A 137,685-nucleotide genomic window follows, 5' to 3' on the forward strand; every position below is an offset into this window, starting at 1 on the left:
ACAGAATTGTAAGCTCAATAAAATGAATATTGCTTTAAGCCATTAAAAAAAAAGATTTTCTGGCCATATTTTAAAACTGCCTCAGCTTTACAAATAATTATTTACATTTATAAAGGTGAAGTATATGTCCCTGGCTGGAAGGTTGCCAAACCAGTGACCAGAAATACGTTTCAACCAATTTCTTCTTTTGATCCATTAAAACATCTTTTCATAAAAAATAAATATATGCTTCTTATAAAAATACAGACATAGGGGCTTCCCTGGTGGCACAGTGGTTAAGAATCCGCCTGCCAATTCAGAGGACACAGGCTCTATCCCTGGTCCGGGAAGATCCCACATGCCGTGGAGCAACTAAGCCCGTGCACCACAACTACTGAGCCTGCGCTCTAGAACCGGCGAGCCACAACTACCGAGCCCACGTGCCACAACTACTGAAGCCCGTGTGCCTAGAGCCCATGCTCTGCAACAAGAGAAACCACCCAATGAGAAGCCCGCACACCGCAACGGAAGAGTAGCCCCCGCTCACCTCAACTAGAGAAAAGCCCACGTGCAGCAACAAAGACCCAACGCAGCCAAAAATTAAAAAAAAAAAAAAGGATCCTGCATGCCACAACAAAGATCCCATGTGCCACAACTAAGACCTGGTGCAGCCAAATAAATAAATAATATTTTTAAAAATCACCTTTAAAAAATATATATGTATAACTGAATCACTTTTCTGTATACCAGAAACTAACACAACATTGTAAATCAACTATATTTCAAAAACAAAAAACAATAAAATTTGTGTTCCTGTGGTCTTCTCTCATTCTCATTGTTCTTGTGGTTTTGTGGCATTAGAAAAATCTTCTTACTGTCATTTTGTTATAGTTCTGGCAGGAAGAGGGGTAAATACATGTGTTAATCTACCATTTTTAACCTGAAGTGCTCCTTTTTTTTTTTTTTGGCTGTGTTGGGTCTTTGTTGCTGCGCGCGGGTTTTCTCTAGTTGTGGCAAGCGGGGGCTACTCTTTGTTGCGGTGTGTGGGCTTCTCATTGCGGAGCACGGGCTTTAGGTGCGCGGGTTTCAGTAGTTGTGGCGTGTGAGCTCAGTAGTTGTGGTGCATGGGCTCAGTAGTTGTGGTGCACGGACTTGGTTGCTCCACGGCATGTGGGATCTTCCCGGACCAGGGCTCGAACCTGTGTCCCCTGCATTGGCAGATGGATTCTTAACCACTGCGCCACCAGGGAAGCCCTGAAGTGCTCCAATTTTTAAAAGTAAACCTTTTCAAGGGAAGACTGCCTCCATGTCATGCCTGCTATCTGCCGTACATGGTGGGGTGTCACTCCACCTTGTTTCAGACATGTAAGATTCCCCCATCCATTAAACCATTGATGTCTCTGAAAGAAAAAAAAGTAAGGGAATTCCCTGGAGGTCCAGTGGTTAGGACTCCACGCTTTCACTGCTGTGGCCTGGGTTCAATCCCTGGTCAGGGAACTAAGATCCCACAAGCTGTGCAGTGTAGCCGAAAGAAAAGTAAACCTTTTCTTGAAGTATAAGATGCAGACATCCAGTTTGTTTATGAATGAATTGTTTTGATTCCTAATAAATTATTTAGAAATTCAGAAAAAAAATAACTTCATGGAAAAAAATGGAACTTCAGGGAAATGGGCTGGGTTTGGGTAAGTAAAAGGGAGTGATGATAAATACCAGATGAATTTACCTGAAGTGAAGAGGTCAAGAATAAGAGTTGTGTGGAGAGGAATATGAGAGGCAGATTACAGAGAAGCCCTGAGGACTAAAGTCAGAAGGTTGGATTTTCTGCTAGAAGAGAGCATTTTATCACGTTACTCAGCTTCAGAGGGTTGCCAAAAAAAACATTTACACATCTCAATGTTGATGAAGACATTTACAAATACAGATAAGATGTGATAATTTGTACTGTTTCCCAGGTGGGTGTTAGTGATGTCATTTGATTATACCAGTTGCAGCATGGGTGAAAAAGTAGAGGTTCAGGATGTCAGGATTATACCTGATGTTTGAGCATCCTAAGTGGATTTTAAGGAAAAGGAAGATGTTGTTAAAGGCTCAGCAATGCTGGAGACATGAATATGAAACTCATTTACCAACACAGGCAGCCACTTTTAGGTTACGTGAGAGATTTGAGGCAGAACATATCAGGTACTCATTTATGAAAGGAGGGAACCAGTGAGAGAAAGTATAGAAAACTAAATACTTGTCAGTTCAGGGGTCACCATTCTCAACAGTCTTTGGAAATTAATGGTGAACACTTTGAGCATTTGCCTCTAAATATGTGTGCTATAATATTACAACATAATTTTAATTTCAAGTCCAAAGACACAATTTTCTCTGCTTATTCAACTTGTGCACCTTTATAGGAAAAGCCAAGCTGTACCCAAGAAAAAGCATGTACTACCTCTGCTTGCACCAACAGATGGAATTAATGGTTGTGTGCGATCGTTTTAGCATTACTAAGCATCAGCATTATCTCTTAGTCTTTGGTGTGTTTCCTGGGTTTGTGCTTGGTCTTGAGGTGTTTTACAAACATTGTTAACCCTGCTATGCCTCATCAGTGTTTAATATCCTAGTTAGAGGGCTGCCCTGGTGGCGCAGTGGTTAAGAATCCACCTGCCAATGCAGGGGACAGGGGTTCCAGCCCTGGTCCGGGAAGATCCCACATGCCGCGGAGCAACCAAGCCCGTGTGCCTAAATTACTAAGCCTGTGCTCTAGAGCCCGTGAGCCATAACTACTGAGCCTGTGTGCCACAACTACTGAGGCCCACATGCCTAGAGCCCATGCTCCACAAGAGAAGCCACCGCAATGAGAAGCCCGCACACAGCAACGAAGAGTAGCCCCCGCTCACCGAAACTAGAGAAAGCTCGTGCGCAGCAACGAAGACCCAATGCAGCCAAAATAAATAAGTTAATTAATTAAAAAAAGACAAAATGGCAGTGACATTAAAAAATATCCTAGTTAGAAAATGTGGTAGTAGCAATAAATAGGTCATAAAAATATGGTGAATGGTCTTGCATACATGGGATGAATTTTTCCCCAAGAGAAATCCATTCTGAAGAACAAAGATCCAAATATGCAAAGTGCAAAAATGTGTCATTGACGTTTATCATCAAGAGAAGAGGAAAAATGATTGGCAAATGCCTCTAAGACCTATTAGCTTGATATTCACTAGGAAAACAGGCAAAGGTTGGTGAAGGTACTGTTTGGAAACTTTAGTCACCTGACTCTGGTAGTTTCATACGTCAAGCCCCTTCCGACATAGCCAACATCCAGGTGAGTAACCAGGTGGCAAGTGTGGACATGTGTAGCTGCGAGGATTTCCCACTAACACCGAAATATCAAGGAAGGAGGTTTCCTTCTGCCACGGATGTCAACAATAGTATCTATAAAACATTAGCTGCGAGGAGGATCAAGGAGCTTGTTCTAAAGTTTGAGGTCTGATACACAGTCCTGTTTCATGGAAATAAACTAGGGAACACAGCCGAACTCCCACTTACTTCCTTACAAATGAATGGACATGGGAACTGCCCTCATGATCTAACCTCCTTGTAGATTAATGAACTTCTTTATTAGTTACCAAAGTTCTTTCTTCCAAATGGGACATGTAGGGACCTTCCTGGTGGTCCAGTGGTTAAGACTCCGTGCTCCCAAAGCAGGGGGTCCAGGTTCAATCCCTGGTCGGGAAACTAGATCCCGCGTGCCGCAACTGAAGATCCCGCATGGGGCAACGAAGATCCCACGTGCCGCAGGTAAGACCCAGCACAGCCAAATAAATAAATAAATATTGTGAAAAGAATGGGACATGTAAATAATATTTATGGAACATCCACCGTAGAGGGCACCCGGGAAGCAAAGATGAATAAGATTTGGGGCTTCCCTGGTGGTGCAGTGGTTGAGAGTCCACCTGCCGATGCAGGGGACACGGGTTCGTGTCCCGGTCCGGGAAGATCCCACATGCCGCAGAGCGGCTGGGCCCGTGAGCCATGGCCGCTGAGCCTGCGTGTCCGGAGCCTGTGCTCCGCAACGGGAGAGGCCACGACAGTGAGAGGCCCGTGTACCGCAAAAAAAAAACAAAAAACAAAAACAAAGATGAATAAGATTTGATCCTGCCCTGGAGGAAGTTACAGCCTAAGCGGGGATCCATGTAGTAAATGGTTCATTGTAATACTTTGTAAGTATGTCATTATTATTATTATTATATTGTATTATAATGAAGGAACCATTCAGCAAGTGCTATGGAACACAGATCGGAGAGTCTTCCTGGAGTAGGTGATGCCTAGGTTTAGTCCAAGAGAATGAGAAGGTCATACTATGGAGAGGAAGGGAGGTGAGAGGTAGCAGGGTGTGTGCAGGTGGGAGAATAGCTTCCAGCTTATGAGTGAGTCAGGGTGGGGTGGGGGTCAGGTCATGGAGGGCCACATGTTCTGCATTAAGGAGTCTAGACTTTATTTGGTTTTAGGCAACAAAAAGTCATTAAAAGGTTTGAAGTGGGGTCTGACATCTGATTTATAATTTCGGTATTGTATTAGTTTTCTATTGCTACCCTAACAAATGACGGCAAACTTAGAGACTTAAGACAACCCGCATCTCCAGCCTCACAGTTCTGTAGTGAAGAAGTCCAGGTCGGCCCAAGTGGTTTCTCTGCTCTGGGATCTATGGGCTGAAGTCAAGGTGCTGGCTGGCTGGATGCCAGCGGGGAGGTGCTGGGAAGAATCCACTTATTCAGGCTGTTGGCGAGATCTAGGTACTTGTGGTTGTAGGTGGGACTGGGGTCCCCACTTCCTTGCTGCTTCACCTGGGGGCCGCCCTGGCCTCCTGGGGCCTCACTAGTGCGCATGCGCAGAGCCTGGTCATCCCAGAGCCAGCAGTGGCTGGCGAATCTCCGCCTTCTTCTGCAGCATCTCTATTGCTTCCAGCTGGAGAAAGTTCACCGCTTTTAAGGAATCAGGTGATTTGATTGGGTTCACCTGAATAATCCAGGTTACGGTCTGTAAACTTAATCACACCTGCAAAGTCCTTTTATCTATGTCAGGGAACATATCACAGGTTCCAGGGATTAGGTGTGGACATCCTTGCAGGGGCGTTATTCTGCCTGCCATGGATGTCTAGGTAGGTTCTAAAGGGCACAGACCTCTGCTCGCAGAGAAAACCAGACCCTGGTTTTCTTCCTATCCTCCTGGCTATTTAAAAAACAAAACAACAACAAAACGGCAGCCAAAACAAAAAAAAACCATCCCAGCTTTATTGAGGTATAATTTACATTCACCCATTTTATGTGCACAATTTAATGACTTTTAGTAAATTTATGGAGTTGTGCAGTTTCATTACCACAAACTGGCATTAGAACGATTTTATTACCCCCAAAAGATTTCTCAGGCCCATTTGCAGTCCACTGACTCTTCCTTTTTATTCTCTTTTCTAGGCTCCTTTGCATGCTTATGTCATCCAAGACTTTCTTTGGCTCTCTGGGAAATAGCCACATTTAGCATATTCTTTGCCAGGTGTGCAGGAAAACACATCAAATTGTTGACATAGTTTACCTGAGGGCAATGGGAATGGAGGGTTAGTGTTGAAATGAATTTTTCTTTATGTATCTTTTGGGATTTAATATACAATTAGCATGTATTACTACTGAGACTAAAATGCTTAATTATGAAAACATGAAATATGTAGTTCTTTACTATTCTGTGGCTGAACATTAAAAGAGGTGCTTCAAATGCCAAGGAGCAAGAGAACCACCTGAATGTTTTGTGATAGACCCTTCAGACTCAGGTAGATGCCAAGGCCCCACTTCTCATACTCCTTGTCATCGTCTGACCCTGAGGGGGAGGTGAGCTGATGTCAGTCCACATCCAGGTCCTCAGATGGTCGAGGCCAGACTCAGGGAACACACTCTGTTTTCTTAGCTGAGTCTTTGAGATAGAAACTTCAGGAGAAAACCAGTTTTAGGAATGTTGGCAAGGCCAATACAAAATAGTGTCATGCAGTAGTTGTAAAATGTTAACAAAGTTCTAAGATATGTTTAGGTCTAGAAAATGTCATAGGTACTGTTTCTGTTGTTTTAATTAAACTTGTTTTTTTAACTTCTGCAGAAGGAAGATAGAAAATTGTGTTGACTATCTCAAAAACTAAAAGCTGTATCAGCTTTTTACAGTTTGAAGGAACAAAAGAAATTTTGAATGGGAAATCTCACAAATGTCACGGTAAATCAGGATCATCTGAAATGATGAAGGAGTAAAATTAATGAAATATCATTAAACTCCTACACTAACTGTGATTAATAATTTCTCATAATTATTAAAATAGATTTCACAATTCTTGTTTAAAAAAAGGTTTATATTTTAGAAGGGCTATAAAATAAGTTATTTTTTTGCCCAGCAAAGAGCCCTTATCTCTTTTCATTGAACGGTAGAAAAATATAGCATTTAATTCCTTAACATTAGGAAAATTAGAGTAAGGCCACATATAATCTATTTTTAAAAAAACAGCATTCTTGAAATATACTATATATTATATAACGTTTACCTTTTTAAAGTATGCATTTCAGTGGTTTTTGTCCTTAGTATATTCACAAAGTTGTGCATCAATCACCACTAATTCCAGAACATTTTCATCTCCAAGAAAAAGAAAAATCTATACTCATAAGGAGTTACTCTCCATCCCCTGCCCAGACCCCATGTCCCTGGCAACCATGGATCCAATTTTTGTTCTATAGATTTGCCTTTTCCGGACAGGCCACATGTAAAGGTTTTGCTTAACCCGATTAGTTAATTTCTGGATTCCATTTTTTGCAGGTAGCTTTTCTTGTCAGCAAAATGAAAGAGACTTAAAACATAGTATCTGACCCCCCTCAAAAGTTATTTTAGGTTCAAATGATTTATTTCAGCTTCCATTTAATTGAAGCCAATTTCTCATTAGATACCTTGGGGGACATTACTACCAACTACATAAATAAAAAGGATTATAAAGGAATACTATGAACTACATAAATAAAAAGGATTATAAAGGAATACTATGAACAATTATATGCCAATAAATTAGATAGCTTAGATGGAATGGACAAAGTCCTAGAAAGACGAAAACTACCATCAAGAAAGTGAAAAACAACTCACAGAATAAAATATTTGCAAATTGTACATCTTATATAGGAATTATATCCAATATATATAAAGAACTATATATATAATAAAATTCAGTATTTTTTAAAATTTATTTAATTTATTTATTTTTGGCTGTGTTGGATCTTTTTTTTTTTTTTGCCGTACGCGAGCCTCTCACTGTTGTGGCCTCTCCCGCTGCGGAGCACAGGCTCCGGACGCGCAGGCTCAGTGTCCGTGGCTCACGGGCCCAGCCGCTCCGCGGCATGTGGGATCTTCCCAGACTGGGGCACGAACCCGTGTCCCCTGCATCGGCAGGCAGACTCTCAACCACTGCGCCACCAGGGAAGCCCCAGTGTATCTTTTTTTATGAGCAAGGAAATCTTTACACGAAGCGCCTGCTAATAACTTCTTTTGGTCTCATTGGCCAGTTTGAGGCAAATGTCCATCTTTGAACCAGTTACTGGCACAGGAATAGGATTTCCCTGATTGAGTTAGACTAGTCATTGGAATGAAATGGAGGTTAGGTAGGCAACAATCATATCATCACAAAGGACTTCCAAAGGAAATTCTAGTTCCTATTATAGAATAGAGAATAGATGACAATCAGGCAAAAACCGCAGATATCTCCTTCGCCATCAGAAACAGCTGCAATGTGGTGAGAAAAACCATTAACTTGGTTACTGGACTCTGCCGCTACATTACGGGGTGCCACGTCGTGCCACTTGCGGTCTTATTTCCCTGACCAGGGATCAAACCGTGCCCCCTGCAGTGGCAGCGCGTCTTAACCACTGGACCACTAGGGCATTCCAGGCCCTTAGTTTCTTCCAATAAAGTGGTTCCTTCCAGCTTTGAAATACGGCAATTAGCATATATATTGCCTTCTAGCAATGGAAAACAGCTCACATGCTTTTCTGCAACTCAAAGAACATAAAAACAACCTTGGTAACTATCATTCAAAATCTTATTACCCTGATATATATGTACCGTAAGACTCCTATATCATCAGAAACATAGGTGATTGAGTAATAAAAGCTGCCTAAATCACGCAGTTTAGTCTGTATTTTTGCTTGCTAAGTGCTAGTCTTTCTTCTGCCCTGATTTTACTTGGGGAACTGTAGTGGTCATACTTGCCTCCCAACATGCATTCTATTTTAAATGATTGGTCTAAGCCCCTGTTCTCAGTCCCAGTGCTTTGAACATTGTTGACTCCACTGTCCCAACCTGAGAAGTAGGCACTTGACTGAGACTTGACCACTCAGACTATTCCATCCCTCTGGCCACAGGGGTTGGTTCAAGGATGGGTAAGTGACCCAGGTCGGTCCCATGAGAGTCTGTTCATGACTTTTGCTGGGAAAGAGAATCTCTCTTTTTCCAGGGTTGCCCATCTGTTAAGTTATAAACCTGGAGTTCTGGTGGTCGTCTTTGGTATCAATGGAGAGAACCTGCCCAAGAATTAAACACATAAGAAACAAGAAAGAGAATCCTGATGATCTTGATAGCATCATTTGAGCAACTGGATTCAGTCTCTGGACTTGTCAGTTGTGTGAACCCCTAAATTCCTTTTTTTTTTTTGGCTTATATTGATTTAAGCTGGGTTTCTGTATCTTGCAACCCAAAGAGACCTGGCTAATAAAGACAAATTCCTTGCTTACAGTTTGAAATAGATGCTCTGATGCTGTATAAATATGAGAGTAAAATCTGGACATAGACAAAAGGAAATGGGTTCAGAAATAGCCGCATATGAAGTGAAAAAAATAGTTCACTCAATAGCTAGTGCACCCCCTTTTCTTTCCCTGTTTGTTTTTATCTACCATAAGCAAGGAAGCAGGACACCTTATGGGTCTTTGAAAAAGCCTGAAGACTGGGTGTCTGTTTTGTGTCTAAGCTGCAGCTGGGTGTGAAAAAGAAACAAAGATCTTGTCTCAAACTTGGTAACGTTGTACTGTGGGAATCCACACCCACAGCTCAGACTCTGTGACTCTGTCTAATTAACTGTGGTCTCTGAGTCTTGGTTTCATTACCCATAAAAAGAGGCAGCTGGACTAAGATCCCTTCTAGTATTAATGTCCCAAGATCCTATTGCAGAGCTCCCAAGGGAGGCTATAGGAGAAATTTGTGTCACGTGGAGAGACCCTACCTAGGGTTGGTGAGGCTTGGTTTGTCAATTCCAAAATGGAAGTGGATCAGTGGTGGGTATGGTTCTCTGAAAATGCAGCATGGTTGAAATGAATCAATGTGGGCATTCTTTGATGAATGTCCTTGTTTTATCAATTCTGTCAAACCAGGCCCCCAAGTCTAGCCAGCGGGCTGTTGATCTCACCTTGACTCTGAGAACTGGGAAAGCCTGGGATGAACCTGGCATCATGCGAAACTACATCAAGGGGCTCAACAAGGTCATCAAATCAATCTCTCGGGCTTCCCTGGTGGCGCAGTGGTTGGGAGTCTGCCTGCCGATGCAGGGGACACGGGTTCGTGCCCCGGTCCAGGAAGATCCCACATGCCGCGGAGTGGCTGGGCCCGTGAGCCATGGCCGCTGGGCCTGCGCGTCCGGAGCCTGTTGCTCTGCAATGTGAGAGGCCCGCGTACTGGAAAAAAAAAAAAAATCAATCTCTCCTCTTCTCTCTCCCCCTCTGTGTCTCTGTCTCTCTCTCCCCAACTCCTCATTCCCACTTGGTTTTTGCCTGTCAGCTTTATTCTCAGGAAGGCTTTCCCCACATGGAGACAGAAATGGCAACCAGCAGTTCCAGAAAAAGACCCAAGGCAGACATTAAATGGCCCTGCTTCTACCCCTGAACAGGCTGGGCTGAAGAGGCACAAAACCTCCATCCACTAACCCTGTCCACAGAGTTTGAATTTTATTCGGAGGAATCTTAAAACATTTGAGTAGGGCGTTGACATGCTCAGATCTGTGCATTAGGGAGGAGTCTGGCTGAGGTACAGGGATTGGGGCAACAGAGGAGATGGAGCTAGAGAGACTTGTTAGAGGCTCTTGCAATCATTCTGGGCAGAAGTGAGCAGGGGTTGAACTAGAGTACAGTAAGTCCCCTATATAGGAACGAGTTCTGTTCTGAGAGCGTTTGTAAGTCCAACAAAGTTAGCCTTAGGTACCCAACTAACACAATCGGCTATATAGTACTGTACTGTAATAGTTTTATAATACTTTTAACACAAACAATACACAAAAAATAAAACATTTTTAATATTACAATACAGTACCTTGAAAAGTACAGTAGTACAGTACAACAGCTGGTATACAGGGGCTGGCATCGAGTGAACAGGCAAGAAGAGTTCCTGACTAGAGGAGGGAGAAGAGGGAGGAGATGATAGAGCTGAAGGGTTGTCAGCAATAGCAGACAGGGCAAGCTGCAATTTCACGTGAACTAACTTACGTGATTGGACATGCGAACACATGTTTGAATCTTTGAAAGTTCACAACTTGAAGGTTCATATGTAGGGGACTTACTATAAAGGCAGTTGGGATGGAGGATGTATCAGTCAGGAAAGAAACTGGTGTCAGCAGAGTGGAAAAGAGTTGCTGGTTGAGGGAAGGTGGGAGGGAGACCCAAGAAGGAGGAGATATGGGGATATATGTATATGTATATCTGATTCACTTTGTTGTAAAGCAGAAACTAACACACCATTGTAAAGCAATTATACTCCAAAATAGACGTTAAAAAAAAAAAAAAAGAGTTGCTCGTTGATTAGCAGCATTGGGAAAGAAAGAAGTGTTGTTTATCGAATGCCAACCACGAGTTGGGCCCCGGGCCTGGCAGTCTGGTGGAAGAGCTGGACCTGTAAACATTTACTATCCAATGTACTAATCACTGTGAGAGAGGGATGCATCGGGAGCCACTAGTACAGGGGAGAAAAGAAAGCATTTGAGGAGTGGCTGTGTGGGGGAGGGAGGTATGAGTCCTTAGCAAACAAGGACTAAGACATTGCAGGCCTGCGCCAAAGGCAAAGAATAGAGTCCAGAAATATTGTTGGCCAGAAATACCACATCCAAATGAAAGATATTTTTTTTGGCTGCGTTGGGTCTTGGTTGCTGCGCGGGGTCCTCCTCTAGTTGCGGCGAGTGGGGGCCACTCTTTGTTGCAGTGAGCGGGTTTCTCATTGGGTGGCTTCTCTTGTCGCAGAGCACGGGCTCTAGGTGCACAGGCTTCAGCAGTTGTGGCGCACGGGCTTAGTTGCTCTGCGGCATGTGGGATCTCCCCAAACCAGGACTTGAACCCGTGTCCCCTGCATTGGCAGGTGGATTCTTAACCACTGCGCCCCCAGGAAAGCCCCAAAGATATATTTAATTTTGCTCATCTAACATTTTTAGAAAGTTTTGAATTGGTTGCCAATGTAAAAAGATCTGGAGCTTTCATTTAAAAATCTATATTTCTAACTTGTCTTGAAAAACCAGAAGCACCAGAAGGTTTAGCTTCACAGTGCCCTCATTCTTGCCCAGTGACAAAGGGCTAGAGCAGCTGCCGTCCCTCCAGTCCCTATGAGAACTCACCTGGCCTGCATCAGCAATTCGTGTTACCCATGGTGGCTTAAAGATGGCTGCAAATTCTTTGTAACTCTGTGCATCAAAAGGAGGAGTTAATCTTCCCTCTCCTGGGATCTGGGCTGGTCCTGTAACTGCTTAACTAAAAGAATGTGGTGGAAGGAACCCTATGCAAATCACAGGCCTATCCTCTTGGAGCATTCTCTCAGGACACTCCCTTTCCAAACTCTAAAATAATGAGAGCTAATAAAGCAGTTATCATTTTCAGTCACCAAGTTTTGGAATGGTTTACTCCGTACAGGTAACTGGAACACCCACCTCCACTCCTTCCCTTGTAGACATCCGAGAGCTCAGCCTCTGGACCAGAGGAGTGAGGGAGCATGTTGAGCTTGGGTGATGACGAACAGCAAGGCCAGAGGGTGGATGGGGGAAGATCATGAAGGGCTTTTGATGCCATGCTGAGGGATTTTCAGTGTTTTCCCAGAAATGTTCAGGAGCTGGTAGCGTTTTGTAAGGTCGGCATAGTATGACTGGGGAGGTGACTCTAGTGATGCTGTAGAACAGGGGTCCCCAACCCCTGGACCACGGACTGGTACCGGTCCATGGCCTGTTAGGAACCGGGCTGCACAGCAGGAGTTGAGCGGAGGGCGAGCAAGTGAAGCTTCATCTGTATTTACAGCCGCTCCCCATCGCTCACATTGCCGCCTAAGCTCCGCCTCCTGCCAGCATGATGGTGAGTTGTATAATTATTTTATTATGTATTACAATAATTTAAGTAATAGAAATAAAGTGCACAATAAATGTGATGTGCTTGAATCATCCCAAACCCATCCCCTCCCGCCCTGGTCTGTGGAAAAATTGTCTTCCACGAAACCAGTCCCTGGTAGAAGATGAATCAGAAGAAGGCGATCGGTCAGGGAGCTAGCACCATGGTCCAAGCAGCACAGCTCAGGCGGTGGTGGTGGGCATGGAGAGAAAGGGAGAGATTCAAGGTCAAGACTTTCTCCTCTTGTGAGGCTCTCCCTGAGGTCCTAATGGGACATGCTGGTTGAGCCATGGAGTTGCTAGTCAGAACTAGGGAGCACAGGCAGTAGGACTGAGCCACAGAGACAGACTGGGGACTGTCAGAGTTTGAACTTGTGGATGTGGAAGAGATGGTGTAGGGAGATTGCGTGCACTGGAAGAGGTGGTGTCCTGGGAGCATCCTACAGACAGTTGTGTTAAGCAAAGGGAGAGACACCCTGCAGGGGACTGAGAGAAAACTTCAGAGCAAAGAAGGGAACCAGGAGATGGTGGGGCCCAGACACAAAAGAAAGGAAAGATTCTAGAGGAAGGGAGTGGTAGGTAGCATCAGATGATCACCAGAACGTGCTCATTTGATGTAATGATCAGGAGATCACTGGCGGCTGAGGCAAGGGCACGTCTGTGCGGAAAGGTGGGAACAGAAGCCAGACTCATGAGACTAAGTAGGAAATGAGGAAGTGAAGACAGTAAGTGTAAACAACTCTTTCAAGAAACTTGATTGTGAACGGTAAGACAGAGATAGGGAAGTGGTTTGAGGTTGCCAAGTTGAGAGAGGTTCCCCCAAAGACACAGGGGAACTCAGCTTGTTTTTAGATACTGAAGAGAGAGGGTCTGTGGAGAGGAGAACTTGGCAGTGCAGGAGAAAGGGGTTAAACGATGGAGTGAGGTCACTGAGGAAGTGGGAAGGAATGTGTCCCAAGAGGGAGGCATCAGCCTTGGGCCCTAGGAGGACACCTCCCCTGTAACGACAGCCTATGGTTGTTTCTAGGAGCTGGAGATGTTGTTGCTGTTGGGAGTAAAGGGGTTGAAAGAATTCTTGCCTCTTTTCTCCATAAAATAGGAGCAGTGATCATCTCATAAAGGTAAGGAAGGCAGCCTGAGGAGGTGGCTGGCGAGAAGTGGCCGGCAAGGTTGGCTTAGACCTGAGCCTGTGGACAAGGCATGTTTACGTGCCTCCTGCTTAAGGTCAGGATGGTTCCTGAATGTGGGTCAGGGCGGAGCCTGAAGGTGGATGGGGGACCACAACTGTGAGCAGGCCTGGGGGCCAGAGGGGCAGGGTCCAGGCTGTCAGAGTAACTTCTGGCAAATGAGACCCTGTCACTTCTTTACTTAGAGACTTGCATAGGGAGCAAACTCCTTGAGAAGACACAGCTTGAGGTCCCTCATGAGCTGCCTCCTGGGGATTTTCCCAGCTTCACCACTTTCCCTTTCATCCCAAGCCCCTGAGCTCCAGCCATGGTGAAGAGCTCATCATTCCCTTAAAACGTCATTGTCCCTTCCTCGCTTTTCTTCCTCTCTCTTCTCTGCTTGGCAAACTCTTATTCAAGACCCAGTATAAGTGTAATTTCATTCACCCGTTCCACCACCATCTACGGACCATGCTTCCATCCTGGTTCGCCCTCCAGATCCCACTGCTCTTGGCTTTTGTGCCCTCCTCTGCTTCGAGAGGTCGACTGGTGTTGGGGAAATTAATAAAGCAGTCTTGTTCAGGCTTCAGAGGCAGAAGCAGGCCTCTGGCCGACCTGTAACCCTGCCTGGACTGCGGGCTTACTTGCACACGCAACAATTGCTGCTAGCAAGTCAAGCAGCGCTTACGATAAGAAAGGGAGTGGGTCTTGGAATTCCTTGAGCCCTGGGGATCTGGCCAGTCCCCCAGGGTCTGGAAAATCTTGTGAGCCACATGGTGAAACCAACAGCATTATTAAAGTAAACTCAGACCTCCATCTTTGCACGCAAACTGATCATATCAGTTTGCGGCCTGGAATTATAAACGGAAGCCCCCAGAACTCCAATCTGAAGTCTCACCCGTGGGGTGTACGGACCGCCCGGGACCTTTCCCAACTGGGGCTCCAGATCGCTGTCACTTGGGACTTCCCAGCTGTTACTTGGATCTGGAAGTAGGTGTTGGCCCAATTCGGTGATGTAGATACCCTGTTATGTTTCTCTAATATTTTTGTTCCTTTCCTTCTAAAGATTGTATATTAAAATTAAGTTAAATCACCTTTCATTAAAGAATTGATTAAAGCTGTTTATTTGTGTGAAACGAGCGGTTGTTTTGTCAACAAATCCAACGAACCTTAAAAGCGAAAGCAGGGGCTTCCCTGGTGGCGCAGTGGTTGAGAGTCCGCCTGCCGATGCAGGGGACACGGGTTCGTGCCCCGGTCTGGGAGGATTCCCACGTGCCGCGGAGCGGCTAGGTCCGTGAGCCATGGCTGCGAAGCCTGCGTGTCCAGAGCCTGTGCTCCGCAACGGGAGAGGCCACAACAGTGAGAGGCCCGCGTACCGCAAAAAAAAAAAAAAAAAAAAACCGAAAGCAGGCTTTCGGCAAAACAACTGGAAACCGTGAATGGACTCATGGGTTTCAAGGGTCACGCAGACTTGTGTTTGGATCCCAGTTTGTGTGACTGTGGGTAGGTCATTTACTGCCTGTGAGCCTCATTTTGGTCATCTGTAAAAGAGGGACAATAAAACACGTCACAGAGCTCTTGAGACTCTTCGGTGATGGAATGTTGGTGCAGCACCAAGGACCCAGTGCTGCTTGGAGCATTCAGGACTCTTGGTTGTAAGTGACGGAATCTAATTTTTAAAAATCTACTTTTAGGGACTTCCCTGGTGGCACAGTGGTTAAGAATCCGCCTGCCAATGCAGGGGACATGGGTTTGAGCCCTGGTACGGGAAGATACCACGTGCCACAGAGCAACTAAGCCCATGTGCCACAACTACTGAGCCTGAGCTCTAGAGCTGGCAAGCCACAACTACTGAAGTTTGTGCGCCTAGAGCCCGTGCTCTGCAGCAAGAGAAGCCACCACAATGAGAAGCCTGAGCACTGCGACCAAGAGTAGCCCCCGCTCGCTGCAACTAGAGAAAGCCCACGCGCAGCAACGAAGACCCAATGCAGACAAAAATAAATAAATGAATAAACAAACCAGGGTCTCCCTGCTTTAAAACTCATGCTTTAAAAAAAACAAAAAATCTCCTTTTACAGTTGATTTGTTTGAATCAGGATCCAGAGAAAGTTCACATGTTACCGTTAGTTGATATGTTTCTTAAGGCTCTTTTAATATATTTCCCCTCCTTTGAATGCCATTTATTTGTTGAAGCCAGATCGTTTATCCTATAAAATTTTCTACATTACAGATTTAGGTAATTGCTTCCTCCTGGTATTGTTTAACCTGGTCTTCTATCCTTTTTTTTTTTTTTTTTTTTTTTCACTGAATGCCCGCTAGGATTATTTTACTTTATTTTTGGATGCATTGGGTCTTCGTTGCTGCGCGCGGGCTGTCTCTAGTTGCAGAGAGTGGGGACTACTCTTCGTTGCAGTGTGCGGGATTCTCATTGCGGTGGCTTCTCCTGTTGTGGAGCACAGGCTCTAGGCGCGCGGGCATCAGTAGCTGTGACACGTGGGCTCAGCATTAATGGCTCACGGGCTCTAGAGCGCAGGTTCAGTAGTTGTGGTGCACGGGCTTAGTTGCTCCGTGGCATGTGGGATCCTCCCGGACCTGGGTTCGAACCCGTATCCCCTGCATCGGCAGGTGGACTCTCAACCACTGCGCCACCAGGGAAGCCCTCTTCTATCCTTTTTATTTCCTATAAACTAATAGCTAGATCTAGAGGCTCCATTAGATTCTGGCTGGTGATGATGACGATGATGATGGTGATGATTTTGGCAAGAATACTGCAAAGGTGACGCTACATACTTATTATATCATTTTATGGGAGGCCTGTAATATCTGGGTGTCCTACTTTTGGTGATGTTAAGAGTCATTTCTGGGTTCTTTTTTTCTTTTTCTTTTCTTTTTTTAGGTAATCATGGAGATTTGAACATAAATTGGGAATTAGATGATGTTAAGAAATTATTGCTAGGGACTTCCCTGGTGGTCCACTGGTTAAGAATCCACCTTCCAGTGCAGGGGACGCGGGTTCGTTACCTAGTTGGGGAACTAGATCCCACATGCCGCAGGGTAACTAAGCCCACACACCGCAAATACTGAGCATGCACACCACAACTAGAGAGAAGCACGCGCACCGCAACAAAAGATCCCATGTGCCGCCACTAAGACCCGACGCAGCCAAAAATAAATAAATATTTTTTTAAAAAATAAGAGAGCTTCCCTGGTGGCACAGTGGTTAGGAATCCACCTGCCAACGCAGGGGACACGTGTTTGAGTCCTGGTTGGAGAAGAACCCACATACTGCGGAACAACTGGGCCCGTGCGCCACAACTACTGAAGCCCCCACACCTGGAGCCCGTGCTCCACAACAAGAGAAGCCACCGCTGTGAGAAGCCCGCACACCGCAACGAAGAGTGGCCCCCGCTCGCCACAACCAGAGGAGGCCCACGTGCAGCAACAAAGACACAACGCGGCCAAAAAAAAAAAAAAATTAAAAAATTAAAAAAATAAGAAATTATTGCTAAACATTTTAGGTATAATTATGTATTACATAGTGGTATTGTGCTCGGGTAAAATAAAAATCCTCATGTGACATACAATAACATGGATTAATTTCAAAACATTATGCTGAGTGGAAAAAGACAGACCCATACTGTATGATTTCATTTGTATGGAACATTCTAGAGCAGGCAAAACTAATCTATACTGACAGAAAGCAGGTCAGTGGTTGCCGGGGTCTGAGGGGGGAAACTGATTGTAGAAGGGTGTGAACTTTTAGGAGTGATGGAAATAGTTTATATCTTGATTATGGTGGTAATTACTTGGGTATATATACATTTGTCCAAACTAATTGAACCATGCACTTAAACTGAGTGTTCTATATTGTATGGGAATAAAGATGTATTTTATTGTATGTAAATAAAGTTGATTTTTGAAAGGAAATAAAATAAGGTTACAACTAGAATGAGAAGAATCCATTCAAAATAGCCACAAAACTATAATACACCTATGGGGGGGGGAGAGAAATTTAATGATATACTAGACCTTTATAGAGAAAATTATAAAATCATATTAAGGGACATAAAAGAAGACATAAATATATGGAGAAATACACTATATTCATGGATGGAAGTCCTAATATCCTTCTCAAATTAATCTATAAAGTTAATGCAATTTTATTACAAACTCTAAGAGTTTAAAAGTCTTTATCTGTTGGAAATAGATGCAGAAGTACTTAAGTTGAAATGCTATGATGTCTTGGATTTCTTTTAATACATGCCAAGGAAATAATGTGGAAGAAGGAATGAACGAGTATTGGCCATGTGTTGGTACTTGTTGAAGCTCGGTGATGGGTACACACTCTAGTGTAAGTGAGCAGCGCTGTGCACCTTTACTGGTGAGGAAACATCACTGTGCTGGGGCAGCAGGAGAACCATGAAGGAAAGATTCTCTGGGGCTGACTCCATCATGCTCTACAGACCTTTAGGGCAGGACAGACCAGAGGAGGTCTTGTGGGCCTTGCTAAGGAGTTTGAACTTTATCCCGTGCTCAGCATTTCAGTCCCTCTTTACTCTGTGTATCTGGCACCTTGGAAGGGCCTCCGGTCCTGTCTCCCTCCACGCTGGGTGTACCAGTCAGAACACTTTCAACTGTAAATGCCAGAAACCAACTCAAACGTAGTGACTTATGTGGAAAAAGGAACTTATCAAAGGTTAAGGGACTCAGGCACAGCTTGATCCCGATACTCAAATGATGTCAAGAGTATGGCTGTCTTCATATCCTGTGTCTGCAGTCCTCTGTGTGGGCTCATTCTGGGTGGCTTTTCCTGCATGGTGTCAAGATGGTCACTAGTAGTCCTGGGCTTCCAGCCTTTTAGCTTACTAACCCCCAGTGGAAAGAGGGCTCTTTTTCCTAGCAGCTCCAGTGAATCTGCTTCTGCATGCATAGACTTAAGTGTCCACCCCTGAACCAGTCAAAAAAGGTAGCTTTGACTGGGGAAACGTGGACTGTGTGCCTACCCTGGACACCCTCTCAAACCTCAAGGATTGCCAGTGCATAAAGGTTGGTTTCTTCAAGGAAAACCCAGATGCAGCCTCCAGGAAAGAGGGGATGGTAAGATGCTGGTCCAGTGGCATCTGGCAGGAACACCCTCCCAACACCCCTCGCAGGAAGGATCAGCCTCACCTTAATCACATGAAGAGCCGCATGGCAGGGCCCTCCAGCACCCACTACTGAACTAACGCTCACTCTTGCTTTGCTGGGACAGCTGCTGCCTCACAACCTCCACTACCAGCCTCGCGTCTGTGCCCCCCGCCCCACAGCAGGCCAGCTGGAATGAGAGAGTAGCCTCTGCACATCCCCACCTTTCCCTCTCCATGCCTGTCAGGCTCTGCCTCAGGGGGCATGGTTTTCAGGCCCCTCACAACGTGCTTGTCCTCTGCCTGGAAATGAGGTGCCCCAGGACTGAAGGTCATGGGTGCCTCAGTTTCCTCTCTTTACATTAGAGGTGGTACCTGCCCCCTGGGTGTGTTGTGAGGATTAAGCGAGTGCAGCGTATTTATAGTGTTAGAGCAGTGCCCAGCACACAGCAGGTGCTCAGTAAATGCCAGCCGTTATTCTCATCACTTCCGCTGGAGACACAATCCCTGCCCATCCCCGTCCAGTCCAGTCCAGTAGCAGGCTCTCAGGTGAAATACAACACAGAGGTTCTTACAATTGGATGCTTGAATGGAATAAAAGTGTGTAGGACACTTTTATAACCACTCGAGCCTCATAACTGTAAGCTGGACGGGACAAATCATATTTAGCCTCCATTTACAGATGAAGAAACTGAGGTTTAGACCTCTTGCCCAAGATCACGCAGCCAAGCTGTGGTGAAGGCAGGATTTGAACCAGGGGCTGAAGGATCACATCGTTGGGACTTTGCTCAGGCTGCCCCTCTGCTGACAAGACCTCCTCTGGTCACGCCTGTTGGCCCCTTCTCATCCTTTCAGGTTCAGTCCCAATACTCTAAACAGTAACAGTGGCGAGAGGCAACATTTATTAAGTGCTTGCTACACTTTGGATGAGGTGCAGAAGGCTTTCTGTTCCAATAAAGTCAGAAGGTAGGTATGACGCTGTTACAGAAAGAGAAACTGAGGCTGACAGAGGTTAAGGAACCTGCCCAACGTCACTCAGTAGGTGTGCCGGCCGGCCAGGAGTCAAGCTCGTAAAGCAGTCTGATTCTAGAGCGGGTCTTTCCGCATTGCTACCTCCGAGACTCTGATGCCAAGGATGGGAACGAACTCCTTCCTCTCAGTCTGAAGTCTGGGCTTCGGCCTCTACTTAGCTCTTGGAGCTGTTATTTGTGCCTCTCCTTTCAGTAGACTGAGAGCTCTTTGGGGCAGGAACTCAACTCTGACTTTTTCACTTCCGTAGCCCCTGCGCAAAGAGGCTCTCCATAACACCAAATTATTTCATTCGCCCCTGTGAGGCAGGCAGAGGTGCTCCTAGGTGAGGACAGACCCAGAGAAGTTAAGTGACTCTCCCAAGGCCACCTGCTTGTAAATGTAGGAGCCTGGAGAGGCCCCAGGCTTCCTGGGTGCAGGTGGGTGCAGGGTTCTCCCTCCTCCTCGTCCCCCCGCCTTCCTGTTCCCTGAGCGTCGTCGGTGGGGGAAGAGATGGAAGCATAGCCTTAGCTGGGGCGGGGGGGGGGGGGGGGGGCTGTACCAAGGCCGCTGGGAGGACTGATGGGCCCTTTTACGAATGCCAGGCGAAGGATGGCGAGTAGGCTGGGGGTGGGCTGAAGGAGGGAAGAAGGAACGGGTATTTTTTACATTTTGACATTAAAAAGTGCAGATCAGATTGTCAGCGACGGGCCAGCAGCATCTGTTTTGGTTTCGAATTGGCAGCTAAGGCGCTGAGCTTCTCCGCGGAGGGAGGGGAGGGGAGGGGAGGGGAGGCTGCGGGCTGGTGGGGCGAGGCGGCGCCTCTGCGGAGGGAAGGGTTCTCCCCTTGAAGAGCTCCGCCCAAAGGGGCGCTGCCACCCCTAAGGAGGCGGGCGCCGCCGCTTCTCATTCATTGTCTTGACAAGAGCATCCTCAGCCGGCAGTCGCAGGCTCCTCCAGCTGCTTCCTCCTCCTCCTCTCCCTCCTCCGTCTGGGGGGTCACTCATCTCTCAGCAGCAGGTAAGGCTGGAGCCCGGGGACGGGACTCGGCATCGCTGCCCTGGGCCACCTGTGGGGCAGGCGGGAGCCTGGCAGAAGCCCTCTGCGGGGGCCGACAGACTGTCAGAGCGAGCTGGCTCGGAGGCGGGGACAGAGCCCGTTCACGCCCCGCGTGGCGGGACTCGCCTGGGGTGTGGGTGCGCGGAGGAGGGTCCGTCTGCGTGTCTGAGAGCTCCGGGAGCGGGCGAGGGTGAGGGACCACCGCAGCCAAGATGGAGGTGGGGGAGCCCGGGGGTCAGGACACGCGCCGACCGGACTCTCCCCAGAATGGGAGTCTTTGGGGTGGCAGTCGGGGGCAGGGTGGGGTGAGCCCAGCAGCTGCCCTGAGCTTGGAGACAGGAAGGGGTTGAGAGCAAAACAAGAAAAGACCAAGTTCCCCTTTCCGTGGTTTCCGGGCCTGGTACCTGCGGTGGGGAAGGAGGTGGGGTAGCACGATGGCTTCCTGTCTCCCAACCTCCGATTTGCGGCTCCCTCTCCCCAGACCCAGGCTTCCCATCTGGGATGGACCCCCTGCCCCCAGACTGCTTCTCCTCACGCAAGCTCCTCACCTGCTTTCCGGGCGGGTGGACCCCGGAGCCTCTTGGAGAGTCACGGGATGGGCGAGGCTGGCTGGAGCCCCCAGTTGGAAGGGCTAGGCCTGAAGGGGGGGCAAAAGGGTGAAGCTGGGGCCGTGGAGGAGAGGCCCTGGGGGGGCCCCCACGGTGAGCTGGAAGGCGATGCTGTTGGGCGCCAGGATGGGGGCCTGGAGCCTGGGGAGCCAGAGGCAGGCCCCTTGGCTTCGCTGTCACCCAGCCCGGGGGGAAAACCATCCTAGCTGGACCTCCGTCTGAGAAGTGGGTGCCGGCCTCTCCCTTCCTGAGGATAGTTCCACTGGGACTGGAGAAGGCACTGAAGGGCACCTGGTTAAGCAGAGGCGAGAAGCAGAGGTGCGTGGAGGAGGTGATGCTGGGACCCGAGCCATCGCTTGTTTCTGGAGCCCAGAGACCTGCTGGGGAAGCCCTCCTGCCACTGAGGACATGCCTCCCAGGCAAACCTACACGCTGCTTCCCTCAGCATGTCCAACCCTGGGCCTGGAAGCGGGGAGGGCCCCTGCCTTTAGGCAGCTTCTCATGTGGGTGTGAGGGTGTGAGGTCTGGACACGGAGGCTGAGAGAACCCACCCTCCAAGCTGTCGCACTGAGGCCCCGGAGTGTGACCCGTCAGAGAGGAAGGGCTCTGTGTCCATCAACCATTCTGTGGTCAAATCGGCACTAGGTGCTACCCCACATCAGGCTCTGCCGGGGAGGCTGAGGGTACAGAAGCCAGGCTTGGGGCGGGTTGAGAAGGTGGGCCTTGCAGGTTAGCCAGGGGTGAGGAGGTGTGGGCAAGGCAAGTGTGAGCGTAGCAGGATGTCAGTTACAGAGGAGAGCGGCAAGGGGCCGGGGAGACATGCTGGGGAAGTTAGCTGAGGCCATGACTGCCAGGCTGAGGAGGGTCCTGGGGGAGATGGGGGCCACTGTAAGGTCAGAGTTGACCTGAAGGGAGAAAAGCCCTCCACCTGTGTGCCTTCCAGGATGAGCCGGCAGGTGGTCCGTTCCAGCAAGTTCCGCCACGTGTTTGGACAGCCGGCCAAGGCTGACCAGTGCTATGAGGACGTGCGCGTCTCACAGAACACCTGGGACAGTGGCTTCTGCTCTGTCAACCCCAAGTTCGTGGCCCTGATCTGTGAGGCCAGTGGGGGAGGGGCCTTCCTGGTGCTGCCCCTGGGCAAGGTGAGCCCCTGGAGCCCTGGTGGGGGGGCTCTGGTCATCTAGTGGCCCCCTGGGGGTCCTAATGAGGTGATTGACTATCCCCAAGCCTTCCCAGGCCACAGTGTTGTCTGTAAAGTTGAGCTGAGCCAGGTGAACCTTAGGCTTCCTTCAGCTCCTACATGCAGTGGGCGGATGGAAGCTAAAGCTAGAGGGGAGATGACACGGGAAGGGACGTACAGTGAGTCCTGCAGACCCAGGGCCAGGCCTCCCAGTTCTCAGCCTGGACCTTTCTCCCCTCGGGAGCACGAAGAGGGCTGGGATGGAGTCTGGGCAAGTGCTCTTAGGGTTTGGAGGGACCTTTCGGAGCCCTTGGGAATGCAGCAAGCTCTGGTTCCCAGCTCACAGGCAGGGGTGATGTAAGAGACCCTCTCGGCTCCCCAACCCGGCCTCCGTCAGATCTCGCCTCCCCTGCCCTGTTGTCTGCTGACCCCCACCCCCAGCACACTCCTGTGCTCTTGGGTGGTGAGACAGGAAGGGGAGACAGGCCCTCAGTTGTTACCTTAAAAGGTCCGATGGAAACAAGAGAAGAGGAAGTGGTTGTCGGGGTGAGAGCTGGGCCCGCTCTTCACACAGGAAGCCCTGCTGTAGCAGCTGTCCCCGGAAGAGCCCATTTCCAAACCTCTGCTCCTGCCGGGGGGCCGGTTATGACAGACTTCCCCATCCCTGTCCTTTTGGAAGGACCCATCCCTACAGCCCCATCATTCACACACACTTCCTTGGGGAACTCCAGCCCCAGTATAACTACCCCCCGCCAGCCTGTCCCATGCCCAGGGCCCTGGCCTGTCTTCCCATGGGGGCCTCACCTGGGGAAGCTGGGGTGGGAGTACCGGGCCGTGGGGCATGGATGAGAAACTGAGCTAGAGATGGCAGGAACTTGGCAAGGCTCTGACGGCAAGGCAGGACCAGCCCCCTGTGCCCATCCTGCACTACTGAGTTGCCCAGACAACTCTGGGGCAGGGGTAGAGGACCAAACCCTCCCACCCCAGGCCCCGCTCTGCCTCCCAGGGACCTCACAGCTTTTCTCTCCGTGCCTCGTGGAGGGGAGTGGGGAGGTTGGATTGGGTTTGGAGGGCAAAAGCACCTCCCTCAGAGGCCCTGCTGTGTCCTCTAGACTGGACGTGTGGACAAGAACGTGCCTATGGTCTGTGGCCACACGGCCCCAGTGCTGGACATCGCCTGGTGCCCGCACAATGATAATGTCATTGCCAGTGGCTCCGAGGACTGCACAGTCATGGTGAGTGTGGGGACACACGGGCCAGGAGGGGGCTCCAACACTGGAGCTGACGTTCGGAGCCCCCGAGACTCACTCGCCGCTTCTCTGCAGGTGTGGGAGATCCCTGATGGGGGCCTGGTGCTGCCCCTGCGGGAGCCTGTCGTCACCCTGGAGGGCCACACCAAGCGCGTGGGCATTGTGGCCTGGCACCCCACAGCTCAGAATGTGCTTCTCAGTGCAGGTGCCCGGGGGGAGAAGCAGGGAGGGCTGGTCCCCTGACAGCGAGGGTGGGAGGCTCATGACTTCTGACACTGGGGGCATCGCCCAGGTTGCGACAATGTGATCCTGGTGTGGGACGTGGGCACGGGGGCAGCCGTGCTGACACTGGGCTCGGACGTGCACCCGGACACAATCTACAGCGTGGACTGGAGCCGAGATGGCGCCCTCATCTGTACCTCCTGCCGCGACAAGCGATTCCGCATCATTGAGCCCCGCAAAGGCACCATTGTAGCTGTGAGTTGCCTTGACCCTTGACCCTGAGAGCTTTGCCCCTCCTACCCACCACCAACCAGGCCCCTAGATGCTACCCACTCCCAGCTGGGGCCTGGCCCTTAGGGGGTGCGTGCGGATGCCTGACCGGTCCCCTCCCTTTCCTTCCAGGAGAAGGACCGTCCCCATGAGGGGACCCGGCCTGTGCGTGCCGTGTTTGTGTCAGATGGAAACATCCTGACCACAGGCTTCAGCCGAATGAGTGAGCGGCAGGTGGCGCTGTGGGACACGGTGAGTGCCCGGCGGGGAACAGGCTTAGTCCCAGCCCTGCCAAGTGTCTGGCTGGAAGGCCATGGCCTCAGTTTACCCACCGCGAGATGGGGTTTTCCGCTGGTTGGTCTATAAGCCCCCCACCCCACTCCTCCATCACTGGACCGCACCTGGGCCTGACGTGGTCCAGCTCATTATAAACCCCTGCCCGTCTCTACAGAAGCACCTGGAGGAGCCGCTGTCCCTGCAGGAACTGGACACGAGCAGCGGTGTCCTGCTGCCCTTCTTTGACCCTGACACCAACATTGTCTACCTCTGTGGCAAGGTGGCCCAGTTGGGCAGGGGGTCGGGGGAGCGAGGTGGGCAGGGGGACTGGGAAAGGACCACGGCTGGAGGCATCTGCCCGTGTTGATCCTCCCTTGCATCCACCACCTGCAGGGTGACAGCTCTATCCGGTACTTCGAGATCACTTCCGAGGCCCCATTCCTGCACTATCTCTCCATGTTCAGTTCCAAGGAGTCCCAGCGTGGCATGGGCTACATGCCCAAACGTGGTCTGGAGGTGAACAAGTGTGAGATTGCCAGGTAACTGCCCCGACCCTGACCTGAGTGTGCTCCTTGGGCAGTGCCGACCGCACGCCGCGCTTCAGTCCCAGCCCAGCCATGCTGTGGGTGCCGATCGCCTTCCTGTTTCCACAGATTCTACAAGCTGCACGAGCGGAGGTGTGAGCCCATCGCCATGACGGTGCCTAGAAAGGTGATGCTCCAGGGTCCCTCCCGGGGCTCTCGGAGTGGCGGGTGGTGGTGTGGCCCACTTTCTTAACCAGCCTTGGCCTTGCCCCACAGTCGGACCTGTTCCAGGAGGACCTGTACCCGCCCACTGCAGGGCCTGACGCTGCCCTCACAGCTGAGGAGTGGCTAGGGGGTCGGGATGCCGGGCCCCTCCTCATTTCCCTCAAGGATGGCTACGTGCCCCCAAAGAGCCGGGAGCTGAGGATCAACCGGGGCCTGGACACTGGGCGCAAGAGGATGGCACCTGAGGCCAGTGGCGTTCCCAGTTCGGTGAGAGGCAGATGGGAGCCCGGGAATCGGGACAGGAAGATGGGGTAGGGCAGGGGCTGCTACTGATGTGGTCACTGACCCAGTGGAAAGAGGCTGGCATTTGGGGCAGCCCAAACTCACAATGTTGGGGATCCTTTGGGGGCTGGGAGTGGATAATCCTGAGGCCTCAGAAAACAGGTTTCAGGCTTACAGGCCTGCAGCTCTCTGGCTGAGAGACAGAAGGGCCCAAGCCCTGGGGCTCTTGGGAAGAGGCCTAGTGGCCAGGGAGGAGCTGGGCCTGATGCAGCCCTGTATCCCCCAGGATGCCGTATCCCGGTTGGAGGAAGAGATGAGGAAGCTCCAGGCCACGGTACAGGAGCTACAGAAGCGCCTGGATAGGCTGGAGGAGACAGTCCAGGCCAAGTAGAGGACCACCGGCTGAGGCCAACGGCATCGCCTCCCTCCCTTCCACTCCCACTCCTCAGGCCACCATGGCAGATAAGAAAATACTAATAAAATGGCTTTATTTTCTGGTACCTCTCAGACTCCAGTGACTGGTCACCAGATGCTGGGTCTGCTGAACTGACCTGCACTTGAGCTTCCCCTCCATAGCCTCGATGAGCTTGACCCATGGCAGGGGCGGGCTGGGGAGATGCCTCTGAACGCCCTAGACCACAGACAGGAACAGGCCTTTGCGGGTGGGAGCCATCCTGTGCTGATGCGGGTTGGGAGCCTGCTCTGTTTTCCAGCTGGTAGGTCGAAGCTGCTTAGGGATCTAGCCTGGAGCCTCGGTCATTCTGTTTACCCCAAATCTGCCTTTGCTAGTCAACCACAACACCAGCTTGCATGCAGCTGTCCTGACACTGCTGCCTGCTTGTGGGGAAGATGAAGCAACCAGCACTTACATGACATCTTCCAAACTGTAAGCCCAAGGGATCAAAATAAGCGGTCCTTTTGTAAGAAGAAAGCTTAGAATCAAAGCAATAGGCCCTGACCCTAGTTTACAAGCGAGGAAACTGAGGCTGAGAGCAGGAGCTGGGCTTGCTGAGGGACAGATCCCGAGTCAAGATGCAAGTCTCCCCTTCTAGTTCAGAGCCTTCCCTGCACCACGTGGCTGCCTCTTGAACCCTGTCTGTGGCTTCCACCTGGGTCTGATCTCAATCTGTCAAGCCCTATCAAGGGGGGACTTGGAAATGGGTTTCCGATGGCTAACTTAGCAGGTGATCCCCCCTGAGCTGGGACACAGGACTGTTGGGGATGGGTGTCCTGGCCACAGCAGGGCTTTGTTCATCCACATAGGGACCACAGCAAGGACTAAATGTCCCTTTTGAACCCCCATTCCCCTTTGGCATGCTGTACAAATGTCCCTGTCTGCCCATTTGGGTCTCAGTCTCTATGCAAACCATGTGACCCTGGGCAAGTCACTTCTCTCCACGCCTCAGTTGCTCATCTATAGAATGGGGAGGGATTCCACCACAGCTCTGTGAACCCAGGGGGTGGATCCAATCAGGGGTGTGGTACAGAGAGAAGGAGACCATCTGGAGCCTGGGCCTCAGTCTCCCACACAAAGGGATGATGGGCTCTCCTAGTGAAGCAGACTTATGGGTAGTCACTAGTTCTCCTGGCCCAGGGAAATGGAAAAAAGTTCAGGGAAGGATCCTTGGAACTCAGAAGGGTTAGCCCCTACTCACCATGATTTCCAGCTTCCTCTGAGAAAAACAAGAGAGGGAGATGGGGGTGGGGTTGGTGGTAATTTAGGGGCGAAGAAACCGGCCTTGAAAACAGGAGAACAGGGTGGGTGGGATGGTTGAAATCTGCAATTTCTCACCCCCAAAGAGCTCTGGCCCCAATTAGCACACTTCCTATTCCTCCTGGGTCTCAGGGCCCTCACCTATGCAAGGCCTAATCAACTCTGGCACTTGTGTCGACTCTAGGGCATCACATGCCCCAATTTTGTGGCTCTGGTCGGCCTTACTTTCCTGCTGTAACCCTATGCCCATCCCACCCCTCCATTCCTGAAAAACCTCACCAGCTCTCCAGGGTCAGCTGTGGCCACATCAAGCCCAGGGCCAAAGGGTCACTGGACTTTCTCCAGGGGCCAGAAAACACTGCCATTCCAGGTGTTGGGAAGCCCCTGCTAGGGTACCAGGTCCCTGAGGCGGTGAAGGCTTGGGGAACCAACAGGGTAAGTGTGGAATCTTCTATAATGCCTCTGACATTGGGATGATATTAGGGAGAGGAAGAGGTTTGTTAAATTGCCCAAGGCCCTAAAACCGTGAGCACTTCTCATCTATGCATCTTGAAGGAGGACAGAGCAGGAACCCCCAGCAATGGTCAATGAATGGGTGGGTCGGGTGGGTAGTGGCCGTACCCCAAGGGGGTCCACCAAAGATTACAAAGACCTGTGAGGCCCACCCTGGAAGGGACTTTAAGAACTGAACTTTCACTTTATAAGTGGGGACACGAAGGCCTCTGTGTGGAGAGGTACTTGCCCAAAGTAAAACAATGGAGAGTGGAGGGCAGGGAGAAGCCAGGCCCTAGACCCGGCCTCTGCACACCTCCCACCCTCCTACACACAACACACACTGACACAGAAGGTGGGCCTGACTCATAATTTAATAGATGTGCAGGTCCGGGTCCCTTATTTCTGCTGCTCACGGGTCCACTGCTCTGGAGTCAGGGTTTTCTGCTCAAAAGCATGGATGTGCAGGAGCTCTTCTGCTAGGCAAGTGTTCACAAGCCTGAGAGAGAGATGGGGTTAGAAAACGGCAGGCTGGGGCCTGCGTCGCAGACCCCGAAGCTAGGGTGAGCCGGGAGACTGGAGGTGTCCCCCAGGTTGTAGTCCCTGAAACCTGGCAACAAGAGAGGTAGAGGGCTGAAGTCTCAATATTTGAAGCAGAGGCCATGAAGGCGGGATCGCTGGGGTCGTGGTCTGCGGTGCTGGGCCGCATTGGTGGGGGTGAGTTAGGTTTCGGGGAGCGGCCGGGGATGTGGTCCTGGAGCTGGGGCCGCGCTGAATGAGGTTTTCCTGGGGTCTCACCGGTGTCTCTGAAGCAGCGGCTTCCCCTCGAACTTGGCCGACACCACGAGGACTCGGAAGCTAGACGCGCAACGGTTGGGAGTCGTGTCCTCCACTTCCTATGGGGCAGAATGAGGTGGATGGTGCCAAGCCCGCCCCTCAGGAGCCCTGTTCCCCTCGCTGGGCAAGCGTCCACGCCGCTCAACTCACCACGTGTTCCGCCTCCAGGTCCCGCTGCAGCTTCTCCCGGAGGTACTCGGCGCTGAGTTCCATTGTGGCAGCCCAACAGGGTCGACGTCCCAGCGGGGACAGTACCCCTGCTCGCACCCCTGCCACACTGCTTCCGCCCTTACTAGCGCCACTTCCGTTGAGGTCTCTACTTCCGCCCTTACTAAGGCGTCAGTAAACACAGCACTTCCGCCCTCTTGCAAGCCCAGTTTTCCAACAGTCTCCGGTTTCTGCACCTACCATCAGTCAGCCAATCAGAGTCTGCATAAGGCCCCGGCGGACGCTAATTGGTACCCGCCGCCTGCACAGCAGCCCGGGTTCTGCGCCCCGGTTTGGACACCCTAGCTCCAGCTAGTAGAGGGTGCACGAGCCTGCATTGCTGTGGCCTCTAGGGTACCTTGGGATTGCCCCCAAGCGCTTTTTCCGAGACAAGCATCTTGCGTCCCTGGCAACCCAGCTCTCCCCGGGGTCACAGGCCAGAGCAATCAACCCCCAAGTTCCGATGGGCCCCACAGGGGGCGCGGCGAGGCCCGGGCGCTTCTTCGGCGTCTACCTGCTCTACTGCCTGAACCCTCGGCACCGGGGCCGCGTCTACGTAGGGTTCACGGTCAACCCTGCTCGTCGGGTGCAGCAGCACAACGGGGGCCGCAGAAAAGGCGGGGCCTGGCGGACCAGTGGACGCGGGCCCTGGTAAGAGGCGGTGGGTCACTGTCAGGAGAAGGGCTTCTAGGAGGAGGCCGGAGCCGGCGGAGGGGAGGCCCGTTGAGAGGGGCGCGGCCGGCGTGGGGGCTGAAAAACAGGGCTGCGGGCGGGGTCCTAGTGACGAGGGGGGGACTATCGCGGGGGAGAAGGGGTAGTGGGGAGGCGGAGCCCTGTGAGTCTGGGCTGTGGGTCTCAGAGGAGGGGGTTGGGTGGGAAGGGGATTGATGTTCTAGGTTTGGCCCACCGACACGGGGCTTGGTGAACAAGGCTGGGTTGGAATAGAGAAAGCCTGGAAGGGAGAGGAACTGAGAAGGGCTGTTAAATACCTGTGACTGGAGGCGGGGCCTGAGGTTCGCAGGTGCGAGGGGACATACCTCCATGAAGGGGGCAGAGCCTCGTGGGCTAGGCTTGAAGCCGGGTGTGACTCCCCTCTCGGGTAGGACCGGAGGCGCACCATGGCGAGGGGATTCGGTTTGACACGGGGAGGGGCGAGGGGCTCACAGGCCGCGCCCCTCATTCTCTTCCCCAGGGAGATGGTGCTCATCGTACACGGCTTCCCCTCCGCAGTGGCCGCCCTTCGGGTAAGAAAAGAGACGGGGGTGCCGGGAGGACGGGGGCTAGGGCTTAGGGCCTTCCCCGGACGGCCCTGAAGCTCAGTACTCCCCGCCTGCAGTTCGAGTGGGCCTGGCAGCATCCGCAGGCCTCGCGCCGCTTGGCGCACGTGGGTCCGCGCCTGCGCGGTGAGGCAACCTTCGTCTTTCACCTGCGCGTGCTGGCGCACATGCTGCGCGCGCCGCCCTGGGCGCGACTCCCACTCACCTTGCGCTGGCTGCGCGCCGACTTCCGCCAGGATCTTTGCCCGCCGCCGCCGCCTCACGTGCCGCTGGCCTTCGGGCCTCCGCCGCCCCGAGCCTCAGCCCCGAGGCGCCGGGCGGCTGACACCGAGTCCGAGCTGGAGCATGACGCCGAGACCCGCTGCACCCTGTGCGCGCGTGTGCTCCAGGTAAGACTCTCCACCTGGTCTCCGGGTCAGGCGGTCTAGGATTCAGAGGACTCAAGATCAAGCTGTTTCTTGAGGGACTGGGCAGCCCACTGACACCCTTTGGCCAGTCTGCCCCCGTCTCGAAAACGGGGATCATAGTGCTTGCGGCCATTCCTCGACGCCAGTATTCTCCTTTCAGGGCTTTTGCCCTTTCCCTTTGACTGAAAGGTTCTTCCCTAGACCTTATGTCTTGATAAAATGCCACTCTTCCTCCGTGAGGTTTTCCTTGGTTTTCCATCTGAAATTGCCACTCTTTCTTGTACACTTCCCTGGCTTCCTTTAACACTTATTATTGTCTGACATACTGTGTATTTTATTTACCTTGTTATCAGTTTCTGCCCCCCCCGCCCCGCCCATTCTAAACTCTGCTGGGGCATTTAGTTCCTTTTCACTACTGTAGAACAGGGTCTAGTGCAGAGCAGATTGCCAATAAATATTTAATAAATTAATTGAGATGATGAGTCTGGCTTCTACTGAGCCCTCAGTAAATGTAAGTTGAGCTCTGGCCATTCAGAGCTTAAGTGACCTGCCTGAGATTGCTTAGCCTTTAAGAAACTCTAGGTCTGGCTGCCCTGCCATGGTGTTATGTAATCGCTGCTGACACTCAGAGAAAACTGGCCAGCTTAGTCCCTGTGGGCCAGTATTTTAACGTCTCCGTGCCTCAGTTTCCTCATCTATAAATTACAAATAATAGTATCAAGAGCGCATGTCTCATAAGGTGGTTTTATGTAAAGTCTTGGAACAGTGTCTAGTCCATAGAAATTCTTCACCATTGTTAGCTACATCATTACTCCCCATTTTCTCTCTTACCTGCCTGCCACCTCTGACAGGATGAAGAAGACCCCCTGTGTTGCCCCCACCCTGGCTGCTCCCTGAGGGCCCATGTGATCTGCCTGGCAGAGGAGTTCCTGCAGGAGGAGCCAGGGCAGCTTCTGCCCCTAGAGGGCCAATGCCCTGGGTGAGTCCAGCACCCCTGCTCCAGCCTGGTTTAGCTCTGGGAAGACGGTGCCCAGTTGTCCAAGTCCAGGCCTGGGGTAGGTCCTCATCTTAGCACCCAGGTCCTGGCCTGGAGGAGGCTTGGGATCCTGACTCTATCTCCTACCAACCACACCCCTGGTAGCTGCAAGAACTCACTGCTGTGGGGAGACCTGATCTGGCTGTGCCGGATGGGCACCGAGGAGGAAGAGGAGGACTCGGAATTAGAAGAGGTGAGAGGTGGCTTGGGCCCCAGCCTCACTACCCCACCCCATCTCCTGGGCTGCCTTTCACCAACCCTGTTGTCTCCACAGGAACACTGGACCGACATGCTGGAGATCTGATCCTCAGCGTCCCCAACCTCTGCCCACTCCTTTTCTGTGCCACCCCCTGTGGGTCTGGGCAGTTTTTACTTGAGTACAATAAAAAGTCTGAGTTAAGGTACCTTCTGGTGTTTGCTGGGGGGTGGGAGAGTGGGGTAGGAGGCAGAGGCCCTGCCAGTCACTGGGGCCTGAGGAGGACAGAGTGGGGAACGGCCACTGGCCCCAGCACGGACCAGCCTCTGAAGTCACATAGTCCTTTGAGGGCTTGGGAGACTCACACCCTGCACACAGAGCCCCCCCACCTCCAGTGCTCAGCTTGACTCCAGACTTTAATCCAAACAGTAAGGACAAAGGCCGAGGAGGAGAGGGGGGATGCTGTTCCCCCACGGGGTCCTGTGGCTCTCTAAGCCCCAACTCCTTCTCATCTCTGTCTGCAGAGCCTTGTTCAAACCCACAGAAAAAAAAGCACCTTCTGGGGGCTGTTGTGTTACCAACCATGAGTGAGGCTCCGTGCTGTCCCACGGGAGCCGCCTTCCCACGGGAGCCATGGAGCTGGGGCTCACTCCCAGGGTTATTCGACTTAAGCATTCTGGCTCTTTCCTATCCTTTGCTGCCTCAAAAAGAGCCTGCCCTGCTCGGCTCTGCCGCAAACCCCAAGACCCGGCCCACGCACATCCCTCTGGACTGGCCTCGTGGTCAGAGCCAGAAGTTCCTGGAACAATGTTTGGGCTGCTGGGGGCCTCTGAGCTGCCTTCCACCTGAACCCTTGGCCTCTTCAAGACTGGTCGGGAACCAGCAGGAGGGTGAGTGTCCCACATTTCCCCTCCACTCCTCTGCCCTTTCTAGACTGGGTCCATTAGGTAAAGCTATCTTTTGGCCCCCTTTCCAGGGGTGGAGTTCAGAGGGCAGGTCAGGAGCCAGGATTACAGCTCGAAACACCAAAAAACAAAAAAGAAAACTATTGCACCCTTGTGCCTAGTTTCAGTCTTCTGTTTTCTACACACTAAACCCACATCTTAGGTTTTCAGGCCGGTCTAAGCTTGATTCCAGCTGGGCACTGAGCAGAGTAGCACAGAGGGGCCCTCCCACCCCAAACTTCACCCTTTCCTTCCTGGACAACAGCCAAGTCCCAGTGCCGGCTCCATACCCCTCCCACTTTGGACCTACAAGACCTTCAGCTCAGAGAGCAGTTCTGCCCTCACCACACCACACCCGTTCTGCGTTCTAAGCCGCAGCACGCACACGTCAGGAGGCCACGATCCAGAGAAGTCAGGTGAGAGCGAGGTGGTGGGCCGGCTGGGCTGGATCTCCCTCAGCTTGCGCTGCTGGCTCTCATCCTGTCACTTGAGCTTTCTGGTCCAGCTTCTCACACCCTGCCCTTTCCCCATGGATTGCCCATCTCAATCTACAGCCTGGCCTGAATAATCCCCCTCCTCCTCCCTCCCCTCCCCCTCCTCCAGTGAGTCATGAGTTTTGCCCATTCACAGACCAGATTCGGGCTCCCCAAACGGTTGCTCAATTGGCTGTGTTTTTCTCCAAGCTGGGGAGGGTAGCTGGGCAAGCGGGGTCTCAGGCCCAACTGGCCTTTTTGGAGTTTTCCAACATATGTGAGGGGCCAGGAGGGGAGCTGAAGGAGGGGACGTCAGGGAGGAGCCCACCAGGATTAGGCCCGGAGGCAAAGCAGGAAGAGAAAGCAAGCTGGGGGCTGGCAGGAAGTTCAGACAGGCAGGACCTAGAGTGGGTTTTCTCACGTGCACAATGGAATCCCCTGGAGAGCTTCCAAAAAACTGCTATCTGGGTCCCATCCCCAGAGAGTGTTTTAATTGGTTTGGGATTTTAAAAGCTCTGCAGGCAAATAAAAATGAGCCTGGGTGTGACCCACTGCGTGAGCACTGGATCTGGCTTGGAATCCCAGCCCCACCACTCAGTAGCTCTGTGAGCGCGGGCAGGCGGCTCCCTCAGCCTCAGTTTCCTTACCTCAAAGCAAGAATTCAACGGCTGGCCCCACTGTGCTATTGTTAAGGGAAGGAAGCTACACTCTGGACCCTGACGTGGCAGCATGGAGCTGGTCCAGGACACCTCGCGCCCGCCACTGGAGCACATGAAGGGGATCCCTCTCATCAGGTACTTTGCAGAGGGACTGGGGCCGCTGCAGAGCTTCCAGGCCTGGCCCAGTGACCTGCTCATCAGCACCTACCCCAAATCCGGTAGGTGATGAGGGCACCAATGCCTCTCCTGGGCTGCAGTCCCCACCTTGGGCCGGGAGGGGCGTGCTCAGCCCTGCTCATCTCCCATTTCCCTCTCTCTCCAGGCACCACCTGGGTAAGCGAGATCCTGGACCTGATCTACCAGGGTGGCGACCTGGAGAAGTGTCAAAGAGCCCCCATCTTCGTCCGGGTGCCCTTCCTTGAGTTCAGGGTCCCTGGCCTTCCCACAGGTATGTGGCGGGGTGCTGGGAGGTAGGACTCGGGCTCCAGCTCAGCCGGCTTTTCCCTACCTACGGCTTAGGTGCTGAGCTTCTGGAAGATACACCAGCCCCACGGCTGATCAAGACACACTTGCCCCTGGCTCTGCTTCCACCGACCCTGCTGGATCAGAAGGTCAAGGTGAATGGCAGAGGAAGCCAGGGAAGGAGGCTGCTGGGGCCATCCCAGCTTTGGCCCTACCTTCTGGGGAGGTCTCCTCACCTCCTCCAGCCTGGTCTTATCTTAAGGGAGGCGGGGGGCATCTGCCTGATGGCTCTAGTGGGATCAGATAATCTGGTGAAAAGGAGACTCCTGTGTGCAGAGTCGGGCTCACAGGCCCGTGGAAGAGAGGCTGGTGGGAATCCAGCATGCCTTGTTCCAAATTCAGGCAGAGTGGCGTTGAGGGGATTAGATTAGTATAAAATATGGTTTCAGGGAGCAGCCCAGAGTTCGGCATCAGAGCAGGGTTCAAGCCCCAGCTCAGTCTCGCCCACACCATGGGACTGCAAGTGAGTCAGCCTCTAGACCCGTTTCTCCCTCAGCCAAACCGAGAGAACCTCCCTGGCAAGGATGCTGTGAAGGGTGGGACACCTAGTGCCCAGTGTGCTGTGTGGTGATGGTGCTGGGGTGGGGGGGGTGTCATCTGCCCCTCTAGGTGGTCTACGTTGCCCGCAATGCAAAGGATGTGGCCGTCTCCTATTACCACTTCTACCGCATGGCCAAGGTGCACCCTGACCCTGGCACCTGGGACAGCTTCCTGGAGAAGTTCATGGCTGGGGAAGGTGGGGCTGACTCTGGAGGAAGGAAAGGGGTGGGGTGGAGCTGAGGGGCACCAGCTACAACTTATGCCAACCTCTGTGTCCATGCCCCCTGCCCTTTTCTCCAGTGTCCTACGGGTCCTGGTACCAGCACGTGCAGGAGTGGTGGGAGCTGAGTCACACCCACCCTGTTCTCTACCTCTTCTATGAGGACATAAAGCAGGTGAGACCGCCTGCTTCTGCGTCCCTCCATGTCACACGCAGAGAGGCAGGAACCTCACAGCGACCTGCCAAGGCCCTCTCAGCCCCCCTCCCCTATGACAGCCCACAGCCCAGTCCTCCTGGATCCCCTCCGCAGGACTGAGCAGCAGTGCCCCCTTGCAGCAGTGCCCTGTATAGCTTTTATCTCCTAGCACTCGAGGCAGCAACACGTGCACTCATCCATCAGCTAGTTACTGCTGTTGCTTCTCCTGGGGCCACGGTTATGAAAGAGGACTGTCCCTCCTCTCATCCAGCAGGAACCAGACATCTGTAATAAAGGACCACAGGGCAGAAGGCAGTCAAACCTGCCCTAGGGAAAGAGGACCAGAGTCAAGGAACAGGGTCTGAGGTCTCTAAGCAGAAGTGGCCAGATCCCCACAGGGTTAGAAAGGGACCTCCCTTCTGTTTGCTCAGCAAGCAATAAACCTCCACTGAGGAGCCCCTCTGCTGCTCCAGAACCCCAAAAGGGAGATTCAGAAGATCCTGGAGTTCGTGGGGCGCTCTCTGCCAGAGGAGATCATGGATCACATCGTCCAGCACACGTCTTTCAAGGAGATGAAGAAGAACCCCATGACCAACTACAGCACCATACCCACCAAAGTCATGGACCACAGCATCTCTGCCTTCATGAGGAAAGGTGAGAGCTGCCCCAGGGAGCGGGCACGGGCATCTGGGGAGAGAGAGGGGGAGCAGCAGCTAGAGCCGCCGTCCAGCCAGTCAGGGCCTCCTCTGTGACGGGGACCTCTCTCCTTTCGTCTCTCCCAGGCATCACTGGGGACTGGAAATCCACCTTCACTGTGGCCCAGAATGAGCGCTTTGAAGCCGACTATGCTGCGAAGATGGCAGGCTGCCACCTCCACTTCCGCTGGGAGCTGAGTGGTGCCCATCAGGGTGAGCGTGAGACAGGCCTCGACAATAAAATCTGATGTGTGTGAACACAGCCTCTGCTGGAAGCAAAGGACGAGCCTGAGCCAAAAGGGTAGATGCCCACTGGGACCAAGTGAGGCCATCTTCCTTGGTGGCCTCCAGCTCACCCTAGTTGGGCGGGAAGGAAGGGTCTGGAAAAGTAAAACCCAGGAGACATGGACAAGGGAGGAGGAATATTTATTCGATCACAGAATCCTGTGTTGCATCCCCTTCGAGGGTGTCAGGAGACTGCGAGGCCGCTAGGCCGCTTCACTTTTTCTTGGGCTCCTTACAAGCCACCACGTACCGCTGGGCCACATTGAGGGGAGGCGAGTAACCATCTGCGTAGGAGGTGTCTTCAAACAGGACCGAATAGTCATCCTGGGGCTGCAGTAGGGGGCAGACGGGAGTGACTGGTCAGAGACCTCCAGGCGAGGCCCCCCCAAACCTAGATAGACAGGAACCTCTGGCTCGTGGGCCCCCAGCCTCTCCTGTCCTCGTAGTCACTCAGGAAGTCTAGATGTTTGAACCTAGTCCCTGTTACTACAGAGCTCTTTCCTCAACAACAAAGGGCCAAGGGTAAGGGATGAAGAGCAGGGAGAAGGGAGACTTGCCACCTACATGGATGGGCCATAACTGGAGGGTCTGGTACCAGGGAGCCCGTGTTAAAGGGATCAAGGACAGCCTAGAGGGGGCTTCCCTGGTGGCAGAGCGATTAGGAATCCGCCTGCCGGTGCAGGGGACACGGGGTCGATCCCTGGTTCCGGAAGATCCCACATGCCTCGGAGCAAGCAAGCCCGTGCGCCACAGCTACTGAAGCCCGCGCGCCGCAACTAGAGAGAGCCCGCGCAGCAACGAAGACTCAACGCAGCAAAAAAAACGAAAAAAGAAAGACAGCCTACAGGGCAGCAGGCAGGTATCCTGGAGGAAGAGGGGAGAACAGCCTTTAAACTCCCATCAGGTGATGGGTGACCAGGGCGTCAGCGATGTCAGGAGCTCGAGAGAAAGCAGCTCAGCCAAGGAAAGGGCAGTGGGGCAGGAGTCAAGGGTCCAGAACAGACCCTGGGCCTTGAGCTTCCCATCTCAGCGCAAAAGCGAGGTTAGACTAGGGTATGCTTCGGGTCCGTTCTGCTCAGGGCTTGCTGAGGCCCCGAAGCTTGGAGCGAGGAGGGCTGGCTGGTGCTGCCCTAGAGGGCAGGGCTGTAGGGCAGACTAAGCAGAAGACAAAGGCCAACTTGCAGGACCCTCCTAGCTCAGAGAGGCTGTGAGATGAGGAGAAGGGGACGGAAAGTGGGAAGATGTTCCATGACCCAGCTGGTCCTTGTAGCGGGGCCAGTGTCTCTCCCGTGAAGGCTGGCTTACCCGTTGCGGGGGCGTGTGGATCAGGGCACGGTAGAAGCAGGTGGTCTGGGGATACAGGGCCAGCACGAGCTGCTCCTTCTGGAATAAGGCTTCGGGGTCTGTCTCCGGGTTGGCCTTCCACTGCGGCAGTGGGATGATCCGCCGGCGGCTCAGGGTGTGTCTCCTGGTGGGGGCGAGGGGGAGCTGAGGTCAACTCATGGCCAGGTGGGGGCCCCATCCCAGCAGCTTAGCTGCCCCCAGGCTTCCACAGCCCCCCCATGAGCACACTCACTCTTTGCCTTCTTCGTCAATGTCATCTACCTCATACCTGTGGGTAAACAAAAGGAAAGCGGTGGATTCAGGGAGGTGCATAGTCCAAGTCAGGGAGCCCCGAGGAGGCGGGGGAGAAGGGCAGGGAAGGGAAGTAGCCCAGGAGCCCACTTCACACACCGTCCCCACCGGCACCCAGGGGAAGCTGCTTTTCTCCCATCTTGCAGACGGGTGAGAGTCGCAGCCCAAGTGGGTGTGGTGACGGGGGAAGAGCCCACAGGGCTGGGCGTCCACTCACTTGTTGGTGGCATGGCTGTAACTGACCACCTCGGCCAGGATCCACTGCTCATCCCCATCCACAGCCTTCACCCGGGCAGCCACCTTGTCTCCAGGTTTGGCCACGTAGTCCCCAGAAGCTGGAATGGCCCCACAGAGGGGCGGGGGCCTGAGGGTGGAATGAAATGTCACTTCCAGTCCCTTCCTTGCCAGCGCCCCCAGCCCCGGGCCCGCCCTCACTTGTCACCAGGCTTCCCGATCCACAGGGGCAGGGTCATGGCTGACTGCTGCAGCAGGGTCATCAGCACCCCCCTGCGCATGGTCTTCCGAGGGGGCTCCGAGTCATTGTACAGGCCCGCGATCTTGGCCGCTGTGGGAAAGAAGTGAGCCTTTGAGACACCAGGGACAGGGTTCCCGCCCCCAGGCCCACCCTAGCCTGCCTGCATCGGGCTGTCAGAGCTCAGCCTGCAGCCCCACCGCCCAAGTTAGCACCAAGGGCCCAGGTGCCATCCCGCCCCTTCCACCAGATGCCCACAGTCAGACCGCCCAGATGGTGAGACACCAGGAGGGTGGATACCCTAGGGAGAGGGAACTAGAAAGGGCAAAAGCTGGGATTCGGGGGTGCTGGTCACGTTCTATTTCTTGATCTGGGTGCTGGTTACATCCGTTATGTTCAGTTAGTGAAAGTTTCGGTGAGCTGTATGTCCACTTACGTGTACTTTTCTATGAATATATGTTGTAATTCAACAAAAAGTTTAAAAAACAAACTCTCAAATGTGGACAGACCCCTGACCTCCTCAGGCATGGTTCAACACACGCAGCCACTTCGTACAAACCCAGCTGGCAGTGTGACAGCATTTTTGATGGGTGAGGAGTTGCACACGGGGGGTTCACTGGGGCAAGAGAGGTGGGAAAGCCACAGCAGCCTGAGGGCTCTGGACGCCAGTGCCTCGTGTAGGTAAACTCCATGTGGAAGGCTGGCTGCAAGACACCCAGGGTGCAGCTCTGGTTCTTCCCACAGCAAGAAATGGGAGTGGGTGGCAGTAGGAAGGAGGGAAGTGACTGACCCAGGCAGTAGAGGGAGCAGGGGAATCAGCATGGTCTGCAGGGCGCTCTGGGGATGATCCCCTTTCCCTTCCCCACCCCAGGCTGCCCAGGCGCTTCTCTGTCAGAAGCCCCCGGAACAATCCCACCAGACTGAAGTCACAGGCTCCCCTACAGGGAGACCTGACTGCTGCTCTCAGGAACCCTCACTCCGCCTGGTCCAGGAATGCCGGCCTGGTCGTCTCTAACTCACCAATCCGCCTCTCTTCCAACAGAGACTTGATTTCCGCAATCTTATCTAGGGCTTTCCGGAGGATGCTGAGGGCAGGGAGAAGGGAAAGAAGAGGTCTGGATGAAGCACAAAGCGCAGACTTCCTTTTCTCATTACGGCAGGCTGGCTAGCTCAGACCAACCCTGATGCTGGAAACTATAAACCCTAAGCACGTGTTTTTTAATCTTAAAAGCATAAAAGAACTGATGAGGCAAGAGGAAGTGGCAGGCCAAAAAACCTAAGAGGGTCCTGTAGAGGTAAGCAAAGCAAAGCCATTGCCTTGGCCGCAGTGCATCCGACAAATCCTGAAGAAGTGCTGCTGGGTGCCAGCAGACTCGAACAACCTCTTGCGATTCGGAGGACAGAAGTTAAAACTTGGGGTCTGCCCTAGTGGCACCTGTAAAACAGACACTCCAGAGGACTGTGGGGAGTTGTCTCGGCTCAGAGCAGGGCTGGGGGTGGAGGGAACTCATCCCTGAAAGACTGCAGCCCCAGGAAACCTCTGGAGTTCGATTACGGGGGTTCCAGGGTGGCTGGGACCCAAGCAACCTGGCAGAAGTGCACACAGATCCTTGCGGAAGAAGGCTTCTTTATCCTAGACCTTTGGGAACCTCCCCCAAAGGATATCTCAACAGCGATAAGCAGCAGAGAAGCCACTTCAGGTCATTTATTGTCCAGCACATTCCTCTCGCAAACCTTTAGTAAATGGCCACGTGTTTCTGAAGGCCTTGGTTCAGACCCATGAGAACACAGCACAATAGTGTCACAGGAGGTGTCCCAGAGGGTGTGACTCTTGTGGACTCATCAGGCAAAAGAAAGGCCAGAAGATCGGGCAAGGGGCAGCCTTGGCAGAGGGAACTGCGCAAACCAAAGCAGGGAGGGATGAACACCATGCTGACAGGCTTGGAGCACTGAAGCTCAGCGTGGCTGGTATCGGACGCCAGGATGACTCAGCCAGAGCCACCTCGGGCTTGTGCGTGAGCACTGGTACACGGGGCAATTAGGCTTCCAGGAAAGCAGAGGAGGAGTAAAAGCCAGCAGGCCAAAGGGAACTTGCAAAGTCTGATCATTGCTGCTGGGCCTGTTTGGAGGACATCCTTTTACGTAGTATGTCCTAAGCTGTATTCTGTGAGATATTAATGGAGTGGTTCTCAACCCTAGCTGGACATCAGAACGCCCTGGGGAGCTTTTTAAAAAGAATCCCAATTGCTTTAAGTAAGTATCATCAACAGATGCCAAAACTAGTGGGTCTGATGTGAAACGGGTATGTACACAGTCTCCAAGTATCTCTCATAAGATACTTATTAATCACACAATGGAAAACAGCAATAACTTGACACAGGAGAAACCTGGAAGAGCCCACCTTAACCAGTGGGAGTCTTTTGGCCTTGTAATATGATGACGGAGGACGACATCACTTCCATGCTATTACTTCCAAAAGCGCAAAATCTGAATCTAATCGTGCGGAAACATCAGACAAACCCAACTGAGGGCCATTCTACACTGGCCTGTAATCTTCAAAATGTCAAGGTCAGGAAAAGCAAAGACAGCCTGGGAACTGTTCCAGATTGGAAGAGCCCAGAGAGACATGAAAACTAAACACAGTGCTGATCTGCACTATAAAAATGTTCTGTTCTTTTGCTATAAAGGTCATCAGTGGACAGTGATGAGATCTGAATAAGATGTGTAGATCAGTTAATAGTTTTATATCTGTAATTTCCTGATTTTGAGAAAGGTACTGTGGTGGTTTAAGAATGTCCTGGTTTTTAGGAAATGCTGACTGATGTATTTAGAGGTCAAGAGGCATCATGCATCATGACTGCAACATAAATGATTCAGAAAAAAAAGATTGTAAATACATATATCTATAGAGTGATAAAGCACATGTGGTAAAAATAACATTTCTGTAAGTCTGAAATTATGTAGAAAGTTAACACCAATGCATGAACTCCACCCCAGTTAAAGCAGAACCTCTGGGCGCAGCCGGACTTGAGAACCAGCGTGTAAATGTATTCCACTGTCAAGTAAGTTTGTGAAATACTGAGTTAAAGAAATTGCTGTTGCAGAACCTGGCAGAGCCTTCAATACTTTAATACTGCAGCACTTTAGTACTTCAGTACTTTAACACTTCAGTGCTTTAATTTGCATTGTGAATCTCTAAGGAGAGGAATGTAATATTCCGTTTCCTAAAGTTACTGAAGCGCCACTGCAGAGATCTGAGGAAACAATGTTTTAAGATCATTTCCTATTTAAAGAGCAGTTTTCTGGAGCTGAAACTTCTCCATCTCGGAACCATAGAGGCTTCAGGTCAACCAGGATGACCACCCAGCGAAGCGTGGGTCCCTACCTTCTGGGAGGCAGCCTGCCAGCCCGTCAGCAACCCTCAGGGATGGTGTCATCCCAAGAGCCCCACTTCACCTGGGACAGCAGAGGAAGCGCCTCTTGCTGGCCGGCCTTCCTTTGAAGGGTCCTCAGCCAAGAACCCTGAGCCTTAACCTCCCTCCCCTCCCCCCAAACCCAGCCCCCCTCCCCAGCCATTCGTAAGGGGCTAAATGGTGTGGGCTCTTTAAAGTAATCCAATACTGCTGCATACCAATACACAGTAATTATTTGATTGGGGTGAAAAATAATTCCTTGTGGGCCTTCTCTCCTGTGCCCTCACAGAGCCGCACCTGGAGAAGCGCCTTCTGAACCAATGTTAGGAAATACCTTGTTCCCACCCAGAATGGCTACCCGTCTCCACTGGAACACGGAAAGTGACATCTTTGATCTATTTCCCTTTGACTTCTGCTGCTAAGAGAGATGGTTGTTAAATGAAGACACAGGGGTTCCTTTCTGTTTTCTGCAAAAGCAGGAGGAAAAGCAGCCAGGACTGGACAGAAGGAACAGCAAAGCATCACAGGCTTGGGCTCATGAAGCAGGCTCTGGGCGCCTCTTCATTTTCCCAAGAGGTTTAATGCAAATATTTAGAAGATGAGCTGATAGGTGCTGCAGCACCTGGGTCAGTGCCACAGGCACACACAGTACCATGTTTTCCCCACCCAGACGCGGAGCTCCCTGTGGGTAGGGGTGGCATCTTATCTGTCTCACCCACTCTCCTGTTCCCAGCATGGTATCTGGAGGTGAGGACACCTTATTCATTGTTTAGTGAATGAACGTATGAAGGTCTGAGAGTCTGAAAAAGTGAAATGACAGCAGAACTGCAAGGGACCTGCACTTATGAAACAAGCTTTAAGTGTTAAACTCTGGTTAAGTCAATGCCAGAGAAGAGCTCACACCAGCTGGTTGCAGAAGCAGCTGCCTCACTCTGCCGGCAGTTAAGCTGGGAAGGGAAAGTCTGCCTTTTACTTTCAAACGAATGTTGAGTCACTCTGACTTATACAAGCCAAACTCCAGGCCCACTAATGGGAAAGGGCCCAACTATGGCTACCCGATGAATCTGCAAATCAGGGAGAAGATGGGGGTGGCGAAGGCTACGCTGGAAAGCCAAGCAAGCAACACCTCCAACCAGAATTCGCCGTGTCCCCTCCCCGCCAGTCGGCCCCACCCTTTTGTTCTCTTCCCACCCTGGCAAAGGGAGCCCCATCAGACCCCTTTGTTCAAGCTAAAAACCTTGGAAATCTTCTCTCCCAACTCGTCCTCCAGTTTGATCTCAGAATCCACCCTTGTTTCTCTATCCCCACTGCCATTGTCTCAGCTCAACTCCGTCACTTATCTTTTGCCTGGTCTCCAAACTAGCCTTGAATCTCACCCAGTCTGCTCTCCGTGCGGCAGCCAGGGGTTTCTCTCCTGCTCTTACATCGCCTTTGGCTCGCTATGGCCTCCAAGATAACGTCCAGGTATTGGAGGTCTTCCACATCCTGCCCTCCCCTCCCCCAGCCACGCCAGGACTAGTTCTCACTCCCCATATGCGCTCCTCCATGGCCCTGGCACACTCTGTCCTCCGCTTGGGCTCTCTGACTTGTCTGCCTACCCATCCCCAGCTCAAGTTTCTCCTCCTCCCTGAGAGGGTCTCAGATCCCCGGGCACGGTGAACACCATCTCGGCTGGCCCACCGACTACACTGTCCGGTAACTTTTTTAGGGTGTCTCTCCTTTCTGGACTGCTTGCTCTTGAAGGCAGGATCTCACTATCCTTGTGTCTCTCTATGGAGACTGCCCAACACCAGGCATAACCATGGGTTATGGTCAAAAGAGTTTGAAAAATACTGGTATTAGGCACTTTATGTGCATTATCGCATTTTACGTTGACAATTCTACAGGTAGTTATTATCTCTATTTTAATGACGGAGCAACTGAGTCTCAGCTGAAATGACTGCCCAAGGTCAAGTGACTAGAAAAAGGCATCACTGGGATTTGATCCACACCTTTCTGCCATCTATAAAACAGCAGGGCCAGGGAAGAGAGGCCAGAGTGGGCTCTAGGGAAAGTGGGCCCTAAAGGAGAAGCTGGGGAGTCAGAATCTGCTTATCTGTGGGAGGAGAGGCAGGCTGGGGCTATGGTCCACAGGCTCCTACAGCCCAGCACCTGGATGTGGAGGGGAGGCGATGGCAGGGCAGTGGGACGGTACTCACTTGCACTCAGCCTCTGCATCGGCCTTGGCGGTTGTGTAGAGGCCACGCAGCTTTGTCCGGTAATAGGGAGAGACTGCAGAATAAACAAAGGGAGAAGATGCATGGGTGAGGGGCAGCTGGCAGCAATGTGGCACTGCTTCCAGTCCGCCGGAATCAGACTCCGGGAGGCACCGAGGGGCCATGGGCTGAGGTATGAGCTTTACTGGCTCAGAAGTGCCCCCCGAGGCCGGTACCTCCATGTTCACATTTTCATATGGTACAGATGCCATCACAACAGCTAGGAGAGGACTCTCTAACCTCTGCCAGAGTGTGACCCACGCAAACAGAAAACAACTCTCCAAGCTCCTCAGAGTTGGAAAGCACCAGCCCGGGAGCCTGACCTCAGGGCATGTGCAGGGCACACGAGTAGGGAAGCTCTAGAAAATGCCCGCTAACTGGGGGGTCCTGTGCGCTGTAAGGGGGTTCCCGAGACGCAGCGTCTTTTCCTGACTTCCCAGTCCTCAGAGTTGGGGGATTTTAAGGTTCCTTAGTGGCTAGACAGTCCGTCATCTCTCTCCTGGGTCATCTTAGGTCACCCAGCCTAAGGGAAAACTGTCCCTCAGGGCTAGGGAGCAGGCAGTTCATTTTGGATTAGGCAGACACACGCAAAAGTCCCTTTCGAAAATGATGGCCGCCCCGTTCCCAGTCTTGGCCCACTCCTTTCTCTCCCGAGCCCAGCCACTCACTCTTGTTCTCTGTCTGCATCCGCTCGTGGGTCTTTTGGATGTTCACTAAGTTGTGTTCGCTCCTCGAACGCTCTTCCTGCAAGGACGAGGTCAACAGGACATGAGGGGAGGCCCTTTATCCTGCTGTGGCAACTACCCTGCAGCCCAGGCCAGAGGCCCCATAAATATGACCCTCATTTTGTAAATCCAGCTTCCAAATCCGTAAGTTTAAAAGCATTTCCCCCCCTGACTAATGCAAAAGCAATACAAAAGGCATTAAAGTTAACTTACAAGTTATACATTTAATGACTCTCCTTTATCAAAAAGACAAACTGACCCACAGATTCAATGCAATCCCCATCAAAATTCCAGCTGCCTTCCCTGCAGAAACTGACAAGCTGATCCTCAAGTTCATATGGAAATTCAAGTGACCCAGAATAGTCAAAACAATCTTAAAAACAAACAACAACAAAAAAACATCGGAGGAGTCACGTTTCCCAATTTCAAAATTTCCTACGAAGCTGCAGTAGTCAAATGGTGTGATACTGCCATATAGGTCAATGGAACAGAACCGAGAGTCTAGAAATTAACACGTGTATCTATGATCAATTCATCTGGGGAAGCGGGGTAGGTAAGGATGCTGATACAATCCTTCCCCACATCAGTGGTCCTGGGACCAGGGCTGCAAATGAAGATGCCGGAAGCAGGGATGATTCCTAAGGAAGAAGCTGTAACTATACCCTTTAACCTTTATGTCAGAATTTCTAAGTGCCTGAGTGGGTAGGTACTTTCACCCTATCTGGCAAAATGGAGTTAACAGTGAACGCAGCTATAATGCCTAGTGGTGAAAACAGCCCACTAGTTCCGTACCTAAGTAACCCTACCTTACATGAATGGGAATGGACGGGGGCTGGGGTGGGGATAGGGGGAGAGTCGGAGGAAGGTGAGGCACTTGCTAGACTAGTGTGTTGTTGCTGGCAATCGGGACCAGCACGGTGGCCGAGCCTAACGTCCTTCAGAGTAGAAAAATCTGGGTAAAAATCAATGACAAATGCAGAGAAGGAGAAAGAGTAGCCGAGGGTAAAAGAATGAATAAATGGGTTATGCAATGATGGAAATTCAGTATTACATTAATACCTGAGAGAGGCTCAGAGCAAGAGAATAACATTGACTCTTAACTCAGTCATACCAGATGCCCTGAAGGTGACGCCGTGTGTCTGCCAAGACCACCTCCGCTTTTAGACCCCAACAAAGTCAAATGGAAGCCTGAAAACCCTCTGAGAGACATTTTGGTTATATAATATGATGATAAACTAGACAAACTGTTGATGACTGACTGGAGTTCTAGTAATGTGCCAGTATCTTTTTTTTCTTTATCTTCAAAATTTTATTACTAAACTATTTTTAGAGCAGTTTTAGGTTTACAGAAAAATCACGCAGGTAGAAGACAGAGTTCCCATACACCTGCTTTCCCCTGCACAGCTTCACCTATTATTAACATCTTGCATTAGTGTGGAACATTTGTTACAATTACTGAACCAATATTGATAATGATTATTAACTAAAGTCCACAGATTACATTAAGATTCACTTTTTGTGTTTAACATTCTATGGGTTTTGACAAATGCAAAATGTAACATATCCACCATTTTGGTATCATACAGAATAGCTTCACCTCCCTTAAAAATCCCCTGTGCTCCCCCATTCACCCCTCCCTCCCTCTAAGCCCTGCGCAATCACTGACCTTTTTATTCTCTCTATAGATTTGCCTTTTCCATATTGTCATATAGTTGGAATCATACAGTATAGAAAACCTTTCAGACGGGGTTTTCACTTAGCAATATGTGTGCCAGAATCTTCTGACTGATTTTTCAGGTCACATTCCACTACAAAGGATACCATTTGGAAAGGAATCTCTGGAAACTGCTCCCACTGGGTCGTACGGCAGCTCCCAGCAGACTGATCATCGTGTCACTACAAGCCTGGACGATGGGATGCTTAGAAAGGTCCCTGGTTATAATGGACACGACATGCCACAGCATGCTTGCACAAATACACAGCACCCTTGTCTTTGTGAATGCAAAGCAAGTAAAAACAATAGGGAAAAAGTGGGTTTCTGACAGGATTAGAGCAGTAGGCACGTGGTGGGTCCAAATTCCCCTGGGGAACAGCCCCATCCCCTGCTCCCCTAGACGAGGAAGGTTTTGAGAGGCCTAAGAGGCCATATGATACACTTAGGCTAAATTACATCTAGGTGCGATTACCACTCATCTAACCCTAGTATGGGGCACCCAACATTTTTGGGTACAAAATATGTATCCTAACTGCAGTACCCAGGCCATTAGTACACAATGGCAACAAAATGCATGGTGGAGTAAGCAACATTGGTCCATAGACAGAAAAAGGCTTTAGGGGACATAGGTACTGTTGTGTTCATTGTGGGGCAAGATGAACTCATTTTCAATGAGAAGCAGCAATCAGAGGGAAAAGACCGTTGATTAGAATAAACAAACAGAAGTGAGTTCTCTCGTAGGAGGAAGGCAAGGGATGGGAGTCAGTCTGGAAAGATGATGAGGCTTTAGTGAAGTGGTTCAGGCCAACCCAACAGGTAATGTGGATAGTTCTAGGACCCACCTGTTGCTGGGAAAGGGCTTGCACCTTGACCCACCAGGGTTTCTTGACTATTTTAAAATGGATAATACTTTAATAAGTAGCCATGAGCAGCGGCCCTCCATCCTAGCTGCTGAGCCCCAAGGGGCACACTTATGGGAATTTTGTGGACCTCTAAACCTATAGAAGCCCTCAAGGGGCATGTGCAATTTACATCAATGCACCATGACTACCCTTGAGCCAAGAATAGATCAAAATAAGACATATCCTGAAGTCCAGTTAGCAGAGGTAGGGCTTGTACTCTGAATACCACCTGTGTCCTCCCCATAGGAGGGAGGTGGACTCTGCTATACAACAGTATGCAATGGAAACCAGTCTCAATATGAGCCTGAGCTGAGACAGAGTGACTGGCTTTATCCCCAGCTGACTTCGAACCCAGAAATAGCTGAATCATGGCCAACTGTAATAGAGCCTGTCCGTAATAAAATCTGGTAAATGGGCAGGGCCAATTCTGTTGCAAAGGCCTAACAAACAGCTCTGTAATTCTCTTTTTTTTTTTTTTTTTTTGCGGTATGCGAGCCTCTCACTGCTGTGGTCTCTCCCATTGCGGAGCACAGGCTCCGGACGCGCAGGCTCAGCGGCCATGGCTCACGGGCCCAGCTGCTCCGCGGCATGTGGGATCCTCCCGGACCGGGGCACAAACCCGTGTCCCCTGCATCGGCAGGCGGACTCTCAACCACTGCGCCACCAGGGAAGCCCTGTAATTCTTACTGATTTGTTCCATAATGAAACTGAATTTTACCATGACCATACTTCAATATGGTATAACACACTGGCACTGTTGGTAAGATTCAACTACCTTATGTAAGTCAGTCATAGGATAATACTGATATTGATGACCAAATGTATTGGGAGATTGAGTCAAAGTCTTCTGAGAATGTAATGCTGATGGAAAATGACTGACCTGAGGAAGAACTGGATTTAACTCACCATCAGCTAGTTTCTATGCTAAACAGTTTCACAGAAATTTATCATAAGGTACAGATGGTGGTAGATGAAGGAGGAAAACAGGTAATCAAATTAGGACAAAAATATGAAAGTGTATGTAATGGCTCTATAGGACAGATTAGTTGTTTCTTTAAGTCTATCCCTACCCTGTAAGGATTCCTGCCAATGTTAGGCACATTTATCCTGATACTATTGCTGTATCTGTTATATAAATGCTATACTAAAGGTAAATGCTCAAATGACTGTTTTGCTGTAACAGAGCCTAGGCCAAGGGCCAGGGGGGTGGCAGGTGCAGTTAAAGATCAATTCAGCAGGCCTGGGTGTTCAAACACTACACATTCCAAAAAAGGGCTGGCCCTTGACCGGCTCTTAGTAGATAACCTCTAAACACGCTTGGAATATCTTGCCTGATAAGAGTGTCTCTGTTTACCTGAGCTGGAGGCACGAGGAGAATGACTGCTATTGGGTACAGGGCATTTTTGTCAGGTGATGAAATGTTCTGAAATTGATCATGGTGATGGTTGCACAACTCTGAATATTGATTCAAAGTGGACTGTACACCTTAAATGGGTGAATTGTATGGTATGTGAATTATACCTCTCAATATAGCTGTTACTAAACAAAACGAATCATGAAATCCTGCCCATGACAGAAAATCCAGCAGGAATGGAAGTCATACCCTACATTCTCCTTCTCCTCCCACCTTCATTACATCACCGTGGTTCCTGCATGTCCAATCTCTTTGAACACAACCACCCCCGCCCCCTCCACAGCTCAGTATCACAGCCCACGTTCCCCTCTAGGAGTGGAGGGCTGTGGATTTTTACCTGGGTTTGCTTGATCAGCTGATGGAGCTCTGTGAGCAGTTCTGCAATGCGGGAATCAGCAGACACGAGGGCCATGGTGTGGTATACGGGGGCGCCTGGGGTGGAGGGGGAGCAGAAGAGAGCCTTGTTAGTGGCTGTTGTGGGTTAAACCATTCTCCTGAAAGATATGCTGAAGTTCTAACCTCCGGTACCTCTTACTTGGAAACAGGGTCTTTGCAGATGTAATTAAGATATATGTTAAGATGAAGTCACCCTGGAGTCGGGTGGGCCTTAATCCAACATGACTGGTGCCCTCATAAGAGAAGAAACAGAGACACACATACAGAGAATGCCAGGTGGAGAGACAGACACACACAGAGGGAAGACAGCCATGTGACAGACGCAGAGAGAGAGTGCAGTTATGCAGCTGCAAGCCAAGGAATATCAAGGATCGCTGGCAACCACCAGAAGCTGGGAGAGAGGCACGGAACATACTCTCCTTCTGGGCGCCCAAGAAGGAGCCCACCCTTGATTCTGGAACTAATACAACCCCTTGATTTTGGAATTCTAGCCTTCAGAACTGTGAGAATACATTTCTTTGAAGTCACCCAGTTTATAGTCGTTTGTCATGGCAGCCCTAGGAAACTGATACAGCGGCAAGTTGTCTTGGATTCCCTCCCTAATCCAATGATGCTCCTATTCGATATGTTCAACCAAGTCAGGAGTACTTGTTAAGTATCTTCAAAGGTAGTATGTCCTAGCCGCAGCTCTGCTGCTACTATCCTGACAAATGATTCAAGCATTCCGGTTTCCCCCGTTTTTTTAATGTGTAAAATGAGGATTCAAATAAGATTTTATATGAAGACACTTTCTAAGATATAAAGCATTGTTACTTTTTTTTTACTGTAGAGGGAAGAGAAATTAACTACTAAAAATATCTGACTTAAGGTAAGATGAATGTATTGTGATGAAAATAAAATGCAACAGTAGGTAATTAGAAAAAGAATAAGAGACAATAAAAGGTAAAAGTAAGCTATTATAAGTAAGTAAGCTATTATATAGCCAACACATGGAAACAGCCTAAATGTCCACTGACAGATGAATGGATAAACAAGATGTGGTACACACACACAATGGAATACCACTCGGCCATAAAAAAGAACGAAATAATACCATTTGCAGCAACATGAATGCAACTGGAGATTATCCTACTAAGTGAAGTAAGTCAGAAAGAGAAAGACAAATATACGATATCACTTATATGTGGAATTTAAAATATGACACAAATGAACCTATCTATGAAACAGAAACAGACTCATGGACCTAGAGAACAGACTGGTGGTTGCCAAGGGAACCTATTTATGAAACAGAAACAGACTCATGGACATAGAGAACAGACTGGTGGTTGCCAAGGGAACCTATCTATGAAACAGAAACAGACTCATGGAGATAGAGGGTGGTTGCCAAGGGGGAGGGAGTTGGGGGAGGGATGGAGTGGGAGGTTGGTGTTAGCAGATGTAAGCTTTTATATACAGGATGGATAAACAACAAGGTCTTGCTGTATAGCACAGGGAACTATATTCAATATCCTATGATAAACCATAATGGAAAAGAATATTTAAAAAAAGAATGTATATATATGTGTAACCAAATCACTTTGCTGTACAGCAGTAATTAACACAACATTGTAAATCAACTATACTTCAATAAAAATTTTTTTTAAAAAAGTAAGCTACTGTAACTAGGTAAAACTGGACATACGCCTAAAGATACAAGTAGACTGATAAAAAAGAACTTTTTTTTAGGATGCTGAAATTTTTACTTTACACCCTACCTTCTTATAAAGGTCATTCAATTAGTACATCTCCATATCCACAAAGATCAGATTCACACTGCATGTCCCCCACCCCCCCGGTAATGAACTGTGAACTCTATGTATTTAAATATGCACATCTTCTTAAAAATCTCTGCTTTTGTTTATTAAAAGAGTAATATACAAACCAGGAATAGAGGGGAGTTTCCTCAACCTGATCAAGGGCATCTATGAAAACCCACAGATAACATCATACTTATTGGTGAAAGACTGAAAGCTTTCCCCCCTAAGATCAGCAACAAGTCAACATTGCTCTAGAGGTTCAAACTAGGGCAATAAAATGAAATAAAAGAATCAAGATTGGAAAGAAAGAAGTAAAACTATCTTCATCTGTAGATGACATGACCTTGTATATACAAAATCCTGAGAAACCCACTAAACAACGATTAGAACTAATAAAGAAGGTTAAAGGACAGAAGATCAACAGGCAAAAATCAAACTGCATTTCTATACAGTTGCAATGAACAACCCAAAAATGAAACTAAGAAAACAATTCAATCTACAATAGCATCCAAAAGAATAAAATACTTAGGAATAAGTTTAATAAGAGAAGTATACAATTCTTATACTGAAAACTACAAAACATTGTTTAAAAAAATTAAGAAGATCTACATAAATAGACATCCCATGTTCATGGATCAGCAGACTTAACATTGTTAAAATAGCACTACTCCCCAAATTGATCTACAGTTTCAACGAAAGCCCTATCAAAGTCCCAGGTGGCTTCTTTGCAGAAATTAACAAGCTCATCCTAAAATTAATATGAAAATTCAAGGGATCCAGAATAGCCAAAATAATCTTGAAAAAGTTTTGCCAATTACAAAACGTACTATAAAGCTACAGTAATCAAGATGGTGTGGTACTGGCATAAGGGTAGACATAAAGATGAATGGAACAGAATCAAGAGACCATAAATAAACCCTTATATCCATGGTCAACTGATTTTCCACAAGGTTGCCAAGACAACTTAATGGGGAAAGAATAGTCTTTTTTGATAAATGGTGCAAGGACAACTGGATGTCCACATGTAAAAGAGTGAATTTGGGGCCCTACCTCAGACCATATATAAAAATGATCTGAACAGACAGTTCTCCAAAGAAGATATACAAATGGCCAACAAGCACATGAAAAGATGCTTGATATCATTAGCCATCAAGGAAACGCAAATCAAAACCACAGGAGATACCATTTCACACTCACTAGGATGGCTATAATGAGAATGAGACATAATAACAAGTGTTGGTGAGGATGTGGAGAAACTATATGAATGGGTAAAGTGTGGTATATTATCCATACAATAGACTATATTATTACACTAAAAAGGAATGAAGTACTGACACATGCTACACATGGATGAACCTTGAAAACATTATTCTAAGTGAAAGAAGCCAGACAAAACAAACCTCATATTGTATGATTCCGTTTATATGAAGTATCCAGGATAGGCAAGTCCACAGAAAGCTGTTGGGGGGGGTGGTTGAGGGAGGAAGGGGAGTGACTGTTAATGAGAATCGGGCTTTTTGGCCAGGCGGTGAAAATGTTCTAAAATTGACTGTGGTGATGTCTGCGTAACTCTGAATATACTAAAAACCACTGCATTGTATGCTTTAAATACATGTACATCTCCATCCCTTCCAGCCCCAGGCAAACACTAATCTACTTTCTGTCTCTATAGATTTGCCTGTTCTGCACTTCATTTCTTTTTATTGTTGAATAATATTTCATGTTTGCATATACCACATTTTGTATATCCATTCATCAACTGATAGACATTTGGGTTGTGTTCACTTTTTGGCTGTTATGAACATCGCTGCTATGAATACCTGTGGACATGTTTTCATTTCCTGGGTATAAACCTAGGAGTGCAAATGTTGGATCATATGGTAACTCTATGTTTAACCTTTTGAGAACAGCTAGACTGTTTCCAAAGTGGGTGCACCATTTTATATTCCCATGAGCAACGTATGAGGGTTCCGATATCTCTGCATGTGCACCAACATGTGATATTGTCAGTCTTTTTGATTATAGCCATCCTACTGGGTGTGAAATGGTAACCAGTGGTTTTGATTTGCCTTTCCTTGATGGCTAATGATGTTGAACATCTCTTCATGTGTTTACTGGCCTTTGTGTATCTTCTCTGGAGAACTGCCCTTTGCCATTTTTAATTGGTTTTTTTAAAAAATGATTACTGAATTGTGTCCTTTGAAGCACATGTTTTTAATTTTTATGAAGTCCAACTTATTTTCATTTGACTGCTTGTGACATATCTTTTTTTCCTCACACGTGCAACACTATTTTTACCACCACAAGCTTTATATAATGCATTCTAACATAGAGAAGAACATGTCTCTTAAGAAAAAAAAGTCTGGCTGCATTAATTAGAACCGCACAAAATCAGGGATCTAGAGTTTAAGAGATTCAAAGTGGATAAATTTGAGAATGATCAGCATAGAGGTCGTTGCTAAAGTCTTGGGAATTGATGACGCTAGGGATGATCTGCTGAGTGAGCAAAGAGGAAGGGGGAAAGAGCCCCACTGAACCACAACCAAGGTGAAGGTGTGGACCAAAGAAGAGTCCAGTGGGAAGATCCCTGGAAGGAACGGATCAGCACGGAAAAGGGTTGTTCTCTCCTGCCACATAAAGCAGAATCCTGGTCAGAACCATGCCTTTTACATGCCTACACATGTGCATATTAAAACTGGGGGAATGGGGCTTCCGTGGTGGCGCCAATGGTTAAGTGGTTAAGAATCCGCCTGCCAATGCAGGGGACACGGGTTTGAGCCCTGGTCTGGGAAGATCCCACATGCCACAGAGCAACTAAGCCCGTGCACCACAACTACTGAGCCCGTGCTCTAGAGCCCGTGAGCCACAACTACTGAGCCCACATGCCGCAACTACTGAAGCCCACGCGCCTAGAACCTGTGCTCCACAACAAGAGAAGGCACAGCAATAAGCCAGCGCACCACAATGAAGAGTAGCCCCCACTCGCCGCAACTAGAGAAAAGCCCGCGTGCATCAACGAAGACCCAATGCAGCCAAAAATAAATAAAAGTAAGGTAAACTAAAAATAGAACTGGGGGAAGCCCCCCCAGCCGGACAGTGGGTTTTACTGTATACAAGCATTGCTAGCAAGCACTCCCACTCTGCTGCCAGGTAAATCAGTTACCTTCCCTGAGAATTCTGACACTTCAAAACTTCTCCCTCCTCAATACCTTTGCTCCTGCCCTCAGACCCACCACCATGCAGGAGGGGTATGGTAGCAAATAAAGATAACATTTTCCTGCTAGCCGGGCTGTGACACAGAGACAGGGGTGGAGCCTTGAAGGGGAGGCCAAGCAGGAGGAGGCGGGTTTACAGGTGGAGGAAGTGTGAGCCTGTTGGCTGGGGGGCGGGAGCACACTGAGAACAAGTCCAAGGACGAGAGAATGGGGCTGCATCTGAAGAGGCCGGAGTGTGAGGGGTGGGATCCAGCCCTGAGACATATCCAGTGTCATCTGTCATTATTTGCTGACATTTCTTCTGGTCTGTCTTATCTACACACACTCAAACGCAGATGTCCTGTCCCATTCCACCCTACCCTCCAAAGAGGCTGAGACGGTGTGCCCCCTACACCCTCTCCCTCGCTGCCAAGGAAACAAACATTACACTTTTTTCAACAACCAGATCAAAACTGGTCTTGTCTGACCATCCCTAGATAAGCCTAACTTTTCTCTTGACTTTTCCTGGAACCTACCTAGAGCTATAAACTGGCTTTCCAGCCAGTGGATGTAGGTAGATCTTTTCTTCCCCAACCAGCCTGGAAGCTCCTCAGGGAAGAACAGTCATCTCTGCTGTCATCAACAACCCCTTTCCACCAATAACCCCACTGGTAAGTAGTGTTGGGAAATCGACAGGAACTTCATAGTTTTACTCCTTCACACACCACCTTTCTCCTGCCCTGACCCCCCTCCCCGAAGTTAGGTCCATTTTGAAATTCCCGTAACGATTCGTGTTGGCTGGACGTCTCCACCAGAGGAGACCCCAAATCACTGTGCCCAGCTCAGACACTCCTTATGTGATTCTACTTCTGTATGTTAGAAATGTTCCATAATAAAAAGAATTTTGTTAAATCGATGTACCCAGAAAATATTCTAAAATTAGATGATGATATTAATGGTTGCACAACTCTGGATATACTTTAAACATCCAATAAATTATACATTTTAAATGGGTGAGTTGTATGGTAGGTGAATTATATCTCAGTAAAACTGTTCAAAAAAGAAATCAGTATGTCCAAAAGCAAGCTCACCCCCTCCCTCCTCACCCCACCCCTAAACCCCTAGGTCATAGCACACTCCTCCTAACCCATCCAGCCACCTATGCTGGAACCTGAGTTATTTTCAACTCCCCCTTCTCCCTCAATCCTCATGTCCAACCAATCGCCACTCTGGCTGATTTACTGCCCCAGTATTTCAGACCTCCATCTACTCCTTTTTCGTCCTTCACTCGTTGGTTCAGGCTGTAACTTACACAGCAGCCTCCTAGCTGGGCTTCCTCCCTGCTTTCTCGTCTCCCTCAAATCCACCCTCTGCAGAGCTCCAGGACTGTCCATCTAAAAGACATGTGTGGCCATATCATTTCCCTACCAAAACCTTTCAATCCCCTCCCATGTCCCCCCCCAGGAGAAGTCAAGCCCTTAATACAGGACACAAGGTCTCCACAAAGAGGTTTCCATCCTCATGTCTCCCCCACTCGAACATCGCTCGGCCCTGTCTGCCTCACATTTCCTATTCCAGTAATACTGAACTGTTCCGCTTTTGACTGGGCGCCATGTAACTTATGCCTGTGCCCTATGTTTGTGCTGCTCCCGCTATCTGGGATGTTCTTCCTGCAGGCAGATTACCCCTAATCCTCTGCCTGATTTAACTGTTCTCTAAGACCTGGATTACTACCAAGTCACCCCCTCCTCTAATCACAGAAACCCCCAGTCTCCTCAGCTGGGTGAAGTTACCTTTCTCTGTGTCCCCATTGTACCCTGTGCATCTCTCCACCACTGTGCCCAACAAATCGTATTACAATTCTCTGTGTGTATTTGTCCCCTCCCCCAGCGTGTCCAGTCTCTGACAGCAGGGATCACTTTATCCTCCGTACCTAGCACAGGGCTGGCACGGTACCCACCATCCTCACTTCTACTCCCATTTAATCTTTAACCATTGCAGTCCGGTGCTCCCTCAGTGCCTATGGTCTCCTGCCAGCTCCTGGAACTTTCCGCTGCACTGAATACCTGACCACAAGCTGCTCCTCAAAGCTCTGTTCTCTGGGTTTCCAGGCCTCCATTCTCCCCTATTTTTCTGTTGCCCTCCTCCTCCACCTCAGTGGACGGTCACCCTGGATCCTCTTCTCATTCTCAAGCACTCCCTGAGCACTGTCACCAGCTTCAAGCACCCTTATTCTGAAACTTCCACATCAGTATCATCAGCCCTGACTTCTCTCCAAGGCTCCCAGCTCAGACCTGCAGCTGCCACCTGAACGTCCCAACCATGATGCCCCTCAGACACCTCACACTTCCTGCCCTGCACGGCTCTGCCTTCCAGACGTGGGTGAGTGGTGCCCATCACTGTCCAGCCAGCTTCCCAAGCTGGAAATCCTGGGGTCCTCTCCTGCTCATCTCCAAACCCCATGCCCTTGATCAATCCCCATTCAAATTCTATTGATTTTTCCTCAGAAATTTCTCTTAAATCCAGACCCTTCTCTTCCATCACACCTGTCACTGCCTTAGCTTAGGCTCTCATCACATTGCTGCAATATCATCTGTCTCTTTGTCTCACTGTGGTTACACACAAAGTCTGTTCCGCCTAAGGGGGAAAAAAAATAAAAGAAAACCTTTAACTACTAGATGATATATGCACACAGTAAAAAAAATTCAAACGATTAAAAGAAACACAATGAAATCTCCCACCCCTTGAGGCAACCCCTGTTGTTTTTTGGGTATTTCTCCAGAGATCCCATGTACATACAAGAAGAAAAAGTATGTTATCTCATAAAACCTTTTGCAATTAGTAGATGCAGAGACAGACAATGAAACTGACGTTGAAACTTTCAGCCAACCAAAGTGAAAAAGTTGACCCACTTGGTCTGGAGGGGAAGGAGTAGGTCAAATACCAAGCCAGGCAGGGCCTAATCCTGCAATCAGAAGGCAGAGGTGGGTAAGGAGGGCCCTGTTTTTGACAAGAGACCTGTCAGGATGCCTTCACATAAAAACACTGACTTGTGACTTTTAAAATGCTCTCTTCTCACCTGATTTCTGTTCAGTGTGAAGTACTGGGTTGGCCAAAAAGATCTTATGGAAAAACCCTAACGAACTTTATGGCCAACCCAATAATTCTGAAGTAATGAGATGAGTGCCAGGATTCTGGAGGCTCACTTTGCCCACTGGGTAGTGCACTGCCTAGGAGAACCTCATTTTATGATCTTATCATACAATGAACTACTGCTCTCTCTGGAAGCAGTCGGTATTGAGCTCTCTGAAAGGACCATCAGGCTGTTTCCACTACCTTGAGGCCCCTCCCCTGGGACTTGACTGACAAAAGGCAGCGAGTTCTTCCTACTCCAGTGCCCTCTCTTCTCTGGGATACTCCTTAACCAGCGAGGCAGTCAGAAACTCCCCTGGCTCTCCAAAGTACTCTGGTCACAACTCTATTTCCATTTTTTCCTAATTTAGATGAAAAAAAAAAAAAAAAGTCAACAACATCAAAGAATATCTTAAAGCAAATCCCAGCAACCTACAATGATTTTCATTTTGTATGATACCTTCTGTATATATAATATACAGATCATCCTTGACTCACCATGGAGTTATGTCCCGATCAACCCACTATAAGTTGAAAATATCATAAGTTGAGAATGCACTTGATACACCTAACCTACTGAACGTCATAACTTAGCTTCGTCTACCTTAGACGTGCTCAGAACACTTACAGTATTAGCCTACAGTTGGGCAAAACCGTCTAACCAAAAGTCTATTTACAATAAAGTGACTATCTCATGTAATTTATTTATTTAAAAATTTTTTTTTAATTTTTAATTTAATTTTTTTTTTTTTTGCCACACTGCACGGCATGTGGGATCTTAGTTCTCCAACCAGGAATTGAACCCACATCCCCTGCATTGGAAGCATGGAGTCTTAACTACTGGACCGCCGGGGAAGTCCCCTCATGTCATTTATTGAATACTGCACTGAAAGTGAAAAACGGAATGGCTGCCTAGGTACAGAATGGTTATAGGTGTGTCGGTTGTTTCCCCTCGTGATTGCCTGCAATACAGCCATCAGGGTAATGAACTGACAGGCATATTTTAGGAGTGTTCCAAGGAGAGGAATGGGGACAGGAGAGCTATAGAGTTCTCACCCTGAGAAAGTTCTCTAACCTTTCTGAGTCTCTATAAAAACCAGAGCACCCACTTGAGGACGAACCACACAAGTAAGGTGATAGACAGTGCCTGGCACAGAGCGTGCATTAGCAGACACGAGCTGCCTCCTCCTTATCTGTAGATGTGGGTCAGGGGACTGCCAGGAAAAAAGACAGGGACTGTGTTAAGTTGAGCAAAGCAGTCAAAGGCACAAGGAACAGAAAACGCCGATGCGTCCCAAGCCTGGGGAAGCAATCACTGCCCCTGCCATTTAAGGGCCCCCTCCTGCTTAAGCTCCGCCTACTGGGTGCACCCTGCCTGGGAAAACCAACTCATTTTATGATGTTCCAATAAATTACTGCTATCTCTGGATCCAGTCAGCTGTGAACTTGAATCTCCCCAGAAAACACATTCTCAGTAGAGGCAAAAGCTTCTGTGGTTCTCCACTCTGAGGACACTAAGCCTGGTGGTGCAAAGCCAGAATGCAGACTCAGGACCACATCTAACTGAAAGTTCAGGCAGCTCCCAGCTGGGAGGAAACTGCATGTTCAGCCCAAGCTGCCCATTATCTGAGTCCAAGGGTCCCAGCTGATCTCAGCATTAGTCTCTAACCAAGAAGAGGTTATGCAATTCCTGTAAGTTTCAGAATTCTTATGAATTTTGAAGCAAGGCCCAGTACCCTAAACCTTCTGCGTCCTAGAACCCTCTTTTTTCCACTTAGATGGCCACACTTTCTATTTCTACCCACAAGGGGAACCACTGTTCTGATATTTTCCACTACAGACTAGTTATGCCTATTCCAGAATTTCACAGAAACATAATCATGCCATCCATATTCTTTAGTGTCTGGATTCTTTCACTTAATGTGTTTTGAGATTCATCTGTGTTGCTGTGTGTATCAGGAGTTTGCTTCTTTCTATTGCTGAGTTGCATCTATTATATGAACAAACTGGTTTGTTTAACCTGTTCTCTCTGAATAGCATCTATTTCCACTTTGGGTCATTATGAATAAAACTGCTACGAGCAGTCATATGTGATTCTTTTTAAACACACATATTCATTTTTCTTAAGTAAATATTTAGGTCTGGTAATAGCACTCTTAATTTCCCTTTGGGAAACCACCCCTCACCTTGGCTCCAAGGCTGGGTATACCACCTGGGCCCATGAAAATATTATATTCTCCCTGACCACCATGACTGGTTCAGGAAGAGATATGTGACCCAAATCTGGACAAAATCAATTTCAGATCTTTTGCTAGAGCTATCTGCAAAAAGATAACGTCTTTCTGTTGGTTAAGAGTAGCATGGAGGGCTTCCCTGGTGGCGCAGTGGTTGAGAGTCTGCCTGCCGATGCAGGGGACACGGGTTCGTGCCCCTGTCCGGGAAGATCCCACATGCCACGGAGCGGCTGCACCTGTGAGCCATGGCCGCTGAGCCTGCATGTCCGGAGCCTGTGCTCCGCAACAGGAGAGGCCACAACAGTGAGAGGCCCGCGTACTGAAAAAAAAAAAAAAAAAAGAGTAGCATGGAATATGACCCAGCAATTCCACTAATGGGCATACACCCTGAGAAAACCATAATTCAAAAAGAGTCATGTACCACAATGCTCATTGCAGCTCTATTTACAATAGCCAGGACATGGAAGCAACCTAAGTGTCCATCAACAGATGAATAGATAAAGAAGATATGGCACAAATATACAATGGAATATTACCCAGCCATAAAAAGAAACGAAATTGAGTTATCTGTAGTGAGGTGGGTGGACCTAGAGCCTGTCATACAGAGTGAAGTCAGAAAGAGAAAAACAAACACCGTATGCTAATACATATATATGGAATCTAAAAAAAAAAAAAAGGTTCTGAAGAACATAGGGGCAGGACAGGAATAAAGACGCAGACGTAGATAATGGACTTGAGGACATGCGGAGGGGGAAGGGGAAGCTGGGACGAAGTGAGAGAGTGGCATGGACATATATACACTACCAATTGTAAAATAGATAGCTAGTGGGAAGCAGCTGCATAGCACAGGGAGATCAGCTCGGTTCTTTGTGACCACCTAGAGGGGTGGGATAGGGAGGGTGGGAGGGAGCCGCAAGAGGAAGGAGATATGGGGATATATGTACACATATAGCTGATTCACTTTGTTATACAGCAGAAACTAACACACCATTGTAAAGCAATCATACTCCAATAAAGATGTTTTAAAAAAAAAGTAATTATACTCCAATAAAGATGTTTTAAAAAAAGAGTAGCATGGAAGCCTGGAACGATGGAGGCTTTCACCTGCCTGAGGGAGAAATCAACATGGACAAAAGCAGAGCTGAGAAGACACAGAAAATACCGGTGACATAATTTAGGCTTCTGGATACAGCCATGCCTGAAGCTGATGCACCCAGGACTCCAGATACAGTCAACAGATACTCCTTTTCTGCTTAGACTAGTTTGGGTTACCTTTTTGTTACCTGCAACTGGGAAGTTTGACTAAAAAGAGGTAATTCTTGGGGACAAAGGCTTCAGGTGGAAAGCACATATCAGCTGCTAAACACCCAGCTTAAAACTGTTCTCTGACCCTCTACTAGCAGCCAAGGCCTCATACAAACAAATGCAAACATCCTATACTTAAACCACTCTAAAAAGAATCCCACAGGACTCAAGACAATAAAAGCTTTGTTATGAGTCAAAGGGAAGCAAAGCATCTAAGACTTTACACTCAGATCCCATACCCTCAATTTAGCCACCATCAGTAAGAAGCTACATTAATCAATTCGTTTTTTTAAAAAAATTAAGACGATGATTTCCACTTACCCCCACCCCCACCCCCGCCCAGTACCTACCATGCTTCTGTACTGAAGCTTACACAGGTGATTCTCCTTTAAACCTACATCAATGCTACAAGCCCACCTTCTTTACAGCTGGGGAAACTGAAGTTCAGACAGGTTAAGTTATGCTGGTAACTCAGGAAATACAGGTAGTTGAGCTGGGATTGCAAGTCTGCAAACTATAAAATCTATGCTCTTCCTCCCAATTCTAAGTTTTGTCACAACTTCAGCATATTCAACAGCAAAAGAGATCATGGAAGTAGAAGCAATTTGTCTACTGTAAACTGCCAATCAACTGTTAGGTTATTATGATTACACTGAAAGTATCACCAGTAAGACAGTGATTCATTGTGCCATCTGAAAAAAAAAGAGGTAGGAAAATAAAGGTAACAATGACAGCTATTCCTGATTACCTACCATGTGCTAAGCACTCTTGCGTACATTATCCTATTTAACAATCCTGCAAAGTACTGTTCATAGTACTGAGGAAACTTGAGTCTTGGAGAAATAAATGACTTTACCGAGAAAACACAAATAATAAGTGGAAGAGGTGGGATTCAAATTCAGATTTGTCTGACTCTGCAACCTAAGCCTTAAGGGCTCAAACAACTTAGTATCAACATCCAACTCCCACTGGTTCAGTGTTCACCATTCTACCTTCCTCTCCACAGATACAGTGACCACAAATCCCGAAGCGACATAAATTGGGTATTTTTTCCAAGACAGATGACTCATCAAAATTCCAAGTGAGATTCATTTTTAAAACCTTTGTAAGAATCTTTGTATATAAATTTAGAAATCAGAAAAAAAGGACTTTGACTTAACATCCCTGCTTCTAGCTCCAGAAAATTGGTCTCTAAAACTATGGACTCTAATTGGACCTACCCACTGAGAAAAGGGTGCCTCGTGGTGGGCCAGGTATTTATAAGATGGACACTCCGGTTTACCAAACACTTCCAAGGCACTGCTTCAGATCCTGGAGGGCATCTCTCAACTGACCTACAATATCCACGCTGAAAAATCCCAGGGCCCCAGCCTCAAACAAGCACAGACTTTCATGCTTCTGTTATGCCTGCCTGAAATGCCTTTGATCCTTCCCCCTCTTCCCCTCTGGATCTCTCAAATTTACTCATTTTTCAGGGTCCAAATCAAATGGCAGCAAAATTAACACTTTTACAGCAGTACTTACCAACCTTTTTCACACCATGGCACTCAGAGAACACAATATTTGTATGGCATACTAGGATAGAAGGACAAAGCTGCTTATAGCCAGAAACAACTGGCAGGGAGATCTGGCTGTCCCAGGCCCCTCTCATCTGCCCTGATGCCAAGGGCAACCAAAACTTCCAGAAACTTCCAAAACACGGTACACCAACTTCCGTTCTGGCACCTGTCACACATACACCCGGAGACTAATTGTTTCACTTGTCCCTCCTGCCACACCTCTTAGAAGAGAGGGATGCAGTTTTATTTATCTTTATATTCCCAGCAACTAGCACAGGGCCTGGCACCTACCAAGTCCTCAAAATAGACTGCAGAACTGAACTGAATCCTGGAAACCTCTTAGAAACACTGCAACAATTCTGAACCTGGGCTGTTCAATACCTTCTCCTCCCAGACCGCAGAAAACAAATTAGTTGTAACCAATATCCTCTTAAGAGGGATTGTCTACTTACCACCTATGGAGAAAAGGTACTTTCCCTTTGTAAATTCATTCATTCATTCATTCATTAACATTTATCAAGCACCTACTCTGTGCCAGGCATGAGGGGTATACAGCAGTGAATGAGACAAACAGTCCCTGCCTTGATCTTAGGAAACTTACAGTCCAGAAAGGAACACAGATATTAAACAGTTTGGTATACTTAATTGTAGGTGAAATAAACACTCTAAAATGGATGGATCAGAATACATAAATGGCTAAATCTGAATAAATGACAGAGAACGCCAAAAATGAAAACAGAAATTCTCAGGCAGAAAGGACTGACCAAATACCAAACATACCTACAATTGGACACCCAGGAGTGAAACTTCAAAGCCTCAAGGATAAATATGTGCTGACTGATGGAGGAGGAGAGAGAGGAAGCAAAAGACACCTACAATAACTCAAGGTGCTTGGCCTAAGCGACTGGAAGAAAGACAAAACTGAGCAAGGCGAAAGGTAAAACTCAAAATTTCAGGAAGAGCAATGACTTGAAGGCAGAAATTTGAGAGTTAAGCACAGTAGACGGTATTTATATTTAAAGCCCAGGAAGTGAACACTGAACAGAGATCTAGGATGACGCTTTGGGGCAGTACAACCATTAAAAGTAAGGAAGAGCAAGAATCAGCAAAGAAGTCAGAGAGAGCTGAAGCTAAAGACGAGAATGTTCCACAAGGCAAACAAAAAACGCGTTTCCACTAAAGACAGTGACTAACTGCATCAAATACTGCTAGGGGTCTCAGAACTAACTTAACACTGAATTTGGCGACCTAGAGATGATCGGTGGCTTTGACAAGGCGCTATTTCAGAGGAGGGGTGGGGGCCAGGCCTGAATGGAGTGGGTTTGGAGGAGAAAAGGTGCTGGTGAATACAGGTTGAAATTTTGGCTGCAAACAGGGGCAGAGAGATGAGCCACCGGGAGGAATGTGAAGGAAGAATGAGGTTGTTTGGTTAAGATGGGCACATCTTGAGCAAATAACAGAAGCTGCCAAGGTTCGGGGCCCATCCTCTGCCCTCGTCTTCTCGCACCTGGGCTGGGTACCCCAACTCTCCCGGCCACCAAGCCAAGCTCCACGTGCGGCTGCTTCCCACCTTCGCAGGGCGGGCGGGCGCAAGCGCAGACCTTGCAGAAGGTCTGCGCCAGCCCCCCCTCTCTCCCCGCGCCCCGCCTCTCCCCGCCCAGGGCGCGTGCGCACCGCCCCTCAAGAGCCGCCTCAGCAAGGCCCAGGAATGGGGATCCTCAACCCTCCGCTCCCGCCATTCTCCGGGCGGGGTGGGCGAAGGCCGCGGGGTGTCCCAGACCGCGACCCATAGCCACCTACCGAGCCACGGGTGGAACAGCACGTCGCGCTGGAAACTGCGACAGCGGGAGCAGGCGCGCGGTCCCTCGAATGCTTTTCAAAGGCTGCGGATAACAACGCGCTTGCGTTCGAAGATTCGCAGCAGGGCGAAAACCACACACACTTTTTTGCCTTTTCTGAGCTTGGTCGCAGCGCGGAGGACCTCTCTACGCATGCGCCGTCTTCCTCTGTGACATGCCGCGTTGCCCCTTGGGAAATGTAGTTTTCAGTTTACACACTGTTCCCGACTCAACTGAACCTTATTTTACCAAACCAGGGTTCTTGTGTGTTTTCAGTATCCTCTCCCATTCCCCAATAAATGCCACTATAAAACAATAATACTTTTTTTAAACGAGCAGATTGTTGATTGAAGTGGGAGCAGTGGGCATATGAGAATTCTCTGTACTTTCTGCCTCAATTTTGCTGGAAACCTAAAACTGCTCCAAAAAATAAAGTTTATTTTTAAATTCTTTAAAAACAAACAGAAACAAGCAGATCTGTAGACCCAGAAATCATGCTTTTAGGGAATCTTCCCAGGAATGTACTACAGTTGGGTGAGCAAATATTTAACTACAATGGTCTACATCCTAGCATCTTGTAATTTCTTACATAACCCCTACCAAAGTTTATAATTATATACTTTTTCGATTATTTGATACACTTGCCAGCTCAATAAAGTCAGGATCATCTCTCTTAGTCACCTATGTATTCCAGCTACCTAGCATAGTGCCTGGTATATAATAGGCCTTCAATATTGTTTTATTCATTAGAAGAATCTCAGACATCAACACAAACTGTTTCAGCCCAAAACTTAATGCATCATTTTCTTCCTGCAAGCTTGCTTTTCTTTCTGTGGTCTCTCAATAAATGCATGACCATCTACCCAGTCTCAGCTTTATATCCTGCATTTTATGAGGCTTATGCTAGCAAGGATTTCACATTTTCATGTTTGTAGGAGTCTCAGAAGCTATTTCTCCTGAATGTCAAATACCAACTTCAGGTTCTCCTCAGGGGAGATTTGGCACTCACAACTTTTTGTTTGTTTGACTTTAATTTCTTATGTTTCCTACAATAAACATGTATCACTTGATTAATTTTGAAAAGTGTTTTAGAGTGTTGCCCATATTGTAAGAGGTAGCTCTGTCTTCCCCTCCACATCCAGATTTCTCAAAAGAATCATCTGTCCTCAGTTTTCATTTTCTTACCTTCCACTTGGCAGCAATGGCCCAAGCCGGCAGCTGGGAGTTACCCTTGATATCACATTTTCCTTCCCAGCCCATATTCAATCCATCACTAAGTGTCTGCAGTTCACATCTGTTGGGCACTTACCATGTATCAGGTACTGTCATATAGGAGAAAGTTAGAACTGTGGAACTGACCAGAACACTCCCTTTGTCTGGGCAGCATAGTTCCGTCCTGTGAGAAAGCTACAGCATGGCAAAGAAATCTGGGCCTTCTTCATCTATCCGTTAAGTCTCATCACTTCAGAGCAACACATCTGAAATGCTTTTCCAAAGAGCCTTGAAAAGTCACAGCAACCTTCACTGACGGTCTCTTGAGGGCATGTGGAGAGAGTTACATTTCATACTTTCCTAACAATCCCTTTACAAATTCCTCCCTTGACACAGAGTTCCACTGCTGAGGGCCATGCTCACATCCTTCTCTGCTCTTTGGTTTCTCCCCCTTCAGGATTGGCTTTTTACATGGTTGCTTCAGGGACCTTCTATGTAAAGCCAGCCTCCAATCTCTCAGATTGTCCCTGTTCATGCTCACCCATCACCCACTTAAGCAAAACAAAAAGCTCTCTTCAACCTGATCTCATGTGGCAGGCAGGTGGGAGATGTTGTAACTACTGTATTCGCATTTAATGGTGGTTTTCCTTGACACGGACAAAAAAAACATATCATGACCAGAAGGTGGCATAGTATGCATGGAACCCAATGGAGGAAAGGGATGAAATAAACTGACACTTAAAATTTTCCTTTCGAAATTCCCTTGTGGTGCAGTGGTTAAGAATCCACCTGCCAATGCAGGGGACACGGGTTCGAGCCCTGGTCCAGGAAGATCCCACATGCCGCGGAGCAACGAAGCTCGTGCACCACAACTACTGAGCGTGTGCGCCCTAGAGCCCACGCACTGCAACTACTGAGCCCACCTGCTGCAACTACTGAAGCCTGTGCGCCTAGAGCCCGTGCTCCGCAACAAGAGAAGCCACTGCAATGAGAAGCCCGTGCACCGCAACGAAGAAGAGCCCCCACTCACCACAACTAGAGAAAGCCCGTGCGCAGCAACAAAGACCCAACGCAGCCAAAAATAAATTTAAAAAAAAAAGAAGTATATGATTTAGGTCAGTTCACAGACAATGACCTCTTTATTGACTGCACTAGAGTGTCAGGCTGCTCCCATCTCTATTATTTCAATAAATGTGATGCAAAATTTTGGATTATAGTATACATGATGTTCTGTAGACTACTTTTTTCACTTAACAGTGATTTATGGACAACTTTCTCATCAGGGCTAGAGATATAGCTTATTTTTTTTAATGGACACTTAAGTTGTTTCCTGTTTTTCACTCTACAAACAAGGCTGGGAGCATTTTTTTAAAATAAATTTATTTATTTATTTATTTTGGCTGCGTTGGGTCTTTGTTGCTGCTCGCGGGCTTTCTCTGGCTGTGGCGAGCGGGGGCTACTCTTTGTTGCGGTGCGCGGGCTTCTCGTTGCAGTAGCTTCTCTTGTTGTGGAGCACAGGCTCTAGGAGCACGGGCTTCAGTAGCTGCAGAACGTGGGCTCAGTAGTTGTGGCTCGCGGGCTTAGTTGCTGCGCAGCATGTGGGATCTTCCCGGACCAGGGCTCGAACCCATGTCCCCTGTGTTGGCAGGCGGATTCTTTCTTAACCACTGCGCCACCAGGGAAGACCTGGGAGCATTTCTATAGGAGACTTCTCAGGGGGTATGTGCATTTAACATTTTTATCAATATTGCATCCATTTATACTCAAGGTGATGTTATCACACAGTCAAGAATAATTCCAAGCACAGCAGCCAAGCTTGAGGGTTTCCCTGGACTTGGGACTATAAGGTCATACAGACGTATCTTGTTTCACCTCATTGAAGCTTCTTGAGTCCCCTTGGTATACAGTGATGTCACCAACTCACCTTGATGACATATCCTGCCTTCAACGGACGCTCCTGATCCTTCGAGACAAAGACTTCTACACATCCCTCAGGCTATCCAGGATTTCCCGACTTGGATGGTTTAACTCCTGGAGTTGGGCATGTCTTGCTGTCTTTCTCACAGTGGTTCTTGTTCAAGCTTCACTGCCTCCAGGAAGTCTGCCCTGATCCTCTCACAACCCCCTCCACCTGCCCCCCCCATGCCCTGCTGGGTTAGGTGACCTCTGGAGAGCTCCCCCAGCCCCCTGTGTTTACTCCAGGCTGACCATACTGGGTTGTAATAGGCATGCTTGGCAATCTCCTGGAATGCCACGAAGGTATAGTCATAAGCAGAAAGAAAATAAACTTCCTTGTGGCTGGCCTATGGTTAATGGCCTAACCACACCTGGAGGCAAGGGGATGGAAGACACACCTCCTGACTTTTCCCACTGAGTCATCTTTTGGGTCCTATAGGTCCAGCTGATGGGTTCGCCAAAGTCCCTTCTCTCTTGGGCACCCTCCCCTGCCTGCCCCTTCCCCCAGGGACTAGACTTCATTCTTCCAGCATGTGCACGATCAAGGCCAGAGTGACATTCTTTCCTGGCTCCATAAAGGACAGTCGCGTGTCTTCACAGTCCTCTGTGGGACTAGGATTGGGCCTCTCTGTTTCTTCAGAACGGAGCATCTGGAAGCTGAAAAACCAATATTGATCTCAGCATAGCTCTATGTATTCAACTAGTCATTTATTGAGCGCTGACTCTGTGCCAGGCATCAGGGATAAGGTAGAGAAGATTCCTGCTGTCATGAATAATGATAATGATAGCTAACATTATTTAACGCTTACTGTGATCTAGGTACCGTGCTAAGCCTTTATAAAAATTGGTCCCTTAATCCTCACAGCAATCCTCCTAGGTAGGTACAATTATTAATCTCATTTTACAAATGAGGAAACCGAGGCACAGAGAGGCTAAATAACTTGTCTAAGGGCATACAATCGGTAGAACCGAAGTTTGGACCCAGGCAGTCCCGCTTCAGAGCCTACTCCTTTATTTTTGAATTATTTTATTTATTTATTTATTTATTTTAGCTGCGCTGGGTCTTTGTTGTGGCGCACGGGCTCTCTAGTTGCCATCTGTGGGATCTTAGTTCCCCGGCCAGGGATTGAACCCCGGCCTCCCGCACTGGGAGTGTGGAATCTTAGCCATTGGACCACCAGGGAAGTCCCAGAGCCTACTCCTTTAACTGCTAACTAAACTAAACCAGTGATTGTATTCTAGCGGGGACAAATCATGGAGAAGTAAACAAATAAAAAAGAGATTTTTGATTAGTAATAACTGAATGCCCTGGAGAAAGTAAAATGAAAGGGTAATGTACTGAGGGGATGCATGGTATTCTGGATAGGAATGTGCACTAATCTTGCTGAAGACCCACCTCCCCCAGAGCTTCCAGAGGGCGCAGTGTGTAGTTCAGTTGCATCTTCAATACCTGGCTTGGTCCCAAGCGAGCACTGACTGTTTGGGAGGAAGGGAGGAAGGAGGAAACCCTGACAGATGCCTCCATACACACAGCTGTCAAACTTTTGCCGGTGTTTGGTCAGCTGTGCTGACTTAGAACGAGCCCCGGAACTAGGGTCAGGTAGACCGGGGGAGGAATCCTTCACCACTCACCAGCCGTGTGACCTTGAGCAAGTCACTCTCTGAGCCTCGGTTTTCTTTCTTTGAAGACTGGGAGAAATAGCAGTGTACTGTGGGCCGGGTCTGGAGGAGGCCCTTTCACATAGCAGGGGCTGTTGCCGTTCTCCCTTTACAGATGAGCAGACTGAAGCTCAGAAGTGGGCTCAGGGGCTTCCCTGGTGGCGCAGTGGTTGAGAGTCCGCCTGTCGATGCAGGGAACGCGGGTTCGTGCCCCGGTCTGGGAAGATCCCACATGCCGCAGAGCAGCTAGGCCCGTGAGCCATGGCCGCTGGGCCTGCGCGTCCGGAGCCTGTGCTCCGCAACGGGAGAGGCCGCAACAGTGAGAGGCCCGCGTACTGCAAAAAAAAAAAAAAAAAAAAAAAAGAAGTGGGCTCAGGATCTCGCAGCTGGTAACCCGGAGTCCTGGTGGCAGAAGTGAATGAGTGAAAGACCGTCCCCTAGAGGTAGCTCGGGAATTTGTGGGCGTGTTCTCCGTAGTCACAATGATCTCAGGTCGGAGCAGGACAGTCGGTCGTACACAGAATTGTCCCACATCCTGTACGACGTCTGACTGTCCTGCTAGACATTCACGAAGCTATTAAAAAAAAAAATTATTTCAGTGACCCGACCCCACCCCATCTCATGTCATGCTAGAGGGAATGATTTTGCTACTACATTTAGTGGTAAAGCCCACTACTTCGCAAGAACTCCGTATTTCCTAATTTCTCCACCTTAAATTGCCTGGTCTGTTTGTATTTTGGGGGTTGATTTTTGTTTTTCTTTCTGGCTGCACCGGGTCTTAGTTGCAGCATGCAGACTCTTAGTTTCGGTATGCGGGATCTAGTTCCCTGACCAGGGATCGCAAACCCAGGGCCCCGGCATTGAGATCCCGGAGTCTTACTCACCGGAGCACCAGGGAAGTTCCAGTGTGTTTGTTACTTTTGTTTAAGTTATGGTTATTTTCCTCTTTCTCTTATCATCTGGCCTGTTATTATTATCCCCATTCTGTTTTTATTCACTTTCATTTCCTGGGTGTTAAAGAACTCACAAATCACCCAAACCTGGAAACCAGAAGCTGAATTTAATTCTGGCTCAGGCCAGCGAGAAGAGCAAGCCGAAGTGATGCTTCTTGTTCTGTAGAGGATGAGACCGGGTTATTACTGGGTTATTATTCGGGCAAGAATGGAGTTTAGGCAACATTGAGATGAAACAGTGTTTCAGTGGGCTCACAGCAAAGTGGGAATGTGAGCAGGGAATTAACACCTGCCCTGGGCTGAGAAGGTCCTCTTGCACTGGAAACCACAGAGTTAAAAAGAAAAAAAAAAGTGGAATGTTGTGCCTGCTTCCTTCCCTGCCCCTGGTGCTGAAGCCTCAGCTGAAGCATGAGTGGGCAGCCCAGGGTGTGGCCTCTCTGGGTCAACGTGACCCACACAGTCAGATCCTTCAGGCAAAAGAGGAAAATTCCACTTTTCCATGTTTCTTATCCAAACCCCTTCTTTTAATTCATATTAAATTAGCACAAACATCTGTTTACTTCACAATGTCTTCTACCTCAGTATATCTATGGTTTGAAATACATATTATTTTATTTTAAATTAATTTCCTCTACATCTCCTTTACATTACAGGGAGGGCATTATATTGAATTGTTTGGAAACTACGTGCTCAACTCATACAGTGCACCTTACACTGTAGCAGGCACTGTTGCAGGTGCCATGCCATGGATTATCTCATTAGATCCTCTCCCCAAATCTATGAGGTAGATACAATTATTATCATCCGCAGTTTATAGAGGAGAAAACTGAGGCACAGAGAGGTAAAGTGACTTGTCCAGGGTCACACAGCATGTAATGGATCAAGGGTTTGAATACAGGGCATCTGGCTCCAGAATCAGCTTAACCACTCTGCTAGCCTCCCTCTCAGGAGTGGGAGATTACCTAGGGACCCCCATTTCAGGATGTTAAGGGGGGGTTCCAAGGTGTTTCTTATAAAAAAGTTGGGTTGGGTGTGATCAGGGTGAGAACCAATGACACAACACAGAGTGTGTTGTACCCTGTCCCAGCTCATTCTTCACTCTATGTTCTGCCACCACGATCCTGAGTCTGAGCCAGAAGTGGGTGGGGGTGAGGGTCAGCTGTGCGGTCTTGACCCCCAGCCCAGGAGGGGCATGTGGCAGAGGGCGGGAGATGGATAGGAAGGAGTCAGCCAGGTGAGGCCCTCAGTTCCCCGCAGCCCTCCATCCCAAGGGCTGTTTATGCCCAGACCCTGCCTCTTACCTCCCCCCACCCCCGAGGGGCGGGGATCTCCTCAGTGGAAAAATACCCAGCTGGGCGAGCCCCAGTGAGAGGGAGGGGGCGAGGGGAGCTGGGACTCACAGGACCGACTCTTTCCCCTCTGACTGATGTTTACTGGGCTGGGTTCTGGGAAAAGGCCAGATTGCATCAGACAGGGCCTGAGGGGTTGGAGCCAGACTGTGGGCTGAGGAGGAGACTGTGGCCTTGTAAGTTGGGGCCAGTGAATTGGGAGGTGTCAGCAAAGCAGACACAAACAAAGCTTTAGAAGACGAGAGAGAGAGAGAGAGAGAGAGAGAGAGAGAGAGAGAGAGAGAGAGACAGACAGACAGACAGACAGACAGACAGACATCATGGCCACCATCCCGAGAGCAGCCAGCCCGTCCAGGCAGCCCCCAGGCCCAGAGGATGAAGACCCCAACCTGGATGAGTATGACCTCTACAGCCTTGCTCATTCTTACCTGGGTAAGGCCTGGTCCTGTCACCTTCCTGGTCCTTCTGTCTCCAATGCCCACCCTCACAAACGGCCTGACCACCCCCCTTCCCAAACTAGGATCCCTCCTTGGGCTCCTGCCCATACATCACCCTTCTCCAGCCTGTTCCCTTGACCCCTCAAGTCACCCCCTTCTAACCCCTCATCCAGTGAGCTCTGTCCTACTAAGCCCTGGGACCACACGCACTCCTAGACTATTAGAGCAACATCATTCCACAGACGGGAAACAGGGACGACTGCCCTAAAGCTACATGGTGATGCCCCCCAGCCTCCCGACTTTAACCCAAGCTCTTTCCACCCCTGCCCTCTGGACCCCCTGCGGCTCACCCCTCTGCCCACCTCACCACCGCCTCTCACCTCGGTTCCCAGGAGTGGGAGGCCGGAAAGGTCGCACCAAGAGAGAAGCCGCCGCCAATACCAACCGTCACAGCCCTGGTGGGCACGAGAGGAAGCTGGTGACCAAGCTCCAGAACACGGAGCGGAAAAAGCGAGGGGCACGGCCCTGAGACAGAACTCGAGGTAAGGCGTCAGGGGGCCCCATCCGCAGCACCAGTAGAGGTCTCTCTGCCTGGAAAGGACAGGCCTGAATGGGCGAGGTTGGGTGGGAGGAGGGATCCAAGAATTGTGGTCTCAACATAGAATAAAATGAGAGAGACTTTTGAGTTTCCTAGTGACCAGAGCAAAGGGAGAAACAGACCCTTTCCAACTGGAGCAAAATTTGGTTTACAAAGAGGGAAACTGAGGCCCAGAGAGGGTAGGGTCCTTCTCTGGAGTCACGGAGCAAGTGAGCAGGAGAGGCAGAATTAGAACCCAGGCCTCTGTGCTTTCACCACCCGCTTTCCTTCCCCCAGATGAAGTCAGAGCACGGACACCCCACGGCGACGGAGACAGAACTGCGAGGAACCAGCCCCTGGGGGCGGGATCCAGGCCTGCTTACCCCCGCCCCCAGGACTTAGCCCACCTGACTGAGGTTCCGAAGGGCCACCAACGAAGCAGCCCCAGCCCCAGGAAAAAAAACAAGATGGGGAACAAGAGGCAGAGAATAGAGAGAGGCAGAATCATGAAGGTACCCCTCAAAAAGAAAGAAGAAACCGGAGCTCCCCAGGGTGACAGCGACAATAAACAAAGTACAGCAGCTGCAGCCTGTGTGTGTTTTTGTCCTCTCTCTTTGTGTGGCTTTTGGGTGCACATTTCTGCCAGCAAGTGTCTGCATTTGCATGAACCAATGAGAGCATTTTCGTGAGTGTTTGTTTTTGGTTGTGTGTCTGGGAAGGGGCGTTTCTAATTTTGTATGGGCGTGGAGGTGAGCATTTTTTTTTTTTTGTATACATGTGTTTTGGTGCATATGTTTCTGTGGTTTCTTATGAGGTGCAAGGGAATTTCCTCTGTTTCTTTGTAATGCTGCCCATGAAACAAGCCCCCTCCCCAGCTTCTCTCCATTTTCGGAATAACAGTCTTGTTGTTTATCTTGTATTCATATAAAACCACCTTTTGAAGTGAATGTTATTTATTGATGCCATCTGCAAAATGGCAAAAACTGAGATTTAAAACATTAAGGGAGGGGCTTCCCTGGTGGCGCAGTGGTTAAGAATCCACCTGCAAATGCAGGGGACACGGGTTCGAGCCCTGGTCCAGGAAGATCCCACATGCCGCAGAGCAACTAAGCCCATGCGCCATAGCTACTGAGCCTGCGTGCCACAACTACAGAAGTCCATGCGCCTAGAGCCCGTGCTCTGCAACAAGAGAAGCCACCACAATGAGAAGCCTGAGCATTGCGAAAGAGTAGCCCCCGCTCTCTGCAACTAGAGTAAGCCCACACTCAGCAACAAAGACCCAACACAGCCAAAAATAAATAAATAAAATAAATAAATTTATAAAAGAAAAAAAATTAAGGGATTTGCCCCAAGTTATTCAGGACTCAAATTCAAGGATTTTTATTGTCCTCAAGTGTGAGGTGGGTCCCTTTGCCAAGGGGGTTTGCCAGGACAGGGTTCTGGAAAGTCAGCTGAGGAGGAAGATTCTTACCTAGTGTTGTCAGTCTTGGAGCCAGACTTCCAGAAGAATGTGGAGCAAATAAGAGGTGTGATGGGAGCTGAGAGGATATATTGATTGAGGTAGAGACTTAGGTTGCTGAAATGAAGACTCAAACGAAACAGGATAGAAAGTTCTTTCTCTGTCACATAACAGCTCCAAGGGTCAGTACTCCCGGGCTAAAATGGCAGCTCCATTGTGGCAGGAATTCCAGCTACTTCTGGCTCATTTTTCTGCCATCCTTAAAACATGGCTACCACTTTGCGGTCCGACCTAGCTGCTCCAGTACCTGCCATCTCATCTGCATTCAGCTTATGTAAATGGAGTGGGGAAGGGACCAGGGGAGGCCACACTAATTATTTATTTTTTAAAAATGTACTTATTTTATTTATTTATTTTTAGCTGCATTGGGTCTTCGTTGCCGCGTGCAGGCTTCCTCTAGTTGTGGCAAGCGGGGGCTACTCTTTGTTGTGGTGCGCGGGCTTCTTGTTGTGGTGGCTTCTCTTGTTGCGAAGCACGGGCTCTAGGTGCGTGGGCTTCAGTAATTGTAGCACTCAGCTTCAGTAGTTGTGGCTCGCGGCTCTAGAGTGCAGGCTCAGTAGTTGTGGTGCCCAGGCTTAGTTGCTCCGCGGCATGTGGGATCTTCCTGGACCGGGGCTCGAACCCGTGTCCCCTGTTTTGGCAAGCGGATTCTTAACCACTGCACCACCGGGGAAGCCCACACTAATTTATTTTTAAGGCCATAACCTAAAAGCAGAACACATCACGTCTGCTCAGAATTTAGACACATAACCACGCCCAACTACAGGAGAGGTTGGGACATGTAGTATTTAACTACTTAGCCACGTGCTAGGCAAAACTGAGGGAGGGCAGGGTTTTATTATTGAAGGAAGCAGGAGACAGTGAATATCAGAAAAAACTAGCAAGCAACAAGGGGTAGAGGGTGGCCCTCAGTCTAGACCTGGGCATAGCCTTTTTCCTTTTCTCCCATCCCTTCCTGGGCTGCAAAACTTGGAGTTAATTGTTCTTAGGGACCCAAGAATATGGACAGAGGAATAAGGCAGCTGTTGGAGCAGTAACAGATGCATAGCTTGAACCTTTAAGAGCCTTTATCCATCAGCTTCCCCTGAGTCCAACCTAGTAACAGTCTCAGAATCTCTGACTTGGGAAGGACGTTAAAAGGCATCTAGTCCAACCTCACCCCACTTCACGCTGGGATACTCTCTGCTTGCTTGAATACCACTAGGGGTAGGAAAATTGCTGCCTTTGTGTTGCCTGATTCCTTCTCAGAGTCACTCCTTAATGTGAACTGAAATCTGATTCTCCTACCTGCCCCTTGAGCAAGCTTCTGTTTTCTGGTGCTTTCTGTCTGAGATGCTTTTAATCCCACCCATCCTGCAAGGCTCAGCTCTTCGAAGTCTTCTCCTACTTGCCCTCCACCCCCTGTCTCCTCGCCTCCACCCCAGGCAGAGACCTTCTCTGGGATGACACCCACAGCAAAACTACGACCAGAATCTCACAGTCATTTTGGCATACAGCTCCTTCAGACTTTCCCTCGAACCCCTGTTTCCATGAGAGATCATTTATCCATTCAGTTAAGGTTTATTGGATGCCTACTCTATTACCAGGACCTGGCTGAAGGCATGCATGCAAGGAGGGACAAATGGGACCCTGATAGGATTGGAACCAGACCTTAGGGTTAGTGTCAGCTCTTGAACTCAGGAGGCAAATGGCAGGAGCATCACTGGGCAGTAGCTCTCTGCCCAGGACAGATCTGTGCATCAGCTTCAGAAAATCATAGCAACAGCTCCCATGCATTGGGCTACTACCCTGTGACATGTGTTTTATAGACATTATCCCATTTAACCCTTACAATAACCCAATAGGCATAGGATTATTGATCCCATTTTACAGACCAGAAAACCGAGGTTCAGAGAATTTAAGTAATTTCGCCAAAGTCTCACAGCTGCAACCTGCAGAAGCTGGGACTTTTAAAATCTGGTCTGGGGCTTCCCTGGTGGCGCAGTGGTTAAGAATCCAGCTGCCAATTCAGGGGACACGGGTTCAAGCCCTGGTCCGGGAAGGTACCACATGCTGCGGAGCAACTAAGCCCGTGCGCCACAACTACTGAGCCTGCGCTCGAGAGCCTGCAAGCCACAACTACTGAGCCTGCGTGCCACAACTACTGAAGCCCGTGCGCCTAGAGCCCGTGCTCTGCAACAAGAGAAGCCACCACAATGAGAAGGCCGCATACCACAACAAAGAGTAGCCCTGACTTGCTGCAACTAGAGAAAGTCCGCACTCAGCAGGAAAGACCCAACGCAGCCAAAAATAAATAAATATATTTATAAAAAAAATATCAGGTCTGTCTGATTTTCAAAGTTTGGGTTGCACCCTTTTTTGACTACATGCCTGAGAAGAACTATGTACTGACAATGAAGAATTCTAGATGCTAGTTAATTTCTAGTCAACTACTCCAGTGTGAGCCTCAGTTTCCCCACCTGTCAATTGCTGAGACTGTCCTCTCTTCTGTCAACTTCAAAGGAGAGAACAGGCTGGGGAGTGTTGTGTCTCTAGCTGGACGTGGCCAGTCCCTGGGTAATGGGTCCTTTGACACTTGCCAGGAGGCTCCACACATCACCCCTCACTCCTGGCCTCTGATTGGCCTTCCCTGGGACAGCCTCTACCTGGAAGGTCTTTAAGTGGCTGTTCCAGGAACCAGACCATTCTTGGAATTACAGACTGTTCAGATCTGTAGAGCCGCACTCTTTCTCCTTTGCGGAAGGGGAAATCATGGCTCAGGGTGCAGGGGCCTGGGCCTGGCTTAAACTACATGAAGACTAGGGACCCCATCAGGATGAGAACCCTCCAGAACCTCCCTCTTCTGTTCCATTCTTTTCTTTGTCATTTCCTGGTTGTATGTAATACCTGTTTCCCCAATTTCTTGGGTCTCTCGTGAGAACTGGAGAGCTGATTGACCTCTCTTTCCCCCCAGGGGCTTATGGGAATTTTCCATCAGGTTGCCACAATCCAAAGGCTTCCTGGCTCCTTTATGTGCTTCATGTGCTTGTCCTCATCCGCCCACTCCAGAGGCCAGCTCTCAGATGTCTATTTTTTAAAATTTCAGAATCACCCAAAGTTGATTTTCAACCAGCACTTTTTTTATGTTTTGTTTTGTTTGCGGTACGCGGGCCTCTCACTGTTGTGGCCTCTCCCGTTGCGGAGCACAGGCTCCGGACGCGCAGGCTCAGCGGCCATGGCTCACGGGCCCAGCTGCTCCGCGGCATGTGGGATCTTCCCAGACAGGGGCACGAACCCGCGTCCCCTGCATCGGCAGGCGGACTCTCAACCACCGCGCCACCAGGGAAGCCCCTTCAACAAGCACTTTTTAAAGGTGATACTAATAACAGTCATAGTCCTAGATACCATTATTGATTACCTGCCTCAGGGTTTTCCCAGCTTTACCATTCACACAGCACTTCTGTGATTTCTACCCTATGTGCATTCAAGCTACATCATTATTTACTTAACATTTTATTTATTTTTTTAAAGATTACCTATTTCTGGTTAAGGATTCTGATGACGTCTCATATTCTGTTTTGAACAATTTGTATGTACATATACGCACAAGGAGAGAATGTTAATTAAAGTTGTTACTTTTTCAACTTCTTTTTTTAAAATTTTTTTGGCTCCTTTGGGTCTTTGTTGCTGAGTACGTGCTTTCTCTAGTTGTAGCCAGCAGGGGCCACTTCTCGTTGCGGTGCACGGGCTTCTAATTGTGGGGGCTTCTCGTTGCAGAGCACAGGATCTAGGCACACAGGCTTCAGTAGTTATGGCTCACGTGCTCTAGAGCACAGGCTCAGTAGTTGTGGCACACAGGCTTAGTTGCTCCGCGGCATGTGGGATCTTCCCGGACCAGGGCTCGAACCCATGTCCCCTGCATTGGCAGGCGGATTCTTAACCACTGTGCCACCAGGGAAATCTCTATTTACTTAGCATTTAAAAAGTTACCTTCTTACCTTTTTTACTTAAATGTATTTTAAAAGAAACTACATAACCACCAAAAATGGAAGCCCACAACCACATGTCATAATTAGAAAATAACTGTAAAAAGAAACACCTAACTAAAACTTTAAGTCCACCTGTGCATTATCTATGACAACTTTGTCTATTAAGAGTCATAGGTGTTTAGGCTTCCCTGGTGGTCCAGTGGTTAAGACTCCGCGCTTCCACTGCATGGGGCGCGAGTTAGATCCCTGGTTGGGGAAGTTTTGCGTGCCTCAACGTGCGGCCAAAAAAAAAGTCATAGGTGTTTACACTTGGGGAAAAAACAAAAAACAAAAAACAGTTGCTCACGAGCCAAACACTGTGCCAGGAGCTTTGCATACATGGGAGACGGTCTCATTGTAATTACCTGGGAGTTAAAGAAAATATTGCTTCCTGGCTCCCTCTCCCTGATTCTGATTTCACTGGTCTGGGGTATAGCTTGGGCACTGGGACTTTGAAACATGATTTGAGCTTGCAGTGAAGTTTGAGAATGGCATTTATGAAAGATGGTCACAGCAAGAGTTCCCACCCCACATGCTCTCCTTACAGTATGCCCTTGACCTCTCCTCCATCAAACGGGAGACACGGGACTATGTCTCTTCCTTCTGAACGTGGGAGGACTTCTACGACCATGTCTTCTTGACTGACAGAGGACAGCGGAAGTGGTGCTTTCATGAAACACCATGCGCTTCTACCTTGCTCCCGGTGGTTCTTGGACCCCAGCCACCCTGCTGTGAGGAAGTCCAAGATAAGCACACATGAAAGATGATATAGAAAGGTCACCTATTGTTGTTGTTCTGGCCTTCGGGCCAACTGAAGTCCCAGCTGAAAGCCATCCCCAACCGCCAGACACGTGAGTGAAGGGAGCCTGCAGATGGGTCCAGCCCCAGCCGTCAAGTCACCTCCAGCAACTGAATCTTCCCAGATGAGGCCTGAGATATTGTGCAGCAGAGACAAGCCACCTCCAATTCCCAACCTGCAGAAACTGGTAGCATAACTAAATGGTTGTTTCACACCGTTATGTTTGGGGATGGTTTGTTACACAGCCATAGTGACTGGACCAGCCTTAGAGTCCCCCAGACCCATGTCCAGATCCGGCCTGCAAACTTGGCTGTGACCTGGGACAAGTTATTGTTTACCCTGCACCTTAATTTCCTCATCCGTAAACACTCACCTCCCAGAATGGTGTTTTATTGTTGTTGTTGCTATTGTCTGGTTTTTGGTTTTTCTGCAGCTTGCAGGATCTTAGTTCCCTGACCAGGGATTGAACCTGGGCCCGGGCCCTCGGCAGTGAAAGCAGCAAAAGCCTGGAGTCCTAACCACTGGACCGCCAGGGAATTCGCACCTCCCGGAATGGTTTTGAGAATGCAAGGAAACTGTGTTTTTCAAGCACTGAGCAGGGTACCCGAAAAAAACCTTAAAAGGGCGGCACAGTGGCAGCAGAAAGCGTGGGCTCCAGGCCCAGACTCCATGGGTTCAAGTCCCAGCTCTCTTACCGTCTCTGTCTGACCTTGGGCTAGTTGCCTGACCTTTCTATGCAACCGTTTCCCCTGGTGTAAAATAGGAGTGCCAATAACATTCAATATAGGATTGCTGCTGTGATTGGGTTAATGCTGTGAAATGCGTAGGAAGCATCATGTGAGTGCGCTATTAAAGCAAGGATACAGAAACATAGGCCAGGTGTGCAAGAAATGTGATCTGTCTGTTGTTTAATTGAATTGATATTTCCTGTTCCTTTTCTGCTGGCGGCAGGTGTTTGAAGGGCTCAGTTTGTGTTTTTATCTCTCCTTTTCCCAGGGCTCCCAGTAGCAGAGTTGAGAAGGGGCGTGGATCCTCTTGGCCTTGACATCCTCTGTACACTGGCATCTGCCAAGATGTCCCCCCTTCTGCCTTCCTGTCCTTTCTGTCTGTTTTTTTTTTTTCTTGGCTACGTTGGGTTTTCATTGCTGCGCGCGGGCTTTCTCTAGTTGGGGTGAGCGGGGGCTACTCATTGTGGTGGCTTCTCTTGTTGCACGGGGCACGGGCTCTAGAGCTCAGGCTCAGTAGTTGTGGCACACGGGCTTAGTTGCTCCGCAGCATGTGGGATCTTCCCGGACCAGGACTCGAACCCGTGTCCCCTGCATTGGCAGGCGGACTCTTTACCACTGCACCACCAGGGAAGCCCCCTTTCTGTCTGTTCTTTACTGTCAGCCCACACAGCCCCTCCTCTTGGTCTGTGTGCTCTGGGCCGCCTCACACAGCCTTTGTGTCACACTGGGGTGTAGAGGCACTGCTGGGGTCTGTTCACCTGGAAAACGGGGTACAGTTCCTTCCATCCTCAGATCTCACCAAACTCTTCAGGACAGGCAGGACACAGGCACCCTTTCTTAAAGACACAATCTGTTCTAAGATCTCTCTGTGTCCTTTCCAAATTCCTCCTTCCTCCTTGACTTGGGGAGTATTTTAAAATTTGCCCACTCCCCACCCCATCCACCTTGTTCTTGTGTCCTCGTGATTCTCTGTGCCTTGAGTCCCCTAAGGCTGTTGAACTAAAAAGGAAACTTCAGTGACATCCTTTTACTGTAGCCATGAATGTCCTCCCTCAGTAATGGGATGAGTGTAAAGGAAGAGGGGGAAAACTCCACCTTGATTTGTAGATTAAAATATTAGGGCTTCCCTGATGGTGCAGTGGTTGAGAGTCCACCTGCCGATACAGGTGACATGGGTTCGTGCCCCGGTCCGGGAGGATCCCACATGCCGCAGAGCAGCTGGGCCCGTGAGCCATGGCCGCTGAGCCTGCGCGTCCGGAGCCTGTGCTCCACAACAGGAGAGGCCACAACAGTGAGAGGCCCGCATACCGCAAAGAAAAAAAAAAAAAAAAAATATATATATATATATATATATAAATAATACAGCCACAATGACTTTTATTATCACACTGAATATTTACCAAAGCCCTGTGGAAGGGAAAAGACTTGGGTCATGGGTTCACCACCTGTCACAGGCTGAGCCAGGAGTAGACCAGGTGTGCTGACAACCACACCCAAGCTTTCTAGAGTTCTGTGGTCTTCAGGGAGTCTGGGGGGAGCAAGCAAAGAAGCAAGAGCACCTCACCACCCACCCCCACCGATCCCCTGAGTAAGCAGCCAGCCTTGGCAAAGGAGACCATTCCCCAGAGGCTGGACCCGGAACCCAGATCTCTGCACCTTCTTTTCTTTGTAAAACAAGTTCTCTTTGCTTTTCTGACTACAAAAGCAGCTGATGCTATGGAACAGAAGATAACCCCTAACCTCTTGTTTCGTCCTCTTGACCAAACATGTTCTCCTTCCAACTTTGGCAAAACACTTAAGTTATAAAATTAATCACTTTGTGGAATGTTTGCACCAGCTCTGTGCAACCTTATCCTGTTCTCTCTTTTCTGGAGAATAGTTTGGAAAGTTGTCATTTTAACTGTTTAAGGAAAGAATCATTTATTCATTCGACAAATATTTCTTGAGCCAGGGAATATTCTAAAAGCTACGGATACCCTGGTAAGTGAGCTCTTTTCTCATGAAATTTACATTGTAGTGGGGGCAGACAAACGATCACAAGTGAACAAACAAAAACAAGAATTTCGTCCAGCTTGTGCAATTTAAAACGCCTTGGTTGGGCTTCCCTGGTGGCGCAGTGGTTAAGAATCCGCCTGCCAATGCAGGGGACACGGGTTCGAGCCCTGGTCCAGGAAGATCCCAAATGCCGCGGAGCAACTAAGCCCGTGCGCCACAACTACTGAGCCTGCGCTCTAGAGCCCACAAGCCACAACTACTGAAGCCTGTGTGCCTAGAGCCCGTGCTCTGCAACAAGAGAAGCCATCGCAATGAGAAGCCTGCGCACCACAACAGAGAGTAGCCCCCGCTCGCTGCAACTAGAGGAAGCCTGCGCGCAGCAACAAAGACCCAACGCAGCCAAAAATAAATAAATAAAAATAACAAACAAACAAAACGCCTTGGTTAAGGAAAGCCTCACCAAGAAGGTGGCATTGAAGCAAAGACCAGAAAGAAGTTAGGGAGTGATTCATGCTAAAATTCCTGTTTATTTCCTTAAGATCACATAGTACCATCTGACATACTGTATATTTACTGATTAATTTATTGTTTAGAGTTAGGGGAGGGGGACACTGGCAGGTAAGAAACCTGAAGCCATAGAGAACAAACTTGTGGTTGCCGAGCGGGGGGAGGGGGGAAGGAGAGGGATGGACTGGTAGTCTGGGGTTGGTAGATGTGAACTATTACATTTAGAATGGATAAACAAGGTCCTACGTATAGTACAGGGAACTACATTCAATATCCTGTGATAAACCATAATGGAAAAGAATGTATGTCTGTGTATAACTGAGTCACTTTGCTGTACAGCAGGGATTGGCACAGCATCGTCAATCAACTATCCTTCAATAAAAATAAATAAATAAGAAACCAGAGGCAATGAGAAGGGCTGGAGGCTGAGTGACCACAAGCAGAGGGTGAGGGTTGGCAGGGCCCTAGGGCCAGGCAGGTAGGCCTAAGTGTCCTCTTTTCTGCTTATGTCTCACCCACCCTCCCTGCAGTCAGGAGCTGCCGCCCCACTCCGTGGAGGAGACACGCCATCTCCACCAGGAGTCTCTGTGGTCATTGTCAGAAGCCCTGTCTGTCACCATCCTTCTTACCATGGCTCCCAGCTGCCCCTTTGACCCAGTCCATATTCTTGAGTGTGGCATTCCAGGACCTCCATCACCTACCTGCGCCTTAGTGTAAGTGCCCTCTGGTTCCCCTGCTTCAGAGCTGGTACCTGGCACTAAGTAGGTGCACGATAAATATTCACGAATCAATGCGTCAGAAATAGTCTCGCTTAGCACAGGGAACTGTATTCAATATCTCGTAATAAACTATAACGGAAAAGAATCTGAAAAGGTGGGACCTCAGGGCTGGGTCTCTTGCTGTCCCTCATCTCCGGGCCTGGTTTCTGTTTTCTGGTCCCTCTTCATTCCTTTGTTTATTCATTATAGGTCATATGCACTAGGGGTTAAGAGTATGGACTCTTGTGACTATAGTTGATTACACTGTATTGTATAATTGAAATTTGCTAAGAGAGTATAACTTACATGTTCCCCGCTACACACACACACACACACAAAGATAAGTATGTGAGGTGATGGATGTGTTAATTAACTCGATGGGGGTAATCCTTTCACAGTGTAAATGTATAACAGATCCTCACTTTGTATGCTTTGTTATCTTTTTTCTTCCAATTTTATTGAGATACAACTGCATACAACACTGTGTAAGTTTAAGGTGTACAGCGTCATGATTTGACTTACATACATCATGAAATGATCGCCACAATAAGTTTAGTGAACATCCATCATCTTATATAGATACAAAATTAAAGAAATAGAAAAAAATTTTTTGTTGTGATGATTGTTGTACACTTTAAATAACTTATAATTTTATTTGTCAATTATAACTCAATAAAGCTGGAAGGAAAAAAAAGAGTGTGTACTCTCAAGCCATACTGTTTTGGTTCAAATTTCAGTTCTGTTACTGTCATTTAACCTCAGTTTCATCCTCTGTGAAATGGATTGTTTTGAGGATTACATATTTTATGCATGTTAAGCCTTTAGAACAGTGTCTGACATAGAGAGAAGACTCAGTAAATGCTAACTGCTATAGCAGGCAGTAGAGTATAGTGGTTAAGAAAGCCAGATAGGGGCCTCCCTGGTGGCACAGTGGTTAAGAATCCACCTGCCAATGCAGGGGACACAGGTTCAAGCCATGGTCCAGGAAGATCCCACATGTCATGGAGCAACTGAGCCTGTGCTCTAGAGCTGGCGAGCTGCAACTACTGGGCCCATGAGCCACAACTACTGAAGTCCGTGTGCCTAAAGCCCATGCTTTGCAACAAGAGAAGCCACCACAATGAGAAGCCCACACACAGCAATGAAGAGTAGCCCCCGCTCACCACAACTAGAGAAAGCCTACGTGCAGCAACGAAGACCCAACACAGCCAAAAATAAATTAATTAATTAAAAAAAAAGAAGAAGAAAAGAAAGCATGGGGAATTTCCTGGTGGTCCAGTGATTAAGACTCTGCACTTTCACTGCAGGGGGGGTGGGTTCAATCCCTGGTCAGGGAACTAAGATCCCCACATGCCCCACGGTGCGGCCAAAAAAAAAAAAAAAGCCAGACATCCTGGGTTTAAATCCCAGAGCTGCCATTTACTAGCTCTGTAACCTTGGGCACAAAATCTTAACCTCTCTGGGCCTCAGTTTCCTCTTCTGCATGAAATGAACACGAATAATAATTCCTACAACACAGGGTTATTGTGAGAATTAAATGAGCCAATAGTTGAAAAGTGTCTGGCCTATATAAGCATTTGATTAAATTTTGATTACAATTTTATTCCATTTAGTGTAAGCTCCATGAAGCCAGAACTTTCAGTCGGCTTCATTCACTGCGTATCTCTAATGCCTAGAACAATGCCTGGGATATGCTGAGCTGCGCAGTAAATATTGACCAAAAGCAGCTACACTGTTTTCACTCTGTTCTTCTCCCTGAAGTGCTCTCTCCACTGGATCTGACACAGTGCTCTTTCTACTACATAATACTATTTGACTCTGTCATGATTTTTAAAATCTAGTCTGTGATTTTTGACAATGGAAATCAACAGTGAAGGTAGATCCAGGCAGGAGAGGGGACATAGGCTACGAGTGGCAGAAACACAATTCAAAATAGCTGAAGCGAAAAAGAGGATTGGCTCGTGAAACTGAACATTTCAGAATTGATTGCTTCAGGAGTGTCTGGATCCAGGAGCTCAAAGTCAGTCATCATCAAGACTGTCAGCTCCTCCTCCAGCTCTCAGCTCTACTTTCCCATGCATTGACTCCAGTCTGAGGCAGCATCTTCCCTCATGGCAGATTCAGTTTCACAACCTTCCAGTTTAGTCATCTCCGCCAAGAGAAAGCCTCTTTCCTGACAGTAAGTCCAGCAAGTGCCTCTCAGTGTGTTGTGTACCCATCCTCGAATCCTTCATTGTAGTGAGAGGCGTGGGGCACCCTGACTGGCTGGGCCTGGGTCATGTGCCCACCACGAGGGTTAGGGCTGTCAGCCTCAGGGAGAGAGGATGGATAGTTCCCCAAAGGAAAATCCAGATACTTTATTATATTTTTTAATTTAAAAAGAAAGAATAAAAAATAATTAATTTTTTTTTAAATAAAAGAATGGTGGGCAGGTGGAAATGACAGACGTCAACTGCATCCTGAGCGAGGCTTTTCTCTCCTTATCCTCGTACCCACTCGCCAGTTGACAATCTTTGCTTTATGAGCTCTTTATATATATATATGGCCGTGCAGCCTGTGTGACTTTAGTTCCCAGACCAGGGATTGAACCCATGTCCCGGCTGTGGAAGCGTGGAGTCCTAACCACTGGACCGCCAGGGAATTCCCAATGAGCTCTCAATATTAATAGCACTTCCCAGTTTCATGAGCACCAGAGCACATGTTCATGTGTCCTCTTTCTCTGGGAGAAAGGTATTGCTATGCCCACTCTCCAGGTGAAGAAATGAAGGCCAAAGAGTGGTTGCCAGTGTCTCCCAGTAAGTTACAAAGTGCTCTGCTTTATCGTGTCCTCTCTGGTTTCACATCAGGTCAGTCTGCTGGGCTAGGCAGCTGCCTCTGTGGGCAAGGACCAGGGTTCCCACACCTTAACAGTCAACCCTAATTCTGTCTTCCCCTCTCCAACCTCAGAGCAGAAGTATGGAAGGAGTGGACGTTGTTCAGACCAACACTGCCAACAGGACCCAGATGGCTGATAAGCTGGGTGGATGCTCAAGGTCTGGAGAAGACTCTAGGAGTTCGGGAAGGGCCTGGAATATGTAGAAAAATTGAAAGGCTAAGAGACTAACATCTATATCTTCGGGTTGTAACAGGGTCTTAGTGTAGGTGGGAATGAGATTGGACAGTTCTCAGAGACATAGAATGAAGGCGGCATTTATGAGATGTTGAGACCTGAAGGAGGGACAAGGAGCCAGTTATTTGAAGAGCTGAGGGAAAAGTATTCTAGGCAGAGGGAACAGCAGGTACAAAGGCCCTGAGGTAGACATGTGCCTGGTGTGTTTGTGGGGCAGCCAGGAGAACAGAAGAGGTCAATGGGAGGGATCACGAGGACACTGTAAGCCACTGGAAGGGCTTTTGCTTTCACTCAGGGTGAAATGAGGAGCCATGGGAATCAGTGAATCAGTTGTGCAGTTAGCCTGTTGGGACCCAGGACCAAAACTGAGGTAGAAGGAAGAAAAGTGGGTGAGCAGAAACATATATGTTGTATACATTCTTTTGCTCAGATCAGATGGTACATAAAAATATAAGCTGTGAGTGTGTTCCATTCCTGGGGAGTGAACTGGGGGGCTCAAACGCAGGGTTCAGGATAAGCAAGGGACACAGCAGTCAGGGGTGGCTGAGACCCCAAGGAGGCTGCCAGGTGAGGGCCCCCGGATTGGGTGGGGCCCAGTGTCAGCCTCAGAGCCTAGGGCTGCTGGAGGACCTGGTGTCTGCCCGGGGCCTGCCTGCCTCTCTCAGACACCTGTCAGGGCCTGGCCTGGGGCTCAGCCCGGAGCCTGTCTCCATTCCAAGTCCTCTCCATAGGGAGGCTTGATGAAGCCCCACCCAACTTAGGAAATGAGTCCCAACCAATGGTCCTGAGAGCTGAGGCTGTCCACACTGTGGCCCAGGGCCTAATTGGCTGTTTCCCTGAGGCATCTGCTTCTGGCCGGAACTCTGCTCTGACGCATGTCTCTGGGTTACCAGGTGCCTTCTGCCTGGGGTCCCCCACCTGCACCCTGTACCTATCCGAACTTCCTAAGCTCTAACTGTAGCCTCTTCTTTACCCTCTTCCTCCAACTCTCCTTTGGCTTTTCTTTGCCCATTGATGACAACCATCCCAAGTATTTATTAATGACAACTAGCATTTCTTGAGAACTTCCTTGTGGGTCAGGCCTTATACTAATACCAATAGCTAAAACCTACGGTCTTACGACGTGCCAGCCCCTGTTCCAAGCACTTTATAAACAATAGCTCATTGAATCCTCTGAACAGTCTTATGAGTTTGGATTATTTTTCTCATGTTATAGATGATGAACCTAGGCACAGAGAGGTTAATTAACTTGTGTAAGATCACACAGCTACTCAGTGGCAGTGCCAGTCACTTATATGCATAATCATCACAGCTGTCCTATCTGGCTGGTAGGAGTAGCGTCCCCCGCCGGGTAGAGGAGCCAAGCACAGGGAGGTTTCCTGCCTTGACCAAGGTCACCCTGGGAAGTGCTAGAGCTGTGAAAGGTCTGTCTGACTCCCCAGTGGGGCCCTGACCCTTGAAGCCCTGTACCTTCCCAATTTTGCCTTCACATCTGGGCTGAGAGGTGGGCAGGGCTGGGATCGCGGGCCTCATTTTCCAGATGGGGAAACTGAAGCCCAGAGTGCTTAGGCACAGCAAAGCCGGGACTTGCACCGGGACTTTTCAACCCCAGGCTGGTGTTTTTTTTCTCTGCAGCCCTGCCTCAGGAACTCTCTTCCTGGCACTCAACAGACCTGGCTTCCCACCTTCTCCTCACACCCTGCATAGCTCAGTCTTCCTGCCCCTGCATTCCTGTGTCATTTACATACAACACCCAGCGATGAACATCTAGTCCCTGGCAAGGTGCCCCCTGCACTCCCTTTCTCTCAGCCCTCCGCGCACCGCACGTGCCTGCCTGGCTTTGCGAGTGCGGGGTGGGGGGTGGGGGGGGGGCGTAGGAAAAAAGAGGTGGGACCGAGTGTGAGAAACCCTTTTCCCCTTCCAGGCTCCTCCCGCCCTGCCCCTGCAACCCCAGGGTCAGTAGTCCCATAAGAGACGCTGTATTTAGAGGCGGCCCCCAAGGTGGGTGGAAGGGGGTGGGGCACCCAAGCTGCCTTGCTGCGGCCTTCAGTGCGCGCTGCAGAATAAACCCTAGGTGTGGTGTGCAGCAGGGCGCATGCGTACAATGGGTCCAGTGATTAGGGCTGGGACACGGGGCGCTATTCACCTCTACTCTCCTGGGAGCGGGTGGGAGCTGTGCCTAGCCTCAGGGACCTCATCATTCGTGTTTGGGAGACTCAGAGGTGTGGCCCCAGCTCCGGCCTGGCCTCACCTCCCCCCAGCCTTCCCACCTTCACTGAAGCCCATCTTAGTTTCACCGAGGGGTTAGATCTGGAAGCTGAGATCATGGGGCCCAGGGATTCCCCTCGCCAGCCCAAGCTGAAAATGAGGGACTGGAGTTCCAGTCTTCATTCTGTCACTGATCTGCTGTGTGACCTTGAACAAGACTTCCCCTCCCTGATTCCATCCTGATGTCACATCTGAGGCTCCTAACTTCTGCTTCCTGAACTCAGGATTCCCATGCAACCCCATGGAGTGCCCCACACGGCCAGAGCTGTAACAGGGCTTGGAAAATAATCAGAAAAATTGGTGGATGGTTCCTCTCTCTGTCTCTTTTTAATCATCTGGGTTTTAAGTTCTCTATGTAATAATAGTGGCAGCATTTGAAAATTGTGATCACTTTCCGATGAGGAAACTGAGGTCCAGAGTAGGCTAGTGACTCACGTGAGGTCACCAGAAGGGTTAGCTGCACACCGGAGACTACAGCCCTTTCAGGCTGTTCTCACCCCTCACCACATCCCTTCCATTTCCTGCTGGCCCCAACCCAAGCCTCAGCCTACTAGCCAAGATCCACTTGTGGAAACAGGCCCAGGGGGGCAGAGATGGGCCAGGCCCATCCTCTAAGGATATGGACAGAGGCTGGCACTGCCCTCACTGACCCTCTGGCTTTTTGCCAAGGATCTAAGATCGTCAACCCACAGCCATGCAAAGCAGCGCAGGTGCCTCCTTACCCCCCTCAGCCCCTGACTGAAGCCTTGGACAGACTGGGAGAAAGCTGACTGTGAGACTTCAGGACTCTGGCTGCTCCCAGACCTGCTGCTCCATGCAGGCAATTTACAGCTCACCAGCCATGAGCAGAACCTGGATGAGACACTTGTGGCAGAAGATAGATTTGTTCAATGACTTATTGAGAACCTGCTGTTGTTAGCTACTGGGGATACATCAGCTCACAGAACAGGCAAAAATTCCCATCTTTGTGGAATGCATATTCTAGTGCATGGAGACAGACCAAAAAAAAAAAAAAAAATAGAGAGAGAGAGAAAGAAAATGTTCAATATCTAAAAATGTTTGATATCTAAAATGCTATGTAGAAAAAAATAATGCAGGGAAGGGGATAGAGAGTTCCAGGGGCAGGGCTGCCCTTTTTCAGGGTAGTCAGTGAAGACCCCATTTATAAAGGAGATATTTGAGCAGAGTAATAAGGAGAGAGTGAGCTTTGCAGATATGAAGAAGAGTGTCCTAGGCAGAAGAAACAGCAAGAGCAAAGGCCCTGAGGCAGGAGCATGACTGGAATGTTCTAGGAGCAAGGAGGAGGCCAATATGGCTGGAGAGGTATGAGTGAGGATAGAGTAGGCAAGATAAAGAAATGTGAAATGTCCATTGGAGACAAGATTTATGGCAGGAAGGGATGAGCCACTCAGGGGAGAAAGCCCATGCCAAGGGGTCTGGACACAGAGAAGGCTGGGGAAAGAGAACTCTGGAGAAAGCAGTGAGGGCATTCTAGGCAGGGAGACCAGCTTGTGCAAAGGCAAAGAAGCAGTTGGTGGAGCAGGGAGAGGGCTGAGGCACGAGGCTGGAGGAGTCAGCTGCAGCCAGACTGAGAAGGGCTGAGAAGCAGCAAGGGCTGGGAGGTCTCTGAGAAGGTTGGGAAGGCCAGGAGGTTGTAGTCAGAGAGTGGGAGATGGGGTTCAAAGTTTGAAAGGTAAAGCAGTTCTGGATGATGGCAAAGAGTCAGGAGCGGCTGTGGTCAGAGGGGTGAGTGGGTGGCCATGCCTCCTGGACAATGGCAGGACTTGGGGATGTGAGGAAGACCAGCCAGGGCCTCTGCCTGTCCTCACCATCAGTCTGAGGATGGATGGGACCCCCCCATTGAGGAGCACCAGCTGCATGGCATGTGGGGGAATGGGATGCCACCACTGGGGGGCACTGTAACAGAAACTGGTCTGGGCTAGGCAGGTGCCAGCCGCTCTTCCTTTTCCTTCTCCTCCGGCAGCCCTCTGGGATTGCTCCCCCGCTGGTGCTGGTACTTCCCTGGCAGTTGGTCCCAGGCGGCCCTGCCCAGGCACGGCTGAGGAGGTAGGGTATAGGAAGGGGAAGCCCCCTTGGTTTCTGTCTCACAGCAGGGACCCAGCAGGGAAACCCCATGGGTCCCAAAAGGAAAGTGGCAGCAGTGGGCTTGGGGGAAGACCAAGAAACCCCCATCTTCTCCCTGAAGATGGGAAATCTAGGGTGGGGCTGAGGGCGGGGCTGTGCTGGAAGGAAGATCTGTAACCGGCCCTGACGGCCCCTGACAGCCGTCTACAGAGCAGAAACACCAGAACTATTCTGGGACCTGGCTGAGCCCTGATCCTGACCTCACAGAACCCCAACCTGGCCACAGACTGAGCCCTGACCCTGGTCATCAACTGAGCTCTCATCCCAGCCCAAGCCTGAGTCCTGACCTGAGTCACAGGCTCAGTCGGAACCTTGGCCGCAGACTGAGGTCTGGGCCCCATTTGGCTTGAGCTCTAAGCCCAATCCTAACTGGCCCCTTGCAGAGCCCCCAGGTCATTGATAGCTCTGACCCCAAACACAGGCAGAGGCAGGATGTTGGTCCCAGAAAAAGCTCTGAGTCCAGCCCTAGACCAAGTCCTGATCATAGTTATAGACTGAACGCTAATCCTGGATCTGCCTCTGGCTGAAGTCTGAGCTTGGCCCTGAATGAACGTGTTCTCATCCAGCCCTGACCCTGACTATAGACTGAACTCTGACTCTGCCCAGACTGAGACCCCACGGCCTCACACAAAACCCCATCCCAGCTACCCACTGAGCCCTGACTTCCCTGGCACTCCCTCCCTCAGCCATCTGGTAAACCAGAAGAGAGTAAGGATGACTCAAAACGCCAAGTCCCCTCTAATGGGCAATCCCCTTACCTGGCCATCCGTCTTTTGAAGGACAGTGAGCTGGTGATGGCATTAGGATGATGATGACAAAGAAGAAACAGGAGGGGGTTAGAGTCTCTGGGATCTAGCAGCAAGCAGAGCAGGGTGGCTCACCCAAGAGTGGGGAAGTGAGGGCAGGGCTGGACCTGGTAGAGCAGCAGGGAGTCAGGAGCTGCGATTGACCGAAACCCCAGCTTCCCACCACCCTCACTGCACCTCCCACCCCCTCTGGGAAGGGAAATTACATTTCCCCATTTTAGCAAGGGGTGGTGAGAGGGAAGACTGAGTGAACACAAAGCCGAAAGTACAAGCAGGACGGAAAGTGAAACCGGGCGCAGCCCCCAGTATAAGACTCCCCCTGCCCGGGAGATGGCTGTCCAAAGAGGCTGGCCCCACCATGGGCCAGACGGCAGGCGACCTTGGCTGGCGTGAGTTTGAGGCCAGGGCTGGGGCAGAGGGGTGGGGGACCTGGCTGAGACTGGGCAGAGGATGGGTGAACTTGCCTGCTGTGGATGGGCGCCAAGGGCTGAGGTGCTACTATGTGGGCAAGACTAAGGATACAGGATACAGCTGACTGGAGGATGGGAGTGAGACAGGCATAAACTGGGGAGAGGGGATGGGGCAGAGGGGTAGTGATCAAGCCAGGGCTGGGCAGAGGATGGGGCAGGGCAGGTTGGCTGGCATGAACGGGGGGACAGCGTTCTGCAGAAGGGTGGAAGTTTGGTGGGGGCTGGGCTGAGGATGGGAAGAGTTGACTGGCATGAGTGGGGAGAGTCGGGCAGGCACTCTGACCAGGACCAGGCGCATAGATGAAGCGTTTATTTGGGGTGGATGAGCAGGGGCCAATCAGCTTGGCTGAGAACTGGGTCTGGCTAGAGGAAGAACAGTCGGAGCAGGGGGCTGGGGCCAAGGAGTCAGCAGCCTAACTGGGCCAAGGGTCTGGAGTTTGAAGCTTGGGAGGAGGTCCAAGCTACGGATGGTGGCTGAAGAGCTCAGAGGCTGGAAAGAGAGCTCTAGACAAAGGAGCCGATGGTAGGGTCAGGGTAGGGACCAAGGGCTGAAAGACGGGGACAGAACCTTCAAAGGCCGGGCGAAAGCCCCAGGATTGGCTGCAGAGGGGAAGGAGAAACCAAGGGAAGGGTCTGGGGGCTCCAGAGCTCAGGCAGAAAGCAGGGGGTCAGTAAGAGACAGCACAGCTCAGTTCTGGGTGGGCAATATCCACCAGGGCCTCGGGGTGCCCACCCATAGAGCTAGGAAGAACCCCAGTCTGCCTTAAGTCTCCAGGGTGCCAGAGTGGACCCCAAGCCAGGGAGCCTGAATGCTACAGATTGCAGGCATGACCCACCACCTGTGTTAAGTCCATGGGTGTAGTGGAAGCGCCCAGAATCTCCCCTTAGTCTTTACTGAGAGTACATTTCGAGGAGCAGAGCCCAGGGCTTAGAGATCAAGGATGGATAGGAAAGAGGCATGGAGAGAAGGGGGGGCAGGAACAGACTTCAACTTAGTGACCAGTTTTGGTTTGGGTTTCGAGAAGAATTGTGTAACTCCCTAGTGATTGCTAGATTTCCTCTCCCTGAAGAAGACACGGCCCTCTTCCCAGAGCTCCAGCCCCACTGCCCCTCTTCCTTCTTTCCAGGAAATGCAGGGCAGGAAGCACTTTCAGAAATCAGCCAGTCTGACTCCCCCATTTTACAGATGGGAGCCTGAGGCACAGAGATAAGACGTGACTTGTTCAAGGGAAGAACCCAAATGAGAAACAGGTTCAGCCTCCCATTCCAGACCCTCCTCCCTCTCCTGGCACCCCGTGTTCCTCCCACCCTGCAGAGTGATCTACCTGCCTTGGGGGAGGCTGGACCAATCTGTCCTTCTGACTCCCCGGGATAGAGCCTCAGCATCATCAGCCCACCCCTGGGGCCCTGGTTCAGGTCATCAGAGCCGCCTGGCTGAGCCCGGGGAATCCTTGGCAGAACAGACCGTGCCCACGCCAGGGGAGGTGGCGGTCTCCTCAGAGTTCCCTGGGGGAAGCATGCAGGCTCTGCATTTGGGCAGATCTGGAATCCAGTCCTGGTCCCCTCACCCTCTGGCTATGTGCCCTTGGGCAAGTCAACCTTACTGAGCCTCACTTTCCCCATCTGCAAAATAGGGAGAATAATAGCACCCAGGCTGCCACATACCCTCGTGCAGTTTGTTCACTGAGAAAGACATTTGGCCGAGGGAGATAGTGGGGTTCAAGATGCAGCCCGAGATCTGCTTGCAAAGGCGGGCACTCTGTGCAAGACTGTGTCTGCCTGGGGGAAGGGGCACTTTCCTTTCACTGTACAGAGATGCCATATGGTGTCTCAACAGCTTGTTAGTGGTTTTGAGGGGTCAGTGAGATGACACACAGAGCGTGCCTGTAGCACAGGCTCAGAAAAGGCATGGTCCCTTCCCTTTCCTGAGTTCTTTTCCAGCTCTTCCCCTCATCTTGCCCACCCCCTCCTCATTGCTCCAGGGGTCAACCTTTTGCTACTCTCCTTGCTCCTGGCTCGAGCTGGTGTCTGGGGATTCCCGAGGCCCCCAGGGAGGCCCCTCCGGAGCCTGCAGGAGTTGCAGAGGGAGTTCAAGGTCAGCCTGCATCTCTCCAGGAAGCTGCTCTCTGAGGTTCGGGTCCAGGCCCGTGACTTTGTGAGTCTCCCTAATGCAGCTGGCTCTGGGGATGGGAAGATCCCCAATCCCCTCGGGCCCCCACTAAAAGACCTTGCCCCACAGGCTGAATCTCACCTGCCAGGAGTGAACCTGGACCTTCTGCCCCTGGGAGAGCAGCTCCCCAACGTTTCCCTGACCTTCCAGGCCTGGCGTGGCCTCTCTGTGAGTGGCGGACTGGCGGGGTGGGGCAGGCAAATTGGCAATAAGGCTGGGCTGGGGGGATGGAGATAAAGTTGGGGATTGAATTGAAGATGGATTTGGGGATAAATTGAGGGAGAGAATCTGGATGAGGCTGGGTAGGTCACTGAATATAAAGATGAGGCTGGAATAAAGAAATGGCGTTAGGAAGAAGGTAAGAATGAAGCTGAGCAAGGAAAGATGTGGGGATGGGAACAGAATGGGGTTGGGGTTAGAGGTTAGTATGGAGGAGGCGTGGAGCTGGTGTTACGAGTGAGAATGGTAAGAGGTTAGGGATGGGAAGAAGGTTGGGGATGAGAGTGAAAATGAAGTGGGGGATAGAGAAAGAATGGGGATCGCTGGTGAGGATGGGAATGGAATGGGGTTGGGTAGAGTTGGAGATGGGATGGAGAGATGGTGACATTGAGGCTGGACACAAGAAAGAGGGATGGAATTGGGATAAGCATGGGAACAAGGATGGGAAAGAAGTTGAAGACAGAATGAAAACAAGTGAGGAGATGGAGATGGGGCGGGGCGGTAGAGAAGGGAATGGAATGGGGTTGTGGGTAGAGAGTGACAGAAGGATGGAGATGGGGTTGGGGGTTGGAGATGAGCTCGGGTGTGACTGAAAATGAGGTTGGAAAAGGAGATAGGATAGAGATCAGACACAGTGGAGATGGGAATGGTGATGAACATAGGAAGGGAGTAGGGATGGAGATGTGGTTAAGGATGAGAATAGATACGGGGACGGAATGGGGATTGGAGTTCATGCTGGGAATGGGACCCAAATACAGATGAGGTTGGGTTTGAAGTGGGTCATCCTTGGCCTGCAGGCCTTTCCTGATGCCTTCCCTCCCCTTCCACAGGCCCCAGAAAGACTCCGCTTCCTCTCCATGACACTTCACCCCTTCCATACCCTGTTGGGAGGGCTGGGGAGCCAGGGGTTCTGGACCAGTTCAGAGAGGTTGCAGCTGTGGGCCATGAGGCTGGATCTCCGAGATCTGCAGCAGCATCTCCGCTTCCAGGTAGAGTGCCCACCCACCCTCCTCGACCCCCAGAGATGAACACTCAAAATTGAGGCTCATTGCTTCCCTTTGAAAACACCCCCTGCCCAGAGGTAGGATAAGTCTGGAAGGAGATGCTCAGATCCTCTGAGTGTGTGTGTGTGTGTGTGTGTGTGTGTGTGTGTGTGTGTGTGTAGGTGTACCAGGTCCTACCTCTGCCCCCTGAACCTCTGCCTTCTCTTGGGGTCTTGGTCTTAAATGAGAGAAGCCAGGACAGCATCTGGCATCAGCAGGCCCCACAGCAAACAAAGCACGTTCCCTTCTCCCTCATCCTCTGACATCACCAGATTCTCCTGAACGTTTCAAAAGGAAACAGGAATTTTACCCTTAATAAAAGAATAGAAAATGAAAACAGCATAAAAACTAACCATATCACCTTTCTGCCCATTTCTGATCTTAAGACGACGCTTAAGAGAGGAACTTCCAGTTCCCTGGTGGCCTAGTGGTTAGGACTCCAGGCTTTCACTGCCAGGGACCAGGTTCTATCCCTGGTAGGGGAACATCCCGAAAGTCCCATGGCACAGCAAAAAAAAAAAAAAAAAAAAAAGAGAGAGAGAGAGAAAGAGAGGACCTTCCAGAGTCCCCAGCCCCCCGGGCAATCCTGGATGAGTAAGAGCCAGCTCCATGAGCACCATCTTGCTCTGTGACTTCCATTTATTTGAACCAAAAACAAAATCAGGCAGTTCACATGAAACGATGACATAATGGAGGATGCGAAGTAGGGGTTGTCCAGGGAAACCATGCCCTTGTGGTCTCTGATGTCATTCTGCACCACTGGGCACATAAAGGGACAAGGATTCATTCAGGGTCTCAGGCAGGCCATTCTCTGACCCATGGGTCTCTCCCCACAGGTGCTGGCTGCAGGATTCAACCTCCCTGAGGAGGAGGAGAATGAGGAGGGGGAGGGGCTGCTCCCAGGGGCTCTGGGCGGCCCCTTGCAGATGTCAGCCCAGGTGTCCTGGCCCCGGCTCCTCTACACCTACCAGTCGCTACACTCCTTGGAAATTGTCTTGTCTCGGGCGGTGAGGGACCTGCTGCTGCTCTCCCAGGCCGGGAACCCAGCCCAGGCCTTGGGGTTCCCCACACCCAGCTCCCAGCCCTGATGGAGGGTGACTTCTTAGCCCCTTCCCTCCACCCATCAGGACTTGAGGACTGGAGTCTGGGCCAGCAGACAGGCTCCGGCTCATCTGCCTTAGACAAGGCACGACTCCACTGTTCTCCTGCCCCAGACCCTATCCAATAACTTAAGGCCCCTCCAGTCCTTGCCAGATATTTATTTCTTAGATATTTATTTATTGTTTAGAAAAATGGTTTATTTATTGTTTCGCGGACCTGCTAGTCATCCTCAGACTAGGCTGCCACGCCAGGTGCCTAATAAAGCACTCTCGCCCTCTCTCTGCCTCGGCTTCTTTTCAGAGAAGGGGTCCCGACACGCAGAGGGGCCCTGGAACAGAGTCTGCAGCTTCTGGTTACCCTGGACTCCTCTCTGATCTTACATTTTTGGGGTTCCTGGCCCACCTTCCCCCACTCTGGCTTGTTCAGCTGGTGGCTGCCGTAGTAACCAGCAGAGTTCTGAGACCGAGCTCCCACTTTGGAAGCTCAAGGCAGCTGGTCTGCTTCTCTTTGGTTGCAAATGGAGCGCCACCGGCCCTCCTGACCTCTTCCTCCAGGCCGGCTTCAACCTCAGAGGTTTGCGTTAGTCCTACACAGCTCTCCAGGGCCTGATGGGGGGTTGAGAATCCGGGGGGGGGGGTCAAGGAGTGGGCGCAGTAGAGAGGGAAGGCTGTGGGGAGAACTGTCTCTGTCCTCGCTCAGTCCTCCAAGCAGCTGAGACAGGTTGGGGAGGTAGGCAAGGCAGGCCATCAGAGAGAGATGACCCCAGCGGGGCAGTGGTCCACCAGCCACATTGGAGAGTCAGACTCCTTAAGTTCATGGTTCTCGCAGACATCTGGTTCTGTCTGCTCCGTGAATGACACACCAAGAAACTAAGGCCCAGAGGGTGGAAAGGATGCGTCCAAAGCGGCAGAGGGAGTCAGGCTGAGCAGGGTTCAACCCAGCCTTCTGAGCCTCACGTCCCAGTCACTGGGGCTTTGGCTGGCCCAGCCTGGCTCGCAGCTCCTGCATCATGCCAGGGTGTGCCAGGCCAAACCTGCAGATGGAAGACAGGCCGTGGGAGCTGGTGTCCAGATGCCGTCAGCCTCCTCCCCATCCCAGGCCGGTCACCTCCCCCTGTGCTTACCTTTGTCCCAGGGGCCTTCTGGCTGGCAATGGAGTCCCTTCAGGGCTGGAGGAGCTTGGCTCCGGGGCGTGCTCTGGCTCGAGAAGTCTCTGTTCGGGGGCTACCAGCTCTTCCTCCGGTGGGGGGCTGGGAGGCTCCTGCGGTTGCTCAGGGGCGGGGTTCCGTCGGAAAGAGGGCCGGGAGCGGCGCTGTGAGGAGCTGCGGGAGAGGAGGGCTCGGCTTCTCGGGACAGAGACGTCCAGGCGAGCCCCGGGGAGCAGGGCCTACGGGGAAGAGGGCACGGGGTACCACGGGGCCGGCTTCAGCTTCGAGATTCTGCTCTGTCCAGCCCAGGACCCTACCTGGAGCCCTCACCTCACTCCAGCTGCTGTGAGCATCCCCGCATGGTCCAGGCTTAGCCTCGGCAGGGTCCTGGTTGGTTGACTGGTCCTCTTGGCCCTGGACGCCCTCCAGGCCTTCTGGGTCAATCTCCTCAGCCTCTGCCTTTTGGTCTCCAGTCACCTCGATATCCTCCACCGCAAGGGGCCTTTGTGCCTCTCCCTCGGGGTGCTTGTCCCCGTGCTGCCCCTCACTGCTTTGCCCCTGCTCTGTCCCTTGCCATCCTCCAGCTTCTTCTTCCCACAGTGTGTGCCCTCCTGGGAGGCCCTCTACCCTCACCACCTGGGAGCCCGAGGTAACGCCATCCATCCCCCAGCTTCCTTCTGCTACTGCGGATTCCTCCACCTCAGCCTGCTGTCCCCCGGGCTCACCCTCCCGAGGGGCCTCAGAAGCCTCTGCTTGGCCACCTCTGCCAGGCGCCTCCTCCTCTGCTGAGCCCTCCAGGCCAAACTCCTGCCCACCTGTTTTCTCCCCCTCTGCAGCCACTACCAGGTCCTCACCTCCGCCGGCTTCCTCTCTCCCTTCTGAATCCCAGTCTCTCCCGAATGCTTCCTCAGCCTCTCTGCCGGGCCTGTCCCCAGTCCCAGGAGCCCTTCCATCCAGAGCTGCCTTATCCTCCACGATCTCGGTAGCCAAAGAATTTGTCTCCATGTCGTTGCTGTCCTGGAGACTCAGAGCCTCCGCCTCTAGCCTCCAGCCTCTCCTGGATGTTCTGTCTGCCCCCCAGGGCACGGTGGCCTCCACCTCCTCCTCCTTGGTCTCTGTGGCGTCTGACTCTCCCAATGACTGGATGGTCCCTGCTTCTGCTCCCTGCCTTCCACCCAGCTCTTGGTTCTCTGCTCCAGGGGTCTCCCCCTCCTCTGCTCCACGCCAGGCTTCCTTTGCTTTCATCCATTCCCCACCTGCCTCTGGGACCTCTGGTCGTGCAGACTCTCGGCCTCCTTCAGCCTCCGCCACGGGTGCCTGGCCTCCTGTAGCCTCCTCCTTCCCCTCTTCAGCATCTGCTTTTTCCTCCTGGGTGTTCCCTGTCTCCACATCCCTTCTTCTGTCTTCCCAGGCTTCCGCCACAGAGCTGTTAGGTTCTACATACCCCACGTTCCTGGGATATTCCTCCAGGCTCCTCTCTGTCTCCTCCCTGCTCAGGGCTGGAATGCTGCAGAGCTCTTCCTTACATGCCTGCCCTTCCTCAAGTTGCTCTGTGGGGGTCTGGGGGCCTCCCACCAGCTCAGGTTCTTGGCCTTCAGTGACCCTGTGCTCAAGGCCACCCCACCCCACCTCCAGTGCTTCTCCCCTGGCCTGAGCCTCTTCCTCACCCCTCTCCCTGCTGAACTCCCTCTTGGGCCTGGCCTCTGGCGTCGCCTCCAAGTCAACGTCACCTTCAGCCTCATTTGCTGCTTTGTCCTGGAGCAGCTCAGCCTCTGCAGCCCAGCAACTCTTCTGCTGTTGCTCGGCCTCCTCTGCCTGCACCACCTCCTTGAGACTGGTTTGAGCAGCCCTGATCTCTGAGTCTTGCCTCTCCACAGCCTCTCCCTCAGCCTGATCTGCCTGGCCCTCAAAGCCCTCCCCTCCCTCCGCCTCTGACTCCTGCCCTTCCTCAGCTTCCCTCCCTGCTGCCTGGTCCTCGGCCGCTTCTTCCACTCTCTCGGTTCCCAGGGCCTGGGTCTGTTTGGGGAAGAGGCTCACTTCAACCTCTCTATTCTCATCTACCTCCTCCTCCTCCTGGCCTCCCTTGGAGGTCTCCTCTAGGGCCCAGACTCTCCCAGTACCCTCTGGGATCCTTTCTCCTGGGACTGCCCCATGTTCAGTCTCCCCAACCTCTGGGAGGTCAGCCTGCTCCCTGCCTGAGGTTTCCCTGTCCTCAGATTCTGCCCCTGGCTCCTGTGTCCCCTGTGCCCTTGTGCTTCGGCCACCCCTTACCACTACCACCTCTTCTTCCCTCCCAGCCCCTTTGGCCCCAGGCCCCCGGATCTCCTCTGCAGCTGTCTCATCAACCCCCTGCTCTGATTCCTTTCTGTCCTCTGCTACCTTTTGCCCATCAACACTCGCCGTCCGCTCAAGCTCCTTGTGCCAGGTCCCCTCTGACTCCACCCCTCCAGCCACCCCTGGCTCTGTTGCCCTGACCTCTTCCTCCTCCTCCTCCCGTTCCCAGGTTCTCAGTGTCTCCTCTCTCTTTACTTCCTGCTCATCGGGCTGCTGACTCTCCTGGGCTTGGCTACTCCTGTCTCGACCAGCCTCAGACCCTGCCTCAGATTTCCTTCTGGGCTCCAGGGGGATACTTGAATGCTGGCATCTCGTGGCCGTGGCTGCCTCCCAGGCCCCAGTGTCCTGCCTATCTGCTTGAGACCCATGGGAGCTGCCTTGTCTGCCACGCCAGGTCTGTTCTGTAGCTGAGCTTTCCTCCTGGCACCTTCCAGCCTCTCCAGGCCCTCTCAGCCCTCCATCCCCCTTGCTTTGGCTGCCTCCAAGGCCCTCCACGGCCTCCTGGCCTTCCTCCTCTACCTTCCCCCCGAGGCTTCTTGCAGCCACCTCCCCCAGTTCCTCAGCTGCACACGCCTCCCTCCTCTCTGCAGTGGGGACATCATCTCCCATAAGGTAGGAGACAAAGGTGCTGAAAGACTCCTAGAAGAAAAGAGGGATGGGGACAAAGGTATTACGAGGAAGCCCAGCCCTCTCCCTCGGGGCCCTGGGCCAGAGGGACTCGGGAGAAGGAAGAGGGGTTCTAGGATCTAGGAGGAGGAGGGGGACAGAATCTGCAGAAGGAGCAGGAAACGGCCTAGATTAGAGGTGTGTGGATGTGTTTGTGGAGATGAGGGGATTGAAATCCAGAGAAGATCGGGCTAGCAGGCTGCCTGATTGTGGGGAAGGAATCTTGAGTCTGAGGAGAAGCTCAAAGGGAGAAGGGAAGGTGAGGCCCCAGGGAGCAGGGTGAAAATCTCTGGCCTCTCTTTGCCCCTCTCACCAGTGCCCCCCTCAAGGCCTGATGCAGCCCAGGGAGATGTAGCCGGAGGAAATCCATCCTGTCTGTCTCTGTCTGTGTGTCCAGAAAGCTGACAATGATTGTCCCCACCCACCAAGCCAGTCTTCCCCAGGACCCAAGACACTTCCTCTTCCCCTGTCTCTCCCTGACGCATCCCCACCCCGAGCCCTGCCCACCTTCTGCAATGCCCACAGCTGCTTCCAGCCCAGGCTGGGAAGTGGGTGTATATCACACACGGGACTCAGGTGGTGTACATTCGGAGCTAAAGGGCAAGGGAGGAGGACCGAAAGGAAAGAGCGGGAGCAGGAGACCTCAGAATTGGGGAGGGGGGAGGGGCATGTGGCAACTGCAGCTCAAGTGACTCAGGTCTTGTATTTACACCTCAGCCGTTTCCGTCTCCCCTCAACACCACAGCCTCTCTGTGAGAGGAAGCTGGGGTTTGTGGTTCCTGTTTTGCCTGGGGACAAGGAGTAGGAATGAGGAGGGGGCTGGTAAGAGCTCTGGCTTCTCATTTCAGGGTCATTAATGCTTCCCCAAGAGGAAGAAGGGGCTGGATTGGTGGCTCCAATGCCCATTCCCTCACCTGTAGTCATTCTTGCGAAACGAAACTTGGCTAAACTTTGTACTGTGGTTATTCACGTCTACCTCCCAGCCTCCTTTGAGTTCCTTGAAGGTGGAGGCCATGTATGACACGTTGCTGAATTTCTAGAGCCCGGCATGGGTAGTAGGATCCCATTTTTCATTGGTTGAGTGATCTGGGAAGCAGACCAAAGGGGGTACATTTCGAACAGCAGTCTGAGGGCCTGGTGGTGAGAAAGAGCTGAGAGAGGTGGGCACTGACTGTTGGAAGCCCACAAGAGAGATTAGCAGGGGAAAGACGTGATGAAGAAAATTCAGGATGTTGCTTTACCACCTAGAGGAAGGTAAGAGAATAATCGCTCCTTATCTGGGACTTTGTGAAGTGACCTTAATCGACACCTTTTCCTTGGGTCCCCTCCCTGAGCCTCACTTTCCAAATTTCCAATTAGAGGAACTAGATGAGATCACAGAATCAGAATCTTGGGCCTTAGAATTATCTGGTCTAAGCACCCTTAATGCAGGCAGGAATCTCTCAGCAGCCAGCACCCCTGCCTCTGGTGCTCTATTTCTTTGTTTGTTTGTTTTTTGCGTTACGCAGGCCTCGCACTGCTGCGGCCTCTCCCGTTGCGGAGCACAGGCTTCGGACGCGTAGGCCCAGCGGCCGTGGCCCACGGTCCCAGCCGCTCCGCGGCATGCGGGATCCTCCCGGACCGCACAAACCCGCGTCCCCTGCATCGGCAGGCGGACTCCCAACCACTGTGCCACCAGGGAAGCCCTGGTGCTCTACTTCTTATTGCCGAGTCTCTAAGGTCACCTTTAGGTCTAACTTTGTATGTTCATCAGTAAATTTCCTTTTTTGTTTTCTCATCTGTAAAACCAGGGTTGAACTACTACTTTGGTTCTAAGATAATTTGAGAAAGGGGCTCTGTTAACCACCTTGGATACTGCCAACAGACAATTCATGAAATCTTTTTAGGTGGGTGTTATCTTTATGTGCAGTTTCTAAAGCAATCTAAAGGCAACAACAGATAGAAATAAGAATGACCTGAAGCTGGCTGCCTTTGTTGTCAGCCAGAAACAGTACCGGCTAGGCAGGTGGCCATATTTATTTCTGGCAGTTGCAGAGGAGCTGAAGCCATTTGCCGCCATGATTAGTGTTGGTACGGTAGATCACGGCCTTGGGTGTCCCCAACTAACGTCATGGTTCTTCTTGCTGATCCTACCTATCCCAGTTTTAAACCGGTGGTTCCAGGGTTCTTCCAGCCTCTCTCAGTCCCCTGCCCCGAAACTGGGTAGGTCTATAGAGAAGATCGAGAAAAGACCCGGAAGTGGTGAGGACCTTCAAGCACGTGATGCGGGACCGACAGGTGCTGTCACGTGATCCGTCATTCCTGAGTTTGGAATGTTTAGGTGCTCTTAAAGGTACAGGCTGCAGGGCCCCCTGCTTTAGAGGGGGCGGGGGCAGAGTCCGACGGGTGGGGCGTGGTGGGGCGTACGAGGGCGCAAGATGGAGCCTGGGGTTAGGGCCGTGGCTCGTAGAGGCGCCAGTGCTGCGGAGAAGCCGGAGCTGGGACCGGCAATGGGACGTTGATCCCTCTCACCTGTCGTAGACCCTCATCCGCCTCATCGGAGCCAACTCTGAACTCTCGCTGACTTTGGACCCCTCGGGGGACCTGAACTTGATGCCATGGGAGGCTGTGCGGGGCGGCGCCTTTCGGATTCGGAGGGTGAGTATTCCTGCCCACCCTCACGGGATTGACTTGCTCGGTCCCGGGAGAACGCCCGTTGGCCCATCGTGCACCTGAGAGTGGGGTGGGGGTCAGGACCTCTTCTTTTCCCCCTTCCAGGAGAGGAGGCCAATCCGGCACTTAGGCCCCCGCCGCAGGACCGTCAGGGGACCCATTGGAAGAACGCGGTGGGCTTCTGGTGAGTGGCCTGAATAGGGTGGGAAGAGGGAAGCAACAAGAGGGGTGAGAAAAGAGAGTTGAGCTTCCAAAAAGGAGCTGAATCCACAAAATATTTACTGAACCGCTTGGTTTGCCCTGAGGCCGTGTGTAAATTTCCCAAATTTCGCTCACTCCCTTATCACCTTCCCCTTTGGGCCAGCTTCTCATATGACCTGCAGGGATCTTTTCTTCATGTTTTTACTCCAACCAACTCAGCCTTTATTTTATTTTTTCATGAAAATAATATCTATTCAAATTCAGAATTCGTGTCTCTGAAATTTTCTGTGTGACCGTTTCTGAGATGAATATCGGTAACAAATCATTTAATTTCTAGACAAATCTCAATGTCATCGGTTATCTTCTTGATTTTAGTTTCTCTGAATTTTCGTTTCCTCAGCTGTAAAATGGGATAATAGCAGGCGCCTTGCCATGTTGTGAGGATTTTATTTTATTTTATTAATTTTTATTGGAGTATGGTTGCTTTACTATGTGGTGTTAGCCTCCACTGCACAACAAAATGAGTCAGACATACACATACAGATATCCCCTCCCTTTCGGACTTCCCTCCTATTTAGGTTACCACAGTGCATTAGGTAGAGTTCCCTGTGCTATACAGTATGTTCCCATCTGTTGTCTATTTGTACATAGTATCAATAATGTATATGTGTCAATCCCAGTCTCCCAGTTCCTGCCTCCCCACCCCTTCCCCCTTGGTATCCATACATCTGTTCTCTACGTCTATGTCTCCATTTCTGCTTTGCAAATAAGATCACCTATACCATTTTTCTAGATCCCATATACATGCGTTATTATATGATACTTGCTTTTCTCTTTCTGACTTAACTTCACTCTGTATGACACTTTCTAGGTCTATCCACATCTCTACAGATGACCCAATTTCGTTCCTTTTTATGGCTGAGTAATATTCCATTGTAATTATGTACCACATTTTCTTTATCCGTTCCTCCATTGATGGACATTTAGGTAGCTTCCATGTCCTGGCTATTGTAAATAGTGCTGCTATGAACATTGGGGTGCATGTGTTTTTTTGAATTATGGTCTTTTCTGGGTATATGCCCAGTAGAGGGATTGCTGGGTCATATGGTAGTTCCATTTTTAGTTTTTTAAGGAACCTCCATACTGTTTTACATAGTGGCTGTATCAATTTACACTCCCACCAACAGGGTATGAGGGTTCCCTTTTCTCCACACCCTCTCCAGCATTTACTGTTGGTAGATTTTTTGATGACGGCCATTCTGACCGGTGTGAGGTTATACCTCACTGTAGTTTTGATTTGCATTTCTCTAATAATTAGTGATGTTGAGCATTGTTTCATGTGTTTGGGCCATCTGTATGTCTTCTTTGGAGAAATGTCTATTTAGGTCTTCTGCCCATTTTTTGACTGGGTTGTTTGTTTTTTTGATATTGAGCTGTATGAGCTGCTTGTATATTTTGGAGATCCAACTCAGCCTTTAAATTTGTAAATACATGTACTTTTTAAAAGAAAACTGTAAATCACTACTCTGGACGGAAAGCCAGTATTTTCCTAATGCACATTTAAATAAATGCATCACTGCCTTTTAAAAGTCATCCATCTACCTCCTAAAATAATTCGAATACTGAGCTTTGGGAAATACTTCTAGCACTAACCTAAACATCAAGGACTTGGGTAACAGATTGGGTTGGAAGTGAGGCTCTCTCTCTGAGCCTCAGTTTCTCAGCAGTAATATGGGAAGAGCAGCAGTACCACTTCAGAGGCTTGTGAAAAGGACACATGATACCCTGGGGCTGGGTCCTGTTCCCTTCCCATCACTGATGGCAGCTCTGGGAGATGAGAATAAGTGAACCAGATCCTTCATAGATCATGTAGGGTATTATCTTGTTTTGATCTCTACAGCACTCTGTGAGATAGTCAGGAGAGAAGTTTGAATCCTCATTGTACACATGAGTAGACTGAGGCCACTCAAGTAGGAAGTGGCGGACTTGGGACCTGAACATAGTCCTTTGGATTTCAAGCCCCCAGTATCTTTCTACCATACCACAGTCAGAGACAGTGAATCAGTGGATGAGAAATGCCCCGGGAACTGAATCATGGTGGGAGCTTGGAGGAGAGAGTCATCAAGGATAACTTCCTTCTCTTCCTGGGAGAGGTCTCAGAGATTAGATATGAACCTAAGTTTGTTGTCCCAAAGCCTGTATTTCTAACCTTCTCACTAAATGGGGATGGGGTCTGGCGACAGAGAAAAAAGAAGGCACAGGAAAGGGGGAGGTTTGGTGCTAGGACTGTGGATAGATTGTATATAATTATATGTCTATTCTTCTATGGCAATTATATCTCAATAAAACTGGGGGGTGGGGGGATCTGTCCTGCTCACTCCAGGCTCCTGGGCCTCTGCAACAACTTCTCTTACGTGGTGATGCTCAGTGCTGCCCACGACATCCTCAGTCACCAGAGAGCACCTGGGAACCAGAGCCATGTAAGTGACCCTCTCTACCACCACCACCATGTTTAGTCCCTATGGGAAGATGAGGGACTCACCCTTGGACAGAAACCCACTTGAAAAGTTCATGGAATGAGGTGACTAAGGGGTGGGACAAGATGGCTAAAGTTCCCAGACCTGAGAACAGGAAGCGTCTTTAAGAATCAATTTGTTCTTGTAAAGCAATTGCAAACTCAAACGTTGGCTGGGTGGGACTATAGTCTAAGGCATGTTTTTTTGTTTTTTTAATTAATTAATTAATTAATTAATGGCTGCGTTGGGTCCTCGCTGTTGTGCACGGGCTTCTCATTGCAGCGGCTTCTGTTGTTGCGGAGCACAGGCTCTAGGTGCGTGGGCTTCAGCAGCTGTGGCTCGAAGGCTCCAGGGCACAGACTCAGTAGTTGTGGCGCACGGGCTCAGCTGCTCTGCGGCATGTGGGATCCTCCCGGACCAGGGCTCGAACCCGTGTCCCCTGCACTGGCAGGCGGACTCTTAACCACTGCGCCACCAGGGAAGCCCTGAGGCATGGTTTTTTAACTCCATCACTGTTGATGTTTTGGGCTGGATAATTCTTTGTTGTGTGACTTTCCTGTGCATTGTAGGATGTTTGGCAGCATCTCTGGCCTCTGCCCACTGGATGACAATAGCATATCCCTCAGCCTCCAGTTGTGACAACCAAGAATGTCTCCAGACATTGCCAAATGTTCCCTGAAGGGTGTAATCATCTCTGGTTGAGAACCTCTTGTCTATGATGAGCTGGAGGATGCAGGCCCAAGGGGAACAGCTACCACCTTGCAGGTCCAACAGGGAATTTGGTCCAAGAATAGATTTTTCTGGAAACCCAAATTTTTTAAATGAAAGTTCCCGAGTGTGTTACCCAAATAAAGTCACTTACAAGGCCATCTTTGGCGTGTGGACCATTAGTTTGAGACTTCTATGGAAACCTCCCCTTCCGCCTTGTGCACATAGAGGAACTGAGGTCTTAAGAAGCCAGTGCTAACCCAAGGCCATCCTTCAAGTTAGAGCAGAGCTGGGAATGGAGCCCGGCCCTGTTTGTCTGCCCTCCTGCCTCCCTGGGTGAAAGACTTTCTTGTCTCCCATCAGGTGGACCCAGACCCAACACCCACCTCCCATAATAGCTCATCTCGATTTGACTGCAATTCTGTCTCCACAGCTGTGAGTACCCATCTGGTCCTCCCTTTACCCTTACTCTGGGTCTATAGACCGCACCCACACCCCCTCAGCACCCAGCTGGTACTATCATGACTCCACTAATTAAGACTGCCATTTACTGAGCCCTTTCTGTGTGCAGCATATATTAGCTTATTGAATCCATACAACAGTACTGAGTTAGGCTCTGTAATCATCCCCGTTTTCCGAATAAGGAGACTGAAGCTCAGAGAATGTGAATACCTTGACCCACAGCTAAGGAGAGGCAGACCTGGGACTGGAACTCAGATCTGTGTGACTTCAGAGCCTGTGTTCGTAGCAGGTCTAATGGGCTGGTTTCTATCTTCCCTTGGCCACTTGGTTGGGAGGGTTGTCCCTGGGAAAGTCTGGGGTCTCACTCTGTTCTCCTGTCCCAGGCGGTGCTCCTGGCAGACATCCTTCCCACCCTCGTCATCAAATTGCTGGCTCCTCTTGGCCTTCATCTGCTGCCCTACAGGTCTGGGTGGAGGTGGCGGGAGGAAAGGCAGGTGGGATCTGAGAGTCGGGAGGCTGGGAGGGCAGAGGAGGTGGCGAGAGGGCTGGGGAGCTGAGAATGGCAGCTGACCATTCCCCCCGGCCCGTATCTCCCTTCAGCCCCCGGGTGCTCACCAGTGGGGTTTGTGCTGCTGGAAGCTTCATCCTGGTTGCCTTTTCTCATTCGGTGGGAATCAGCCTGTGTGGTGAGTGTGAGGTTTTGTGTCAGGTGGGGGGTTCAAAGGAACTACAACAGAGCATTGGTGGGGGTAATCTCCTCCGCTTCCCAGAGGAGAGGGATTATTTTTGTAACCCCCGAGAAGCATGCTAAGACTGTCACAATAGGGAACGGGAGATGAATTCGATTTGGAGGGGTAGGCGGTGGGGAAGATGGGAGGAAATGGACAGATTAGATGGAGATCAAGATGAGCAGTCATCAAGCGTCTGTGATGGAGGTGGAGGAGGCATCAAGGATGAGTTCTTGGGAATTCCCCGGCGGTCCAGTGGTTAGAACTCACTGCTTTCACTGCCGTGGCCTGGGGTCAGCCTCTGGTCGAGGAACTAAGATCCCGCAAGGCTTGCAGTGCAGCCAAAAAAAAGAATGAATTCTTATTCCTGATTTGATAATTGGGCGGATGGAGGTACCATTCCCTATGAGAGGACATGCAGAGGAAGGGGTTGGTTCTACTTCAGATCTGGAGCCCAGCCTATCCAAGGGATCTGTGTTTAGCCCCTCTGTGCAGATGCAGAGGAGGCTGTGGCCACACCCCTTAGGGAATTGAGGCCATTGGGGAAAGGCTAGGTAGGTATGGCCATGCTTGTCCTTCTCCAGGTGTGGTCTTGGCTAGCATCTCTTCAGGTCTGGGGGAGGTCACCTTCCTCTCACTCACCGCCTTCTACCCCAGGTAAGCAGGCAGAGCAGGGAGTGAGGGGAGGGGTTCCCACTGCTGGCTTTGGTCCTTCTTAGGGCTACTGTGTTCTCCTTCTCAGGGCTGTGATCTCCTGGTGGTCCTCAGGTACTGGCGGAGCAGGGCTGCTGGGGGCACTGTCCTACCTGGGCCTCACCCAGGCTGGCCTCTCTCCCCAGCATACCCTGCTGTCCATGCTGGGTATACCCGCACTGCTGCTGGCCAGGTAAGCGGCCTGGGCTGGGAGGAAGAGGGATTCGAGGAGAGAGAACTTGCACGATCCCAATCTTCAGATCCCTACAGCCATGTGGGGGGATGTGGGTTCTGGACTCCAATAGGCCCGAGTCTGAGTTCTGGGCTGCCACTTGTTAACTGTGTTGTATGGGACGAGTTACTTTACGTCTCTGACCCTCAGTTTTCCCATATTTCAAATGATGGTGGCTTTCCTTGCTTCCCCGTGCGGTGACATGCGTGAAGCATTCATTACAGTGTGGTTCCCACAATGAGGGGGCAAGGATAGACTCTGTTCATTTTGTGTGTATTTTCATGTGAATTAGGAAAAGTTTCAATTGGTCGACCAAACCTGTGATTTCACAGATTATCGCTTAGGATAAGGCCGTGTAGAAAAAGTGAATCAATTGAAAGGGAAATATTAAATAAAAAATATTATACACAGAGGGAATGTGGATATGGTAAATGTCATGAAGGCAAAACGTAAGTGACCAAACTTTGGAAACTTCTGGCCTAGCACAAAATGAACACGTGATAAATGGTAGCTAGAGCGATTATTAGAAAAACAACAACAAGAAAACAGGGCTGACACGCTTGGCGTGAGCCAGGAATCAAAACGAGGGCCCATGGATTAGAAACAACAAGGAGATACATTTCAGTTCCAGAGAAAGAAGCATTTTTGCGCAGTTGGAGTTCTCTGGCCAAGGATGGAGGGCCTTGGCGGAGAGGAGGAATGAGGGGGGCTGCCCTGGGAAGAAGTGGCCTTTCCAGCCTGACAGAGGCTCTTCAATCTTCTTTTCATTCTTCCCACTTCCAGCTATTTCTTGCTGCTCACGTCTCCTGGGCCCCAGGACCCTGGAGGGGAAGGGGAGGCAGACACGGCAGCCCGGCAGCCCCTGATAAACAGCGAGGCCCCAGAGTGGAAGCCAGGTAGGAGACACAGTGACCGTCAGAGCGGTCACTTTCTCTGAGTTTCAGCCTTTTCCTCTCTACTGTGGGCAGTCAGAAGAGGGAGTGGATAGGCATGCTGGTTATGGTGAGAGCCGATCACATTCATCTACTCAGGAAGTACTCACTGAGTACTGACTGTGTGTTATACCATTCATAAACAAATAACAGAATCTGAAGCACGTTGTTTTCACACGTTGATAAGTACTAGAAGAACATAACAGAGTGATGTGCTTAGAAATGACAGATGGGGGGACTTCCCTGGTGGTCCAGTGGTTAGGACTCTGCGCTTCCACTGCAGGGGGCACGGGTTTGACCCCTGGTTGGGGAACTAAGATCCCACATGCCGTGCAGTGCGGCCAAAAAAAAAAAGCAAGAAATGACAGATGGGGGGAGGAAAGGGGTTCTATTTAGAGAAGGTGGTCAGTGAAGGCCTTTTTGAGGACATCTCATTGGGCTGAAATATGAATGACAAGGAGTCAGCCCTGTGCACATCCAGGTGAACAGGTTTCAGGTAGAGGGAACAGCAAGTGCTAAGGCCCTGTGGTGGGAATGAGCTTGGGTGTTCAAAACCAGAAAGAAGGGCCCACTGTGGCTGGGTAGGGGTGTACCGCCATCAGGCTGTACAAGAACCATGAAGAAGTCTCATCTAGTTACTTTTTTTTTTAATCATGGTAAAGTATCCATACCATGAAGTTTACCAATTTAACCATTTTTAATTGTACAGTCCAGTGGCGTATGTGCTTTCACACTCATATGTTGGCTGGCTGATTCTTGCACACCAGCACCCCTTTTCTGAGTCAGTGTGCCAACCTCACCTGCCCTTCTCTCCCTGCCCCCCTGCAGGCTCCAGCTCACACCTGTCCCTTCAGGAAAGGTGGACCGTGTTTAAGGTACGGACGGTGGCTCTGGTGTGTCCCCTGCGGCCAGTGTTCATCTCCCAGCCTCCCGCTTATGTCTCCTGACCCTTCCAGGGCCTGCTGCGCTACATCGTCCCCTTGGTGCTGGTTTACTTTGCTGAGTATTTCATCAACCAGGGACTTGTGAGTGAGGGCTGCCGGGAGGGGTGTGGAAATAGTGATGAGGGTGGGGACCCACACATCCCCGTCCATCTCCCCCGTCTGGTCCTTGCTGCAGTTTGAACTCCTCTTCTTCCGGAACACGTTCCTGAGTCACGCTCAGCAGTACCGCTGGTGAGAAGACTGAGGGTGGGTGGCAGCACGGCAGTGGGCTGGGGGGCGGGCCTTTGATGGTAAGGACTGGGGTTGGGAGGGGCTGCCCTGCCGAGTAGGCACCAGAGGGGCTTCCTCTTACTCCCTGCCCCCTTGAAGGTACCAGATGCTGTACCAGGCCGGGGTCTTTGCCTCCCGCTCTTCTCTCCGCTGCTGTCACATCCGCCACACGTGGGCCCTGGCCTTGCTACAGGTACTGAGCCCCTGACCCTCACTCTCCACGTGCCGTGGCTCCCAGCTTCCCTAGGCCCCGATGCTTCCCTCCCTCAGCAGGGGTTATTGATTGCATACCGTCATGTTCTAATCACGGGGAACAGAGGCCAGCAGGGATCTGTGTAAAATGAGTGGCCTCAGGAGCCAGGCAAACCTGGATGCAGATCCCAGCTTCTGTCCTCAGTAGCTGTGTGATTTAGGGCAGGTCCCGGAACTCATCTGAGCCTCAGTTTCCTCATGTATAAATCAGGCATGGTTGTAAGAAATAGAAATGCGAAGAATGAAAGAACAAGAATCTGTATTGTGTCTTAATCAGCTAGGAGCACTTATTTAATGATTATTTGCCCAAGCCTCATGCAGAGAGGCAGGCTTTCAAATAATGTTTCCAACGATAAGAAAATGTTCAGTTCTTTTATTCTGGATGGTTAATTACAATAGAATCAGTGACATTGGAGTCAACAGGTTATTTATCTCAAGGCTGGTGAGCAAATTCATGGCGGAGGTCATGTAAGTGATTAAGCTTTAAATGAATGAAAATACCTACAACAGTCTAACAAAAGGAGTTTTACTTAACCAGCATTCATGTTTCATTGTCACATGTCTATGGCCACTGAAGGTAACTATTAAAAAAACTTCAGCTCTTTTTTTTTTTTTTTTTTGGAAAGAGAACATGATTTTAAACATTCACGTCTTCTTACTTGTTTCTAAATGTCAGAGTTCTCGGTGGTCAGACTTGAAAACACTTTAAAACAAGTCATTGGCAGCCTCCAAATTATTCTCGGTGACTCTAATATCCCTCTGGGCCATAATCTTGGGACCAGACGGGCATATAAAAAATCGCCTTTAAAATAAAGCTTCAACTCTTACAGGAAAGTTTTTTGCCCTTTTCAATAATTCAATTCTGTGATAACAATATAGAGAATTAGGGTAGATGACACTTTAATGTTATGTCAACAGCAGGCAGATATCCTCTAACTTTCTTCCTTATTTGCCTGAGCAGGACTGCCACCCCAGGGCTTTGAACCCGCCAAGTCCCAGATTGTATCAACAATTCTTTTTTTTTTTAACCGCACTACACGGCATTTGGGTTCTTAGTCCCCCGACCAGGGATCGAACCCATGCCCCCTGCAGTGGAAGCACGGAGTCTTAACCACTAGACCGCCAGGGAAGTCCCTGTATCAACAATTCTTAGCTCAGGGTTCTACATTAGATGCCACTGAAATGTGTAGCTTATGATTTTAGCTATAATTTTAACCAAGGTTGCTTCATAGAATTAGCGGCTTATAATCATTTAATTCCATTACAGAAAGTGTCTGGCCTAATGCTCCAGACGAAAGCATCTGCAGTGTTTCTAGGGTCATATTAGTATTACCAGGGTGTGTTCTTTTAAATGCAGATCTCTGAGCCCACCTCACTCTTCCTGAATTAGAACCTCTGAGGGCAAGGCCTGTGTAGGTAACAAGATCCACAAGTGATCTGTGTGTACATTAAGCATGTGAACCACTGGGGTGGCCTACACACTGGGGAGACAACCCTGTGCACTGAGGACCGGGACAGTGGGATCCCCTGAAGGACTGGGGCACAGAGAAAGGGACCTACACCCTTGGGTGGGGTCAGCGAGCCTTCTTAGAAGGCGTGGGGACATCTAAGCCACGGTTTCTCAACCTTGGTGTTATTGCGTTTCGGGCTGGATCCTTCTTTGCTGTGATGCTGTCCTGTGAGCTGTAGGACGTTGAGCAGCATCCCTGGCCGCTGCCCACTGCATGCCCGTAACACCCTCCCTTCCCGGTTGTAACAACCAGGAACATCTCCAGATGTTGCCAAATGTCCCCTAGGCAGCAAAGTCACGCCTACTTGAGAACCTCTGGTCTCACCATAGCCTCAGTTTGATAAAATAGAGGGGAACCTCTCCATTCAGGAAGACTCTGGGAGGAGGAATGAGATCATAGGAGTGAGAGTGACCCTGATCCAAGCTGAGCTGTGAACGGTGGTGACGAGGGGAGCCCAAGTGGGGGAAGGTGGGATAGCATCACAGGCGGAAGGCGTGACACGGGCAAAGGGAGGAGGGGAGGAGACCCCCAAGGTCTAGGATGCTGGGATGCGGTAGGGAGAAGGCCTACCCCAGATCCCAGGATCTGGTAGGCCAGCTGGGTGTTGGGATTTGATCCAGGCCTGTCAGCCCTCACCCTCATCAGCATCTCTCAGAACCGGGGCCCGCTGGATGGGATGTCACCTCCCTTCCTGCCCACCTCTGGTCCCAGGCTCAGCCCTCCCCTCCACCTGCACCCGCAGTGCCTCAACCTGGCCTTCCTGCTGGCGGACGTGTGGCTGAGCTTCCTGCCGAGCATCTACCTCGTCTTCCTGATCATTCTGTATGAGGGACTCCTGGGGGGCGCGGCCTATGTGAACACCTTTCACAACATTGCCCTGGAGGTCAGCACCAGTCGGTCGAGGGCTGTGGGTGGGTGGCCTCTCTGGGAAAGTGCCAGGCAGAGGTAGCTAGGACTGAAGCCTCACCCCTGCTCCCCACCCTCCCCAGACCAGCAGTGAGCACCGGGAGTTTGCCATGGCAACCACCTGTATCTCGGACACCTTGGGGATCTCGCTGTCAGGGCTCCTGGCCCTGCCTCTGCACGACTTCCTCTGCCAGCTCTCCTGACACTCTGACTCCTTGGAACATAGGACACAGTGACCTGGGCCCACACTGACAGGCGGGCAGGTCGGACCGACCCCAGGCCCACGGCCCAGAGCCCACCCGTGAGCTCTGCCCCCAGCCATCCCTACACGGCTGGGATGTAGAAAAGGGCTGAGGTCCTGTTCCCCTTTGCTGGCGGGGCAGCAGTTTTCTTCCACTCTCAAGCTGCTTTCGGGGAATTTCTTTGCATTATGCCTTCAGAATAAATGCCTATTTTATCAATTGACTCTTGTGCCATTTTTCTCTCTGAAAAAACATTTTCTTCTATTATAAAAGCAGGAAGCTCACTTTGGAATATATACAGGAGTGTGTAAAGAAAGTCTTTCAGCAAATTGTCTGGTCTTTGAGTCTTTGCTTATTTGTTAATTCGTTTACTCATTCATTCACTGTGTGGGACAATCTATGCATTTTTTCCCCAACATGTAAGTTTCCAAACCTACAGAGAAGTTGAAAGAACTTACACAATGATTACTGATGTAGGTACCACCTGGGTTCTACAATGAATATTTAGTTCAACATTTTTTTTTTTTTTTTTTTGCGTACGCGGGCCTCTCACTGCTGTGGCCTTTTCCGCTGCGGAGCACAGGCTCCGGACGTGCAGGCTCAGCCGCCATGGCTCACGGGCCCAGCCGCTCCACGGCACGTGGGATCCTCCCAGACGGGGGCACGAACGCGTGTCCCGTGCATCGGCAGGCAGACTCCCAACCACTGCGCCACCAGGGAAGCCCAGTTCAAGTTATTTTTGTGATGCATTTCAAAGTAGGAGGTTGACTGCAATACACCTCCCTCTAAATGCTTCAGCATGCACATTTTTACCTAGAATCCAGTCTATTTTACAAGTCCCTTTTTTTTAAATTTATTTATTTTTGGCTGCGTTGGGTCTTCGTTGCTGCACGCGCAGGCTTTCTCTAATTGTGGCGAGCGGGGGCTACTCTTCGTTGTGGTGCGAGGGCTTCTCATTGTGCCTTCTCTTGTTGCGGAGCATGGGCTGTAGGCGCTCGGGCTTCAGTAGTTGCAGCACACGGGCTCAGCAGTAGTTGCGGCTCGTGGGCTCTAGGGCGCGCGGGCTTCAGTAGTTGTGGCGCACAGGCTTAGCTGCTCCACGGCATGTGGGGAGTCCCAACAGTACCTTAAAAACGGACTTGTAGGGGGACTTCCCTGGTGGCACAGTGGTTAAGAATCCGCCTGCCAATGCAGGGGACACGGGTTCGAGCCCTGATCCAGAAAGATCCCACGTGCCGCAGAGCAACTACACCCGTGCGCCACAACTACTGAGCCTGCGCTCTAGTACCCGTGAGCCACAACTACTGAGCCCACGTGCCACAACTACTGAAGCCCACGCGCCTAGAGCCTGTGCTCTGCAACAAGAGAAGCCACCGCAATGAGAAGCCCACGCACTGCAGCGAAGAGTAGCCCCTGCTCTCCACAACTAGAGAAAGCCCGCATGCAGCAACGAAGACCCAACACAGACAAAAATAAATTAATTAATTAAAAAAATAAGGTATTATTTATATACAGTAAAATACACAAATCGTTATATATTTTTAAAGTAACTGAGGTTGGCTTAGCAGTATTTCCCACACTTCACTGTTAACCGTCTCTACCATATTTGCGATATCTGTGCATAACAGTACATTTATTAAGATTTTTTGGGAATTCCCTTGGCGGTCCAGTGGTTAGGACTCTGTGCTTCCACGGCAGGGGGCACGAGTTCCGTTGGGGAATTAAGATCCCATGCGGTGCAGCTAAAAAAAAAATTTTTTTTCATTAAAGGGAATTTCCTGGAGGTCCAGTGGTTAGGACTTAGCACTCTCACTGCTGAGGGCCTGGGTTTAATCCCTGGTCAGGGAACTAAGTTCCTACAAGCCTCACAGCATGGCCAAATAAATACTTTTCATTAAAGCAACTAATTTTTAATAAAATTCACTCATTTTAAAGGGAAACGATGTTACTATTGAAATCATGAGTTTGGAATGCTAGTTATATATATTTTTTCTATGACACATTAAAATAAATACATAGGACTTCCCTGATAAATACATAGGACTTCCCTGGTGGTCCAGTGGTTAACACTCTGAGCTCCCAACGCAGGGGGTCCGGGCTAGATCCCTGATCAGGGAACTAGATCCTGCGGGCCACAACTAAGACCTGGCGCAGCCAAATAAATAAATATTTTAAAAAAATACATAGCTGTTGGAGTGTAAAATGAACATTCAGTTACTACCGCCTGAGGCCACCTCATCTCTACCAGTAATGCTTGTGGCCCACACTCAGGGGAAGTGCTGACACAGTGCTTGATAGCATGGGCTTTGGCAGTGGAGAAACCTGGTTTTGGGGTCCCAACTCTGCTATTCAGTAGCTCTATGATCTTAGGCAAGTCTCTCTATCTCTCTGCACCTTAATTTCTTGACGTGTCAAATGGGAATAACAATAGTATCAACACAGCATAAGGTGGTTGTGGAAATTACATGAGCTCCTGGGAAACCATAGCACTCAGTATATGTTAGCTTAGATCATGCTATGGTTTGAATCCTGCCTTTACATTTTACATTGCCTTATGCCAGTGGTTCTCAAACTTTAGTGTGCACCAGAGGGCTTGTTAAAGCACAGATTGCTGGGACTTCCCTGGTGGTGCAGTGGTTGAGAATCCGCCTGCCAATGCAGGGGACACGGGTTCAATCCCTGGTCCAGGAAGATCCCACATGCTGCGGAGCAACTAAACCCATGCACCACAACTGCTGAGGCTGCACGCCACAAATACTGAGCCCGCGCACCTAGAGCCCGTGCTCTGCAAGAAGAGAAGCAACCGCAGTGAGAAGGCTGTTCACCACAATGAAGAGTAGCCCCTACTCACTGCAACTAGAGAAAGCCCACGTGCAGCAATTAAGACCCAGTGCAGCCAAAAATAAACTAATAAAATAAATAAATAAATAAAAAAGTACAGATTGCTGGGTTCATATCCAAAATATATAAAGAAATCATACAATCCAATAGCAAAAAAAGGAAATAATCCAATTTAAAAATGGGCAAAGGAACTGCATAGATGTTTCTCCAAAGAAATACGAAAGGCCAACAGGCCAACAGGTACTTGAAAAGATGCTCAACAGCACTAGTCATGGGAGTTCCTTGGTGGCCTAGTGGTTAGGATTCGGGGCTTTCACTGCCATGCCTGGGTTCAATCCCTGGTCGGGGAACTGATATCCCGCAAGCTGAGTGGCACGGCCAACTAGTCATTAGGGAAATGCAAATCAAAACCACAATGAGATGTCACCTCACACCTCTTAGATTAGCCATCATCAAAAAGACCAGAGGTAACAAATGCTGGCATGGTTGTATAGAAAAGGGAACACTTGGGCACTGTTGGTGGGATTGTAAATTTGTACAGCCACTATGGAAAACAGTATAGAAGATCCTCAAAAAATTAAAAGAATTACCATATGATGCAGACATTCCACTTCTGCGAATATATCCAAAGGAAACAAAAACACTAATTTGAAAAGATATCTGCACCCCTATGTACATAGCGGCATTATTTACAATAGCCAAGACATGGAAACAACCTAAGTGTCCATTGATGGATGAATGATGAAGAAGTTGTGGAATATTTTTATATATATATATATATACACACAATGGAATATTATTCAGACGTTAAAAATGAGGAAATTCTACCATTTGCAACTACATGGATAAAGCTTAAAGGCATTATAGTAAGTGAAATAAGTCAGATAGATAAGGACAAATACTGTATGATTTCACTTACATGTGGAATAAAAAAAGAACAAAACTTTTTTTTTTTGGCTACACCACTCAGCTTGTGGGATCTTAGTTCCCCATCCAGGGCTTGAACATAGGCCACAGCAGTGAATGCACTAATTTATGATCCATGAACATAGGATGTCTTTCTGCTTATTTAGATCTTTATTTTCTTTCAACAGTGCTTTGTAGTTTTCATCGTATATATTTGCACCTCTTTTGTTAAATTTATGCCTAAGTATTTTATTCTTTTTGGTGCTTTTGTACATGGAATTACTTTCCTAATTTTCTTTTTGGATTCTTCATTACAAGTGTCTAGAAATACAATTGATTTTTTTTTTAATACAATTGATTTTTGTCTATTGATCTTTTTTTTTTTTTTTTTTTTTTTTTGCTGTACGCGGGCCTCTCACCGCTGTGGTCTCTTTCGTTGTGGAGCACAGGCTCCGGACACGCAGGCCCAGCAGCCATGGCCCACGGGCCCAGCTGTTCCACGGCATGCGGGATCCTCCCAGACCAGGGCACGAACCCATGTCCCCTGCATCGGCAAGCAGACTCTCAACCACTGCGCCACCAGGTAAGCCCTGTCTATTGATCTTTTATGCTCCAACTCTGCTGAACTTGTTATTAGTTCAAATAGGTTTTTGTAGATTCCTTAGGATTTTCTATATACAGGATTATGTCCTCTGCAAACCTTTCTAATCTGGATGCTTTTTATTTCACTTTCTGGCCTAATTGCCTTGACTAGAGCCTCCATTACAACATTAAATAGAAGTGGCAACATTCTTCAACATTCAGATAGAAGTAGACATTCTTGTCTTATTCCTGATATTAGGGGAAAAGCTTTTAGTCTTTCATCATTAAGTGTGATATTAGCTGTGGAGTTTTTGTGGATGCCCTCTATCATATGGAGGAAGTTCCCTTCTATTCCTAGTTTGTTAGGTGTTTTGATCATGAAGGGGTTTTCAATATTGTCAACTGCTTTTTTTTTCATCTATTGAGATGATCGTGTGTTTTTTGTCCTTTATTCTATTGATATGGTGTATTAGCGAATTAATATTCATTTTCATATGTAAAGCTGACTTTGCATTTCTGATAAATACCACTTGGTCATGGTCTATGTATTAGATTTTCTAGTATTTTGCTGAGGATTTTTATGCCTCTATTCGTAAGAGAAATTGGTCTGAAATTTTCTTTTCTCGTGTCATTTTTGTCTGGTTTTGATATCCAGGCAATGCAGGCCTCAGAGAATGAGTTGGGAAGTGTTCCCTCTACTATTTTTTGGGATGAGTTTGTGAAGAACTGGTGTTAATTCTTTAAATATTTGAGGAATTAACTAGTGAAACGATCTGGATCTGGGCTTTTCTCTGCTACGTGTGGTTTTTAAACAGTTGAAATCTGATTAGTATGACTGAGAAACTGAACTTTTAATTTCATTTAATATCAATTAATTAGGTTAAATATAATAAGCCACAGATGGTTGTTTTTACAGAACAGGTCTTGAACAGTGGTACTCAATGGGGTGGTATTGCCCTCTATCGTCATTCTGGAAGTTTGTGGGATTTTGAATCTCACTGTAAATGGAGCAGAGCCCTTTAGAGGGTGAGGGCCTAGCCATGCTGCCATGCACAACACGGTCCTGTGTGAAGAGTAATTTTCCTACGCCTGAGTGGCTTTTCACTGTCTCCCCGCAACCCAGACATCTAATTCCATTTTACATGTGAACCCAAAGTATATCTTGCTTGGTTTTAATATATGTGAATTTTCCAGGATTTCAACTATCATGTTCATTGAAGGAAGACTGTACTTCATTTTGTTTGAACATTTACCAAGAGCTTTTTGCTGTATTTGGAAAATCCCCTCACTAAAGGCAACACCCAGTGTCTCATTCACTGTGATTCTAAGTACACATAAAAATGCTAAGTATATATACACATACTTATTTCAAAATATCAAATATGAAGAAAAAATTCAACGTTTGTTCATAGGATAACCGTCATTTCATAAATCCAAACTATGTCATTGCAAATAGGTGCAAATCTCTATTTTTTTATATCTCCTACGGAAATCATGTCTCAACATTTACATATTTAAATGCATATTTTCAATAAAATTTTTTCCTATTTTTCCTTTATAAATATACTTAGAGCACAGCAGTATTTACTGAAGCTCAATATACACTTACTCAATGACTCAGCTATCCCACCCAAGAGGATAAGTATTTATGTCCACAAAAAGACTTGTATCAAGATGTTGATAAAAGCTTTATTCACAATAGCCCAAGACTGGAAAGAGCCCAGATCAACAGGAGAATTAATACATTGTGACATAGTCATGCAATTGAAGACTATTCAGCAATCAAAAAAGAAGGAACTTTCAGTTCATGTAACAACATGGATGAATCTCATAGGCTTCTGAAAGTAACCAAACACTAAAGAGGACATACCTTATAATTCTACTTTTTACATGAAACTCAAGAAAAGGCAAAACTAATAGATTACGGTAGAAGTCAAAACAGTTGGTGCACTCAGCTGTATATGTCTTCAATATTTATTATTATTATTGTCTTTCAATAATAATAATGAAAAGAACACATTATTGAACACATACTATGGGAAATGCACTGAAGGGGCTACTAAGACATACAAGATACTATCCTTGTCTTCAAGGAGCTTGGTGGCTATTTGGGAAAATAAAACACACACAAAGTAAAATAAAATAGTGTGTGTCAGAAGTTTATATTATCTATTCATTTCATAAAATGTTTCAAGATATTTGTTTTAAAAGTGGGGCATTGGGTCTGCCCGAGCTGAGGCCTCAGTGGCTGGAGTTGAGTAAGAGAGCATGGTACCCAGGATTTAGTCCCAACGAGGAGTCAACACCACCTCCTTCCCTTCCCCGTGCTCTGTTCTCTGCCTCCTCTCAGTCCACTCACCTTCCAAATTATGATTTATTCCACTGTGGTCAGTATTAGAAAATAAAATTATACATTCAGAAGAGTCTTCTGTGGCTTCTAAATCAGAGGACCTCACTCTGTCACTAGCTTAACCATTTCCTACTCTTTCAGAGTTTTAGTTTTCTCATTTGTAAAATGAGGTTAGTAATAGCTACTTTTCCTGCCTACCTACAAGTTTGTTATGAGTTTGACATGCCTTTATGCATTTGAAATTGCTATTCAATTGCCAGTAATGATTATCACCTTTCTGCTTGCTGGTTACATTATTACAGGCACTGGAGAGAAGCAATTTGCTTAGGGCCATGGGACGCCCACAATGAACCGGAGATGCCAGACTGATCAAAACTTCCTCCAGGGTGTGCTTCTTGCTCTGGAACCATTAAGGACCTCATTAAAATCTAGGCATTAACAAAATTCATCCGTTAAAAACACCCTCGTTCTGCTTGGCTCCAGTTACAGAACCTAGTTATACTCACAAAGGAAGACATCCTGGGGTTTTTTTTTACTTTGCTGTCCTCACTCCCATCCATCTTCTTCATAAGACCAAGTTGTGGCAACTCAAACATTGTTAGCGTCTAGCTCTAAAGCAGCAAATCTCCCAATAATTCAGATGGCTGTGAAATAATATTTGGGTTAAAATACAGGCTAGCAGTGTGATCCTGGGCAAGTCACTTGGCCTCTTAGGAGGGCCAAGGAATTCCCTGGCAATCCAGTGGTTAAGGCTCCATGCTTCCACTACAGGGGGCCTGGGTTCCATCCCTGGTCAAGGAACTAAGATCCCACAAGCTGTGACATATGGCAAAAAAAAAAAAAAAAAAAAAAAAAAAGGGTTGGGACAATAATACCCACCTTACAGGGTTGTTGTGAAGATTTAAACGAGGTATTCATCAATAGGAACACATTTTATATTTCATGATATATAATGATATGATAGTCTGCCATTAAAAAGAATGAGCAGGGGAGAGGGATAAATTTGGAATTTGGAATTAATAGATACACACTACTGTGTATAAAATAGATAATCAACAAGGACCTAGTGTATAGCACAGGGGACTATATTCAATGTCTTGTAATAACCTGTAGTGGAAAGGAATCTGAAAAAGAATACCTATTTAGATATACATGTATAACTAAATCACTTTGCTGTATACCTGAAACATTGTAAATCAATTGTACTTCAATTAAAAATAAAATTTAAAAAAAGAATGAGAGGGCTTCCCTGGTGGCGCAGTGGTTAAGAATCCGCCTGCCAATGCAGGGGACACGGGTTTGAGCCCTGATCCAGGAAGATTCCACATGCCGCGGAGCAACTAAGACTGTGAGCCACAACTACTGAGCCTGTGCTCTAGAGCCCATGAGCCACAACTACTGAGCCTGAGTGCCACAACTACTGAAGCCCACGCGCCTAGAGCCCGCGCTAAGCAACAAGAGAAGGCACCCAATGAGAAGCCTGTGCACCACAACGAAGACCCAATGCAGCCAAAAATAAAAATAAAAAAATAAATTTATTAAAAAAAAAGAATGAGAGATCCATAAGCATTAAAAAATGAGCTGCAAGATATATGAATAATGAAATAAGATGTAGAAGAGCACATAAAATATGACATGATTTGTGTAAGAAATCATGCCATCCCATCTCTCTCTCTAGGTAGACAGAAAGATGGTTATAGATAGACAGATAAATAGTTATCAATAGATCTGTCGACCTGTCTTTCTGTATACATAGATATAGGTATATAAAAGGATATAGATATATGTATGTATGTTCATGTATAAGGATTATATAGATAAGGATATATAGACAGAGATTGATATCCAATATCACACGTAGACATCCAAGAGATAGATAGATCTTTATACAATTCTTACACGTATACATACACCTATATATCTATATCCTTTTATGTATCCATATCTAAATACAGAGAGAGACATCTGGAAAATTATGCTATAAACTGATCATTGTATTTGCCCCTAGGGAGAGAAGCTAAGGAACTGGAGATTGGGGTGGAAAGGAGATTTTTTTTCCCCTGTATATTTTTTTGTATCATTTGTATTTTTAATCATGTACAAGTATTATTTTCAAATAAAGAGAGATGATCACATGAAAGGGCCTGGAACATGGTAGGTGCTTTAAAGCTATTTGTGGATGTCCAGTGAACCCTGTTCATTTAACTAGGATGTCCCAAATGTATTTAAGTTTTTTCTTTAAAAAAAAAATTGAGGGCTTCCCTGGTGGCGCAGTGGTTGAGAGTCCGCCTGCCGATGCAGGGGACGCAGGTTCGTGCCCCGGTCCGGGAAGATCCCACATGCCGCAGAGCAGCTGGGCCCGTGAGCCATGGCCGCTGAGCCTGCGTGTCTGGAGCCTGTGCTCCGCAACGGGAGAGGCCACAACAGTGAGAGGCCCGCGTACCGAAAAAAAAAAAAAAAAAAAAAATGAACCACAGCAGAAAGTGGTATGTGGTATCACGTGAAGTTTTGACAATGCTTCGCGGATTGTTGGTACATAGGTGTTCATTAAAATAGTGTTTATTCTTGTCTCTATGTTTGAAATATTTCACGATAAAAAAATTTAAGAAGCCTGTTGGGTAGTGACAGGAGGGGGATACAAGAGGGGAGTTTGGGTGGGGTTCTGGTCATGTTGTGTTTCTTGATATGGGCATACAGATGTGCTCACTTCGTGGAAACTCATCAAGCTGTGCACTTATGATCTGTCACTTACCTGAATCTATGTTACAGTTCAATAAAAATTTTACTAAAAAAGCCCCCTCCCTGTTAAATCGAAAAATTTCACAATGACTTAGTAAAGGATTAGTAAAAAATAAACAGTTTGGATATGATTTTTCCTTTGCAAATGATCAGGGTCTTGGGAGTAACTAGAAACCACTCTAAAATCAGTAGCTTTACTTTAGTCTGAATTTGCATTTCTTCGTCTTCAGTGACAATGATCTTCAAATCACTCAACCTCCCTTACCCTTTACTCAAGCTTCCTTGGCCATTTCAGTGCATTCCCTTTCTGTTTTGGGAAGTGAAGAGGTTGACTTCAGCATCAGGTGGATCTGTGGGGAGAGAGGGAGGAAGAGAGAAAAGGAGAGAGAAAGAGAAACAGAGAGGAAAAGGGGAGAAAGTGGAGAAAGAGGGGTGACAGGCCAGGATGTGTGGAAAGGCCCTGCCACATTCTAACCCCAATATAACAGCTGTTGAACTTGCCCTGAACTTTCCTGTCTCTAGGATTTTGTTCAGACTGTTTCCTCTACCTAAAGTGGCCTCCTTCTTTCCCATGATCTGCTAAGTCCCAGTTTTCTTTCAGGGGAGCATTGTACCCCCAGTGCTAAACAGTACCAGACATGCAGCAAGTGCTGAATGAATGAAACCACCTTAAAAAATGTAAAACAGTCACATAAGCATTTGTGGAATAGTGAATGAATACTAGCTAATATTTATTATATGCTTATGTTGTGCAAGGCATTGTCCTAAATGCTTCACATATACTAAGCCACTTAATTCTCATAACACCCTATGAAGTAGGTCCTATTATGGTCCTAACCTGGGGAGACTGAATCACAGAGAGGTTAGGAAATCTGACTAGGTTCACACACTAGTAAGTGATGGAGCTGGGATTCGAATACAAAGTCCGATCCGAAGTTTGCTCTAAGCCTGGCTCCAAAACCTTGCAGCTCATCAGCATCGCGTGGGCGCTTTAAGAAAGTAAACTCCTGGCCCTGAAATTCTGATTGCACAGGTGAGGTGTGTGGTTGGTTGGCTGACTGTGAGCAATAACACCCGAGAGCAAAGCGCGGTCGCATCCACGAATCTCGAGACCGCCTCCTCCCAGCCAAGTTTACAGCAGGCCTCACCCTGCCCCCTGCGAGGCGCGAGGGCCACTGGGAGTTGTAGTCGCACGGTACAGTTCGTTGGCGTCTCCCAGAAGTGACGCAAAGATCCCTCCTTCTCCTCGCCGCGTTTCCGCTGCTTCGGCTAAGCGGTGCGATTCTCCCGGAAGTGACGCAAAAGTCCCGCCTTCTCCTCACCGCATTTCCGCTGTTTCGGCTAAGCGGTGTGATTCAGGAGGTCGGGTGGTAAGTACTTCTTTGGCCTTTTGCTTCGGGGAGGGGGACCCGGGTTGGGATACGTGCGGAGACTGTGAGGATGGGGGTCAGGAGGTGGCGGCCCGGGCCCCTTCTCGTGGCCCGTGACTTTCGGGCCTTACCGTAGGTCTGGACGCGCCCGCGGCAGCCGCTCTGCGCCGTCGCCATGTCGCGGTTTTTTACCACCGGTTCGGACAGCGAGTCCGAGTCGTCCCTGTCCGGGGAGGAGCTCGTCACCAAACCTGTCGGGGGTAACTACGGCAAACAGTGAGTGAGGGCCTGGGCCATGGGGACGACTCGGTGGGGTGAGGGTTCGGCAGGCCGCGTATATGGGAGGAAGGCCACGTATATGGGAGGGGAATGGAAATGGGGGCGGTGAGAGCGGGTTCTAAGGATGTTGAGAGTTTAAGGGACCGGAGCAGTGTTGGAGGGACAACCGTAACGCTAAGGGTGCTGTGAATTGTGGGAATCCACCCACCAGGCAAAGGATAGAGTCACAGAGAAAAGGTTTTCCATTGGCTGGGTGTGTTGCATCAGCAAGAAACCCCCAATACTCGCTTGATACCTGGGAGTTCCTTGATCTGGCTCTGAGGTTCTTAAACATCTATTAGTATTTTCCTGTTGTTTATCTCCATGTAAATACTCTTCACCCATCTCTGCAAATTAAAATTCTTTTCTCCCTTTGGAACGTTGTAATGTTTCTCAAACTTCTGTCATACACATGCCACCTTCATTATTTTTGTCACATACCTGTACTTAAGAATATAGATACATACCACTTCAAAGTCTTGTTTCAGCATAAAACTCTTTTTTTTGTTTGTTTGCGGTACGCGGGCCTCTCACTGTTGTGGCCTCTCCCGTTGCGGAGCACAGGCTCCGGACGCGCAGGCTCAGCGGCCATGGCTCACGGGCCCAGCCGCTCCGCAGCATGTGGGATCTTCCCGGACCGGGGCACGAACCCGTGTCCCCTGCATCGGCAGGCGGACTCCCAACCACTGCGCCACCAGGGAAGCCCTAAAACTCATTTTTAAAAGTGAAAAATAGAATCTGTGTATACCCACATGAATATGAAATCATATCTGTGTTACAAGTGGAAAGTCAACATCACTTGCTATAAAATAGGAAATAATTGGAAAAGCTAATAAGATGGAAAGAAAAGAGATATTGTTGCCAGCTGAATGCTGTCTGTGGTCTGGTTTTTAATTATTAAGTAAAAATATCTAGTAATGGAGGTGTCAAAGCCGTTGAGACTCTTTCCTTGCCCTCGGCCTGTCACACTCTGGGAAATACTGCTTTCTAGGACCTAGTTCAAGTACCACCTTTTCCATTCATTCTAGGTAAAGTACCTCTTTTCTCAACTTCTTTTAGTAATTCTTAGTGACTTGTGTCTTCACATAATTTTTTGACACAGTAAATAAGCACTTTTGTTTGTTTATGTTTGAGAGGCTGGAGACAGTCATTTTTTTATTGTGTTACAACATTTGATAAAAGGCTTTACTTGAAGTAAGCTTAAAAGATTGAGTTCTATATGATGAGGCCGTGATGAGGAAGAATAAAACAAGATGAGTGTGGTAGGAATGGGCTACCTGCCCCATCGGAGAAGAAAAAGAGAGATCATTTGGAAAGACTGGAGCTAGGAACAGAGGTTAATGGTCTCTGTTCCTTCCAAATAGGCCATTGTTGCTGAGTGAGGATGAAGAAGATACCAAGAGAGTTGTCAGAAGCGCCAAGGATAAGAGGTGAGGCCATGGGGAGGCGGGGTGATGGGGAGTTTCTGGAGCAGTGGTGGGTTTTCTGGTTGGTGATGGTGGGCATGTACAATGTGGTATTGGGCTCTCAAACCAGGTTTGAGGAACTGACCAACCTTATCCGGACCATCCGTAATGCCATGAAGATTCGGGATGTCACCAAGTGCCTGGAAGAGTTTGAGCTCCTAGGAAAAGCATATGGGAAGGCTAAGAGCATTGTGGACAAGGAAGGTGTCCCCCGGTTCTATATCCGAATCCTGGCTGACCTGGAGGACTATCTTAATGAGGTGTGATTCCTGTGGGTGCAGGGGGATCTAGAAGGGGATTGTGGGCCTGGAGCTTTCTCCTGACCCAGGGATCATGTCTCCTCTGAGTTGTTTGCCAGATATTCAGTATTTCCCAGAACATAAGAAATACGTTCTTATAAACATAAGGAGAGGGACTTTTTTATGTTAAGAATTTTAATTGTATATATTTTTATATTACCTCTTATTTGTGGTTTTGTACTTTTGATACATAAATAAAGCATTGGTAAACAATAAGAGGTATAGATTTTAAGTAGTATAGATGTTTGTAGATAGCAAGACCCAAAAGTTGTGAAGCCTGAAGTTTAGGGAATACTACTTAATCTCAGATCCCTGTTCTCCCTTTCTTCCCTATTCTTTCCTTCAGCTATGGGAAGATAAGGAAGGGAAGAAGAAGATGAACAAGAATAATGCCAAGGCCCTGAGCACCCTGCGCCAGAAGATCCGAAAATACAACCGAGATTTTGAGTCCCATATTACAAATTACAAGCAGGTGAGGGTGCTAGAGGGAGACTTTCTGAACTTTGGGGACAGTGACCCCACGACTGAGACAAAAAAGTATTTGCAAATGGGAGGTGTGTGACTGGAGAAGGAATCATGAGAAAGCTCTGTGGGGTGGAGGAGGTGGGATGGGGTAGTTGGCAGGCATCCTTAGTTATTCTCTCATTTCCTTCTGTCAAGAACCCTGAGCAGTCTGCAGATGAAGATGCTGAGAAGAATGAGGAGGATTCAGAAGGTGAGTGAGGAAAACCCTTAATAGCGAATGGTTAGGAGCTCTAAAATTAAGGGTTTCCTTGGCTTGTTTTCTTGGTTGCCATTTATCTCTTCACTATTCTAACTCTTTTTTTTCTCTCCCCTTTCCCACCAGGCTCTTCAGATGAGGATGAGGATGATGAAGGAGTCAGTGCTTCCACTTTCCTAAAGAAGAAATCAGAAGCTCCTTCTAGCGAGAGTCGGAAGTTCCTCAAAAAGATGGAGGTAAGAGCCAGGGTTACACTGAGGGGTGGTTTGTCTGCTGTGGACCATTCTTGGGTCTCTGGGGAGAAGAAAAGACTCACAGAGCCTTAGGGTTGGGAGGGGTGGGGTTTAGCAGAGTCTGGCCTGGGGACAGATTTCCTCTTCGATTAGAGCACTGAGTGACTTGGAATCTGGAGAACTAGATTCTGGGCCCAGCTCTGCCCCAGGGGAGCTGTGTGTCCCTGGAGCAAGTTAGCACTTCTCTTTGGGTCTTGGTGGTCCAGTCCAGCTCTTAATAATCCTGATTCAGCCACTCTTCTGCTGCTCCGGAGAGTCTCTGAAACATGTGTCAGCAGGGAGAGCAGAGACACGAGTCAGTCTTCCCATCTTGTTTTTTCTGATCATCTTTTTTTTCTCTAAGGATGAAGATGAGGACTCAGAAGATTCAGAAGATGATGAAGATTGGGACACAGGTTCCACATCTTCTGATTCAGATTCAGAGGAGGAAGAAGGGAAACAGACAGTGCTGGCGTCGAGATTCCTTAAAAAGTAAGAAAAGTAATGGTACTTCGGGCTACAGTGGGAGGGGTAGGAAGCTTTTAATCATCTTGAAAGTTGTTGCTCCTGTGGAGTCCTTTTATTTATTTATTTATTTATTTTTCCCATTTCAGTTTTAATTTTTATTTGTCTTTTATTTTTATTTATTTTTACATTAAAAAGTTTTTTTTATTGAAGTATAGTTGCTTTATAATACTATGTGAATTAGGGGTGTACAGTGTAGTGATCCATAACTTTTTAAACTTATTTTTTGTATTATTTTATTTATTTGGCTGTGTTGGGTCTTAGTTGTGGCATGTGGGATCTTCTCTGCAGCATGCGGGATCTTTTGTTGCGGCGCAGAGGCTCTTCATTGAGGCATGGGCTTCTCTCTAGTTGTGGCTTGCAGGCTCAGTAGTTGCGGCACGCGGGCTTAGTTGCCCCACAGCATGTGGGATCTTAGTTCCCCGACCAGGGGTTGAACCCACGTCCCCTGCATCGGAAGGTGTATTCTTAACCACTGGACCACCAGGGAAGTCCCTAGTGATCCATAATTTTTAAAAGTTATACTCCATTTATAGATTAGTTCCTGGTGTTGTACAGTATATCCTTGTAGCTCATTTTATTCCTAGTGGTTTGTACCTCTTAATCCCCTACTCCTATATTGCTCCTCCCCCAATGGAGTCCTTTTAGGTTGTAGAGGCCAACAGAGGGATCTCAGAGTCAAGTATGTTAGTTGGCTAAGATAAAGCTAATGTGTCCTGCAGATGAGATTTGAAGTTTCCAGTGTCCAAATATTTAACCATGACATTACTTGCTGCATGTGGACTGAGTGTTTATCTCTCTTTGATGCTGATTAGCTGTGTGATATTGGATAAGCTCCTTAACCTTTCCAGTCTTCAGTTTTATCTTTTGTAAAATGGAGTGGTACTTGACCCTGTCTCAAGGATACCTGCAAAAATATAGGGAGGTGATACGCCTGGCTCAGCCCGGGACTGGCATGTGGTGTGCCCTCAGTGACAGTAGCTTCTCTTCTCACTCTTCCTGAGAACCTAGCATATAGCATATAGACTGCAGCAAGCCTTCCTGAACTTTACTAGTATCGTCATGGTATGGGGGAGGATTCTGATTTGGATTCTGGTCACAGCCCTTACTACTTTAGTATCTGTCAACTTGGGTGAGTTACTTAGCCTTCTTAGGTCCTAATTTCCTCCTTTGATGTCAAGGTGATACCTATCCCTTTGTGTTCTACAGAAGTCGAGTATCAAGCTCAGTGATAACTGGCAGAAATACTGATGCTCTAAGGGTTGCTTTCCTGCTTTCAAAAGTTGGGGTTATGCAGCTTCAGGAGTTAGTGAGTTCCCTCACACTAGAGGGGTCAGACACAGCCATTTTTTTGAGAAGCGTTTTTCTTTGTGTGCTCCAGGGAACACTGGTCAAATGCAGGGGGAGTATTGTGTATCTGATGTCTTTTTACTCACAACACTTCTGACACCATATGTGTTTTTTTCTCATACCAGCTAGTTCTCCAACTCTCTGGACACCAACTGGGTGTTCAACACTAAGTCAGTTCTGACACTACCCAAAGTTAGCATAGACCCCATGAGACTGCCACCACCTTAGAGGCCAGTTGTAAGTTCCAAGTGTGGCTGCCGTACTTCTGACCAACCGGCTCTAAATTCAGAGAGTTACTACAGTCCCCTCCTCAGATTCGATAATTTGCCAGATCGACCCACAGAACTCAGGAAAGCTCTTTACTTACTATTACCAGCGTATTATAAAGGATACAACTCAGGAACCGCCAAATGGAAGAGATGCATAGGGCAGGGTATGGGAGAAGGGGCATGGAGCTTCAGTGTACTCTCTGAGTTCACCATCCTCCTAGCACTTCAGTGGTTCATCAACCAGGAAGCTCTCCAAATTATCATTTAAGGATTTTTATGGAGGCTTTATTACGTAGCCATGATTGGTTAAATCGTTGGCTGTTGATGATGGGCTCCATTTCCAGTCCCTCTTATCCTCCCCGGTGGTCAGAGGGTGGAGCTATCAGGTCCACCCCTCTAATCATGCTTTGGTCTTTCTGGCAACCAGCCCCCATCCTGAAAGCTTTCTAGAGGCCTGTCAAGGCCTCATTAGAATGAAAGATGCTCCTATTGCTCAGGAAATTCCAAGGGATTTAGGAGCTCTGTGTCAGGAACTGAGGACAAAGACCACATAATTATTTCTTATTACGCCACAGTATCATATTCCCTTCTTGGAGAGTTTACAACCATGTATCAGTTAAGCAAAATAGATCTGTTTAACTTTGTTTCATTAGCTATTTCTTAAATTTGCTTTACTGTGAAACTCATATTTTAAGCCTGCTGACATCCTATAGAACTATCAGCCTTATTATTGGTTCATATCTTTTATATCTTCTTTGTGTTTTTGTCTTTTCAATAATTGTGTATTGAAGTCTCTATTATTTGGACCAGTGTGTGTAGTGTGCACTGCACGTGTGCATTGCACAAAGGCTCCTATCTGAGGGAACAAGTGGGGACTAAGGTTAAACTTAGGACATCATGAGAAAAGAAAACAACAGACCAATATCTTTTATGAATTTAGATTCAAAAATCCTCAGCAAAAACCAGTCCAGCAGGGCTTCCCTGGTGGCGCAGTGGTTGAGAGTCCGCCTGCCGATGCAGGGGACACGGGTTTGTGTCCCGGTCCAGGAAGATCCCACATGCCGTGGAGTGGCTGGGCCCGTGAGCCATGGCCGCTGAGCCTGCGCGTCCGGAGCCTGTGCTCCGCAGTGGGAGAGGCCACAACAGTGAGAGGCCCGCGTACCACAAAAAAAAAAACAACAACAAAAAAACCACTCAGCGAAGTAGGAATAGAAGGGGGCTTCCTCTGCTTGATAATAGGGCATCTTTGAGAACACACATACAGTTGACCCTGGAACAGCATTGGTTTGAACTGCACAGGTCCACTTATACGCAGACGTTTTTCAGTAAATGCATGCTGTAGTACCACAGGTCCATGGTTGGTTGAATCTTCAGATGCAGAGGACTAACTGTAGAGTCACATGCGGATTTTTGACAGGGGATTGCCACCCCATCCCCATGTCGTATCCCACGTCGATCATGGGTCAACTGTATATCTTTTCCTGTCCTTTTATTTTGTACTTTACCATGGTGTATGTTTAGGGATGTCTCTTACAAACCCAGCTCGGTTTTTTTTCTTTTTCATCTTATGATCATTGCTGGTTTTTTTCTGTTTTCAATTGTGCCACTTATAAAATTTACTGTTAATCATTTTTTAAGTGTCCAATTCAGTGTCATTGAGTGCGTTCACTCGGTTGTGCAACCACCACCACTGTCTCCAAAACTTGATCTCTGCTTTTTAATCTATGCAGGTTAATTTACATTTATTGTGATTATAAATGTATTTTGTCTTGTTCTTGCTCTCTTATTAATGTGCTTCCTATTTATCCTCTTCCTATTTTTAACTTCCTTGTTTTAACATAAATTTATTTATTTATTTTTGCGTTGGGTCTTCGTTGCTGCGCATGGGCTGTCTCTAGTAGCAGCAAGCGGGGGCTGTTCGTTGCAGTGCATGGGCTCTCATTGTGGTGCCTTCTCTTTTTTTTTTAATTTAATTTTTTTTTATACAACAGGTTCTTATTATCTATTTTATACATATTGCTGTATATATTGTCAATTCCAATCTTCCGTGTTGGCGTCTCTAGTTTCAGAGCATGGGCTCTAGGCATATGGGCTTCAGTAGTTGTGGCACGTGGGCTCAGTAGTTGTGGCTCGCGGGCTCTAGAGTGCAGGCTCAGTAGTTGTGGCCCACGGGCTCAGTTGTTCCGCGGCACATGGGATCTTCCCAGACAAGGGCTCAAACCCGTATCCTTTGCATTGGTAGGTGGGTTCTTAACCAGTGCGCCACCAGGGAAGCCCACCTCACATATTTAAAGTTAGCAATTTGATAAGTTGTTACATGTTTATACTCATGAAACCATCACTACAATCAGAGTAAATAAAATCCATCACTCCTAAAAATTGCTTCATGCCCCTTTGTAAACCTTCTCTCCTGCCCCACTTCTCTTTGCCCTTTCTGTGGTCAACTGCTGATTTGCTTTCTATCACTAGATAAGTTGGCAGTTTTTAGAGTTTTATAGAAATGGATTCATACAGTATATAATTTGGTTGGGAGAGATTTGGCTTTCAGAATAATTATTTTAAGATTAATCCTATCTTTATTATTTTTACTATAGAGATTACCCTTGATAGTCTAAAATTAGATTTAGTTAAAATGTCAAGTGTCAGAGGTTGGGTTAACCATGGGATCCTCAAAGGCCTTATTGACATTAAGCGTTTGTGGCTTTGTAGTGTCAAAGAATAATCCAGAGACACTATTTTACTTGTATAACAAGGTAGACCAACTTTTAAGATCGATTTCCAACCAAGACAAAAAAAGAATTTGATAAGAGAAAGAGGAATAAAGAGAGAGGGAAAAACCACAGGCAGTGGTGGGAACATTGAATTTTGTTTGCACATTTTTGTGTGTGTAAACTCATTAGCTATCTAAGCTAGCCAAGGTTAGTTTCAGTTGTTAATGGATTATCTAGAAACATGACAGGCTGTCCCTATAATGTCTGCCAGCATCCTTTTTCAGCATCTCCATATTAAACCAGTCTATACCCTTCGTCTCGTCAGAATTTCTCAGCTTTCATCTTTTGGTCAAAACAAGCACGTAACGGAACACATTTAATCTCAAGAGCTTCAATTTCTTTGATGTGGGATAATAAGGTTGTCTAGCAACATTTAAGAACCTGGATATTAGATAGTGGGTTTGGGCAGAAAATATGAGGATAGTCACAGATACAGTAAAACATTTAGGACCTTTATTTAATTTTCTAATCAGGCTAAGCCTATCTGGGAGAATGTCTTTAAGAATCACTTCAGTGAACTTTTAATCAAGTGGCTTTTTTCTTAATTGATTTGTTTTTTCCAAAGTATTCATCCAGGTTCAATAAGATGTTATTTATTGCACATCTTTATTTATTAGCCTTGACTGACCAGTATTTGAGATCAGTTTTATTTAGGGTTGATTATTGTTTTAATTTTTAGCTGAGCCACGTGGCTTATGGAATCTTTGTTCCCTGATCAGGGATTAAACCTGTGCCCTCGGCAGTGAAAGCTTAGAGTCCTAACCACTGGACTGTCAGGGAATTCCCTATTTAAGGTTAATTCTTAGCTAAGGAATTTGTTAGTTTGGGGCTAAAATGTTTAAATTATTTGTTATTTTGGACCATACTAGAGGTAAATTACAGATCACATATTCGTGTTTCTGAATTTGTAGTTGGGGTAGGAATTCTTAAGTACAAACTGATGAAATCTAGTATCTTGGACCCCTTCTCATAAGTTGCCATGTTGGAGTCTTAATCAAATGTGGATATTGGTTTGCAACCGTGGGAGCTCCCTGGTAAAATCTGAAACTATCCCCATGCACAGAGGACAAGGAAAGACCGAAGAAAGAGGCAGACCACTCCGGATTGGTAGGTGGCAGGTGTAATAAGCAAGGGAACTTAAATACAGGGTTTATCTTCGGTGGCCTCAAGATGAGTAGATCTCTGCACCTGTCTTCCAGAATCTTAAGAGTTTATGTAGAGGCTATAATAGAGCTCAGTCACATATTCAGATCAGATGGTCTCAACACATTGCTCTCAAGGCTGCATCCTAAGCCTCTCAAGGCTCCTAAGGTGGGAACCGTGAGCAGAACGTACATTCCAAGGACAGAGGAGGGAGTAAGGAGCCTCCAATACCCTGGGTCCAGTTCTTGGGTCAACCCATGGTCACATCCTGTCAATGACCTCTTCCAATAGTGAGCAACCAAGATTTTTACTGTGAAACTTGGATAATGATGAACTAATACAGAAGACGTTAAAAGAGGAGGAATACACAGAAAACGTTTGTTGTCTCAATTATGAATCCTAATCTGAAGGGTTTTGGAGGACGTTGTCTACATCTGATATGGTTGCCCTGTGGAATCTCTCCGAGATGCTATCTGCTTCTAAGAGCTACCTGGCTTCTGGAGTCCTTTTTAAAAGTGAACCTCAGGATAGATCTCTGGTGGGACTGGATCTCCAAGTTGTTAGGATCCTAAGGAAGAGTGTATGTCTAGGGCCTCTAGATCATAGTTGTGGTTAAGAGGGTGTGGAATGGTCCTTTTCAGTGTAGTTTTAGGACTAACTTCTATTGGTGTCTCTTAATGTCTTCAGCTTCTTAGCTGTGTAAAGGTGGAGGTGTATTTGGTGATGTCCCTCTAGCTGAGAGCATAAATGTCAGTTTTCTGATCGATTCTAACAAGATGTGAATATACCAAGGTATAATCTGTCATAGGGGAGAGATCAAGTCAAGTTTTAGGTCTTTCAGTTAGAATTTCATAGGGTGAGAGTTTGTGTTTTTGAGGTGTGAATCACAATATCCTGAGGGCTTCGAGTAAAACTTTAGGCCAAGGATAATTAAGTTCTTTTGAAGTTTAGACAGCATTGATTTTTAAATAGCATGAAGTCCTGTGATCTCAGAGCTTTGGGGCTGGATGATGCAGACCAAGCAGTTTCAGCTTAATGAACATACTTCACGTATTTGCAAAGGATTTTACCTATGAAATGAGTTTTTATCATTACAGAGTATTGCATTAGTACAGGAGGAAAAACCATTAAGCTTCTATTGAGTTATGGCATAGGGAGTTCCCTGGTGGTCTAGTGGTTGGGATTCGGCACTGCCATCGCCCGGGTTCCATTCCTGGTTGGAGAACTGAGATCCCACAAGTATCCCACAAGACACGTGGCATGGCCTCCCCCCCAAAAAAAATTATGGCATAAATCTTTTGGCAAGGGCAAGTTTTAATCCAACTGGCAAATTTATAAACTATTACTAAAGCATATTCAAACCTTTTAAGCAGTTAAAATGAAATTTATTTATAAACGTTTAAATGATGTTTTAATTATAGATAACTTGAATGTTTGTTCAAGTCTTTCTGGAGAGACTTTTTCCTCAGTATCTTTTAAAGTTTGAAATAATTTTTCCCTGTCATTTGGTTAAATTTCATTATATAAATATTAAAGTCTGGAAATGGTTTCAGACATCAAATAGCTTAAGTCCACTTTGAGGTAGCCAGTGATCTTTTTCTTTTTTGTTGGGGACATTTTGTTGTATTGAACAGTGTTTTTTAAATTCAGAATTTATATTAATAATTGTCATAAGAGGGGAAAGAAAGGCAAGGAAAAGCAGCCAGTCTGGGAACCGCAAAAATTTTTTTGCTCTTTTTTTTTTTCTAAGCACTGATTTTAAACTGATAAATCAGTTGGTGATAAAAAGATTCGTCTGGGGACTTCCCTGGTGGTACAGTGGTCAAGAATCTCCCTGCCAATGCAGGGACACAGGTTCAAGCCCTGGTCCAGGAAGATCCCACATGCCGTGGAGCAACTAAGCATGTGCACCACAACTACTGAGCCTGCGCTCTAGAGTCTGGAGCCACAACGCCTGGAGCCCGTGCTCCTCAATAAGAGAAGCCACCGCAGTGAGAAGATGGCGCACTGCAACAAAGAGTAGCCCCCACTAGCCGCAGCTAGAGAGGACCCATGCACAACAACAAAGACCCAACGCAGCCCTAACTAACTAACTAAATAAATAGATTTATTTATTAAAAAAAAAAAGATTAGTCTGGACAGAGCAACTAGTACCAAAGGACAACTGTGTTGCTTTTGGATTCTTTGGAAAACCTTAGAGCTTAGTTGTGGAGCAACATGACAGGCTGATTTCTGTGTCTGTAGCAGCCTGGTTAGCACCCCCGTCTTATTAAACTAGGCCATACTCTTTCCTTCATATGAGTTGCTTAGTGTAATATGGTAACAGACCTTGGTAAGTGGTCTGGCAGATTCAAATGCTTAGTGGTCCTTGCTTTGGTTATGGTTACAGTTATCCATAGGTCATTCTTGTAGAGTGTAACTTGGACCCAGGAATAGAAAAAGAGGAATTTTGTTGGGGGAAGAAGCCTCAAGGTGGAGAGGGGGCTGATCTTTCATCTTCTCCTGTGTCTCTTGGCAGGGCCCCCACCACAGAGGAGGACAAGAAGGCAGCTGAGAAGAAACGGGAGGACAAAGCCAAGAAGAAGCACGATAGGAAATCCAAGCGCCTGGATGAGGAGGAGGAAGACAATGAAGGCGGAGAGTGGGAAAGGGTCCGGGGTGGAGTGCCCCTGGTTAAGGTGAGGATTTTAGAACGAAAAGGAATTGGGAAACAGTTTGGGAGAGCATGCAGGTACCCTCCTGGTCGAATTCGGGAGAACAATTAAGGCAAGAATAGGTTTCTGTCTGCCTGCATATAACTTGTGTGTTACCTAGGAGAAGCCAAAAATGTTTGCCAAGGGAACTGAGATCACCCACGCTGTTGTCATCAAGAAACTGAATGAGATCCTACAGGCACGAGGCAAGAAGGGAACTGATCGGTAAGATTCGTGGGCCTGGGCTGTGTCATTACAGGGTGAAAGCTCATTTTCTCTTAAGACACGGGGTGGAGGTTGGTAGGGAAAGTGCTATTTTGGGAAGATCTGTGTGTGGCTACAGTAGAAGGAATGATGTACTTGGACTACACCAGTCTGTTTTTTGCTGTTTACATTCTGTTTGACCTTAGATCAATCACTTAACCTTTGGGGGCTGTTTTCCCATCTGTAAAATGGGAATAATACTCTTCTTTAGTTATTCAGTGACTAAAGAGGATGTTAGATTGTTAGCATTATTGCTATTTCTGTTTGGAATTTATGAGAGAGAAGCAAGTATACAGATGGTGAGGCTAGGGGTGGGTATTGAGAATGAGGCCGCCTTTCTTGTCTGAAGAGGGTGTGCTCTATGACAGGATAAGACTTTTTTATTTGTTTCCTGTGCCTCACCCAATTCTATACCCCTCCAGTGCAGCCCAGATTGAGCTGCTACAGCTGCTGGTTCAGATTGCTTCTGAAAACAACCTGGGAGAGGGTGTCATCGTCAAGATCAAGTTCAATATCATCGCCTCTCTTTATGACTACAACCCCAACCTGGCCACATACATGAAGGTGAGAACAATAACGAGCATCCCACGGCGGAGCTGGTGGGTCATGGGAAGGTGGCTAGTGACTCAAGACTCAAGGACTGTTGGAGCAGTCTTGGTGGTTGAAGGCCCGAGGATTCCTGGTGTAGGGCTCTTGGGAGGCATCTCCTTGTTCCACCTTCACACCTCTGACTGCTGTCTGATCTCTTGGCAGCCTGAGATGTGGCAGAAGTGTCTGGACTGCATCAATGAGCTGATGGATATCCTGTTTGCAAACCCCAACATCTTTGTTGGAGAGAACATTCTGGAAGAGAGTGAGAACCTGCAAAACGCTGACCAGGTAAAGAGGGGATTCGGCAGGCTATTTGGAAGTGTGTGTTGTCTGCTTTGGGAAGGCTTGTTGGAGACAGAAGGGTTGAAGTCTAGGACTGGAATCTGGGCTAATTTATTTCCTCCTTTGCCTTCTGTTCAGCCGCTGCGTGTCCGTGGCTGTATCCTAACTCTGGTGGAACGAATGGATGAAGAATTTACCAAGATAATGCAAAACACTGATCCTCACTCCCAAGGTGAGCCCGAGCAAGCATGGGCATCAGTGAGAGGAAAAGTGCAGGGATTAAAATGAAGGATTATACTAAGTGAGAATGTTCGGAAAGCCAGCCCTTCCTCACCCCAGCGTTCATACCACAGGGCCTCTTTAAGATACTGGACCCCACTCCCGTAGCTTCTGATTCAATAGGTCTGGGTGAGATCTCACACTTTGCATTTCTAACATGTTCCTAAGTGATGGTGCTGTCTGCTACTTTGAGAACTGTTGGGGTATAATGATCTCTG

General features: G+C 48.8%; 10 protein-coding genes across 16 annotated transcripts in view; 7 read left to right on the forward strand and 3 right to left on the reverse strand.

The window, feature by feature from the left end:
- The first annotated feature begins 20,601 nt into the window (after positions 1-20,601).
- On the forward strand, positions 20,602-26,069 carry CORO1A (coronin 1A). Its single transcript, XM_082856235.1, has 11 exons — positions 20,602-20,693; positions 22,284-22,482; positions 23,633-23,755; positions 23,846-23,975; positions 24,063-24,247; positions 24,395-24,514; positions 24,714-24,818; positions 24,932-25,077; positions 25,192-25,249; positions 25,339-25,554; positions 25,856-26,069. The coding sequence occupies exons 2-11, from the start codon at positions 22,285-22,287 to the stop codon at positions 25,958-25,960; spliced, it is 1,386 nt and encodes a 461-aa protein (XP_082712361.1). The 5' UTR covers positions 20,602-20,693; position 22,284; the 3' UTR covers positions 25,961-26,069.
- A 2,062-nt stretch (positions 26,070-28,131) lies between these two features.
- On the reverse strand, positions 28,132-30,437 carry BOLA2B (bolA family member 2B). The gene is made up of 4 exons (XM_082856527.1): positions 30,302-30,437; positions 28,763-29,016; positions 28,574-28,671; positions 28,132-28,274 (listed from the first exon to the last, which is right to left on the reverse strand). The coding sequence occupies exons 2-4, from the start codon at positions 28,823-28,825 to the stop codon at positions 28,175-28,177; spliced, it is 261 nt and encodes an 86-aa protein (XP_082712653.1). The 5' UTR covers positions 28,826-29,016; positions 30,302-30,437; the 3' UTR covers positions 28,132-28,174.
- SLX1A (SLX1 homolog A, structure-specific endonuclease subunit) lies at positions 29,034-32,540 on the forward strand. Of its 2 annotated transcripts, XR_014326806.1 has the most exons (7): positions 29,034-29,470; positions 30,012-30,063; positions 30,156-30,485; positions 31,355-31,482; positions 31,645-31,732; positions 31,814-31,940; positions 32,446-32,540. XR_014326806.1 is itself a non-coding variant. In XM_082856526.1 (6 exons), exons 1-6 carry the CDS (start codon positions 29,283-29,285, stop codon positions 31,841-31,843), a joined length of 816 nt encoding a protein of 271 aa, XP_082712652.1. In that variant the 5' UTR covers positions 29,034-29,282; the 3' UTR covers positions 31,844-32,144. The 2 variants fall into 2 exon arrangements, 1 of the variants encoding a protein (XP_082712652.1); XM_082856526.1 differs by lacking the exon at positions 32,446-32,540 and having other exon boundaries at positions 31,814-32,144.
- Positions 32,541-32,544: 4 nt separating this feature from the next.
- LOC309972712 (sulfotransferase 1A1) lies at positions 32,545-36,396 on the forward strand. Of its 3 annotated transcripts, XM_082856519.1 has the most exons (9): positions 32,545-32,625; positions 32,945-33,095; positions 33,846-34,029; positions 34,134-34,259; positions 34,331-34,428; positions 34,943-35,069; positions 35,174-35,268; positions 35,763-35,943; positions 36,072-36,396. In XM_082856519.1, the coding sequence occupies exons 3-9, from the start codon at positions 33,882-33,884 to the stop codon at positions 36,230-36,232; spliced, it is 936 nt and encodes a 311-aa protein (XP_082712645.1). In that variant the 5' UTR covers positions 32,545-32,625; positions 32,945-33,095; positions 33,846-33,881; the 3' UTR covers positions 36,233-36,396. The 3 variants fall into 3 exon arrangements, with proteins under 3 accessions (XP_082712645.1, XP_082712646.1, XP_082712647.1); XM_082856520.1 differs by lacking the exon at positions 32,545-32,625 and having other exon boundaries at positions 33,019-33,095; positions 33,807-34,029; XM_082856521.1 differs by lacking the exon at positions 32,545-32,625 and having other exon boundaries at positions 33,050-33,095; positions 33,811-34,029.
- A 67-nt stretch (positions 36,397-36,463) lies between these two features.
- SGF29 (SAGA complex associated factor 29) lies at positions 36,464-71,368 on the reverse strand. 4 transcript variants are annotated; one of them, XM_082856522.1, is made up of 13 exons: positions 69,965-71,368; positions 69,054-69,415; positions 67,390-68,078; positions 64,216-64,442; positions 49,137-49,231; positions 44,713-44,788; positions 43,988-44,060; positions 39,397-39,461; positions 38,340-38,469; positions 38,122-38,268; positions 37,846-37,881; positions 37,575-37,737; positions 36,464-36,599 (listed from the first exon to the last, which is right to left on the reverse strand). In XM_082856522.1, exons 5-13 carry the CDS (start codon positions 49,209-49,211, stop codon positions 36,483-36,485), a joined length of 882 nt encoding a protein of 293 aa, XP_082712648.1. In that variant the 5' UTR covers positions 49,212-49,231; positions 64,216-64,442; positions 67,390-68,078; positions 69,054-69,415; positions 69,965-71,368; the 3' UTR covers positions 36,464-36,482. The 4 variants fall into 4 exon arrangements, with proteins under 4 accessions (XP_082712648.1, XP_082712649.1, XP_082712650.1 ...); XM_082856523.1 differs by lacking the exons at positions 69,054-69,415; positions 69,965-71,368 and having other exon boundaries at positions 64,216-64,298; positions 67,390-67,411; XM_082856524.1 differs by lacking the exons at positions 64,216-64,442; positions 67,390-68,078; positions 69,054-69,415; positions 69,965-71,368 and adding an exon at positions 55,428-55,530.
- A 169-nt stretch (positions 71,369-71,537) lies between these two features.
- Positions 71,538-72,998, forward strand: NUPR1 (nuclear protein 1, transcriptional regulator). Its single transcript, XM_082856529.1, has 3 exons — positions 71,538-71,814; positions 72,212-72,361; positions 72,694-72,998. Exons 1-2 carry the CDS (start codon positions 71,703-71,705, stop codon positions 72,346-72,348), a joined length of 249 nt encoding a protein of 82 aa, XP_082712655.1. The 5' UTR covers positions 71,538-71,702; the 3' UTR covers positions 72,349-72,361; positions 72,694-72,998.
- Positions 72,999-91,395: 18,397 nt separating this feature from the next.
- On the forward strand, positions 91,396-96,027 carry IL27 (interleukin 27; the record flags this gene model as incomplete). The annotated part of the gene is made up of 5 exons (XM_082856462.1): positions 91,396-91,426; positions 93,490-93,662; positions 93,747-93,845; positions 94,727-94,885; positions 95,776-96,027. 5 exons carry the CDS (start codon positions 91,396-91,398, stop codon positions 96,025-96,027), a joined length of 714 nt encoding a protein of 237 aa, XP_082712588.1.
- Positions 96,028-97,003: 976 nt separating this feature from the next.
- APOBR (apolipoprotein B receptor) lies at positions 97,004-100,572 on the reverse strand (the record flags this gene model as incomplete). Its single annotated transcript, XM_082856620.1, has 4 exons — positions 100,501-100,572; positions 97,518-100,160; positions 97,164-97,426; positions 97,004-97,073 (listed from the first exon to the last, which is right to left on the reverse strand). The coding sequence occupies exons 1-4, from the start codon at positions 100,555-100,557 to the stop codon at positions 97,004-97,006; spliced, it is 3,033 nt and encodes a 1,010-aa protein (XP_082712746.1). The 5' UTR covers positions 100,558-100,572.
- A 1,846-nt stretch (positions 100,573-102,418) lies between these two features.
- CLN3 (CLN3 lysosomal/endosomal transmembrane protein, battenin) lies at positions 102,419-113,655 on the forward strand. The gene is made up of 16 exons (XM_082856331.1): positions 102,419-102,519; positions 102,708-102,824; positions 102,945-103,023; positions 105,424-105,520; positions 106,628-106,699; positions 107,110-107,189; positions 107,327-107,412; positions 108,039-108,111; positions 108,197-108,340; positions 109,163-109,275; positions 110,140-110,186; positions 110,268-110,336; positions 110,431-110,486; positions 110,625-110,718; positions 113,031-113,171; positions 113,278-113,655. Exons 2-16 carry the CDS (start codon positions 102,785-102,787, stop codon positions 113,395-113,397), a joined length of 1,311 nt encoding a protein of 436 aa, XP_082712457.1. The 5' UTR covers positions 102,419-102,519; positions 102,708-102,784; the 3' UTR covers positions 113,398-113,655.
- Positions 113,656-124,188: 10,533 nt separating this feature from the next.
- The window catches only part of LOC309973322 (eukaryotic translation initiation factor 3 subunit C), a 22,667-nt gene continuing 9,170 nt past the window's right edge, over positions 124,189-137,685 (forward strand). The window contains exons 1-13 of the mRNA XM_082857509.1: positions 124,189-124,224; positions 124,361-124,500; positions 125,907-125,972; positions 126,079-126,268; positions 126,654-126,779; positions 126,968-127,022; positions 127,155-127,264; positions 127,665-127,792; positions 135,877-136,036; positions 136,173-136,276; positions 136,738-136,879; positions 137,069-137,194; positions 137,327-137,420. Of these exons, the coding sequence (XP_082713635.1) occupies positions 124,400-124,500; positions 125,907-125,972; positions 126,079-126,268; positions 126,654-126,779; positions 126,968-127,022; positions 127,155-127,264; positions 127,665-127,792; positions 135,877-136,036; positions 136,173-136,276; positions 136,738-136,879; positions 137,069-137,194; positions 137,327-137,420 (1,402 nt within the window). The 5' untranslated portion in view covers positions 124,189-124,224; positions 124,361-124,399. The remainder of the gene's footprint in view (positions 124,225-124,360; positions 124,501-125,906; positions 125,973-126,078; positions 126,269-126,653; positions 126,780-126,967; positions 127,023-127,154; positions 127,265-127,664; positions 127,793-135,876; positions 136,037-136,172; positions 136,277-136,737; positions 136,880-137,068; positions 137,195-137,326; positions 137,421-137,685) is intronic.

Source organism: Leucopleurus acutus, assembly GCF_964270905.1.
Source record: "Leucopleurus acutus genome assembly, chromosome: 16".
Taxonomy (NCBI): domain Eukaryota; kingdom Metazoa; phylum Chordata; class Mammalia; order Artiodactyla; family Delphinidae; genus Leucopleurus; species Leucopleurus acutus.

What these genes read in the sequence shown, in the direction of transcription:
- CORO1A (XM_082856235.1), top strand. Translation starts at nt 22,285, where the DNA reads ATGAGCCGGCAGGTGGTCCGTTCCAGCAAGTTCCGCCACGTGTTTGGA. An exon ending in TGGTGCTGCCCCTGGGCAAG is followed by an intron (nt 22,483 to 23,632) that starts GTGAGCCCCTGG and finishes TGTGTCCTCTAG; the next exon opens with ACTGGACGTGTGGACAAGAA. An exon ending in CCGAGGACTGCACAGTCATG is followed by an intron (nt 23,756 to 23,845) that starts GTGAGTGTGGGG and finishes GCTTCTCTGCAG; the next exon opens with GTGTGGGAGATCCCTGATGG.
- BOLA2B (XM_082856527.1), bottom strand. Translation starts at nt 28,825, where the DNA reads ATGGAACTCAGCGCCGAGTACCTCCGGGAGAAGCTGCAGCGGGACCTG. An exon ending in ACCTGGAGGCGGAACACGTG is followed by an intron (nt 28,672 to 28,762) that starts GTGAGTTGAGCG and finishes TCTGCCCCATAG; the next exon opens with GAAGTGGAGGACACGACTCC. An exon ending in CCGCTGCTTCAGAGACACCG is followed by an intron (nt 28,275 to 28,573) that starts GTGAGACCCCAG and finishes TCTCTCTCTCAG; the next exon opens with GCTTGTGAACACTTGCCTAG.
- CLN3 (XM_082856331.1), top strand. Translation starts at nt 102,785, where the DNA reads ATGGGAGGCTGTGCGGGGCGGCGCCTTTCGGATTCGGAGG. An exon ending in GGCCCCAGAGTGGAAGCCAG is followed by an intron (nt 109,276 to 110,139) that starts GTAGGAGACACA and finishes GCCCCCCTGCAG; the next exon opens with GCTCCAGCTCACACCTGTCC. An exon ending in TTCACAACATTGCCCTGGAG is followed by an intron (nt 113,172 to 113,277) that starts GTCAGCACCAGT and finishes CACCCTCCCCAG; the next exon opens with ACCAGCAGTGAGCACCGGGA.
- NUPR1 (XM_082856529.1), top strand. Translation starts at nt 71,703, where the DNA reads ATGGCCACCATCCCGAGAGCAGCCAGCCCGTCCAGGCAGCCCCCAGGC. An exon ending in CCTTGCTCATTCTTACCTGG is followed by an intron (nt 71,815 to 72,211) that starts GTAAGGCCTGGT and finishes CTCGGTTCCCAG; the next exon opens with GAGTGGGAGGCCGGAAAGGT.
- LOC309972712 (XM_082856519.1), top strand. Translation starts at nt 33,882, where the DNA reads ATGGAGCTGGTCCAGGACACCTCGCGCCCGCCACTGGAGCACATGAAG. An exon ending in CAGCACCTACCCCAAATCCG is followed by an intron (nt 34,030 to 34,133) that starts GTAGGTGATGAG and finishes CTCTCTCTCCAG; the next exon opens with GCACCACCTGGGTAAGCGAG. An exon ending in GAAGTTCATGGCTGGGGAAG is followed by an intron (nt 35,070 to 35,173) that starts GTGGGGCTGACT and finishes CCTTTTCTCCAG; the next exon opens with TGTCCTACGGGTCCTGGTAC.
- SLX1A (XM_082856526.1), top strand. Translation starts at nt 29,283, where the DNA reads ATGGGCCCCACAGGGGGCGCGGCGAGGCCCGGGCGCTTCTTCGGCGTC. An exon ending in TGTGCGCGCGTGTGCTCCAG is followed by an intron (nt 30,486 to 31,354) that starts GTAAGACTCTCC and finishes CACCTCTGACAG; the next exon opens with GATGAAGAAGACCCCCTGTG. An exon ending in AGGACTCGGAATTAGAAGAG is followed by an intron (nt 31,733 to 31,813) that starts GTGAGAGGTGGC and finishes TTGTCTCCACAG; the next exon opens with GAACACTGGACCGACATGCT.
- SGF29 (XM_082856522.1), bottom strand. Translation starts at nt 49,211, where the DNA reads ATGGCCCTCGTGTCTGCTGATTCCCGCATTGCAGAACTGCTCACAGAG. An exon ending in GTTGGAAGAGAGGCGGATTG is followed by an intron (nt 38,470 to 39,396) that starts GTGAGTTAGAGA and finishes TCTTTCCCACAG; the next exon opens with CGGCCAAGATCGCGGGCCTG. An exon ending in ATCGGGAAGCCTGGTGACAA is followed by an intron (nt 38,269 to 38,339) that starts GTGAGGGCGGGC and finishes TTCCACCCTCAG; the next exon opens with GCCCCCGCCCCTCTGTGGGG.